The sequence below is a fragment of the Dermacentor albipictus genome, chromosome 8 (assembly GCF_038994185.2).
Source record: "Dermacentor albipictus isolate Rhodes 1998 colony chromosome 8, USDA_Dalb.pri_finalv2, whole genome shotgun sequence".
Classification (NCBI taxonomy): Eukaryota; Metazoa; Arthropoda; class Arachnida; order Ixodida; family Ixodidae; genus Dermacentor; species Dermacentor albipictus.
Window position 1 is genome coordinate 28,848,762 of NC_091828.1, and position 113,739 is coordinate 28,962,500.

A 113,739-nucleotide genomic window follows, 5' to 3' on the forward strand; every position below is an offset into this window, starting at 1 on the left:
CTGCTGAAAAAGCTGCAAAACAATTTAGCAGCAGGTTTAAGCGTAGCGCTCTCACATAAAGGCTGTGTGAACCTAAATGATTTCGCGACACAAAGCCAAACCACGGCGAATTGTTTTTTTGTGTATACGCCGCCTAAAACAATATCTGTTAAGAATAAGCACCACTGGTGGTTCGCTCATATTATAGCTCTGCACACTCAAGCGTACCTCGTTTGTTACAGCATGGAGAACAATAGGAATTGTCCGCCGCCGATGACTCAGCAATCTTGTGCGGGCACGCATCCATGTTTTCACGATGTGAAATCTCGTATCCAGACAATGACAATATCTCAAAACTAGGTCAATTGTTTGCTTATGAAACATGGTTTGACACAGCCTACGTTGCAGCTAGGGATTGGTTGTTTTTCGCGCTAGTGTTTCTCAGCGTGCAACGCAGCTTTCAGAGGTGCAAGACGGTTGGTGTCTGGAAAAGTTATAGGTGAGAAAAGCGTGCCTTTATTTCTATTGCTACTCTATTATTTTTTTATTATTATGGCTCGCTGTATACTGCTTTGGAAGATATTCGTAGATACTGCGACTTCGTGTTCTTGCTTTTTCATGAGAGCACGTTGTTGGGCGAGTCGGTCCTACATACTTAAAGAAGGGAATTGCGCTAAAAAAAGACACGGTTGAGTACGGACATGGACGGGCGCAAACTCGCGACTGATCTTATTCAGAAAGAACACAAATATATATACCTAGATTCTTATTGCCTAATCATTGCATAAGCTCCTAAGCGCAGAGGAAACGTTCTTCGCATGTGCGCTTAGGCAATGATTAGGCAATAAGAATCTAGGTCTATATATTTGTGTTCTTTCTGAATAAAATCAGTCGCGAGTTTGTGCCCGTCCATGTCCGTACTCGTCCGTGTCTTTTTTTAGCGCAATTCCCTTTTTAAGTTTGCTTTTTCATCTAACAGTGAAAAATAGAAAACCTAAACGAAGCGGTAGTTATTGCGTATACGAAAACGAATTGTTTTAGGCATCCTCTTCAAGTAGTATCAAATTTGCAATGGTTATTATGTGTAGTTTTAGACTGAGCCACAACAAATTTATTGCATACGTATACAAGCAGTTTGTATCACGGTATGATGTCACCTCATAAAATTGCTGAAAGCTCCGCTCGCCGGTTACTACAAATATGAAACATGGTCGCAGATATAGGCAACAAGGTAAGGGCGGTTAATGTACAGGTTGCTGGCAGACACGTACTGGCTTTACTGCGGCAATGAATGCTTTGCAAGAAAGACACACACTCGTCAAAATTGTTGAATACATCATCATGTGTATGCATCACCTATCCTCTCGTTCGAGTAACATTTTCGTGTGTAAGAACCATCGGGCTGGCGCCGTGCCTTTGGCGTTGCGTTGCTAAGCCCTATGGCGTCGGATTCAATCCCAACCGCGGCGGCCGCACTTTGATGGCGGCGCAATGCGAAAGCACTCGTGTACCGCGCATCTAGTGCGCGCGCTGTAGACCGGTGTTATTGCTTTCTGCCTAAGCGGTGGAAATTAATCCGGTGTCTCCCATCCCGCCGTACTTCATAATCATCTCGTCGTTCTGCACGTATAAAGCAAGAATTTTTTTTTCTCAAGTGCTGGTATTCTTCGAAAATTCCCCTGCGGCCATCTGACGATCTTCAACAAAACGCACTAGTGAAACACAACGAGCAATATTTCTGAATGAAGAGATATATTGAAAAACTTTGGCAAAATTTTCGCTACACTCAGTTAGCAACGTCGCGATGTTACACCCTTCGAATATCGTGCCCATAGCCTGCACTTAGTCCTAAGTTTTACGCAGCGTACATATGTACATTCCTGCATCTACATATATTCATATTCCTATGGATATACTTTGTCTTATTTTGACTTAAGTTAACAGGCGTAGGCATTTATTTATTCATTTATCGACATACTTCTCCTCTAGTTCTAATGACCTTGAGCGCCTGATAGATTAGGAACGTCATAGTGTAAAACAATTCACGTCTCCTACACCATAGCCAAGTGGGTAGTCGCGTGGAAAATATTTCATCCGGGAGAAGTTTGAAGACTGAATATCTTACGCATTTGTCAAATGCAGCCTCTGCTCGTTTAGTTATGTTGGAGTGAACGTACACACCCATGGTCGGAAAAAATTAAATTAAATTATGGGGTTTTACGTGGCAAAACCACTTTCTGATTATGAGGCACGCCGTAGTTGGGGGCTCCGGAAATTTCGACCACATGGGGTTCTTTAACGTGCACCTAAATCTAAGTGCACGGGTGTTCTCGCATTTCGCCCCCATATAAATGCGGGCGCCATGGCCGGGATTCGATCCCTGGACGTCGTGCTCCGCAGCCTAACACCATAGCTACTGAGCAACCACTGCGGGTAGGTCGGAAAAGTTGCAAGGTGCCAAATAAACATTTGATAGCAAGCGCTCTCTACCCGCTCCCTAAAGACACACGTAAAAAATCTTAATTACCCCTTGCATTGATGGGTATTCGTTTAGAAAATTTATGAAAAGGCTAATTTCGTTTTGAAGCTTGCTAATGATATATATACAATGACCAGTCGTAGCACAAGATAGTGTCTTAACTAGTTCACAAAGAAGTATCTATTCATTATTGTGAAACCTAAAGTTCACACAAGCTGTTGCGATTTGTGGTTTCTTCAATACACTATAATTGTTTTTTACTGTAGGTTCACGCACGGTATCTGAAAAGAAAAACGATGAAAATCAACTACAATTTTTTTTACTTTTTGTGCATGTGGGCGTCGTTTTGCCTCGGAAAAAGTAAGTACGTTTCTTAATTTGTGGGGAACATGTTGGATATATTGAATTATGCAGACTGTATGGCATTGAAGCCAGCCTAATGAATCTGCATTGTCTGTACTAAAAAGGGTGGCTGCATTAATCCGCTCGATTTTGTATTTTTTTTTGCGCTGGAAGCGATGAAAATAAATTGCCCTGAATGTTAACCAGATTTATACTTCATCCATCATCACTCTTACGCAATGCAATTCTGAGGATTATGAAGCTGCAGATAAGGCAATTTTTCTTTCATTATATGCTAATATATCACTATTGTAAGTGACGTTTATAACAATGACTGAAATTTGCAATGTCGCCGTAATTAGCTCATGCTACCTAGTGCATAAGTCTTCTCCGGTAGCGGTCTTACAGATACATTGTTTTAGAGATTGGTCCGTGTTAAGCATGAACCTTAGAGCCAAAGTGAGTATTCTTCACAGCGAAGCTGCGAGCCCCTTTTGGTCTGGATTTTAGACGACTCGTGCTCATCCAAAAACATCACCATCACGTAGCAGCCGCGACCACTCAGACAGATCTCAAACGGTAGCTAGGAAAGCCTTTTGCCTTCCAGTTTTCGCGTAACATAACTATGTTTTCTTGTAGATTCAATTTACAATCCGAATATCATATCTGCAGCTTGTGTGTAAATCGGACTTTAAGGAGTTTCTGACCGCATTTACTTCAAGAAATTAATTATTTCCACAAGGCACTTCCGCTTGGTGGAGGGCCTACAAGAACGAGGAAGTGTGCTGCACTTCTGCAGCACACTTCCTTGTGTGCGTGGGCGCTCTGTCCCTTGCATTCGCACGGCGTTTGCTGCTACCGTAATCGACATCAAGACAAACGCTGTCCAGAAACAGTACCACTCCATGGCAGTCGCAGCCACTCAGACCGACCTCTTCTATTGAATGCCATCATAAATGGACACGAAAAGAAGGCAAGCATGTTTAATCCTCCACAATTTGCTTTTTTAAACTGCGTAGGTATAGTGTAATATTTATGCAGGGACATTTTTCCCAAGCGGCATAAATTTATACCAAGCTTTGGGGCCCTATAACGTAAAACTATTCCAATATGTTTTTATTCCAATGTCCTTACGTCGAAATTGCGTAACCGCCGACGAAAGTATCGGGCGGTGACCCGCAGGCTTGTCTATACACGCCAATCAACCGCTCTCCTCGCTCATACGAGAACACTTTTGTTTGCTTGAAAAACGAATAACGTTGCTTACATGGAGAGGTTTGTCTTATCTAATTGGCTCACAAGAGGCGGGGAGCATGCTCAAATAGAGAGGTATTCAATGGGACCGAGCCACTGCACTCAAAATCGATAAATAAAGAGGGTGGTGCCGCCGCCTGCGATTGGTCCGCTTTCCCTTATTTAGCTGGCGGTGGCTGGTCGAAAATCGCCGCGGCGTGTAACAGAAGCTAAATAATGACGCTAAAACAGATCCTCAGCAAAGAAGAATAGGCAGAACGAGGTCGTAAACGCGCAGAAAGTGCTCGAAAATGTTGTACGGCCACCCAGAAAGTTTTATTATACCCAAATAAACCCATGCTCTCCGGCAGATGCGAGTAGCTAGTGCCTGAGCGATCGGCGGCAGCCAACTTTTATTCCTTTCGCAATGGCGCAGCCTGCGGCACTTCAGAAGAAAATTCTGGTTTGTTCGGCATATTAATGCATCTTTAGCGGGTACACATCACTTTGACACGGTGAACTTTTGCGGTTTTGTGACGTCGCGTGACAGGGAGGTGAAGTGCGTGCAGCCCGAAAGCTTTCGACCATTAGCCGAGTGCTAATGGCGACAAGGCGTCGAATCAGACATAGCTATTTTCTTTTTTTCGGTCAAATCATGAATAATCAGTGTGTAACATCCTATCAGATCGGGAGCTATTGCGGTTTTCATGACGTCGCGTGACAGACAGGTGAAGTGGGGCTGGTCCAAAAAAGTTTGTGACCAATCGCGAAGAGCTGATTGCAGAATTGGAATAGAAAAGTTTGCAATAGCCTTACGTTATAGCGCCCTTGGACTGCAATTGTGCTCCCGAAACGAACTGATACCATTTCGAAGGACAATGTGAACATAATGTGGAAGAATAGATCATTTGTGGCGGAAAGTCTATAGTCTCCTTAGAACGTGAAATTATGAAATATTGCACACTGTCTGCTAACATCCAAGCATATCATCATATCGTGATGAGTGCAATACACGCTCCTGCTTTTAGCAGATACAATAAAACAATGTACCATGCAAGTTACTGCTCGAACTTGAACGATTGTTTGGTGTTTTTATGGAATGTGAAGAAAGGAGTTAACACAGTGCATTTGAACTAGAACTGCATTAACTCATATATATGCAGCAATATCTTGCACGCAAAAATATTGTACATATCCGATGAAAAGTTATTATCTGCTTGTTTCTTTTACAGCATCGCTGTGCATTTATTTGTTTTCTTTCAGCACATGAAAATTTCAGGAAACCAAATTCAAATAGGATGGAGAAAGCTGTGAAAATGGTGAGCATTTCGTGCAAAAACGTCGCCTGTTTCAAAGGAATCGATTTAATTTTGGCGCCGCTCTACTACTAGCCACCAATGTACCACCGTCTTTGAAATCTTCAAAATTTAGTCGTGAACAATTTCATTCATTATGAGGAAAACTTTACACGTCGATACCTTACTCGATGCAAATATTCCAGCTACGTTAACAATGTGGTACAGCACAGTTAGTGTGACTTCTCTCAAGCCTTAAGAAAGCTGCGCATCACGGTGAAGTAAGTCCTTAGGGTACATGTCAAGGGGTTTTGTTGTATTATTGGTTAGACTGTCCTACAGAAAATATGCATTATATTTTATAACGCATATGTGCTACCTAAATATTGTAGAGTGATGAGATACACGATGCCGTTCTCAGTAAAAAGCAAGCGTTATTACACTTTAATTTTAGGCTCAGGACGCAAGAAGCACAGGGTGTCCTAGCTTGACTTATCGAAGTTATAGAAATATGCCGACGACCTCTAGGATGACGCAACTAAGCGCGTGTTGGCTATTATGTGGAGCAAGTCACACTGTTTTGATATTTCGGTAAGAGTCATCTTTATTTAGGGACATTTTTTCAGGATAGCAAGCATGATGCTTACGGCCAAACCACCTACGAGGCAATCGTTGAGTGTTGCAAGAAGGCACTACCTCAGGCGTTTACGACTTTCAAATTGCCACGTAAATTGTTCGCTGCGCTGTAAATAGGGGCTGGGAAATAAAATAAGAACATGTGACTTGCGTCCTTGTCACTGCGGTTTCTGTGCTCTCAAATGTGCTGCGTGTGGACCAGTAGGGCATTTCAACTGATGTACTGCTGCTTAAAGAGTGACTGGGCATATAGGTTCGGGTTCCACCAGGAAAAATAGTTTTTTCGTATCCGTTCACAAACCGTTGCCTTACCATTTCAACGCTTAAAGTTATTGCCCATTGGCATACGTTCGTTTCCTGTATGTTATCTTATGGTTGCGAGTGAAAAAGAAATCGGTCCCTTGCTTTCCCTTATTCATTTTTTCTGTGCAGTTGGTACTAGCGCCTTCCGCAGAGGCTCTCGTGTTTGCGAAATAGTTACTAAAGGGAAAACGTTGCTTGTGCGACAGTTTCCACAGTAAGCAAACTTACAATTAACGCTAAGACTACGAAAGTTGTCATTACACACGAACTTGAGAAAAGTTGCTCCTGACGAACTACTGCTCCTTTAACCACCAAAGTGATGAAGTATATTGATGGTTGAAAACATGTAAAGGGGGGCCTGAAATAATGTTTAACCAAGCCGTCATAGCGTATTTGTTATAAAAGGACACACTCCTATGGTATTTTGCTGCGAATATGTATTTGAATGCGTTCCAATGAAGTGGCGTTGTTGTAAAACATTGCTAATAATTTCCTTTGCGATCCCTCCCCCCCCCCCCCCCCCGCGCGCCTTATCATAGACCCTTGTTCAAGGACTCATACTGCGCAAAGTACGGCCGAGTAAGGCGGTTCCCGCAATGCTCCGCCCACTGAACATAAGAGTGACGCAGTTTATGATTAATTCATTGGACCTGCGCGAGCCTACCATTTCCGCATTTTCCGTATTTCCCTCTCCAAACTCATTTCCTGTATATCACTTTGTGGTCGTTCTACTAAAGAGCTTACATGCTCATACAGAAAGCACAGCTTGTCTTTAGATTTCGTGGGTGTTCTATGAAACTGCGCGGGCTTTTTTTTTTAGTTGCCTATTTGCCTGCGCTGACGCGCTATGAGCGGTGCGGGCTCAGTCATATATGTCAGATAACTAATCCCACTTTGCGACTACGGCTAAAACGTTTGACGGCTGGGGTGGGATTCAAACCATTTTCTGACGTGTCAGCCAGAAAATAACGCGCAGTACTGACACTGCTCAGCCACATATGCCAACCCCTGTGGTGACAGAGAGGCTTCGGCGCTGCCCTGCAAAGCCCGAGGACGCGGGATCACATCCCGGTCCCCACGGCCACATTTTGATGGAGGTGAAATGCAAAATTTAGAGGACGCTTAAGCTTCGCTCTTAAGAGCTGCACGCTTCCACCGCATTCAAAGATCGCTCCATGCTCCTCACGCTTCCCGGCAACTGCAGCTCGTGTAAACATACAGTTTACAGGGAAACGCTGGCGGCGAATGCTACACATGAACGCGAGCTTTCCGGTAGGAACGCGGCCTCTTGAGTGAGGGAATCGCAAAAAGAAATTGCATCATTGTAATGTTGCTCTTCTTGCTTCGCACTTTTATATTTGAGTCTGAAAAGATTTAACATAAAAGGCATGCGCGGTCGGTGTTTGTTTCATTTGGTTTGTTTGCGGGCTGTCATTCTCAACATTCCGAGGAATAACTTTGTCAAGAATGAGACGAAAAGGGGTTGAGCGAGAGGCACAATTTTTTTTAATAATCATATCTAGAGAAGCCAGCAAACAAAGCCACCAAAGAAAACAGAGGGTGAAAACTTGTAATTGCTAATGGAATTAGTGAAATTAAAAATGAAAGTGGATGAAAAAACAACTTGCCGCAGGTGGGGAACGATCCCTCATCTTCCGGCTACGCGTGCGATGCTTAAACAAATTGAGCTACCGCGGCGCGGTTTCCCTTTCCACTTTCTTGGGTATTTATGTGTTACTACAAGAACTAACCTTGGGGGTGTTGGCCAGTGCCACAATTCACAAACCTTGGTGGCGGATGAGGAACATCTTTTCTGCAGCAGGTGTCACCAGTGCCTGATGCTTTTAACTGAAGGCAACTGGTCAATAAACCCGCACAATATACCTGAAGAAATCAATGTTGTCGGATTCGAGACCCTCGTTATGTAAGAACGAGAAGAAAGGGGGTCAACCGAGGGGCCCGACTTTTTTGATTAATCATATCATCAGAAGCAATAATGCGAAGACATCGATCGGACCAGTCCCCACCTGCGGCAAGTTTTTTTTTCATTCATTTTCATTGGCAATAATTTATCATTTATTTAATTCAATCAGGAAAACAAGTAATTTTCTCCATGTTTTTCTTGGTGCTTTGGTTTGTTGGCTTCTTATGATTTTTCAAGAATGTAAGACAAGGTATGATCAACTTTAGTGATGGAGTGGCATGGCAATATAACCCGCATATACCAGATGCCATATAGTAAGGCTTCGCATATACACACGCCTGAACATACAGTAAACTTTTCGCTCGCACCCAGCTCCGCGACAACGACAACACCGGATTTTCTGCGACACAAGACCCTTAAAACTATCGCATTAATAGGCACTGCTGCAACAAGCGCAGAGATAACGACGCTCCTAGGACACCGGCAGAGTGCTCAGCGAAGAGGTTAGCTTTCTATTAACCAAGGTCATGGACATGCCGGAAGGCTAGAGCGTTTCGCATTGGCATGGACATGCTGCAATCCTAGCGCTGTTCGCATTTGATCAACCTTATTGCCAACATCTGGCCAGCGGCGCCCGAGTTGTTTGTTCATTTTGACGATCGCTGCTCCTGAAGCGTATTTCATACAAATGAAGTCGTCGTTCGATACAAACGCAGAAGTTTTGATCGAGTGACGATGCTCTGACGCACCCAGGCGTACTACCGCACGCAGACGGGCACTACAACATGACTCAGCTATATTTTAGCAACAGCACAATTTTGCGATCTGGAGTACCCACCACAACTTGTGCAAACGGTGCCTCCCCACTTTCCTACTGCCTGGAAGAATAAAACAAAAGCTTTAAGTCGAGACCGTATACGTTGCAAACATATCTTCTTTTATTTGTAAATATAGGAAAAATTATCAACTATGTTTCGTTATCGACCATGCTTTAGTAATACATAGCAGTTGTATGAGGGAACTATTGAGTTAACCTGTTCAGTATAGTTGGAGGTGTCTCAATAAAGAAGTTTTCCATCTAAGCGCTGCTTGGGATGTCCACAAAGCTTAAAGCATAGAACTTATTATTCCACTATTCCAAACTTTAATATGGTGGTGCATCTCTTCTTCGCATGATTGGTGACGTTAATGTGGTTATCAATTATTTTTGCGATGAATGTATAATTCGTGATAATTTCAGTGTTCTGTACGATATGGTAATTACTATGATCACCATGATGAGGGATGCAACAAAGCACAGTTGTGTTATGAACAAGCGGCGAGCTTCATGTGCTCTACTGCATTCTTATATATGTTGTTACGCGAACGAAGGACTAACTGGAGACTATTTACTAAGTATATTTACAAATGATAATGCAGCGCTGGCCACTGCTGCTGCGTTCGTCGTCTTCGTCGTGGCGTCCGCGTGCATCATCCACAAGAAACACGCAATATGCATGTATCATTACCCCTGCGACAGAAGCATCGTCCCGGTGTGTCTAAATATCGGTGATAACAGAAGAGTAATATGGCTTGAGGCGTGCGACATGCACAAGGTTAGCGGAATTTGAGGCAGATGAGGGACTGGTACTGACTGGGGCCATTTCATAGGTAACTAGAGTCAGGGCGCGCAGCACCTTATATGGGCCTGTGTAGGAGACAGGAGTTTTTCTGACAGGCCAACGTGACAAGTAGGGGACCACAGGAGTACCAGAGATCCAGGCAAAGAGTGGTGGACGTCTCTGTGTTGGCGATCGTACAAACGCCTCTGCATCTGTTCGGAGGTCAGGAGGTGAGTGTGGGCAATTTCGCGTGCTTGCGCTGCCCTGGTGATGGCGCCAAGTGCATACTCAATGGTCTCTGCTGCGGCGGATGGAAGGGATGCGTCCAGTGGCAATGTGGGTTCTCGCCCGAACAACAAAAAGAACAGGGAATAACCGGCAGTGTCGTGACGCGAATAATTATATGCAAAAGTGACATAGGGTAGAGCAAGGTCCCAATCAGTATGGTCGGACAAGGCATACTTTGCAAACATGTCTGTTAGGGTGGGATTCAGACGCTCCGTGAGACCATTAGTCTGTGGATGGTAAGACGTAGTCAGCTTCTGCTTGGATGAGCAGGAGTGCAGGATGTAGGCGATGGCTATGGAAAGAAATGTCTGACCAGGGTCAATGAGCAATTGGTGTGGAGCGCCATGCTGCAGAATCACGTCGCGTAAAAGAAAATCGGTCACATCTGTGGCGCAGCTCGTTTGAAGCGCTCTGGTGATGGCGTAGCGGGTGGCGTAATCTGTCGCTACAGCAACCACCTTGTTGCCAGACGTTGACAGAGTAAACGCGCAAAGTAAGTCCAAGCCAATGTGAAAGAACGGGTCGGAAGGAATGTCGAGCGGTTGAAGGCACCCGGCATGCAGTGTCGATGTGTTTTTCGGCGGTGGCATTTCTCACACGCCACAACGTATTTCCGGATGGAGTGGGTAAGGCATTGTTAAAAGAAGCGTCAGCGAATCCGGTCGTAGGTGCGGGAGACGCCAATGTGACCAGCCGCTGGTAAATAGTGAAGTTCTTGGAGAACCGCTGACCGGAGGTGCTTAGGAATGTCGAGGAGTAGGGCATTACTGTCAGGGCATACAATGTGCCGGTCTTATACATCATCCTTGAGAACAAACAGGTGAAGGGAGTAATCAGAAGACGAAGATTCCAAGCCATCATTGATGGCAGGACACTTCCGGGCGTTTATCAAAGACTACGCACTGAGAACAAGGTGCCTCACACGTTTAACTCAGAAAGACGTGCCTTTTCATTGGGACGAGAAGTGCGAAGCTGTCTATCGTGAGCTTGTAAAACTAATATCGTCGGACCCCATCTTGCGAATACCGGATTTTTCTTTGCCTTTCGTGCTGAACACGGACGCATCACATTATGCTACCGGTGCAGTTCTATACCAGAAGCCATCCAAACAAGCTGATCAAACCAAACACTACGTCGTGGGGTACTACAGCTATATCCTGAAACCCGCCGAAATCAATTACTGTACCACAGAAAAGGAAGCTCTGGCCGTCTTAAAAGCTGTGCAGTACTTTCGTACTTACCTGGAAGCTGCCAAATTCATACTTTTCACGGACCATCAAGCATTGACTCAACTTCTGAGCATGGCCCAGCCAAGAGGCCGCATTGCTAGATGGGTCTGGAACAATTTGATTTCGTAATTTCGCACCATCCTGGCCCACTCCTCACTGACGCTGACGCACTATCAAGATTACTTGTACAGGAATCAAGCAATAATCCAGAGACAATCAATCATATTAAGCTATGAAAAGGTACAGAAAAGCTTCAGTTTATCAATGGAAGGTATCACGTACCACCAACTATGATTCCAAGGATTCTTCATCTATACCACGACACCCCTGAATCGGGTGGACATGAAGGCTTCTGGCGCACTTATAAGAAATTGCTCATGAGATTCACATGGCCGGGCATGAAAAACGACATCAGCCATTACATCCGCACATGCCACCTCTGCCAGGTGAACAAAGTTAAATTCAAGCAATCGACAGACGTTATGACAAACCCTGAATATTCAAGCGTCCCGTTCGAAGTAATTCATTTGGACTTCGCGGAGCTCAAAAAGAAAGGGGAAGGAGTCAAGCGAACGCAAGCTTTCTTGCTCTCCATAGATGAGTGCACACGGACGATTGCGGCTAAAGCTGGCAAAGAAGACGCAAACAGCCTAATAGACCTCCTCAAAGCTGAGTGTTTTAAACATACAAAGACACTCGTCTGCGACAACGGGCCGGCTTTCCGGAGTGCCAAATTATCAAAGTGGGCCCAGGAGCACGGCGTCATGATAAAGTATTCTTCTCCATGCCACCCGGCAGCAAACGGCCTAGCGGAACGTGCCATACGAGACATCAAACAGTATCTGAAGATGTATCCAGACTTTGCCGGTGGCTGGAAGTGCTGTCTCGAGGCCGCTGTGAAGCATCACAACAGATCATACACCACGGGTTTAGGCTGCAGCCCTCATTTTGTAACTTCAGGTACAGCACCCATAGTTCCAGCAGAAAGTGAGCTAGGTCTCCTAGAGAACCTCGAACTTGCGGAAGTAAGGAAAACTGTCAAAGAACAGGAGATGTACAAGCGCCGCATGAAGCGAAACTTTGATAAAAGGCACAGTAGCGAGATACCGGACATACAGCCTGGAGACTATGTCCTTGTAAGGAAAGGAGCTGTGCCCTCAAATTCAAAATATTGCGGACTATTTCAAGTTATTAAGACTGCATGCCAGCATGGAATATTGAAGAATGTCTGGTACGCCGGAGCCTCGGGCCAAACGGAGTGCGCCGTATTGGAAACGTATTCAAGTATTACCCCAGGAGGTGTAATTAAAAGAAATCCGGAAGAGTGAAGCGGTCTGCGCTGGACGCATGAAAGAAGACGAAGGAATGGGCTAGGGGAGAAGTGAGAAGGAAGAAGTTGGAATAAAATGGCGGACGACACCCGTCTCACTTAGATTATGTCATTTCTGTTGCCGTTCTAGTTAGGAACGCTACAATTAATTTGTTATTTTATAAGCGAACAGCGAAGTTGAAACCTTTATAGAAGCTCGTCCCAACACGCACTTCTGATGAGTGAACAGTTGCTTGCAGCGAGACAAATTGGGGAAAGCAAAACCAACGCTTTATTCACCACCTATACAAAAAAAAAAGAATAGAAGCATGCTTACGTTACTCCGAAAGCACTTTAGAGCAAACTTTTTTCAAATTATAGTTCAACTCGTGCTAGCAGTGCGACGTTGTGCAATAGTATTTCTTTAGTACTAGAAATGTCCCCAGAAGATATCTCTTTCCGTCAAAAATAAAAAAAATCACTCACAAATAACTTCAATATGGATGGGTACGGCGTTCTATGTGCCTGAATAATGTGTAGTTACAACTCATTTACTTTTATCAGTGCGCAAGATGGCGACCAGTAAACGCATTTGTGTCATGCGTACACAGAGGACCCCCCCTACTTGATTGTTTTTGACACGATTGTCGCCGTCTGTCAAATGGTCGCCATCCCCATTATGTTCAGGTGACGTGCCAATGCGATAAGAAAGAGGCGCCCGCGCGCGCAGTAACGAGGGCAACTGCGCACGCGAGGGCATGCGGCAGTTGCGAGGGCATTCCAGGGCAAGTGTGCGTGGTTGAGCCTAGACGAGACTTAGACTCACTGCATGCGTGCCACCTTTTCCTACGCCCAATATTGATGAATGCAGGTAACTAACTGTCCGCGCAGATGATCGTATACGCCTTTGGAGCGTTCGAGGCAGCGCTCCATAACCGCGCAATTGCACTGTTCGCCTTCGAGCTCTTTAGATGGCTCTCGCGGTGCGGTTTACAGTTTGGTGGTTGAACTGGCGCACTGCGAACACATTCACCTGGTTCATTCATCGCATCGCGCGGTAGCCCAGTGAGCACAGAGCAGTTCCCACCATCTACCTGTGAGCAGCACCGAGATCCCTCAGCAACTAGACCCCCCGGCTTTTCCGAGTCCTCTGGGAACCAACAGCACGTTCGTTTCGGGATACGTTCTTGGGGCTCTAATCTCCAGAGGGCTCCGCATGGCTGGCAACCAAGTTGGAGCGCGGCATCAACCAGTCGGTCGTAACATAGCTTTCGGACAAGCGAATAAACAAGCGGTATCATGGTGTGGTCATGTACCATTGCCTACGCTTTTTATCGAACCCGCATTGAGAAAGCGGGTGCTCGCGGTCATCGAGTTAGATCTCTTTCTCTTCTTGTGTTTGTGACACCATACTAGCTAAGTTATTAGGCGAGTGCTTACTGCAATTACCATGGCCAATAGAACTACTAAACTTACTAGCGTAACTGCAGCCCTTTGTTGCTTACTGTAATGTGCGGTGCAGTTATGGTGTGCTGCCATTTTATGGCCTCTTGACGGAACTCAAACACTTTCAAACGACCTTCTGTGGCTTTCATTTTCTGAGATCTCATTTTGTGAACTGTCATGCAAATGAGTACATGTCTAACTTGAAATTTTGTGCTTGCATGAAGGCAATACATCAAAGGAGGGTGCTGTCACCAGTACCTTATCACTCTTGCTTAGTGACACGTTCTTTATTGCGCAGATACTCGGCTCCAAGACCCTGATCATAAGCCGGGCAGTTTTTGCTCGCGAGGACTACGCGACGTGTGTGGTCTCTCGTCTAAAATCTGTTTCGACGTCTGGATACCAGCACAACTTAAGCTATTACGAAAAGGAAATAAAGGTAAGCACTACGATTTTATGCGGCACAATACACACGCCGCGGTAACTTATTTGAATAGCGTCGCCCCACTGAGGTCGCTGGTTCGTTCCATGTCGCTGCTATTACATTTGATTGCGCGAAAAATGCGTAAAAACTGGCGTGTTTATTCCGCAGTCTTTCACAATAGCATGCCTCATCATCATGTTGTCGCTAAATCATGCAAAACGCAAGAACTGTTTGTTTTCGTTTGATGCGACACAATAATTTTATGGTTCTGGCATTGTTAAGAATGGGTAGAGAAATTCAGGTTACCATGCAGGTGAACGCCCTTCCGTCCATGTACCAAGCTCTTACACAAATAGGTTTAAGGCAGTCATAAAAGAAAATCTTCACACTATTGTGGGTTTCGCGCTCAGGCTTGGGTAATTTGAGTCTTTTTCCGTATTTACACAGGAATAACTGGCAGGCAGCCATTAAGCTGCAGAGAACACAAGTACAGGCTTTAGGGAGCTCGAACGTATAGTATTTGTAGTGTTGTCGTCTTTGCTCCTCGAGAAGCAGGAGCGCGTTGGTGGTTTGTAGTGGCACTGGCACTATGCCCGACTGGTCAAGCACAGACCGGGTGCTTGAAACGGTTGAGGCAGCTCGTCGCTGTCGCAAGATTTTAGGAGGCGCACGAGCAAAATTTTTGTTCTGGGACACTCAGTGACTTGGGTGTCAGTAGAGATATACGAGACAGATGTCTCTTGGCTTAAGACTGAATACAGTCTGAAACAGCACAGCAAAAGATACTCACCGTAGATACCTCTAAGCTATATTTTATACGTGTCTTCAATTAAATATGAAATGAGGGTCAGCGCCGAGTCGTTTTTTAACTTTCATTTAGTCTCTGTCTGCTCTTGCGCTCTCAAGAACCTTGAAAAAAATAAGAAAATGTTGGTCGCTGGGCAAACACCGCCCCCCTTTATTCTTGGCGAAAAAAACTACCGTTAAGTAATATTTGGTGAGAACCATCTTGTGTTTATGCGATGAGTGATGCACATAAGCAAATATCAAAATTTCGCTTTTATCTTAGCTTATTTCGATACCCTTGTGCTCTGGTTTTACTCTCCTCACTAGCCTTTCGCTTGCAATCCGTAGCATCGAAGCAGGGTATCTAGACTTTTCGAGGCGAACCCCCTGTTCAAGGAACGCTTCACTCAACTTGTGCTTTCAAGTTTTTGTTAAAGCCGAATGTAAGCAACGCATGACGATTCCTCTTCGTACTATATTTGAATGGGCGGAAGGGCATTGTAACAGGGGTTTCTCAGTTCTCGGGGAATATTTTCAGCACAAGTGATCATCTTCGAAAGCGAGCTTCACATCAAGGAACTGTAAAGAGCTATCTTTTGGCACCTCAAATTTGAATAGTAGCCCTTCGCTTCTCATCCCGAATACGTCCAACATACGGTATGTGAACACGTCTAAATCTTTGTGCAGGCCCAAGATCCACTAATCGACTACCTGCCCGAATATTTTTAGCACTTTCCAATTCAAATCGCATTTCACAACTCTGTCAACACCAAGAAAGAAAAATGGTGCTCAGCACTGTGTCTACTTTCGAGCCCATGCATACCCCATTTCTTTAAGGAACACTTTATCTTTAAAGTGCACGTACGTGCTCTCCAGGTACACGCGAAGTGCTTCTAGAAAAGCTCCTACTGACATTCCGCTCTTATTACGGAAGGCAACTTCATCGTTCTCCTGTTCCAGGCATTCCTTCGCACACTGTAGTAGATCATCCTGCAGCGGAGGGTAGTTCAAGTCTTTAATGTAAACGCTGAAGCCCTTGTAACACCCTTCTTTAAGAGCAGAAATATGATGCATCACCTCCTCAAAATTCTTAACGAAGAGTGGGCCGTTCACTACCAATGACGCCAGCCTTTTTTGGGAAAAGACAGACATAAGGAACTACCACGAGTTGTGCTAGGTTGTTACTTTGGTGCTCTGAACGGAACATCTTGCTTATGTGTTCTTACCGTGAAGAAAACTGCGTGTGTGGCCCTTTTCTTTTTTTAGCTAGTGAAACCGGCTTCTCCAGTTCATATTTTCTAGTAATGCCACTGCTCGTTTCTTCGGTTCCTGCAGCTTAACTCTCACTTCCTCAAAACACTTGTGCATCAAGTCCCAAGCTCTATTACAGTACATCTTATCTGGCAGCACCACAAGATAACCTTCTTTGTCCATTTTGAATGATAGGGAAGTTAACTTGCTCCATATGAGTCAATAGTGTGTCGATTATGCTGCAAATATGAATGTTATTATGTTGAACGGATGCTCTGTTGCTCATGGGCGGTGATCATGAAGTGGTTCTTGAGGATGCATATATGCTTTGTTTTTATGAATAAGAGTTCGGTTGTAAGTCTTTGTTGGTCTTTGTGCCCTTTTCTGTTGACTTCGTTTAGGGTGCACAAAACTTTACAGAACGGAGCCACTGCATTTTTGCTTGCCTGTAGGCGTATGAGCCATTCAGGATGATAGTTCTTGTGTGTGGACACGAAAATTCTATGGTGCCCTAGCGATATAAGTCTGGTGCAAAATGACAGTAGATGTGCAAATGAGGTTAGAAGCACTTGCATGTCATCACCTAAGCGTTCGCACTGTAATAAAAGAACAGAACTTCTTGAGCTTTCCCTACTAGAACAAGACCCACACATAGCCGTCATATCTGAGACGTGGCTGCGGACTGAAATAGGCAATGAGGGTGTTTTTGCACACTGTTATCAAGTTTTCTGTGAGGATCGGCATTGCAGAGTAGGTGGAGTGGCAGTCATTATTATAGACCACATAGGTACCGTTCTCTTGGAAATCATTCCAGGCCTCGAATGTTTATGCACAAAAATCTCAGGCTGGGGCCATAACTCTTTTATTGCGTGCCATTTACAGACTTCCTCATGCCGATTCTCAGTATTTACATAAGCTGAAAAAGGACATGTCTAAATTCCAGTGAAGCAAACTTCGATTAATAGGGGACGTTAACTTGCCAAGTGGTAGTTTCGAGATCCTATAATGACTTCCCCAAAACAGCAATCATCTAAATTATACCTAACCTAATATTAACCCATTACCCAATTCAAATTGTTCAGGAACCAACACGCTTGCAAGAAAATTCCAAACCTATAGTGCATTTGATATTTTTGCCTAGACTATCACTTGGATACACTACTCAAGTTGTTGAATGGATTTCTGATCACTTGCTTGTCAGTGTTAGCTTACCGTCGCTACTTTTATCCAAACGAAAAACCGTGTAAAACATTCATTGAACGACTAGTCACGTGCAGAGGATGCATCCTTTTGGAAGCAGGCCTTACTGATTTTACCGACAATGATGTGAACACACTTTGGCGTCGTTTCAATTATATGTTCCAGAACTACATGGATAAGGTTGTGCCGAGCATACATAAACTAGTTTCTTGACAGACGCCGCGGATGACGCGTGAAATAATCCACCTGAATCGAAAGATAAAAAAGGTAAATGTAACGACGTATGGATATCGGTCATCTAAATGAACTAAAAGGATACCTTGCACATGCGGTACACTCTTAGAAAGAACACTCCTTTAATACAGTGCTGCCGAATTTCATTATAGACGAGCCAAAATGTTTTGGGCTTATGTAAGCGAAAGAAAGAATCCAGTGTCACAAATTTCTATTTATGGTTCTATAGTTACCGATCATGGTGATTTTCCGTGTCATTTCAATGACTGCTTTCACGGCGTGTTCTATAACTGGCATTTGTCTATCCAGTGAGACGGTACTTCATCCTTCTCATGTGAATTTTGTTTCATACCCTGGCATATTTTCTATGCTACTATATCTAAAGTCTAAATTATCATGTGGTCCTGACAACCTTCCCAAGCGGTTTGTGAAGCGATATGCGGAGTCCATTGAGAAGTTTCTTCTTATTATTTATCATATTTCCTTACTATATAGAAAATTATCGGATGACTGGAAGACAGCCAGAGTGTTGCCTCTACACATGAAAGGTGATCGGGCCCAATTACAATATTACCATCCTATATCACTTATATCATCATGCTGTAAACTAATCGCACATATTATTGCTAATCAGATAAATGAATTTTTAGACGAACACTCAGTCCTCTCAAAATACCAACATGGGTTTTGGAAAGGCTGTTCAAAAATTGGACAATTAATTATAGTAATACGTTCACTCGCTTCATACCGTAGTAAGGACACTCACAATGCCGCAGTATTTGTATATTTCAGCCATGCTCTTGCTAGAGTTCCATATGTCAAACTGTGAAATGTTCCTGTGATGCCTAAAATAGTCCTCTAATTCTTGAATTACCCTTTTTTATATCTTATTTCTATTTTAATAGTTTTGCTTGGTTATTTTTAGCCTAAAACTTACATTGCTAAGGAATTTTGAATTGCGCAAGTACTTGATTAGAATAGAAGGGGAGAGAGAGCACTAACTTCAAAAGTTAAGGAAGTCACTTAGGTTAATTTGGTTGGTAGTTAGCATTGTCTTTGCTAGTATTCTTCTCGCGTACTTGAGCGGTTGAGATTATCATTTTATATAAACAGACGCGAATTGATCCCGTTGTAAACTTCATTACTTAGTAACATGTCTGCCTTTGCTTCTTTTACATCGCTTAGTTTTTATTGCATGTATAGGGCTCTTATAGGCCTCTTGTTCACCTTTGCTTTTTACTGTAGACTTGCTTGTTGAATTCTAGTTTGATAAATGCAAAGCATTGTATAATGTTCTCTCGAATACCACTTGTCATGGTTAAATTATGTTCCACGCTGTAACTAATAGTCTTACACTGCGTTTGCTATCGCAACTTATTCTTTCTACTAAGGTCATTATTATTGGAGGTCCACGTAGAGTATCCTATAGTGGGACGTCCTCCAGTATATGGCTTTGTAGTGTGTGCTCTCTGGCTAGTTGATACATGACTAGAAATGGTTTTATGTCCGGAAGAATAGAATTGTATGCCTGTCTGTGTCTACTCTTTGACGGTGTCTCATGTCTAACTCCAAGTATATATTTCTAACTGCATATGACATCCATCGACATACGTAGACCTTTATCGCAACAATAAAATATGAAATGTCAATTTTATGACGAATACTTGGCACCGTGTACACAGCCATGTACGTCATCATTTCGTTAAAAAGGATAGACGTCCTTAATATTGAACCGATTGAGGTGGCTATGATCCATGCAACATCACCAGCAATCGTCCTTCTTAACAAGCGCAACAGGTGATATCTGAAGGCCTGAGGAAAGCTTTTTGACGTCTTTCGCAAGCATTTCGTCTACCTTCTTTTCTATTGCCTCGCGTTCGGGATGAGATTCAAGCTAAATACATCGGTGACGAGGGCTCGCGCGCATGGTGTCAATAAGATGTGTTACGGTATTTTTCAGCCTAGAGATTGGTAGTCTACGTCGAAGATATACCCTAAGACGCTTGGGCACCGCGGATAACTTCAACTTAGGAATATTTCATGTCCCCAGGTAGCATGCCGTTTAGGAAAATCGCAATCAAGACAGTAGTGGAGGATAGGACTACTGCTTAGCGTCAGATCTAAAAGCGTAAATTCTGCATCCTTCCAAGGAAGAAAAGTCTGCTTGTGTGATACCTTCAGGAAGAACTTGAATAGAAGAGAAGTCGAGGACACGAATTAATGTTCTCTTCTTGTGAGCAGCTACAGTGATGTGGGACAGTGCGACCTTGTGCGGGAGAGTCACAGCAATGAGGCAACCCACCATTTAGTCGCCATCAGGGGGAACAGGAACGGCGACATCGGTGCGCACACGGCAGCTTGAGGCGGAAGCCTAAGTAACTCCTTGGAACATAGTGGTAGGTGGGGCCTTGCACAGACTCCGTCAATACACAAAGCCAGTTCGAGGCGTGTAGAACGTCGGTAAAACAATCGATGATGTCGGCGTGGGATTTGAAGAAATCTATGCTGAGAATTACATTGTGTTGGTAAACATCGAGAACAGCGAAGAGAACTGATGTGTGGTTGGCGGCTATTGTAACATGTTGACTGAGCATACAAAGGACGGTTTCCGTCAGGTACGGGGACACGGTTTCCTTAAGCTACGTGGATTGCAAGGGGCACGATCGGTGTGAGCACGTTTTGAGACGGCAGCGGAGTGCGGAACTGATGATCGATATGTGAGCTCCAGTATCCATTAAGACCATTAGGTGAGGTCATCGAGGAGAACATAAAGGAAATTGCATCGATGAATAACAGTCTACAGAAGTTTCAGCGGTTCGGGTAATAAATGGCCTAGTATTTCTCTACAGACAATCGTTGTCAGGTTGGCAGAAGTCGAGCGCGGCTGTAGTGTCAAGGGATCGTAGATCAAGTAAGTCGCAGTGCTGTAAAGGAGGTGGTCGAAGCATTGAGGTTTCTGCATGCTCGAATCGCCGACCTTTATTGACGAGGAATTCAACCATAGAGCAGTTCTTACACAGGAGTACATTGGAGGCACCTTCACTGTGCCTTTTAAGATGTGACCGAAAATGTCCACCTCTGGCATGTCTTTGTCAACAACACTACCACGTCTTCGATACATGCGACGTACAACTCCGGGAACTCTGAGCTCTTGACGCAAACTCATGCGTTGCAGCTTACTGTTATCGACGTGGTCCACCAAACATGTGACGTAGTTTTGGTTTGCATACGTCCCAACCTGTAAATTCATCTTGGTGCATATGGAACGAAACACGTGCTGTACGGGTAAGATAAAAATTAGTATTGGAAAAGAGTAATTGTGTATTCGCACCTGTTGTACTCGTTCACGCTGTCACCTAATTCGAGCCAATCTTCCTGGTCAGTGCAGCGTGCCCCGCAGAAAGTGCCCCGGTCGCAGGGGCGCTTTCTGGGTGACCGTTGAGGGCAATAGAGCTGGCGTCGACTGCGCATCGTCTTCGGGCATCGTGGCAGATTGAACGTGGCACTCGCCGCGAAGACCCAGGACCTTGTTGTAGTCACGCGTACCCCGTACCCCTAAAAAGTACGGTAAAACCCATTTCACAATGACAGTCAATGGCAAAGCAATTAGAATTCGGACAATGTAGTCACAGACAGTAATGCTGAAGTCAGGGTGATTGAAAATATATAGCGGTCATTCTTAGATTTCCATTGCTCCTGCTATATGGTACACAAGCTACAGCAGGTATCGGCTCACTTCGGCATATCACTCGGTGGTATGGCAAGGCGACAATGTGGGAATGAACCAGCGACAACGACTCAATCACACCGAAGGAATGGCGTTGAGAAACGAGAAAGGCGGTGCGACGATGGCATCATTCCGTCATTGTGGTCTTCTAAATCTGTGGTCGTGATTTTGGCACTAAACTATTTTACGATTTGAAATCGCGATTACCAAATGATGGCGCTGGTATAACGTCATCATCGTGACAACAACAAACAAACGAGAACAATGGGATAGCAACAAATCTATGACTTCAACCATATTGTCACGTGATAGTGACGGTGAAGAGAGAACACAGTAGCAGTACTGTGAAAGGCAAAACTAGCTTTTATTGGGCGAACCTTTGCCCACAAAACAGGCTACACTTAAAGCACAACGATAGCGGCGAACACAGTCGGCGATCGTCGAAAATCTGATCAGCGGTTCAAGCGCGTCGGCTTTTATAGAGCAGTCGTCGAATGTTCCAGAATAATCGTTCGGACCCGTGTGCCTTCCACAAAGTTCTACATCATTCGCGTTACGCGATGAAATCAGATAACACAAGGTTCGGCGACTACAGACAGCCGGGTAGAAGCATTGATAACTTTCCAGAAACATCGGATACATTCAGGCGCGTCCCTCGCTGTGCGATTACAGTTAAGCGGCGAAACGTGGTCGCCCGATAAAGATAAGTACACGTGTCAATATGATGAAGCTGGAATGACAACGATGGTAGGTCGACGACGTCGCGATAATGTAAGCATGGCACTGTCTCCCTGCAAATGACGCAATCACGGTGATCGTTGACAGCGGCGGCACAATCATATTGAAGGACGACAGCATGTCTACGCTAGAACAGCAGAGTGGGAATGAAGCTGATAGAACGACGAAGGTAGTATGACAATGACGGCACGACAGTATTGGGACGATATTTCTGCAGAGATGACCGAGGTGATATGTTAGCATGACAACGATGACCTGATGGCAAGGTGTGATAAAGACTGCGTGACGATGATGCTATGATGACTAAACCATGACGAGAGTTAGATGGCGAATTTATAATGATGACGATGGAACAAGAATGGCAGAATCACGACGACATTACCACAATAAACTCATGACAACGGCGGTGTGACGACGATGGTAAGGCAACACTATGGACACAATGAGCTGACTACTTGGATGACGACGATGGAATAACAACAGCTATACCACAAAGACTGTAATGACTGTAGTGTGACAACGACGGCATGCGGAATCGAATGCCGATGGTGAAGTGAGAGCAACAGAACGATCATGTCGACAACACGACAATGCTTTGACGATGAATGCCTGATGATTGTATAAAATCAAGGATGGTCACGACGGCGGTAGTAGAACGGTTGGGCAATCACTGCATGACAGCGACTTTCTGAGGTTGATGCCATAACGACGATGGCATTACAATGGCGGCATAACTGAAACGTAATGATAACATGATTGCGCTAGAATGACGGAAACAGCTGACATTGACGGAACGGTGAAATCAGTATGAGCATGGCGCAACGACATTCATGTCAATTGGCTATCATGGTAAAACGACAGGTTCACAAGGAAGGAATGATGGCAGTGACATAACGAGGACTGTTACACGATGATGTGACGACGTCGTTATGACGAAATAGACATGACTCTGTTAAAATGACGGTGATGTATTGAATACGATAGCATGGTGACGACGTGGTGGTAGCGAGTGAGTGTATGATGACAATGGCGCGATGACTATGGTATCAAGAAGGCTGTATGATGACAATGTCAAGAGGACAAAGGCATGGACATGATCATGATCGGATCAGGAAGCCCTACTGACGGCGATAAAAGAACTACGACCACATCTAGAAGAAGGTGTGCCAATGGATAGACTGATGACGGTATGATGACAATCCCTTCACGAAGAAATAGTCGGACTCATCGGACTCTCATCAGCACCGTGGTATGATTAGAGTCTGCTGACAAAGCTGAAATTTGGACGATGCATCGGCCATGATGGCACCTCGACTACGAAAACTTACCTAGGCTCTGATGGTTTCAGAAAACTTCGGCAACTGGTTCGACGAACAGCGTGACGAGAGTAAGAAGGTGATGCGGGGACGACAACCATAATGCGACTACGACAGCATGAATTTTATGAGCATATACATAGTGGCTCAGGCGGGTATAACGGCAGCCACTTGGTCAGACATATCGTTTCTAGGTAGTCCACCCGCTTAAGGAAATAAACATTGGCTCATATTAGGCATTTTGATACCAACTCGAATACTGAAGACACCATTAACAACGGTTAGAAAGGGCTGAAAATCGTGCGTATGACGTCGGCAGCATGTTTTCAATAACATTGGCAGATGTGGTTGTTTTTCTTTTACGGTTTACGGCTTGTCGCCACCTAACAAATGTTATCGGGCAGCGCAGGACGCGCCCGAATGCATCGGAAGTTTCTGGAATGTTATCGATGGTTCCATCCGCTCTCTGTCACCGAACCTTGTGTAATCTGAATGCACGTATGCGCGACGCGAATGGTGTAGAACTTTGTGGAAGACACGCGATTCCCAGCGATTTCTCTGGAACATTGGACGACTGATGTATACAAGTCGACGCGCTTGACCCGCTGATCAGAATTTGGATGATCGCCGAATATGTTCGTTGAGCTTTGAATGTAGCCTGTTTTTGTGGGCACAGACTCGCCCGATAAAGTTAGTTTCACCATTCACAGTTCTGTTGCTGTGTCCTCGACCGTCACCACGACCTCACATCTGGTGGAGGTGCTGGGTACCTCCTAATTGTATTCGGGTTAGAGGCCCGAGCGCAATTAGCCAACAAGACCACAGCGATCTTCACTGAAGAGATGACATGCCTGTTCCGCTACGCTGACCCGGATATGTCTGAGGAGAAGAAAATTCGCTTCCTCGTGTGCGGGGTAAAGCAGGAGGTATTCACCGGATTGATACGCAATACTCCGAGGACTGTTGCTGAATTTGTTTCCGAAGCAAGAACCATTGAGAAGACGCTCGGTATGCGGACAAGACAGTAGAATCGCCGAAACTACACCGATGTTTAGTCTCTCGGCAGTAAATACATGCGATAGACCATCAGAACTACCAGTCGCGAGGAAGTGCAGAAGCTCTTCCGTAGGTCGCAACCTCAAGTGGTCTCAATCACCGACATCGTCAAAGAGGAGGTTCAGCGATCGCTTGGGGTTACTGAAGTAAAACCATCATCACCAAAGCCCAAGCCGTGAATATTGACCTGTGCCACCGTCGCCCGCCGTGAAAGACCTCCTGCGCGATCGCTCCAGGGCCCTGTAACGTCGCAATTCGGTTGTCCACCGCCGCCGCTGCCAGCACGCCCACCCGTCACCCAGCGCAGCTACGCGACCAAGACGGAAGTTTGGCGAGCCCCCGACCGCTGCCCACTCTGCTATCACTGCGCAAAAGCCCACCATGTGTACCGCGGATGCCAATAACGCGAATCGGAACTCCGAGTGCTCGCCGTTGACCCGCCGGGTCCACAGGTTGGAGAGCGCGCACGTGATATGAACGATTACCTCGCATTCACTGAGTGGAGCTCTTGACGACCGTCCTGCTCGCCGTCACCAGGCCGCTACCTGCCGGCGCAACGACGACCATACACTGGAACAGCCCAGGGCCAGTTTTCGAGCCCACATTCTGCAAACTAAACGCAGCAACCAATGGAGGTGCGGTTGGTGTTAGTCGAAGTGACGAAGATCCTCCACCGCTGACGAAGACGCCGAGGCGACTATCTCGACGACATAAAAACGACACTGTCCCGGCCAAGTCTGGAAGCAAAGAATACACAGACGAACGACAACCTGACGACACCACGTACCAGCCACAGCTCAACGAGACGCAGCAGTGATCCGGCACCAAGACCTAACTGTATCGCAACACAAAGAACCACCGACCTCGACGTGCTTCTGGACTGCCACGCAGTCATGGCCTTAGTGGACACAGGTGCCGATTACTTCGTCATGAGTGGACACATTGCTGCCCTGTTCAAGGAGGTTAACACCGCATGGGAAGGCCTGCAAATTCGGACCGCCGGAGGACACCTACTAACGCCGACTGGAATCTGCACCACAATAAATACAGTTAAAGAGCTGACCTACCATGCCACCTTCGTTATCCTCCAACAGTGTTCACGAGACGTCATTTTCGGCATGGACTTCTTTAAGCAACACGGCGCAATCATCGACCTGAAGTTGACGTCTATAACGCTGTCGGTAGATCAAGGGATACTGACGGAGAGCTATCATAGTCACCCCGCCTTGCGTGTGCTCGAAGATCAAGTCAGCACGCCGCCCAGAAAAATAGCTGCAGACGTAGAAGGCGCAATCAAAGGTGACCAGTGTCTGCTACTCGACCGTGAAATTTGTGTCACAAGAGGGATCGCTCGACTGCACGGAGAAAAATGAAAGTGTTGCAGACAGGATTCAGTGAGGGGTTCAAGCACATCAGCAAGGGCACGGTGATCGCAGATATCGATGGAATTCTGGAAATCAGCGATGCGTTTGTCGTCTCGGATTCTTCCGCATCTACCCCGGTGACCGTAGTTCCCAAACTAGAATTCGACATAAATCCTATTTTCTCATGATTAAGGAGGTACAGCTCAAAAGTCTCCTTCGACGATACAAAGACTCATTTTTTGACGTCATCTACGATTCGACACACACCAGTCGCAAAGCATCGCGTAATAACAGAAGAGCGCGCGCGACCACACCGCCAAAGCCCTTACCGTGTTTGGCCGTATGAACGTGAAGCTTTAGGGCAAGTCGAGGAAATGCAGCGCGACGACATCATCCAGCCGTCTAAAAGCCTGTGGGCATCTGCTGTTGTCCTAATACAGAAAAAGGAGAGAAGCCTACGTTTTTTCGTCGATTATTGTCGACTGAATAAGATCACTAAGACGGAGGTATATCCCCTCGGACGAATAGATGATGCTTTGGATCGGCTCTGGAACGCTAAATATTTGTCGTCAATGGACCTCAAGTCTGGCTACTGGGAAATAGAACTCGAGGAGAGAGATCGTGAAAAGACCGCCTTCATCACGCCAGATGGCCTCTACGAGTTCAAAATTATGCCATTCGGACAGTTATCTGCAACTGCAAAGTTCCAGTGCGTCACGGACACGGTGTCATAGGGGTTGGAGTGGCAGACCTGTCTTGTTTACTTGGATGACGTCGTCGTCTTCGCCGGAAATTTCGACGATCACTTTAGGCGGCTTGCGACAGTACTAGAGGCCTTGAAATCGCCAGGGCTCACTCTGAAGCCGGAATAGCGCCGCTTCACTTCCTATGAACTTCTGTTCCTGGGGCACGCCATCAGTAAATCTGGAGTCCACCCCGATCTACAGAAGACAGCCACCATCGCAAAGCTTCAGCAGCCCACCGACCAGAAGGCAATGCGTAGATTCCTTGGCATGTGCGCCTTCTAGAGGCGCTTTGTCAAGGAATTTTCACGTATCGCTGAGTCACTGACACGTCTAACTAAATGTGATGTCGAGTTCTAGCGGGAAACGCTGCAGGCCGATGCATTCGACGACATCAAATGACGCATGCAGTGGCCACCGGTACTTGCCCACTTCGATGAGTACGCCGATACAGAAATTCATGTTGACGCCAGCAGCCGGCCTCGGTGTCGTTCTAGTCCAGAGGAAAAACGGACTTGAACGTGGGGTGATAGCTAACGCAAGCAGGTCGCTGCCAAAAGCGGAAGGCAATTGCTGTACGACAGAAAAAGGAATGCCCCGCCATCGTTTCGGCTAAAGCAAAATTTCGCCCTCACATATGTGGCAGACCATTCAGTCATCAACGAGAATCACGCGGTGTGTTGGCTCGCGAATTTAAAAGATCCTTCCGGACTCCTGGTGCGGTGGAGCCTCAGACTACAAGAATACGACATTACTGTAACCTACAAGTCCGGACGAAAACGCTCAGAGGCTGATTGCCTATCACACGCCCCCACTGACGCGCCGCCGCAAGATGACGAAGAAGACGACGCCTTCCTTGGAATATTAAGTGCGGCAGACTAAGCTGAACAGCAACGACCAGACCCGGAGCTAAAAAAGCCTCGTCGAGTATTTGGAAGGGCACACCGATGGTCTGCTTATGCCATTTAAGCGAGGATTGTCATCGTTCTCGCTTCAAAGCAACCTATTAGTAAAGAAGAACTTGTCACCAGTGCGAGCAAACTACATTCTTATGTTTGCCTCAACACTGCGTCCGGAAATACTGCACGCCTTGCATGACGATTCGACCGTCGGGCACGTCGAATTCTCCCGGACGCTATCAAGGATACACGAAAGGTATTACGGGCCGCTCCTGATCACCGACGTTGCCCGTTACATCAAGACATGCTGAGAGTGTCAGCGACGCTAGACACCACTGAGAAGGCTAGCAGGATTACTACAGCCGATTTAGCTTCCTTGCCGACCATTTCAGCACATCGGGATGGGCTTGTTTGGATCCTTCCCGACGTCAACAACGGGAAATAAGCGGATCGTCATGGTCAAGGACTACCTTACCAGCTTCGCCGAGACTAATACACTGCCGAAAGGTAGTACAGCCGAAGTGGAAAAATTCTTCGTCGACAACATCCTGCTGCGACATGGCGCCCCAGAAGTTTTCATTTCCGACAGAGCAACGGCCTTTACAGCGGAGCTCACCCTGGTCATTCTGCAGTGCAGACAGACAAGACACAGGAGGAGAACTGCCTGCCACCCACAGACGAATGTTCTTACGTAGCGCCTGAATAAGAACCTCGCCGACATGCTAGCGATCCACGTCTACGTCGAACGCAAGATCTGCGATGCCGTCCAGCCGTACGTAACCTTCGCTGGCAACACGGCGGTTCAAGAAACAACACAGATCACGCTGTTCAAGCTGATTTCCTTCATGAACCCGACGACGACTCTCGACGCCACGCTACCGCATGTCGCCCAAGAAGAGAATCATGTCGTCACCACCTATCTCCAGCACGCCGAAGAAGTCCGACAGCTGGCCCGCCTACGGATGAGGAACCAGCAGCGTACCGACAGCCGACCCTACAACCTGCCACGACGCCACGTCGAGTACCAGCCCGGCGAGCGTGTTTGGGTTTGGACCCCGATACGCTGACGAGGACTCAGTGCGAAATTATGGCGACGCCATCTCGGAACCTACAAGATTATCCGAAGTATTGGCGAACTGGACTATGAGGTCTTCCCAGAGGGCACTTCGCATTCACAGCGGCGCCGCGCACAATCTGAAGTGGTCCACGTGGTGCGTCGTAAGCCCTTTTACGCACGCGGACGAACTTCCTTATTTTGTTGCTTCTTTGCTACGGGTGTTTTTGTTTATAACTTTCGTTTGTTCGCAGCATCGGGTCGATGTATTTGAAGGGAGGTTATTGACATGTGTGCTTGTTTATCTTTTACGGTTGACCGCGTGTCGCCACCTAACGAATGTTATCGTACAGCGCAGGACGCGCCCGAATGTATCGCAAGTTTCTGGAATGTTATCGATGGTTCCATCCGCTGTCTGTCACCGAAGCTTGTGCAATCTGATTGCATGTATGCGCGACGCGAAAAGTGTAGAGCATTATGGAAGACACGCGGTTCCCAGCGAATACTCTGGAACATTGGACGACTGATGCATAAAAGCCGACGCGCTTGACCTACTGATCAGATTTGCGATGAACCCCGACTGTGTTCGCCGCTTTATTTGAGCTTTGAGTGTAGCCTGTTTTTGTGGGCACAGATTCGCCCGAAAAAGTTAGTTTCGCCATTCACAGTGTTGTTGCTGTGCCCTCGACCATCACTACCACGCGACCATATCTAGCTTCATTAAACATATACACAAGCTCAGCTGCAGCGAAAATTGCTTTGACGGCACGGAGCTTTCACTTAGTGGCTGACCTCAAAAAACTGGCGAAGGAAGCTTGAAATGCCGATTTTTTTGGTTTTGGCGTCAAGAAAGCCTCTGAGATTCTGAAAACTGGCTGTCATCTATCACGTCAGCAGCGTCATCAGCCTAGTGTGACAGAGTGCCTCTGAGTGACAGATTGTGCGAACTAGGCTTGCATATCGTCGGCGCTGCAATGCTATCTTTTCGATGTGTTCCCGACACTGGCATTGTGTTGGCGTAATGTGGCAAGGCCTTTACGGATGCGGGAAGTTCGAGAAACTCGACCCTGGTGCCTAACACAGTAGACCCACTCACTAAATTGTAGTAGGTTACCCACTCGCGTATCTTTTCATTTGAAAAAAAAAGTATAGCTACCGTTCTGTGATAAAGTGCAAGTGGTGGCTTTCGGTGCCGCTGGATAGCACCAATAAACGTTAAATTCTGAACGACTGCCTCTTTGTGCATACCTGTATATGAGACGTCACCGTATTTTACAATGTCAAATGAGAATGGGTGAAATTCAGTAAGTCGGTTGCACTAGATAGGTCACCCCACACTTTTTCAAAGCCGTAAAGATTGCATGAAACGCCTATTCAGGGACATATAGTGCTTTGAAAATGCAGAAATATGGCCACCAACCTTCTCAATTTTACAGACCTCCCTACTAAGACGACTGGATGGCTTTCTCACGCATTGATTCAACAAGCTTCTCTTTAATTTTATCACAGTGCGCATTGGCTCAAGGCCTGCTAATCCACGCGTTTTGATAAAGCATATAGTGTCTACGAAATATATGAGAATAGTATTCTCTCTTGACTTTTGCTTTCTTCCCAATAATGTTCATTGACTTGCTAGCCAAGAGTATGTGAGATGCGAAATCAACCTTCCCGTATGAATTGTGGTATGAAAAAAACCCTGCATTTGTACTACACTTTCAACCTAAGTATTTGTTACGGTTGTGCATATGGCAGGACGTCTGTCTCGTTCAAATATTTTTTTTTCGCTTCAGACGCTATATTTACCTGTATTGTCCATGATAATTCAAGTAAAGGCAGCATTTATATGGGTATATCACTAATATTATTTCAAGCATTTAAAAAATTCTTTTTTAAGAAATGTTGCAGCTCGCAAGAAATAAAACCACACGGTTTCACTCACCATTCGTTTATAGGTTAAATTTTTGTTTTGCTGCAAGCATTTTGTAATATGTATTGCTAAGATGGTTCAAATGAAATAGTTGCTTATTATCATTATCGCCGGGTGTGCAGTAGTATGGTGCAGACATGTAGACCCAACGAATATTGAAGTCTTATAAACAATACAGTTAATTCGTAGTTTCAGGATATGGATGTACCTTCAGCTATCTGTATAGATGGCAATGTGGCCTACTTGATAAATTTCAAAAATTAAATAAATGTAGGACTTCTTTTAATCTTTCTTTCTCGTCCTTGCTAATAGATGCCAACACAACTTGGAAAGCGTGTATATCTGTAAGTATTAGCCACATATTTGCTCTCTGTAATTCTTAACGATAGATATTTCTTCACTGCAGAAGGGTTCATGGAACCTGATATGTGAACCATGAGCTTGTGGGTCCTTTATATTTGATACTCCTTCTGGCGTTTGTTTGTTTCTATGGAACAGTAATGCCACTACGATGTGCTTACCTGCTTCCTTGAATTGTTTGTGAGGGTGGAAGTGAAAGTAGGCAAATCGTCGCCGGAAAGTGTCCACCAAGGAGAGCTTTGAAACCATTTTGAATGGTTTTCTGAGCCTATAACGCAATGAGCAATGGAATTTTCTTGCCGCTGCAGATATATGTGCTGTGTTTAAATAAAACGTTGTCCTTAATTAGGGAAACGGAAGAATGAATTAAGTTTTCAGGAATATTTTGGATAGTAGAATAGACCAAATAAATTTAGAAAATCATCCCAACTGATCTCACAAGGCAGCCGATGGCAATGAGTTCAGAAATATATAAATATGGTGATGCCTCGTGTTCAGGCGCGTAGCTAGGGGGGAGGGGGGGGGGCATATAGGGTTTCAGCCCTTTCCGAAATTCTTCCTTGCTGTCATTCACCGCTGACAAAAATAACCCTGGCACTGGAAATCATTCTGGGCTTTGTCTAGAATGTCTTTTTCACGCTCAAAAAGACGTTTCGGCGGGAAAATTGCGAACTCGGGCGGGTTTTTGTGTGCAACGCCTATGCGCCTGGGGTCACATAACGCAAGAAGCCCCATCTGAGTACAGTTTCAGGGGCGGTTTGAAATCGAGCGGGTTCATCGCGGCATATCGCAAAGGCCGCGGAATCTACGGAGCGCATGGATTTCAATTTCGAAATTTATGGCCGTAAAGTACTGAGAAACGTTTGACGCAAAAAGTCAATTGACATTACCGAAGTCGTGCTTTAGATTTTCAATACCGAAACTTTGTGGGTTTAATGTTCTCATAAACATTTGATGCGAAAAATGCATTGACTTTTCTAAAGTTGCACATCGGCCCAAACAGCGAGACAAGCCAAATCAACGCTCTATCAGACAACTTGACAAAGCACGCAGTGAGGTCCTACGAGACGAAGTGTTGGGGTGGTTCAGTTGTGCCGTCATGTCACAGAAATGAATATCATCATTTTTTTCACTTGCGCCCAAGCATCCATGGCAGTACACTAAAGCCAGCACAGGTAACTACATATTTTATTTATTTTTTCTACTTTGACTTTTACACGCGAGGACACATTCAGCCTCTTCAATTTTCTTGTTCTCCCTACCTGCGGGCTGCCAGAGACAGCCAGAATGCATGCGTTTTTCTCGTGTTTTCCCAACCACCACGCGGCGCACTCCGGTGCGTGTTCATTTTTCTCTGGCGAAGTCGATTCTCGCCTGGCAGAGTGTTAGACGATTACAATGGTCGCTCACCGCCGTGACTCTGGGTACAATACTGATTGCAATGCGTTCACTTTGGGGCATTATCTTCATTTCGATGTTATTGGAAGCTCTCCGGAAAGCCTTTTGTGTCGCTGGTGTAGGATACTCAGCAGTATGCGTATGGGTCTCTGTGGACCAAGCGTGCCACGTTTTCTTCGTTATTCCTTAGGCAGCCATATCAAGTGCCCAAACTAGGCGTTCGATTGTGGCAACATGTATTCCTTGGCATTTTTTTTTATTTCGGTGCCCCCGTTCCACAAAAGAAAAAAAAAGGACATTGTTGTGGGGCAGCAAATTGTGACAAGGTGAACATTCAATTCTTTTACTTCTTCTTCGGCGGAAAGTAATGTGCCACGGGGCTCAGCATCTGCTGGATAATCTTTTATTATTGCGATGACATATATACGGACAGACCAGGTGCGTTCTTGCCCTCGCTCTCATGTTGCGTATAAACTCCAAGGCGATAACATCGTGTATGCGCGAGTGAAAGCGTGGGGGGGTAGGGGGGGGGTATGGATGAGGCGACGATGGTGGCTTATTCTTGTGTCCGCAAGGGCGAAAATTTGGAGGATGTTTAAGATTCGCCTTTAAGAGTGGAACGCGATAGCATTCAAAGATCTCCGACCGCTTAGGACGCTTCCCGGCAACTGGAGCGTATGTAACCGTAATGTTGACCGGGAAACGTTGGCCGTGAACGCTTTGCGCGAAGGCGGGCTTTGTGGTAGATACGCGGGCTCTTGCGTGGGCCACAACGCGGTGGAGGTGAGTGCCAGCTGGAGGTATTCCTAGGAACCAGGCGCACCGCTCCTTGATCCCCGAGAAACCAGCACGCCGGCGTGCGGAAATGTCGGACGCCACGCCCGGTTTGTAAATTGTAGAAACACTGGAAAAGGTGTTGGCTTGAGTTTTCGCGTGACAGAATTATATTTTCTCTTGTAGTACAATTACAATCGGAGAGCTATCATGTCTCTAGGTTGTGTGTATGTCGTAGTTTACGATGTTTTCAGGTATTCCAGATTGAGAAATCCAATTTTCTTCAGTAAATTGTTTGCATCACATAGATGCCCTAGGTATGGGTGGTTTTAATTTCTTTTTTTTTGCGGTTGCGACGCCGGACGTCGATGCCGGATTTTCTGCGACACGGCTTTTGCTTAGATGCATAGGTTTAGTGGAGACTAATACGTATATTTAAATATCTTGTAGGGAAGTGTTGTGTATACACGCACTGAACTTTGTTTCCCGTGAGACTTTTGTGCCCTTTATCAAGTTGTATCTTCACATTTGTTTATTCCATTGTATCTTCGCATTTCTAATGTATATCTTGCAGAACTCCTTCTTTCTATATGTGATCTCAGTTGCAGTTATAACTTTTGTGCGATTGCTCGCAATACACTACCGGTGACAGCTGCTCTTGTGCAATACATTGAAACAAAGGACAGCGTCATTGAGATTTTACCATGGCCGCTGCATATGTACAAAAATACGAGCAGAAGTCAAAAAGTAAAGGGACTTTCGCATTTTCTCGCACTAGGATTTCGTAACACGGCTAGTATTCAGCGCTCTGCAACACTTTTTGGGAGCTGTCGCTCTTATTGTTGCGTTGGTCGTTAGAGTGTAGCAGATCCTTAAACATGGCAGTTCCATTGTCGATCTGCACCACGGAGAAAATGAGGGCAGTGATTCGTTTTTTTTTTTGTTTGCGGAAGGTGTTCAACCTGTGGAAATTATTCGTCGAATGCAAGCGCAGCATGGTGACAGTTATTTATCGCTAAGAAAGATGTACAAATGGATAGGACGTATGAGACAGGGAAGAACTTCTTTATGTGACGAGAAAAAATCGAGCAGGCCATCGATGGCAAAGGCTGAGGACAATTTGAAACTCGTTGAGGGTGTGGTGATGGCAAACAGACGTATCACAGTGGACGAAATCGCCGATGCTCATCATATCAGTCATGATTCAGCGTATTTTATCTTACTCAACAGGCTAACTCTTTCGACAGTGCGTTCAAGGTTTGGTCCCGAAAGAATTGTCAGCACAGGATAAGGCAGAAAGGTTGGACAACTCTCGCAAACATTTGGCCCCTTATCATCGCGAGGGAGATGGAATTTGACCACAAATTGTTAATGTAGATGAAACTTGTGTACATCATCATGAACCTACAAGTGAGGCTGTGAACATGGTTTGGAAACACTAATCATCACCAGAAGTTGAGAAATGTAAACGTCGAACATCAGCTGGTAAGATTATGCTAACGCTATTCTGGGACGTGGAAGGTGTGGTAGCCGTTCATTTCTCTCCTACTGTGATCAGTAAGCACTATTGTGATGTGTTGCGAACTAAACTGAAATCTGCAGTCAGATCCAAACGTACGCGGAAAGCAGCGAAACCGTGTAATCCTGCAGCAAGATAACGTTCGACAACATTCTGCCAAACGAACAGCCGAAACAATGAAGGATTAAGTTGAGGTTCAAATTGCTGGAGCCACTGCCATACTGCCTGACTGGAAGTGATTTTTATGTGTTTGGATTATTGAAGGAAGCACTTACGGGAAGAGGATTTGAAGCCGATGCAGAAGTCATTCATGCGGTGCAAAATTGGTTACAGGTGCAACCAAAAGAGTTTTTTGCGACGGAATAAAAAAAAAAGACTTGCGAAATGTTACGCGAAGTGCCTTGAAGTGTAGGGTGGTGATGTAGAAAAAAAAATTGTTTCAGTTTTCTATCATTAAAATAAGTGTACCGTTTCTCAAAAGTCGCAAGACATTTTCACTTCCCCTCGTATAAACAAGTTTCTTGAATTACAACGTTTCATTAAATGTGTGACTTCAGTTTGTTCATTTCATGGCCTTCACGTTTTATATATCAGCCTCATGCCCTGCTGTGCTGGTTTCAAAATTACATAGTTTTAAACTTCGTGTGATAGCTTTTTTACTTATTAAATAGACCAAACAGTTGGAAGCATTGAAATTAGTTACTTCTGGCACAATTTTTTGAGACGTACGAATATATTCTTCTATGAAAAAATATATATTTTACCTGCATTTACAGTGCGTAGCATTCAAGGATTCGTTTGCGGCACCTTTGCCAATGGCAATGCAGCTATTATCCATGTATTTGATTCCTTGGCTAATTGCACGAGGAGCAGGCGGAGCTGGAACGTGAGTAGGTTCCCTTCAAGAACGTGTGTCACCGCAAAATAGAAAGTGCTGCGTCCGAGGTACCAAGAAAGACTAGTGAGCACAATGTCATTGGTTCAATCACCGCTGCGGCGGCCGTGTTCCCATGGAGTGCACGTTAAAGGACTAGGTGTGGTTCCAATTAACTCGAGGCATCAAGCTGGGAAGGTTAAACCTCACAGTTGGGAAGGTTAAACCTCACAGGAAAAAGACGCACCAAGACAAACCAGCCAGAAAATCTTATACGAAAAGTTCATTGCATCACGGTGCGCATATATTTGTGACCTGTGCGGCTTAATGCGAATGATTACTTACCTATTGATGTATTACGTCTTCCTGCATCATTAGACCCATGATCCCGGCCCAGGTAGTTTGCAAATCCACTTCCATTCAAAGATTGGCTGTGAGCCTGTAATACGACGCTGAAGTCTATAAACTATGACAATGCGCTACTCCTATCATGCTGAAACACTCTACTACAATTCTGAGATCGCTGTGTGCAAGCAGTGCAAGCACACTGGCTATCATATAGATTATTCTGTTATCGACTATTCCGTACAGACCACAGCTGTTATAGCGCACATAAAGATCATCATTCCGCTCTCTTATTAACGTGTATGTTTGCTGCCAGAAGCCCCTAGTTCAGCACAGCAATTTCTTTCATTTTCAGAGATGCCCACTATGCTGTACACCAAAAAAATAACGTGGTAGTCTTTGTAGTCCACGCCTATGCAGGTAAATATTTGTTCTATACCATTTTCTTTTCTTTAAAAGACTGATTTTGACTACGGCTTTTGTCGCTTTTTGTTGCTTTTCAAGATACCTTAAAACATGGCTGGAGTTCATAGCTTTGTAATAACAAGTGTATTAAGCGCTGTACAAGCTCTATCATAATGTCTACATTATCAAAAAATTGTCGTGTTATCTATCTCCGTATTCCGCATGCAACCAATTCGGGGAACTTACGGGAACGCATGTGCGAATGGTCATTGAAATATATTATGGAGCTATTCTTGTTACGAGAGATATTAATGAACGGTCCGTACAACGCCTTAAGATACTCCTAAATAAAGACGCGTAAACCTTTATGCACCAAAACTGAAGCAGTTACTCAATGTAATATAATCAGTGTTGCCGTATCAGCAGTTTTGTCGGTCGATTTAGTTACTGTTTTGGTAAGCTTTGCGACAACTACCTACCTGACGACAAGTGACGGTGTTTGTTAACATAGCATAACTGACATCTTAATAATTTTGAAAGGAAAAAAATTGCTTCGAAAATTAATTCATAGGACAGGCTTTATTCTTCAAAAGCGACAAAGAGGCACCCGGAATTAGATGAAAGGTGCGTGGGCTCTGTAACAACTATGGACGGCATTCACAGAATTCATACGCTGCGGTTATTTGGGCCGAGGGGAAAAGGTTTCATAATGCTCGTGCAAAATAGTTTTTTTTCAGTACTCATTATAAACCTCTCTAGAATGAATCTTAACCTTGAAAATGCTGCAGTTACATGGAATAGTTCTACTTGTGGATGTTCGCAAGCGTAGCAGTTTATTAAACTGGTAGAACCTATTGGAATAAATTTTGTGGTCAGATTTAGTAGGTAAAAATGGAATAGCATGACAGACTAACTGCCGAGAGGTATATACGTATTGGAGCGGCTGGGCTCATTCAGGCGTATCGGAGCGCTCACAGTCTGGACAAAGCATCTCCATTTTTCACGGACTTTGGACAAACAATACTCTAGAGAACTTCCAGGTTAACCGAGGACTGGCAACCGTCGTTTCTCAAACTGGGACAACCACATATATGCATACCATGATATACACGATGACGCAGCATGGATTATGTGTTATGACGTAGGTGTTATACATCTGATTGCATGTACAGGCGGAGCCACTATTAGAGGTAACACGGCGCGTGTGGCCGCGCTCCACGAACCACCAAGCGGCTGCCGCGAGAAGTATTGCGGCGCAAGCGCAATCAGCGCCAGAGGCGGAGTTAGCTGCGCGTCGTCTGCTACGGTCCCTCCCACTTCGCCACACACGCTCTGGTACAAAAGATTGTAGCCATGGTGCTCTAAAGGAAGGAGACCTTCATCTAAGCTTCATCTGCAGCAGTGGTCTGGGCTTCTTCGTGTTTACCGCATAACCAATCTGAAGCATAGATTTATAAGTGTGCCTTGTGTGCTGAGTGATTTTTTTTACTTCCTTAGCATGCGAACTCTGAAATCGGCCCTGTGTGACAAAAGGAACCTTTTAGAAGTAAAATGTACAGTTAACATTTTAGGTGTACAGCATGGCTGCGTGGTTTGACAACTGATTCAGAATACTACTTGTTGACGCACCATTGCTACAGGGTTTGTGTACTCCAAGGAGCGCGCGCAATCTAGGTCTCGCCGCTCACGGCGAAATAAGAAACCGCAGCTGACGACGCGCAGCTAACTCCGCCTCTGATAGTGCTTGCGCTTGCGCCGCAATACTTCGCGCGGCTCCCGTCATGGCGCTCCGCGAAGCCCGGCCACCCGCTCCGTGTTGCCTCTAATAGTGGCCGCGCCTGTACGTTATGACATGACAAGTTACGGTCCAGCTCATTTCACTGTGCGTTGATGCCGTCGTGGCCGTTTCTGCAACTGTGTATATAAGAGGTTTCTTTAACTGCACCGAGTTTTTAAACATTGCCTGTGGCAGATAGCACAACTCCAACCCTTTATCTTACTCGATCAGGCAGCCAATACTACTATGAGAAATCAAAATGCTTCATTGACTTATTAACATAATTTCGCTCATTACCTGTTTATTCATTTACTTCAAGGCACAAAATTGCAATCACGGATTATTGCAGATGAGTTCGCAAGGTGCAATAACCTGGCATGAATTCTCACGATTGCGCAAGTCTCGAGATACTAGAGTGATATTTTCTTAACCCCCCTCGCTTCTCCTGCTGACCGGGGCTGCGCCTGCTGCTGTTGCTCCTGTGTTCTCGCCGAATAGCACACACTCGCTTGCTGCACAGCGGCACCATCCACTACTTCGACCGAAGCAGCGGAAGGCATAGGGGGGAAGCAGCCGGCGCATGCGGCTCGTTCACCACTGGTGGAGAAGGCGAGGGGGCCGCGTTGAGACGGGAGAGCGTGCACCGGATGAGATCGCCTGACGCGGCGCAAGCGTTGCGCCGCCTGGCAACCACAAGGACTGTCGCATATTCACTTCCAAGGGAGGTCGGGTGCCCCATCAAAAGGCGCAGAAAGCCAGCTTTCCTCTGTAAACTCCTATAAGGCTGGTAGCGTTCAATTAATTAATTAATTATTGGGTTTTATGTGCCAAAACTACTTTCTGGTTATGAGGCATGCCGTAGTGGAGGACTCCGGAAATTTCGACCTCCAGGGGTTCTTTAACACGCATCTAAGTCTAAGTACACAGGTGTTTTCGCATTTCGCCCCCATCGAAATGCGGCCGCCGTGGCCGGGATTCTATCCGGTGGCCTCGTGCTGAGCAGCCCTACCCCATAACCGCTGAGCAACCACGGCGGGGTGGCGTTTAATGGTTGAAATCCATTTCTGCGCCAGCATGAATGACGTGTTCGTTATCACTTTGCACTCAGAGTGAATAAACCAACACAAGTGTTTCAGCAATCATATTGCATTTACGGAAAGCTTCGCTGTATATATATTTCAACATGGCACTTTGGACTTGCTGCTACTTAATTTTCAAAGGGTTTTACGAAACACATTGACGTTCCAGTTACCTTTTTCTTGCAAAAGGACTACATGCCCTATAGGCGATAATTTGGCGTTGTAGTTGGCGGCGTGACCAAGCTATGGTACGAAAAATGGCTGATGGCGCAACGAGCAAAGGCACGTCATGAGTGCTCGGATTGACGTCAAGTTTATCAGGGAGGTTTCTGTAAACAAAGGAAATTAATGGCGTTGAAAATTAAATTTCGTACATTTAGGTCGGGATGTGAATCGAACCCGGAACTCCGTGTGCAAGACAAGCACGCTTTCCCGATGCAACGGCGGCTCCATGGTCCTGGTTGACTTCAAGTTTGCCTAGTGCATGCGGCATTGCACATGTCACGCCATTGCCATCTGGGGGACCAAAGGGCTGGCGTAGTGCGTGCGTGATGAAGCACGTGATGTTGGAGCCAAAGCAGAGGAGGTGACACCACGCCAAGAGCGCATAAAATGAGTGGGTATATGATGTTTCGTGACCTACGAATGATATAATGTTTTCGCTTTCCTATACACAAGGAGCCTTGGGTGTCTCTGCCAAATTTTTGTTTTAAAAAAACGATGTTTCATGCATTGAAGTACACGTGGCTTAAACGCCTGTTCATTTCAACGAACACTGAAAATTAATATCCCGAAACTAAAGTGGTCCTTAGAACTCGCCAAGTATGTTTAGCATTCAACTAGGCGTTTTGATTTATTTACTATGTAATGGTTACCTCTGAGTAATTCACAAGAAGTGTTGAAATTATGGTTGCTGCCACAGGCGATTCTTTAAAATTTTGGTGCAGCTAAAACACCTTGTATATAAGAATATGCATCGGGTATGACATGCATCAACGACATGTTATACCCTCCTATAAATAATCTGGATTTCGTAGTATGCATGTGATGGCATGAATAAGGTGGATGACGTAACATTCTGCTTATTATTATTATTTTTATTATTATTATTATTATTGTTATATTGTTTGCTTATCTTGGTGTATAACAGCATACATATCACATGCATGCATAGATGGCATGACGTGACCAATATGAGATGCATGGCACAGCTCACATGCAAGTCATGACGTGACATATTGCAGTTATTTTATTCACACTCAAACACTCGGTTGGAATGATTCAGGAAGGTAGCGGGTGTCAGCCTGTTGCCGAAGGGTGGCGGAACCCCTTAGTGTGAATCGCATTCCATGACATGTATGGCACACATGATGCGAATGATATGACATGTATTTCATGACATGAATCACAATATACCGTCGGGGTCCCTTCTGCACATGGATGTACATGAGAATATGCATGACTTAAATGTATGATGTGGTCGGCAAGGAATGACATGAATAGCCTGACATGAATTTCTTTACCTGGATATATCAAGGTATGCATGTCAATGACATGTATGCAACACATGAACAGCATGACATCTCATCATCATCAGCCTGGTTACGCCCACTGCAGGGCAAAGGCCTCTCCCATACTTCTCCAACTACCCCAGTCATGTACTAATTGTGGCCATGCCGTGCCTGCAAACTTCTTAATCTCATACGCCCACCTAACTTTCTGCCGCCCTCTGCTACGCTTCCCTTCCCTTGGAATGCATTCCGTAAGCCTTAATGACCATCGGTTATCTTCCCTCCTCATTACATGTCCTGCCCATGCCCATTTCTTTTTCTTGATTTCAACTAAGATGTCATTAACTCGCGTTTGTTCCCTCACCCAATGTGCTCTTTTCTTATCCCTTAACGTTACACCTATCATTCTTCTTTCCATAGCTCGTTGCGTCATCCTCAATTTAAGTAGAACCATTTTCGTAAGCCTCCAGGTTTCTGCCCCGTAGGTGAGTACTGGTAAGACACAGCTATTATAAACTTTTCTCTTGAGGGATAATGGCAAGCTGCTGTTCATGATCTGAGAATGTCTGCCAAACGCAGCCCAGCCCATTCTTAATCCTCTGATTATTTCCGTCTCATCGTCCGGATCCGCCATCGATACCTGCCCTAAGTAGATGTATTCCCTCACGACTTCCAGTGCCTCGCTGCCTATTGTAAATTGCTGTTCTCTTCCGAGACTGTTAAGCATTACTTTAGTTTTCTGCAGTTTAATTTTTAGACCCATTCTTCTGCTTTGCCTCTCCAGGTCAGTGAGCATGCATTGCCGTTGGTCCCCTGAGTTACTAAGCAAGGCAATATCATCAGCGAATCGCAAGTTACTAAGGTATTCTCCATTAACTTTTATCCCCAATTCTTCCCAATTCAGGTCTCTGAATACCTCCTGTAAGCACGCTGTGAATAGCATTGGAGCCTGACATCTATTTCAGCACAACAACAGTATCACTGAAATAAATGACATGACATGGATATTGTGACATGTAATGTGTGTCAATTATGACGTGAAGACATGCCTGACAGTAGAAAATGTTAAGCCATACATGACATTCCTACCGTGTTCTCCTACGAACCCTGTGAACAAAAATCCTTACTGCCTTCGCCCACTAGGTATCCGCTTATCTTCGTGATGCCATCGTTGTCGTTTTACCATGGTCATTCCAGTTTCGTTCTTTGATGACTCTTATGCCGTACGATGCTCGAGCCAGGTAGCTCGCGTGTTTAGATCAGGACATCTGAGCTGCAGTGCACTGACTTGTGGTAGCCTCCGTTCGAACAACGATTTAATGAAGTTTTAAGGAGTGCTTCTTTTTCAACGCTGAGCAGCAAGGCGGCACCTCCTCATAACAAGATACATGCAATACGCATCTCATAACACGGATTGCCACAGTACGTGTGATGTGCACATTTTCTATCTGGGTTACTAAAGTCATTTCATCATCATCTTCATCATCATCATCAGCATCATCATACTCGGTACGCCCACAGCAGGGAAAAGGGAAACCAATTTTCCACAATGAAAAACCTAAGTCGGAGAACCAACGGCTTGAAATGAAAATTGAGGAACTTGAGAAATCCCAAAGGAGTAACAATCTTGAAATAAAAAGTGCACTCGAGGAGCTTAACTTAACTGTTATGATTAAAAAGATAGGTGAGCTCGTAGGTGAGCCAATCTCTGATACTGATATCGACATCTGCCGCAGGGTATCCACGAGAAAAAAGAATGAATGAAACATTGTTGTCCGGTTCATTTCACGCACAAAACGTAATGCGCTACTCGCGAAATCCAAAGAAACAGAAGATGGTTTCGAGTGACTTAGGCCACAAGGACACAGAAAGTGCCATCTATGTTAACGAGCGCCTGACACGACAGAACAAGCAGCTCCTTGGTGCAGCCATAGCAAAAAGAAAATCCGCAACATGGAAATACGTATGGACGATTGGAGGAAAAATTCTTGCTCGCAAAGATGAAACTTCAGATGTAATCCGCATAAGAAGCACTGCTGACTTAGATCTCATCAAGTGAAGAAAAGGAGGACAAAATGGACGAAAAAATCTGTTTCTTTGTCGATGAAAAAAACAGCACCGATGAGCAGGGATGCTTGTTCTAGATCTAGTGTTACCTTATTGCATCAATATATAAGAAGTCTTAATAAACGAAGGAAGAATTTGATAAAATTTTGAATTATCTTCATGCTGACCCTGATGCAATACTGTTCACAGAGGTATGGCTGGGTAATATTGGCATGCCTCCTGAATTCACCAATTATTCTGCAGTGCGATTGGATCGCGCCGGAAGAGGTGGAGGGTTAGGTATATAAATGAAGGAGCAATATTCCTTTCAAGTACTTCATGGTCTTTCTATGAGTAATGGTGACATAGGATGCCGAGCAATAGAAACAAACTCGTTTCGGCTCACTGCAGTATACAGACCCCGAACTGGATACAAACGCTGTTTTCTAAGCAATGTTGAACAACTTTTGCATTGCTTTAATGACATAAAAACATATATCATCATTGGTGATGTGAACATTATTATGATGAATCTAGATTTGTATGCCCTTGTTCTGATAAACCTTGTAACATCCTATGGACGCAAAAATAGACCCTACCTATATAACTCACAACAGCTCCAAATCTATCGACGTCTGTATAACAAGCCTAAGGAAACACGATTACAACGCAGGCATATTTTGCTCAGGAATTAGTGATTACCTTTCTATTTATATTTGTACACAAAACTCATCCATTAACGAAAACCGTATAAGTCTCCCGCGATAAAGAAGTATTAGTGAGAAAACTTTCCTTAAGTATAGCGAATTGACTAACCGAGCTGACTAGTCATGGGTGTATGTGGAAAAAATCCAGATAAAGCCCACGACACTTTTTAGATTTCTTCGTTGAATGCTACAACACTGCTTTTCCGCTACAACAGTTCAGAATCAGAAAGGACAAAAATAGAAAGCCACGTATAAATAGTGACCTTTTGAAAAGAAGCAAAAAAACGCACTTTTTCAGAGACTTCTAGCTACCAGAGACCTTACAATATTTCGCAACAGGTTAAATAGCTACACTAGAAAAGAAAAAATAGCCCATTATGAAGTAATGTTCTCGCACATGGAGTCACAGCCTTCAAAAATATGGAAGCAAGGTAATTCTTTAACTGGAACAACAGTGCCATGCAATACAACTAAAGAAAGAAATGTTAATTATATTATTTTAGAAGGCAGGGAGCTTGCGAATGCAATTAATCAGTACTTCGTGAATGCGGCAGTTTGCGATGAGGATTCAATGGTATATAATATTAAACTAGGTAACCAGGTGCATTCTCTCGTGTTGAACGAGGTAACACCAGGTGTCCGCAGATACATAGCAGAACTAAGGACCAACATTTCAAGTGGTTGCGATGAAGTAAGAGTGGTTCCTGTTAAGGATGTTGCATCTATACTTAGCCTTTTATAAGCCTATCTTATAAATTTTTCGTTTCTGGTGGGAACTTCCCCGACGAAACTTAATGTGGCAAAAGTTACTTCTAATAATAAAGGCGGCAATACTTCTCAATCAACAAATTATCGACCTACATCCGTCCGACCTGTCTTCTCGAAAATATGCGAAAACTGCATATATGAGCGTCTCACAAAATATCGCGACAAACACAGTCTATTATCGCCATATCAATATGGTTTTTGAAAAAAAAAACTACAGGAGAGGCTCTAATAAGTGTTAAAAACCGCATAATAGGAACTATTGAAAATAATATGTCCACTGTAGGTGTCTTCCTTGATTTGCGTAAAGCTTTCAATTCAGTTGACCACCATATATTTAGATTTCTCCAAGGCTTTTGATCTGGTCATACCTAACGAATTAATTAAAGAAACTGATGGAAATGAATATAAATTATGATGTTGGTATGTGTATCCGCTCATATCTTACAGATCTGACACAATACGTTGAAATAAATGGTAACGAATCTAACCAATTAAAAATAACGTCATGTGTTCAACAGGGATCCGTTTTAGGACCACTACTTTTTCTAGTTTACATAAATGATATTGCTCATAAGATAAGAAACGACATAACCATCCTGTTATTTGGAGACGATTGTTTATTATGTCGTGAAACCAATAACCAAAACAAGCCGGCATCACTTAGTCAAGCCCTTAAAGCGGTAGAGGTCTGGGCCGCGAAAAGTAAAATGAAAATTAACGAATCTCAATCAGTCATGCTCAGAGTTGCAAATAAAACAAAGCATGTTATTGAGTGTAATTATGGGATGAACGCAACAATTCTAACCGAAGCTGAAGCGATAAAATACCTAGGTTAAACAATTTCAAAAGACTTAAGTTGGAAATCACACATAGACAGAATTTGTGGAGCAGCAGAAAAAAGTTTTGGTTCCTTCGGCGAAAATTAAAGCTAGCAACGACACCCGCCAAACTACTTGCATATTTAACTTGCATTAGACCGACATTAGAATACGCCAGTGTCATTAGGGATCCGTCTCAATCAGGACTAATAAACCGCATTGAGAAGCTACAGAGAAATTCTGCAAGGTTCATTCTTTCCCGGTGTTATCGTACTGACTCTGTTTCCGAAATGTTTCGGTTGCTTGATTTGCCTCCATTGGTTCAACGGCGGAAGTTAGCTAGACTTAAATTTCTTTTTTTTGTTATCAAAAGGCCACTTCAATATTGAAACCACACCCTATCTTGCTCCCAGGCAGGCTAGAAACTTCAGGTCAAGCAATCATTACATGTTCTCAATTCCAAAAGCATATCTGGACATGTACAATTATTCATTTTTTCCGCGAACGATTAAGGAATGGAACAGCTTGCCGGCGTCTGTATTGCCGTCGAGTAGCATTAAAATCTTTGAGGAACGTGTTAAAAACTTTTTATGAAATTGACTTTTAGTAGTGCCGTGCAAACATTGTCACACGATTCTAGAAATACTTACAATAGTCTCTCTTTTGTGCTGCTTCCGATATCACTGTCACAATGTTACAAACATGTATTTCTTAGCCAAAATATTGTATTTGTATTTCGTTATTTGTTTTGCATTGTATTTCCAACGTTGATTGCTTCATGTCCTATTTACGTTTGCAAGATGTTTACATCTTTTACGCTAGTGCAAACTTGCAGTACCCACCCTGTTACAGCCATGATGGCCAACAGTATTTGAAAATAATAATAATAATATGCTATTGCTGAAATTAAGCTGCTGTGGAATTCGTGGTGTTGCCCTGGGCTTACTTAAAAGCTACTTATCATCAAGATATCAATTTGTAGGCATAGACAATGTAGTGTCCCAGTACTTAAGCGCAATAAAAGGAGTTCCACAGGGATCCATATTAGGTCCCGTGCTTTTCCTTCTATATATAAATGATATTAGGGATGTTACCCGCCGTGGTTGCTCAGTGGCTATGGTGTTGGGCTACTGAGCACGAGGTCGCGGGATCGAATCCCGGCAACGGCGGCCGCATTTTGATGGGGGCGAAATGCGAATACACCCGTGTGCTTAGATTTAGGTGCACGTTAAAGAACCCCAGGTGGTGAAAATTTCCGGAGTCCTCCACTACGGCGTGCCTCATAAACAGAAAGTGGTTTTGGCACGTAAAACCCCAAATAATATTATTATTGTATTAGGGATGTTCAATATACAACTGAAATTACAATGTTTGCTTACAACACCAGCCTGTGCGTCACAGTATTCTACTATTCATGAGGTAGTAGCTTCAGCAAATCTATATATCTCTAAACTTTCGGGTTGGCTAACAATAAGCAAACTAAAACTAAACACACAAAACAATAAATTCGTTACCTTCAGACCCATTAACAAGCACCTCCGCGATAATATAATAATTTACTATAACGACCAACACATCGAACAAGTAAAGACAGAAATTCCGAGGTGTCTGGTTCCATGAACACCTACCATGGACACCACAAGTGAAACGTCTCCTAACTGATCTAGCTCGCTCTGTAGGATGTCACAGTAGAATCGCTTCCCTTCTCACTTCTTGGTTAACTAAATAACTCTGCTATCCAATATTTTACTCAAAACTACTATACGGAAAGCTGGTGTGGGGAGAAAACAGCTAAAATCAATTAGGGTATGTTAAATATCCTGCAAAATCGAGGGCTTCGTATCCTAGAAAATTATAAAGATCATCCCAAGGACCTGGCCACTGAACCACTTTGCAAGTTCGGTCATTCGCAGTTTTCATGCCTTCTTCACCATCACTACTACGTGACAATATACATCTTGGGTTCAGAGCTCCTAAGGTTAAAAAGAGAAACCGGCTTGCAGTAATATATAAAAAAAGAGAACTTAAAATCGCAGAGCAAGGGCAGCGTCCTGAAATAGAACCTAATATTCTTCTTAGGTACGTGTTCTTCTTACTTGAAATTACGATTGATGCTTTTGTTTGTCACGCTGCAATCACGGTTATTTAAGCACATTTTTGCGCGCTAGGTCTCTATTTATGGTAGGTCACGTTAGCTAACTCGAGTGGTTGAGCTGGCAAGTTTTATATTGTATTTAATTAATTTAATTATCGGGTTTTACGTGCCAAAACCATTTTCTCATTATGAGGCACGCCTTAGTGGAGGACTCCGGAAATTTCGACCACCTAGGGTTCTTTAACGTGCACCTAAGTCTAAGTACATGGGTGTTTTCGCATTTCGCCCCCATCGAAATGCGGCCGCCGTGGCCGGGATTCAATCCCGCGATCTCGTGCTCAGCAGCGTAACACCATAGCTACTGAGCAACCACGGCGGCTTATATAGTATTTTCATATAGTATTTTCAAATCACTGATAGCTTCACGGACTTTGCCAATAATAAGTGTTCGAATAATATATTCGCTTCAACGATGTAAATCATTCCGCAACGGTGAACCAAAATAAAGGTAAATGTTGGTTAGCGCAACAAATTAACAACACCTTCAGCTTATTTTGGATTGATGTAACACTTGGTTAACGAATCTTAATTAATATAAATGCAAAGTAATGTCATTACCTCGTAAGTACTCTCTAATTTTCGATGTCACGTAAATAATAGGCCAATTCCTTCAGCTACTTCGTACAAATAATTAGGCATTAATCTCACACCAAGGCTTTCTTTGACATATCGCATTACTATATGTGCTAATGCTTGAACATCACTGGGGTACTTACGCCGAAACCTACGTAATTCGCCCTCCAACATCAGCAAGCGAGCTTACCAGACGCTTGTTCGCCCCCAGCTCGAATTTGCCTCTCCAATCTGGTCATCCCATCATAACAACGTAATCAGCTTATTATAATCAGTTAAAAATAGGGCCGCTAGGTTTATCTCACGTAACTACACCTACAATTGGAGGATCTCACAAATAAAACTTGATATTTCACTTCCGCCCATATGTACTCGACGTGATTTTGCACTCATAACAATATTTGACAAATACGTTCAAGCGGTTAGAACATTTTTACGGCTTCAAGTCGCACCTTGCAGATCTCGCAGGTTATGCAGTTACGTGGGCTTTACGCGCGCGTACGGGAACAGTCATGAATTCATTTAGTCGGTGCTTCCTCGTGCCATTAGGTTCTGCAACGCTCTTCCTGATTTCATTGTCTACGAAACAAAGCCCGATAAATTCCGGCAGTTCATAATTTCGTATCTCACTGCCTAACTTCAATAAACTGCGTGGCGTATTTTCTTTTATTTTCAGTTACTTGGGTTATTTGTGCTCTCTTGTTTATGAGCTCATAATTTCACACAATATTCTTGCATTTTTTGTCCTATGACATTAAAATGGCTATATTTTTTACCTGATTTATCGAAAGTACTGTATATTTTGTCTTTTATGTAATATTTACACTACCGTTCTTATTATTTTTGTTCAATGCATTACAGCTTGTTTAAGATGTTGCGTATAAATTTTGATACTGTCTATTATTAATGTATTAGAATACGTTTTGTTATATGCCCATTATATATGCTCTTTTAGTCCTTCTGTGACGCCCCCCTTACCCAATGCCACATACGAGGCCTCTAAGAACATTTTAAATAAATAACTAACTAACTAAATAAATAAATAGATAAATAAATAACTAAATAAATAAATAAACAAATAAATAAATAAATAAATTAATTAATTAATTATGGCGCTAATGTCTTCGTCTGACTGTCTTTCTGTTACGGGCGTCATCATACGCTCGAAACGTACTCGCGGTGACCCCGCCAATTTCTGCATATACGCAATCGTTGGCCGGCTTGCAACTGTGAGGTATAATCAGTCGTCTCTGAGAGAGGACGACGATTTCCACGAGGGAAGACAAATGAAAGCGATAGTTTAGCGCTCGAGAATTACGGCTACGTATATTTTCTTGAATTAGCGCCAATAAAGATGAGTGAATAAAACAAGTCACGTCAGAAAACAATCTTTGGGCACTTTGCTGAGCTAAACTGCGATAAGCGAAAGCCCATCTATGGTTGGCTCTGTTGCTGTGGTCTGAACTGTTCTGCGAACGGACGCCGCCATGGCCGCGAGCACGGGATGCAATCACTTCCGTATGGCTGCACCGTTTGTCGCCGATGTGCGCGCACCCCCACGCGCATGTCCGCGCTCTCCCACGCGCCCACTCGCACAGCGATACGGGCATGTCGCCTCCTCTCCTCCCTCCCCTCGCCGGTGATCACCGCTTTCCTGCGTCCGCCACGGAGTGCGCCTGGACACTCATGAGCTACTAAAGGCTAACGCCTTAAAATGCATAACAGGCAGTAGACAACGTCGCACCCAAACCACCCCACTTCTCAACTTCACTTCCCGTCACACACCTTTGGCGAGACGGAAAACAAAACCATGTGGTGTTCTCATTTGTTTTCTCTTTCTACTGCCTTCTACGATACCCTTACTTTTTTGCATACGAACTGTGGCGATATTGTACTGCAAGCGCACTTTCTCTATTTCAGTATATATATTGGCTTGTTTTTGGTTTGCACCGCTTATTTCGCTCTTCTTTTTTTATTCCGCTTCAGTTATAATAAATGTTCCTCTTCCTATTCTCAGCACCACACGCAGTGGGGCTTCGAAAAATCTTTTATCTGAGTGTGTTGTCCTCAAATATAAACTTGTTTTCAGCCTCTACGTCGCAGCCCACCGTTCGTACGAAGGTGATAATTGTTAAGTTTAACGAGGTTTTTCAAGATAGCCTGTTGCCAATAATATAATTCTAGCCCTTGGACCGGATTATTCAAAGAGGCATGCATTACTTTCTCAAGAATTTAAAACCTCTGTCCATGTAGTTAACGAGTATTCAGTAATTATTTCCTGAATGAATTACTTTACGGCATGTATTGCAATTTACGATTTGTAGCCGGCGAGCCTGCAAGGCATAGAATGTCCAGAATGACGACAGTGCGGATATATTTGCCATCAAACCCTCCGCAAAAATGCAGTTCTGCTGTTTTTTTTTTAATAAAACGATCTTTCATGCAATGCAGGACAAAACTAACTGCAACATTCATGCATTTCGTCTCATACCTTGGGAAATAATGTCGAAACTGGAGTAATCCTAGAAATTCATTTCAGGTGGATACGTGCTGCAAGCTCAATGGTTACCATTAGTAACTTGCATTATGGGCTGGTGACTAATTAGGAAATACATTAGTGAGTTTTTGTTAATTATTTGAGTATGCCTTTGGATTTATCGTGCTAGTGAGTGCTTCTCCCCTCTTGGAATAATCCAGCTCAACGGCGAGTATTGTGCTACCTGCCGTAGGATATTCTCAACATTTCGGAAAAGTTAAAAATAGGTACGCTTGATCATGTATTTAAGCTCGATGCCATTGCATCAAATTCATCTATTGGGGCACCTGAGACCATTCGTAGTGGCAATATTCGCGCGACAATTGATAGATTTTTCAATTCAAATTTATGTTTTTGTCTATGAACTCTGCTCTTTCTAAAGCGTGTTGCTGGCATGGAATGTCTTGTAATAAACATACATCAGCGCAAAATTTCGGATACGAACTCCTCAAGTCGACGAATCTTTCGCGATATTGTTTTCAACATCACCATCACTCCAATTATTATATGTTAGGCCAGCAACCATAGCAACATGGTTCCGGTGTCAGGTTAATTTTGATAGTGTTATAGTACATTCCTGACGATTGCGCCCCATTGAGCGCCAAAAAAGAAACCTTGTCAACTACGGCATCAGTATATTTTGATGTAATATTCCATTGTTAATCTGTTCGAAGCTGTACACCCAAGCCACTGTCATATCGTGCAATTTTACCGTTAGTAATTTCAAGAGAAGTTGAACCAAAAAATTAAATTTGTTGAAAGGTGGCCAGTATTTCGAAAGCCTCGGTAGGTACAATAGGTGACAAGGATGAGGTTGTGTTTCATTACAAAGCCGTTTGGGTTAGGAACACACCGGTAAGGATGGCGATACTCAATGCAAGAGTATGCTTGTTTCACAAGACAGCAGTTGAAAACTTGAAGAGCTTTAGAAAATAGCTGTTCCATTTCTCTCCCCATTTTCTCATAAACAGTGCTCGGAGGTCGTTATTTTTCTCTCTCATACTGGAAATTTTAAAAGATGATGGCCAATGCGTGCGCGCTATCTTTGTAGGTGACACAGGCCCGCTGCCGTTACAACTTTTTTCACTGTTTGCCATAACAAAGCACAGCCACTTTACAGAGCAAATGCAGCCATATATTAGCCGTAGTTCTATTGTGAAATAGCCGCAGTAGCAGACGAGCAAGTGCTTTGTGACAGGCTTCTCACTATAGAGGCAATTTCGTCGCGTTGAAGTGAAGACAAATTAAACAGCGCTTCATCCACGGCAGATGGCACACTTACAGATGAAGCCATCGCATCCCTACTAATAGTTATCTTATTTCAAAACTTCTTGACATTGAGCGCTTTTTAAGTAATTTTTTACAGGTCCGAATGTGTATGGTGCCTGTTGATGGGCTCATGAGCGTTTATGATATCTGTTTCATTTTGTGCATGTGCAACTCCAGCAAGCTGCCATGTTAAGGCGGTCATGTGACACTTGTAGGGCACTTGACATACAACAGAGCCATAACATGGTGTTGAAGCATAAAATCTTCAAGCATAGAGGGTAGAAGCTGGATAAACACCGATAATGGCAAGCTGCAGTAAGCACTCTGTATATAACAACTTGTTGTTTTGAGAGCAAGATCTTTTGTTACTAATTGTTCAGTGCTTGGAACTTTTGGCAGCTCTTTATTGAGCTTCTAGGGTATCGGAATGGGTTTTAAAATTGCGGATGGAATAATGCTGATTTACTGCACTTGGTGAATTTTACCTTGCAAGCCAAGTGCCATGAAAATTATAAGAAAATTGTAACTCGTGCAATAAGTTTCGTGCCTAGCGATTTCGATTTTGCAACTTCTGGAACGTAAGATAGCAACCTAGCAAACGTAGAACTTGACATCAGATGATTTTGTGGTTTTGTATTACATTGATTTATGATTGCAAATGATAGGAGATTGTAAAGGTTTTCAGAACCATGAAAATGGGTTTCCGTGGATCCATGTATCCAGATATGATAATCATCTGTTTAATTTTCCAGGTAATCGTCTAGAAGACTCCAAGTTATCTGGAAGCTACAAGGCCTTGTATGCCAATAAGGGGTGCTTCATCGTTGGAACAGACTCACCGGGTAATAGTTTTATTATCGATAAGTAGCCAGACATAAATTTTACAATGGTAGATTTACTCTAATGTTTTGTGAAATAGCGAACTATGATTGTAAAACGAATTTTTCTGGTATTGAAAAACACATCGTAAATCTTCCTCTTCAAGCAATCTTTACTTGCGGTAAAAAATCATGAGCCATTCCACTCCATGAAGGTGGATCGACAGTGAAGCTGATCCTATCGGCGCTGAGCTTCGGAAGATGCACTGGCACATGCAGATACACGTAACTGTTCATCGTTGAGAAACATGGAGGAGCACCCTTTAGCAGAGCCTCTGCAGACGCGTTGAACTTAACCAGGCACGTTGCCCTTTATCAGCGGATCCTTACATGTGCCGCAGAATGGAAACTCCCCAACAATCCCGCCAAGAAAGCACCACGTGAGCACATCTACCGTTTGAGCCGTCGCTCTTCCAACCGTATGCCGCTCATCTCCGAGAGGTCGTTATGGAACCATAGGCGATCACATACTCTGCGGCTTGATCCGAATTTGCGATCTAGAAAATCGCTTTGGAACCTCGCGTAGGCACGGTCGAATTCCGGCACCGGGACCTCATGGCGCCGTCACTTTGCCACGTTCTCGGGGTCGTGTTATGCATCGTCAGCTCTAGCTCGTCGCTTGCGTACAATAAAGCTTCGACAGGGGCCAGTTGGTACAGCATCTTCCTGCTTGCTGCGATATACTGTTATACGAAGGACAAAAGAGAGACCGACACACACGTGTGCGAACTTCCAACTGTTCATTGTTCGCTATCACACGTCAAATATGTACACGAAGGGTACATAACATAAATGGATAACACGAAGTGAAAGAGGAAAAAGAAGCAAAGCTGCTCACGTCTGATTTAACAATGACAAGTGTGGCTAGATAAATCATCCGTCTATGAATTTAAAGCTGATTCTGCCAGCGCCACAGAAGGTCTACTGACGTGGTTTCGCAAGTCATTTTTGAGCATGAAGAACGCTTCCGAAATTTTCTTACCAGGCGCAGACTACGCCATTCACTGCGTCATGCATTCACACAGACACAGCTGCGACGGAGAGCCGTTTCAGAAACAAGTGGCCGCTAAATCGTGCAACGACGCGAGCGGCGATATGCGTTTGCTTTTGTTGTTGCCTCTTTCACGCTCGCTTTTTAGAAAAGAGTTTTTCTACGCGGAGTCCGAAAAATTCCGCATACTAGCCTTACACAGTTTCTCTGTAATAAGAGCGGTCCACAGTGAACAATGCAGAAGTAAGCATTCCGAAGTTTACAAGTCACACATGGGACACTCTATGTTAATACGTTAAAATTATTATTGCGAGCGCATAAAAAGAAAGTTGTAGATGTTATAGATAACGAAACAAGCATCAAAAATTTTATTAGATAACATAAAAACGTGGAAAATGACGACTGTAACTATTGGATGAAAACACCAATAGGTAAAACACAAACACCGTAAGTATATAGTTCAGAGTTAGGCAGCATCTTTAGTTCCATGAAAATATGATAAGGTGGCGACAGTGGGGCGGCAGCAGTAATATGGTGCTTAGCTGGTTTGCCTAGTTTCTTGAGAGGCCAAATGTGAACTGAATATAATTTTCTCCAAGATGTGATGAAGTAATACTATGTGTCTATGCATCATTCCATAATCCAGCGCAATAAATCTTTATGCTAAAACACATTTGATATTTCAACAATGACCTAATTCCATATGAAATATTTATTACAAACAGATGTGAAATGCCGGTGAAACATGAAATGGATGCCTACTATACCAACAAGAGTGGAATGATGTTATTTGAAAGAAATTGCGTCGGACTTGACGTAAAAACCATGAATACTTTGTAGTTTGTTGTTGGGTGAAAGAAAATGCACGACGTTAGTTTTCAATGAAATTTGTAATGTATTAGAATTTCACCACTATTTATGAGTGGTAAAGTCAGTTTGCTTGTTAGAGATGGGAGTCGCAAAATCGAAATGATAAGAAACGATAGTCCTGTCGATGGCGTAAAGTAATTTTAGAAAAATGGTAAGGATATTTTAGAAAAATGGTAAGTTATAATTGTATGCCAAAGATAATAACTAAGAATCCCTGAATCCGGACAGGCCGCCATTGGAATCTGAACCTGGCAACCTTTAACGCTAGAGCATTATCTAGTGAGGCGAGTCTAGCAGTGCTATTGAAGGAAATAGAGGGCAGTAAGTGGGATATAATAGGCCTAATGAAATTTCGAGGACAAATGAAGCATATACGGTGCTAAAAAGCGGGCACGTCCAGTGCTACCGGCACTTAGCGAAGAGACGAGAACTGCGAGTCGGATTACTGAATAATAAGAATATAGCTAATACTACAGGAATTCTATAGCATTAACGAGAGGGTGACAGGTCTTGTCGTGAAACTTAATAAGAGGTACAAATTGAAGGCCGTACAGGCCTACGCCCCTACATCAGGTCGTGATAACCAGGAAGTCGAAACCTTCTTTGAAGACGTTGAATCGGTGATGGGTAAAGTCAAAACAAGATACACTATACTGATGGGCGACTTCAATGCCAAGGTAGGCAAGAACCAAGCTGGAGACAAGTCAGTGGGGGAATTTGGCATACCAGTGGACAGTTACTAGCAGACGTTGCAGAACAGCATAATATGCGGATAATTAATACCTTCTTCCGCAAGCGCGATAGCCGAAAGTGGACGTGGAGGAGCCCGAATGACGAGACTAGAAATGAAATAGACTTTACACTCTGCGCTAACTCTGGCATCATACAAGATGTGAACGTGCTCGTCAAGGTGCGCTGCAGTGACCATAGGATGGTAACAACTTGAATTAGCCTAGGCTTGAGGAGGGAACGGAAGAAACTGGTACATAAGAAGCCGATCAATGAGTTAGTGGTACGAGGGAAAATAGAGGACTTCCGGATCAAGCTACAGAACAGGGATTCGGCTTTAACTCAGGAAGAGGACCTTAGTGTTGATACAATCAACAACAATCTGATGGGCATCATTAAGGAGTGTGCAATGGAAGTCGGTGGTAACTGCGTTAGGCAGGATACCAGTAAACTATCGCAGGAGACGAAAGATCTGATCAAGAAACGCCAATGTATGAAAGCGTCTAACCCTGCAGGTTGAACAGAACTGGCAGAACTTTACAAGTTAATCAACAAGCGTAAGACAGATGACATAAAGGAAGTATAATATGGATAGAATTGAACATGCTCTCAGGAACGGAGGAAGCCTAAAAGCAGTGAAGAAGAAACAAAGAATTGGCAAGAATCAGATGTATGCGTTGAGAGACAAAGCCGGCAATATCATTGCTAATGTGGATGAGATAGTTCAAGTGGCTGAGGAGTTCTATAGAGATTTATACAGTACCAGTGCCACACATGACGATAATGGAAGAGAGAATAGTCTAGAGGAATTTGAAATCCCATGAGTAATACCGGAAGAAGTAAAGAAATCTTTGGGAGCTATAGAAAGTGGAAGGCAAGTGGGGAGTATCAGGTAACAGCTGATTTGTTGGAGCATAGTGGGCAGATTGTTCTAGCAAATCTGGCCACCCTGTGTACGCAATGCCTCATGACCTCGAGGGTACCGGAATCTTGTAGGAACGGTAACATAATCCTAATCCATAAGAAAGGGCACGCCAAAGACTTGAAAAATTATAGACCGATCAGCTTATTGTCCATTGCCTTCGAATTATTTACTAAGGTAATCACAAATTGAATCAGGAGCACCTTAGATTTCTGTCAACCAAAGGACCAGGGAGGATTCCTAAAGGCTACTCAATAATAGACCATATTGACACTATAAATCAGGTGATAGAGAAATGTGCTGAATATAATCAACCCTTATATATAGCTTTCATTGATTACGAGAAAGCGTTTGATTCAGTCGAAACCTCAGCAGTCATGGAGGCGTTATGGAATCAGGGTGTAGACGAGCCGTATGTAAAAATACTGAAAGCTATCTATAGCGGCTCCACACCCACCGTAGTCCGCCATAAACAAAGCAACAAAATCCCAATAAAGAAAGGCGTCAGGCAAGGAGATATGATTTCTCCAATGCTATTCACAGCGTGTTTACAGGAGGTATTCCGAGACCTGGATTGGGAAGAATTGAGGATAATTGTTAATGGAGGATACCTTGGTACCTTGCGATTCGCTGGTGATATTGCCTTGCTTAGTAACTCAGGGGACCAACTGCAATGATTGCATTGACCTGGACAGGCAAAACAGTAGGATGGGTTTAAAAGTTATTCTGCAGAAAACTAAAGTAATGTTTAACAGTCTGGGAAGAGAACAGCAGGTTACAATAGACATCGAGGCACTGGAAGTCGTAAGGGAATACATCTACTTAGGGCAGGTAGTGACTGCGGATCCGGATCATGAGACAGAAATAATCAGAAGAATAAGAATGGGCTGGGGTGCGTTTGGCAGGCATTCTCAGATCATGAACAGCAGGTTGCCATTATCCCTCACGAGAAAAGTGTATAATAGCTGTGTCTTACCAGTACTCACCTACGGGGCAGAAACCTGGAGGCTTACGAAAAGGGTTCTACTCAAATTGAGGACGATGCAACGAGCTATGGAAAGAAGAATGATAGGTGTAACGTTAAGGGATAAGAAAAGAGCAGATTGGGTGAGGGAACAAACGCGAGTTAATGACATCTTAGTTGAAATGAAGAAAAAGAAATGGGCATGGGCAGGACATGTAATGAGGAGGGAAGATAACCGATGGTCATTAAGGGTTACGGAATGGATTCCAAGGGAAGGGAAGCGTAGCAGGGGATGGCAGAAAGTTAGGTGGGCGGATGAAGTTAAGAAATTTGGAGGGACGGCATGGCCACAATTAGTACATGACCGGGGTTGTTGGAGAAATATGGGAGAGGCCTTTGCCCTGCAGTGGGCGTAACCAGGCTGATGATGATGATGATGATGATACATTCGACCAGTCTCTTTCGGCAATGCGCTAACGATAACTGTTAGATTAAAAAAGACGCCTCTCACGTGATGCGCTCCTATGAATGGGGAGCCTTACAAAATAGAGTAACACGACAAAGTGAAGTGTTACATAAGTTTTGCTAATGCCTATTTGAATGGCGTCAACGAAATTCGAGAGGATGTGGTCAGTTAATTACTGTGATCCATGATCAGTGCAGCGTCTTGGAACAGAAAATAAATATTAAAACCCGTGGCTATAAATACAAGTAATGTATTCAACGTAACTACGGCTTGACGAATCAAGTGAATTTAATATTCACGTCACCACGAATAATACATTTCGACACTCGGGGCTAAGCTTGCTAAGGAAGTGAATAAAAGTTTCACAGAAATTGAAAGGGTACAAGAGGGCGAACGATATACACAGGCCAGAGAAATGTTTTCGTCGATTTCACAACGTGCCGGTGAATTAATTTGGAACTAGACAGAGTAGCACTTATCGACATTCAAATGATAATCATCGTGCCTTGTTTTGAGAATATCATTCAAAATCAAAATGGCTCAACCACTACGATGAACACTGGTACGTTGACAATATTCACTGCAATAACCAGGGAAGCGTCATATACTAATAATAAATGTACTTAAGTATTGTGATTTTGCTACGTTCTTCGAATATCCTGAACAGCGGCACTAATATGTGTAGTTTCCGTCTTGAGATGCACTGCACAATGTCGAACGATCAATTGACCTATACGATTTAACGATAAGTAGCATACATAGAGCATTTATTTTGTCTTAAGCGAAATGTTTTTGTTTCACTTAGTGCCGCATCTTAATTTTCCGTACAGTGTTTTCTACTAGTAATATAAAATTTACGCCTCAGAAATGAGCACGTCCTCTGGTACTCAAAATGAACGGCAGAGGATTTGCAAGCAAGACTATAGCGTAGGCGCTGTCCACAGAACACGCCAAACATTTGCAAACACGAGAATGCAGCAAACATTGTCGTCTCACCAAAGCCACTTCGAAGATTTGTCAAGAGCGCGTAGTTTCGAGGAAAGACTCAAAGATACAGCGCAATTCGGTAGGTTGCCATAATGTACCGTCCTAGATTACATGGGCTCCTCGCCCTTAACTCAGCAGTTTCTTTCCCATGAGTGGCTGCAAACGGAAATGTTTCTCAGCAGCCCCAGCGAACATTCTTGAAAATTCCTGAACCTCTCGAAAATTGCTAAGCTACGACTGAACTTTCGAGTGCCGTTTAGTTGTCAAGGGCGCGAGAACTGCTCCGGGGCTGTTGTTCATGAAGCAGACTTTCAAGCTGGGCAGATGTGCTACGTGGTTAAAAGTGTAGATGAAATAATGTTTTTGAGATGTGCAATAAGACTAAATAAAACAAAAACTGAATGTACAGTATTGCCTCAGTGATGGAATACATAGTCGAATCCTGGTCTCTCTACCCGCCTTTCAATGGGGCGAACAGCGAACACAGCACTGTACTTGGATATATATGCACATTAAAGAACGCGATGTGGTCCAAATAATTCCGAAGTTCTTCACAACGGCTTGATTCGTAATCATATCTTGGTTTTGCAGGTAAAACACCATAACGTTTCTTGCAATACTTATGTGGGACCTCGTAGGTTCATCAAATAAGATGATAATAAATGCTATACTCAACATCCTAAATTAGAAAATTAAAAGCTACTTAAAGTACCGCAATGGGACTTGCTTCATCCATAATGAAATGATGAAGTAGTCTGCATAGAGAAAGTTCCTGTCTTGTTCTAGTATTTCTTTTTCCTAATAACCACCAGTGTCGATCTGCTATAAAGTCTGTGGCTTCGTCTTTTAGGAAAGTGACAGCAGGGATTACTCCTGGTTTTGGAAATGATTTTTTTGCAACAAATGGAATCAATGACCAGTTGGCTTTCGGCAAAAATCTTGTGGAAAACTCGGACACGAAGGCGATGCGAACCTGCTATGCGCATACGAAGAATTTAATTAAAAGGATGATGAGAAGCGCCGCCCCTTAGGGCTACACCGCGGGCCTGCCATTGAAAACTGCTATTGGACGGAGACTACGCCTAAAACGATGGTAGGACAGTCTTAAGAAGCAAAAATTATGTGAGTCCAACGCACTTTGTTAATCAATGTAAGCCAAGCGTTCTGTGCTGTTTTGGTTGAGTGATGATAGTTAGCAGGGATATCGACGGCTAATGTTCAATTTCCTCAGCGTTTAGTGCAAAATGAGAATGATGAATTGATCTTTAACGTTACCTTCCGTACACCACTGCGGTGTGCCTGCGTAGCATACAGAACACACAAGAAGACGTGTTTGTTGAAGTCGTTATTGTGCGCAATTGTTCACTACCTCCGAGAATGTTGATTAAGAAATTCCGGTCACTGGCCAAGTCAAGGTGAAAATACCACAGAGACGTTTCCCGAAACGTCTCTGTTATTTTCAGCTTGACTTGGTCAGTGACCGCAATTTCTTTATCATAATAATACCTTACCAGACAAACTTTCGCCGAACTCTTGACTACACCTCCAAGAACGTTGTCACACGGGAAATCCAATTTGGCCAAGTATTAAAAGTGTAAATAAATTATGGTGCTTCACATGTCTGAACCGCAGTAGTGTTATCCGGTGCGCTGTAGAGGTGGATTCTAGAATAATTTTAGCTCCTTGGTGTTCTTTAACGTGCACCTAAATGTAAGTGCAGTACATGTTTTCTGTATTTCGCTTCCGTGAAAATGCGACTACCGCGGTCGGTATTGAACCCGTGGCTTAAACCAACGCCTTAGCCGCTAAGCTATCGTGGTGGGCACAGAGGTGTTGCCCAGGTGATCAGATGGTTTAACTGCGGTTTTTGTTTGCACGCCATGCGTCAGTTGTCCGCTTGACAAGTTTTCGTGGTGTTTATTTTTCAGAAATAGCAGAAACGTACTGCATGGCTACTTGAACTTATGGTTACCCACTTTGTCCGGAACCGTTTAATGGTTTTCCGATAGCGTTTACTTGCCTTCTTGGACCACCGTCTCCCTCTCCTGCCCTCCCCATGTCTTAGGACCGCGCGCCAAGAGCAGCAAGGCTGTTATTACTGCATTTCGTGACTGCATCGGTTCTACCCATGCATTGCACCTACCTCCTTTCTACCTATCCATCTACCTCCCCTCTCCACTGTCACACGTTATTACAAAGATGCGCGGCAGCTTTTGCAATGCTTCTGATGGGAGCACATACAGCAGCCAAGAGGGAGCTCCATAGGGCTCTGTGGCTATGCGGTGGAAAGGTCCAAACAAGTTTCTCGCGTAGCCTTCCTCTCTACCGTGCTCCTGCCTTGTATAAACACGCTTTGAACCATCTCCAGACGCTGCTTTCAAGACAGCCACAGGCGCATCAATGGAAGGGTCGAAGTAAGAGGCAAGAAAAGCTTCGCGTTAAAATGGCTACTACATGAATACCAGAGAGACCTTTCGGGCACCTACACACGATTTGGCACATTGATTACTGCAATGTCTGCACCACTCTGGCTTACTGGGTGAGGATTGCGTTCTAATTGCGGATGACTGAAAAGTCTCCTGATACATGTCGCATCGATCCTGCCTTCGTGGCTATTGAGGGGTGAATAAGCTGAAGAAGGAGCTGTCCACTTTTCTAATGAGAAGTACTCAGTCGAATGAGATGTCCATTATCGAGTGAGAAATGTTCAGTACATTTACAGAATAGATTTCCTCCGCAAGAATAGCAAATGGGCAGATTGAAGTGAGGAGCACAAATCGGATAGCAGAGGTTATTCGACTACCATTCGAAATTCCCATTACTGAGGCCCCCTAAGATAAAATGGCTTAGAACAACATTGATAAAGGTACCCAAATTACACTTCCTGCACATTTCCTTCAAGTCCACTTGCATCGTACGTTGTTATTCGAACGTCTTGTTAAATGTACCAGCTCTTTGACTTCTGTCACTAAAACAACCAGGAATTTTAAATGCCAGTTATGCATTTGTCAGATATTTACACTCGTCAGACGTTGTGGTACGTACTTTCTTATAAATTTTGTATATCATTGTTTTTACAGGACTATCACACTTATGTATTTATCACATTGTTCATGACGCGCCTACGTTAGAACCAATTTATGAGATGTTGCCAATATTCTATCAAAACAGTTCTATATATTTACATTCCGTAAATAGGGCCCTATATTGTAGCCTAAAGTAACCTACATTGTTCAATGTACACAGTCAGCATCGAGTGCATTGGAAGACACGTACGCTGATAGATATTTACAGTCACATGCCTCTACAGTGAACGCCTCTATAATAAAATGATTTGTATACCAAAGGATGAAAATGGTCCTGGCCGAATTTATATCTTCCATACACGTTGTAAACCCCTTTAGAATGGTGATAACCACAACAAACTTACATATAAAAGGAACTAGTTTCCTCGTCCCCAATTGTGTAATTGTTGTTTGACAAAGAACGCCATGTAGCGTTGCCACCAGTCAGCTACACTCGGCACTCTATCCTAAACGAGAAACATAACGAAGGCTTTCTAGAACGTGTCGATAACAGCGTCTCTTAAGTCCAGCTGCACTGCTTCAGGAAAGGTTGAAATTGTGCTAGGACTTCTTGTAGCACAGCAGCGGCCGTCACGAATGCCGAATACGTTGCAGTAGATGAAAGTACCTTGACGTAATTGTAACTCACGACTGATGCTCTCATCGAAGCCATCTAGGGCAAAAGGAATGGAAATGTTAACGAAGGTTAAAGTTATAAAGAGCCTGTGAACAAACCAAGAATTTCGACGGCAAGGAAGGTGATAGCGGCTGTCTACTACCTGTAGCTTTGTCTTGCGTAGCTCTTACGTTTCCCCATGGAGCACTGCCTGAACCCCAGGCGAAATAAGGCCGTCTGTAGTCACACTTTCCATAATACGAACAGTGCAGAAAACTATTACCCACTTAAACGGCTGATTCTTTCTTGAATTCCCTTTCAAGAAAGAAAGAAATAAACTGGAGAGAGGCTCCCTTATTGAACATAATTGGATTACTTTATTGTGATGAGAGCGGTGCGCCATCCCTAAGCGAAGTGATCTTGTTAAGTTCAATTTCGGATATCACAGGCACTTCCTTTTAAATGCGTTCGGCTCTATACAGAATCCACATTTACTTAGACCACGTTCGGCTACTGAAAACTGCTCTCAGTGATAACATTATCATTTTGGAATCCCATGCATTTCTGGGTCTAAGGGCCGCTAAATGTTTGGCTATTTATCAGGCTATTTACCAAGGTTTGCTTTTTCACTCTTCTTACTGCGAGATGCTAAAAACATATTGGTAACGCCTATTCTTTAACGCTTAGCGGCATTGAAGGTAACGAAATAAATAAATAAATATCTGAATGAAATTTATTCAGAGATGCTTCCTTTTTCTTTCAGGTTATACTTCGAATGTTGCCAGCAACACGGTCAACACTCCCAAAGGTGATAACACAATTTCTACAAAGTGGACGAATGCGCACCCCACATATAAGAGTCAGTTAGGTGCTGCCAATGCGATGTGAGGCCACAATAATTCAATGTGTATTACCAGTGACAGTGATCCTGAAGTAGGTTATGCAGAATTTTTCACTTTCCCGGGGTATCTACCTAAGTATGTATTTATGTAAATATTATTGTTTCTGTGTTTGTATCTAAACTTTTTCCCTCCTACCAGGGGTAGCCAATGGCCGAACGGGTAGCGCCCCGGTCCTGCTTTGTCTCAAGAAGGAATTGTGTTTTTGGCACGTAAAGCCCCAGAATTAAATTCATGTCGGGCTCTTTTGCTGAGGCACCAGGCTTCGAAAGCAACATGCGGATCAACTTGAGTCACTTATTACGTGGAAATGTGCACATACGTACAGCTCTCAACAAACCTCTTTCACGCCGCCATGATCAATGCATGAGCGCGACCAGGTAGCTACCGCTGTCCCAAGGAACTGTTTGACACCGACTTAAAGTACCGGGTACCTGCCAATCGGTCTGTGCTGGTCTCAAATGAACCTTTTTGGTGCCAACTTTGATCAATAGGTGTCGGCATGTAGGTGCGGTGCCGCCCTTCAATGAACGTCTTTGACACCAGCTTGGGTAACAAGATATGTGCCACTGCGAATGTGCCGCCCTACAATTAAAAAATTACCGACGATTACGTTACTTCCTAATGCGAAATTTGAGCGCAGCAAATAAGCTGTTTCACCTTTTCGATAGATTGAGGCAAAGAAATCGAGCAACACATGTATGCGCTATCACAGAATTTTTTTTTTATTTTTCACACGTATTTCTTTAACAAAGACTCCACTAACAGTTCTTGACAGTCATGAAGGAAGCTTTTTGGTCGGAGAAATAGACTGATATATGTTCGACTTGGTACACCAATGCTTGATTCTCAAAGACGTTCACAAAGACGTTCACAACTGGGCCCTTAATGCCATATTGGCCTCCGCCGTGCATCAGTCGTCGCACTTGCATGAATGGGATTCGCGGAGATACGAGTCTTACACTCACCGCATTAAGTTGTGGAAGGTGCGCTGGCCTCGAGGGATATTTGTAACCGTTTGTTGTCGAAATAACAACCAAAACAAGCGCCAACGAGACCGACCCAACAGAACCAAACAGGCGCGGGCGAGAGCTGTGGCGCGAGCAGACGATAGTACGAAAAGAGCGGATCGGCTGAGACCAGACACGAGTGCGCATCGAGCCGTAAGGAGGGTCCGCATGACACCAGCATCGCGCGCGCACGTCACTGAAGGGGCCGCTCTCATTGGTCTCCGCCATTCGCGGCTCGCGTCCTTCGTCTCCCACTCCAGCGAAGGGGGGCGGAGCTGGTTACGAGGCCGACAACGCCGACGACGACGCGAAACCCAGGAACGGACGCCAAAGACCTGCGCTCTAAAACAAAAAGTTGCGGCGGCTCCTATCCCATGGGACTGCCGATGGTAATGCGTTAGCACGGAATCAATATAGTGAGACCCTCGAAGCGAGTTATGTATGAGGCCTGTATAGGAGCTGGACTCTACTTTCACGCTTCCCTAAAAAACACTCGACACCTTCTGGCGCCACTGCCGCAAAGCCCGCGCGGGACCTCTCAAATGCACTGTTCTCCGGCATGACTAACAAAAAAATACAGCAGGCAAATCTGATAACAAAAATTGTGACAAAAGCGACAGCATACAACATAATTATAATCAATAAACGCTCGAAAGCACAACCAAGCACTAATTATAGGAACACTCCAAGCAAGTTATGTACTATAAACCACAACAGAAATGTTCACAAAAACGCACTATATATCCTAATAATACGAAAAATTCGCATTGGATGGCGAACAATGGTAACAACTATGTTTTCTAGGATAAATATTTCTTCCATTTTTGTTTGGTAATCTTTTTTTACATGAAAGTGTTGTACTTGTAGGATATTCAACTATTCAGGTATATGAGGGCACAGAATGTGAAGGCCTCGGTCAGTGCGGGAAAAGGCTGTAAGCTAATTATCTATGTTTCAGATTGAGTAGTTGGTTTTCAATGCTCTTCTCAAATCGCATAACTTAACAAAATTGGTGTTGTAATACGTAGACTATTTTTATATTTCATAACAATGTTAACTTTGTCAGAATGCTGTACGGGGATCACATTAAACTAGGTAAAAAATTCGCTTGTCTGAGCGTCATGTGGGGCACGGGCTATTTGACAAATGGCTTTTCTCGGCAATACGAGCAATTCATTAATCTTAGTCTAAGATTATTACAGATACAAGGCTGCTGTAGGTAATATGAGGAGAAAATATTGCAATATATCGCATCATTTTATTTGGGAGCATTTGTCTGAATCTATATAGCATGCGACAAGCCCTTGCCAAGTTTCCCGCCACGTGTTGGACGTGTGCATCACAGTTTAAGCGCTGAATACGTCTTTGCCTATTTGCAACTTTCGTTTGTTTACGGTGATATCTCGATTAATAACGTTCTGTTGAGGCGCAAATTATAGGGATGTTGTTTTGGCAACGTTAACTTCTAAGCCGTTTTACATCTCTCCACTGAAACACCTTTGCTAGGGTAACATTTGTGCAGTGTGTGAGCTCATTGATACTAGTCGACTAGAAAAAAAAAGGCTCTGGCCTCTGCGTAAGTGACGCAATGAGAAAGTTTGCTAATGCTTAATATATCATTTATTTAAATATCATATGGAACCGATACTAGTACACTGCGCTGTTAAACCTGAAGTAGTATTTAATACATATGAATGAGATTAGTTAATCAAAACACACTGTTTACGATGTCCTAAATATCACTAAGGAAGCTCACAAGAAACTCCACGAAACCTATAGAGTTCTAATTGTGTAGATACAATGATGTGGTCAAGTATGTTGAACGCTTTCGAGAAATGAATTTGGATACCCATTAGGATACGTTTCCCCAACCAAATGAATCAAGGAGTATTTGACGTTCAGGCAAGGCTGCTGTGCTGTCCATAAGATTAATATTGCTATCGCCACCTCTAATTACATGGAACTTATTCAAAGCTGTAAAATTCAACAGCTTCTCTAAAAAGATAACAAACCGCTTACGTTACCGATTCGTGGGTGGTAAATGATAGAAAACAATTTATTTTCGCTGAGAGTCGTTATAACCTCATAATCAGTGTTAATTTAAGAAAAGTTATGCCGCATAGCACATGCAGATTGTTAGCATAGTAACTGTAGTACATTGCTGTGGTGGCTTAGTGGCTATGGTGTTAGGCTGCTATGCACGAGGTCGCGGGATCGAATCCCGGCCACGGTGGCCGCATTGCGATGGGGACGAAAAGTGAAAAGACCCGTGTACTTATATTTATGTGCACGTTAAAGAACCCCAGGTCGTCGAAATTTACGGAGTCCCCCACCATGGCGTGCCTCGCACTCAGCGGTTTTCGCACGTAAAACTCCATAATTTAGCAAATGTAGTACACCGTCACCGTGGTGTTCGGTCCCCTCCAAGAAAAGAACTCTGGTATCCTGGAAGATTCAGAACATCAGCAACAGACGAGTACCATGTTTCAGTAATCAGAATGACTTAAAATTTCGAGCGGAAATTGCTCACCTTAGTCCTTGCAGTGTAGAGCGCTGAGGTAATTGTTGCCAAGAGGGCAGATTATATCACTACATCTAGACATAAAAAAATTACCGCCCAAGCACTCCGCACAGATGGTTAACCAGCGAAGCTGAAACGTGCGGCCCCGGTGTTTATCACTGGGTTAATCTCGACGATTCGTTACACGACGGCTTGATAGACTGCTAGATCCAGGGTACGCCTTTGCTGCTTGCACTCGGCTGCATGAGTTTCTTCGTGTGCCTGGGCTGCAGCATCGGCACGGCGTAGACCAGCTCGCTCCACGCTCTGCTCGTGGCATTGCTGATCGAAGGCTGCCTGCTCCTAAGGAGTACAAATGACGCGTGGTCTACCCGCTACGAAGACGGAGAGAACTGCTGCGCGCGCGCTCGGCTGCGACAGTGAGCAATGACCTCACTACTGGCGCAGCTGTTTCAACACCACCTTGAAAGCACAAGGCCTCTTCACTCCGGTTCATGACGCCATGCTGCCAGGACCGACTGCCTTAGAATCTACTCTGGATGCCCTCGAGTATGTAACAGTGATTTGGCGTCAGCGCTTTCTTCACGCCAGCCCTGCTTATGGAAATTTCAGGCCAAGTAGCGTGACGTCATAGATTTGAGAAAACAGGCCCTGTGCTTAGTGGAGTGGCTACCTAGGTCGTGTTCACTAATCATGGGCCTCTCTTTCACTCTATTTCCGCACATGTGCATGGGCTCGCTCTGCAGGAGTTTTCGGCGTACAGGCGACCGACAGATGCACGGACGAATTTGGCAGCCATATTATAGCTGCCCTCTAAATGTTACCAAACGAGTTCAAACGAGCAGGCCGTAGGCCCCAGGGGGAGGCGGCTGAATAGTAGATCTTTTCCAGGCCGGATTCACCATCGATTAGGATCACGTCTCACATTTCAATTTCGCGCGCGTACGCTTTGCCGTTCTGGAGCAATGCGAGGCGCCAGTTCATCTCGCGTTTCATAGCTATGTAATGCTAAGCAACTTTTGCATTTTCAGGCGCAGACGTTTACTGATAAAAACTGTTCAAAAAACAATGTCTTGTAAGAACCACACAAGTATGACGCTGGGCCTTGGGATTCCTGTATTTATTTTGCCTTAAGGTAAAGCGTGCACGATGGCATAATCAAACAATATGCAAATTCATATTTGTTTGTGGATGCGTGCGTGCATGTGGTGCGCAGACGCTTTTTTTTCTTCTTGCTTTTCTTTGGGATATGCGCATTTTATGGTAGTTGGGGATAGTCTACAGAACTTCCCTTCTAGCACTCTTCAGGCTTCATTCGCACACAGAAGTTTTCCCTGCTATAGTTGTGCGCAAAGAAGTTTGTCTACAGGTAATGCCACTTATATTAGCCGAGATTTACTGTAGAACTAAAGGAAGCCAAGCTCGCCATAATGCTTTTTTAGATGTCAGACATAACGCTAGGCGCAGATATTTTTTTAAATCCCGTTTGATCCAAAAATAAGACGTACTTTCGTCAACGACAATATATCTGTACCTTAAGTGCAGATGCGCAGTCCAGGTAGTGGTACTGCTGACAGCCATATTTACAGTTAATCGCGATTAACGCGAGCTTGAAAAACGGAGGATGGAAGACACCTAAGGGTAGGGGGCGTCACGGGATCATCTTGAAGCTTAGTCATAAAAACATTTAAAAACAAGTTCAGGCGAAATACACCCTCATATGGTGGTGCGAATTCAACCAATAATTTGAACCCGCTGAGCATATGGAATGGACAGCGCGTGACGAGGGCGCCACTAAAACCTACCGCGTACCACGCAGTGTTTGAAAAAGCCCAGTAGGGGTGCCGGGCCTACTCCTGAAGACTCCTTCCACAGTTTGGCTCTGGAGTGAATATCCTGGGACGACATCACGAAAGGCTGGCTAGCCGAATATAGGTGCTCGGCAGCGTGCTCCCTGCTGTTTGGATTATACATACGTCAAGGCACCAAGTGTGCGCCGAAAGCTACATCGGCGACGTTTCATCGAACTACAATTCACGAGAGCAATTCCGAAAGTCCACCGCACCTCGTTCTTGGGGCAGGTTGTTCTCGAAACTGAAGATTTGCGATGGCCGCTCGCTTCACAGAGGCAACAACAGTGCCCTTCATCATAGGCACTTTGACAAGCGTAGATAAGCTGAACGAACACTGAAGGAGTAGTGCCGTCATATCAAGTCACACTGAACGGCAGCCACCACTGCTACCGGACGGATTCTCGAGCACCCAAGCAAAACGGGAGGGTTCGAACGAACGCTGAAAGGAAATGTTAACTGCGCCGACGATACTTATACTAAACGTAAATACTAAACGATACTAAACGACGATACTAAACGTAAATAGTAAGTTGTTCGAATAGCTCACGCTGCTGCCACCGTCTTTATTTCTTACTAGCATAAAGCTCACTTTTCAACTCGATCACCAGGACCGGCGCACCTGGTGGCAGTTTTTGCACTCAGACTTCACGAAACCTTGGATAATAGACCTATACCGCTTTGCTGTAAAATCGGAGGTGGCGGGGGGGGGGGGAGGTTGGTGGATGAAAGCACGTATCAAGTTACGGCCGAAAGTTCCGCTCGGCCTAGTGAACGGCAGGGAAGCGAAGACTCGGGTGAAAAGTGAAGCTTTGCGTGAGGACTTTACGTCGCCCGGCCACTGCGAGCTATGCACACAGTCTGCCTTTTCCATGCTTGCGTTTCGAACAAGAATCTTTTTTCTGTCCTTTTATTTGCGGCCGTGGGCGCTTATTGTAAAACGCTGCAATTTTCATTGTTCCCTGCCTTTATGTAATGAAAAGGGTCAGACGTGATATGCAGAGTGGTCATTATTAAGTTTTGCGGAATACTGAAAAATTGGCTGTGACAGATCACATAATTCGTGTCCTCGAGCTGAATTAATCGAAGAGGTGGACATAACTAGTCCGAGAAATCGGAACACATATTCCGATAATTATCACCAGGTCACTAATTTCCAATTAATTACCTTGCAGCAAATATTGCAATTTATAAATTGTAACAGGAGAGCTTACAAGGCGTATCTGCTTCAAATGAATTTCCAGGATGACACCAGTCCCGAAATATTTCCCAAAGGGTGGGACGAAATACATGGACGTTCCAGTTACGTTTGTTCTTCACTGCATAACGGAGCGTTTTCTTAAAAACTCAGTACAACTACACTGCATATTTACGACAGGTTTGGTGGCGTATATCTTAAAGCTAGCGTCATTCTGGACATTTATTCAAAGTGGGTAGGTACGTCTTACAAGCTCACAAGCTACAGTGCGCAAATAGCAACATTTGCTGCAATATAACTAATTAAATACTGATTAGTGTATTTTCTTGATTAATTGAGTATTTCTTTTTATTTGTCGAGCAAACAATGTCCGCCTGTCTGAACAATTCAACTCAGGGACTACAATTATGCAGTTCTTGAAAATGATCACTCTGTATAGAGTCAGAGAAGAGCCTGATAAGACATGCGTATTGCTGAGTAGTTCATCTAGCGTAAACAGCGAGTAAGGGCTTGCTTTGCTAAATTATTTCGCGCCACTTGAACAGCTTGCTGTCATTTTCTTCATTACCCGCCGTGGTTGCTCAGTGGCTATGGTGTTGAGCTGCTGAGCACGAGGTCGCGGGATGGAATCCCTGCCATGGCGGCTGCATTTCGATGGGGGTGAAATGTGAAAACACCCGTGTACTTAGATTTAGGTGGACGTTAAAAAACCACAGTTGTTCGAAATTTTCGGAGTCCTCCACTACGGCGTGCCTCATAATCAGAATGTGGTTTTGGCACATAAAACACCATAATTTAACTTCATTCTCTTCATTGCTACCTGATTCTTTACCTAGAATTCCCTGCACTGCTAACGTGAAACCTGTTGTTCAGTAATGAAGTTAAGAAAATGTACTCGAGACACCCGCAAATTACTACGTATATAGAGTTGCCAACACCAATGCATATGGCATGTCGTCCTCGTCTGAATACAAGATTCGCTTATAGCCTGTCGCTTCTTACATCATGTGGACCGCAGCATCGCAACTCCAGATTCCGAAGACATACGACAGGCAAGAAGGTAGCTGGTGTATTAGTGTTACAAAAGAAACCCAAAGTGTTACAAAGGAAACCCACACGGGCTCCTCAAAAACAAAAGCTTTGCAGCTGAAGAAATGTTCGTCCTGGTCCGGGACTAGAACTTACCTTGCCGGGTGTCGCACAACTATTACGTCAAACACTTGCCTTTGCATCTGAGTTGCTCATAAATTGGAGATCGCCTGCCATCTGCTATCGGCTCGTTAGCTCAGATGTTAGAGTCGCGGCGCCGGCAAGGCGGTTGTCTTGGATTCGATTCCCTGACCAGGACGAATTTTTCAACTGCGAGGCTGTTCTTTCGAGGAACCCGTGTGGGTTTCCTTTGTAGCACTTAACTACGTTTGTGTGGATGTCTAATTTACCATTTATTAATTACTTCTATCCACCTTGCCGGTTTCCGCAGAATTATTACGTCAAACAGGGTTGTGAGTGCATAAGACAGCGACACTAATATAGTGGCTATTAGATTACCAAGATATTTTAACGCAAATATAAACATTCAGGGTACTCTGATAGCCCTAGCTGAGTTGCGAAAGAAGATTCTGGAGATAAGGATAGACCGCAAAACTAGTGATGTAATGAATACGCTACAGCAATATTACGATGAAACGAAAAAAAATGTATGGAAGACATGGGTATTGAATATACCTAATATTGTGTTTTATAATATTATGAACTGCTGCAGAGGGACAGTTGTTTTATAGTTGTAGAGCAAATGAGCACCCGTGTTTTAGAGGAGAGCATTAAGTGTCAAGGAGAAGAAAACTAAGTCGAGCTTGGTGACGATGTTGTTTGTAATCTTCGAGTGGTAGAGTTACTTATTTTATGACTGCCAGAGGTGTATGGAGATCTCTAGGACCCCTTCTTCGAGTGGTAACAATACCTTAGGCTGATGATCATTTCAACCAGCGCATCCTGCGTATAAATACAGGGAAGCGTACAAAAAAATAAAGTATTACAAGAAGCAAGGAATGAGCTCACTCTATCCCCTCAAAGCAGCAGCTTGATGAACCATCGCTGCCAGAGGCGAACACGACGACGTGGCCACTACGAACCTAGGGGCGTGCGCTGCCCCCGTGCCGAAAGTTCTGCTTGAAAGCATTGCTATAACGGAACTTCAAGGTGAGGTCTAATCGCAAGTGCTAAATATAAAAACATGACAGCAATCAAAGTAATAAAGTTCATCACGGTATATACTTTTTGCGTGGATGAGCTGCGTGCGAAATCGGATACATTGCTTACCCCAATTCTCTACTACCTAAACAGCAATGCTGCTTTGCATCGCGTCAACCTGCATGAACTCCCTTCATCTAAATGTCGCAGTTCGGATGACATTGCTGGTGTCCCATGATTGTTATAAATTTGTTCATCTTTAGATTGCGTCTAACTAATAATGAAGAAGCATAATAGACATACAAGACAGTTTTCAGGAAAGCGTGTTTACCCCTATTCATGCCTTCATGTATTACTCTTCTTTCAGCAAACGCAGCGTGTTTAGTATGGAGATTACTTAAAGCGAATGAAGAAGATAGAGCTCGGTGCAGGGCCGCCTTCGCAAAGGTTTGTGGCAAGTACGGAAGATATAAATTCGTATTCACAAGAGACGTATGTCTGATGAAACAATCTCTAAATCAAACGTTACTAGGCACAAAGCAAATGAATTGAATAAAACTTTTTTTCACCTGTGCATTTCGTAGTCATCCTCTTTATTGTTTGCTAGGTGAGGCGTACAAGTAGCAATACTAGTTTTACGGAAGCAGCAGAGCTCATACTAATTCCTGGCGCTACGCGTCCCTATACCTTCACGTCCACAGCAGTAGGCCAAGCAACGTCTTTTTGGAAAGGTTTGTCTTGTAACAGCACTGCTTCTTTGGAGCCTCTGTCTCCGTCTACTGTGGTTTTGCGATGACGGACGTCAAAAAGTATCGTGCATGTATGCAGTCAGGTTTTTATCAATGTAAATATTTTGGAATCAATAACATTTCCAATTTGCTTTCATGTCAACATCTCTAATCATGTAAATTTGTACTGCAAGTTGAGAAAATCAACCATCATTTTTGTGCTGGAATGACCAAGCAGTTACGTGATGAAGTTCGTAAGAGACGCCCCAGTGTGGGAAGCTCAAGCAAGGAGTTTGGGTACCACGGCCGCGCTTCCGACATCACAGCACTGAGTGCCCTGTGCTTTCCTGATAAAATTTGTATGACAACGCTCAGTACTTGATCCTTTCTACTTACCGTAAATTACGCCTTTCTGCGTTGTACCTGTAAAGATGCAACGGCATAATAAAAAAATTCCTTCGTTAATGGGAAGCGTATTAAAAATGACGCGAGAGAAGCAACCAGAGGAATCAGAATGCAGGAGTGGCTAATTATTTTGAGTAAGCGACGGAGTGGAGAAATAAATATATTGCGTTCAGTAGAGCATACTTTAGAAATTGTTGCTCGTTTAGATTGTGCGAATAAGTATGCCAATTATAAAACAAAATCCAGAGGCACCCAAGCTCTTCGTAAGAGTTGTGAATGCGAAAACATTAATATTGCCGCGAGATAGAAGTCTGTCGCATTAGACCAGCATCGATGAAGAAGACGTAGAGGTGACTCATCACAATATTGGCTGCTGTGACTCCTGTGGTGCTCGCCTTACTCGTAAATGTTTGTAAATATACGTTTATTGCGCAACAGGTCTTGTGAGTTGCCTGTTCGTCAGCATCATCCCACCATGGAATTCCGAAGCGGCCGCCACGTTGTTCCCTCGGTGATGGTCACCGAAATTCCCACCACGCCGGAACATACCACGCCGCAGCCGTTTCCATCGTCTGTCATCTTATCGCTTCCAAAAGATTCATGCACCATCTGTGGCACAGATGACATGGACGTTGCAGATTGAATTTCATGGTACGAGCGTGTCAGCAAACAGAAGATGTGGGATGGTACCCTCTTGCTGGCACATGTGGTATTTTATTTTAAGGGAATAGCGTGTGTCTGATGCGAGACGCATGAGCACGATCTCACCAGCTTGGACCTATGCAAAGAAAAACTGAACGATCTTGACGGAGATTTCGTCTCTCAAGCTGGGCCAGTGGTTTCATGATTACACCAGATCTTTCGTCGCGGATCGCAAGGCACACCTCCGACTAGGAATGGTCGCGGGAGGACCCTGGGAACTAGGCACCTGCGGCACCCCGCAGGGCTTGGTGCTCTCCCCACTCTTATTTATTATAGCCATGCACAAACTCTCCCGTCGCCTGGCTGCAATCCCGAAAGTGGGTCACGCCATTTATGCGGACGACATCAGGATCTGGGCGCCGGGCCGATCGCTAGCCATGCTCGAGCACTCGCTACAAAGCGCGTTGGAGGCTACTGAAGATTTTTCTTTCAAACACGGGCCTTGAACTCTTCCCCGCTAAATCAGAGCTACTGTTATACCACAATTCCAGACAGGGGGTCAGAAATCTTGCGCCTCTGGAAACTCTGCCGACAGAAATTCGAGCTAAAATTGGGCATCCCATACCGAGGATAGACTCGGTCAAAATTATAGGTCTCCTCATTGATGCCAAGGGCTGTAACTCGACGGCCTTCAACAGGCTCACTGGGCAGGCTAGTTTTGTCCTAAGTCTTGTAGCCCGCGTCTCAAATCGAGGAGGCGGTCTCAAAGAGGACAATTTGCTCAGAGCTTATCAGGCATTCTTCCTGAGTCATGTCATCTGCATCGCGCCTTACCTTAATTGGGGTAAAGCGGAAAAGGCCAATCTCGACTCCCTTATCAGAACCGGCCTCAAGCGCGTGCTCGGCCTTCCGCAGTCCACAAGCACTGAGAAGCTGCTCGAGCTTGGACTCCAGAACACCATCGATGAGCTAATAGAAGCTCACACAGCGGCTTAGATAATGAGAATTTCATCCACTAAGCCAGGGATTAGGATTTTAGAAGAAGCGGGAATCCAACCAAGACATGAACCGGCGACCAAAGTTAGCTTGACCCGGGAAACTAGAAGTCGCATCATGGTTGACCCCGTCCCACCAAACATCCACCCCGTGCACAACGAGGGTAGAAGGTTCTAGAGAGCCAAGTCCATCCTTAAAAAGATCAATCAGCAGAAACTAGATGCCCTCTTTGTCGATGCTGCCAGATATGACACTGGGGATAAGTTCGCTGTCTCTGTGGTAGACGCGGGGGGCAACCTGGTCAATGCAGCCTCTGTTTGTACGAAGTTTGCCCATGTGGCGGAGGAAGCGGCGATCGCTCTTGCTTTTCACAGCTCAAAACTTCCCGCTATCGTCTTCTCAGACTCGCGCACGGCGGTTAGATCCTTTTCGTCCGCCGTTATATCTGAACAGGCGAACAGTATTCTGATCAAAGCACTTCAAAGGACTAGGGAGAGCAGCGAAGGAGGATACCAAATCTCGTGGTTCCCAGCCCATCTAGATGTAATCCGAACGAGCAAGCCCACTGCAGAGCGCGCGATTTCCCGTCCCGCGCTTTCGTCCCTTTATCGACTATGAAGGAGGACATTTCCACCCCCTCACCCGAAATTGAACAAACCTCAGGCTACTAGACTCAGACTCCTGCAAACCTGGTCGTATCCCACTCCTCGATCCCTTAACAAGATAGATCCTGAACACTCACAGTCGTGCCGCAAATGTGGTCATGTCTCATGCTCTTTTGACCACATGCTCTGGCTGTGCCCAGCCCTTAACACCTCTCCACCCATCACGAAAGAACAATGGCAGGAATCTCTCACGAACAGCAATCTCCACATTCAACTCCAGGCTGTCCAGTGGGCCCACGATATTGCGGCGGGATCTTGGGCGGAGCCACCGACGTGATCTTAGAGAGCCTTTGGTTTTGGCTCCTTGAGATCTCAGTCCCTTAGGACTCAAATAAAGTTCTTGTCATGGCATGTCATGTGGCCTTACACATACCTGCCTGTTTTGCTCCAGCGCTTGTTGGCGGAAGCGGGCCTCCTCTTGAGCTCTGGCTTCTGCCAACTGGCCCTGCCGAACGTATTCAGCAGTAGCCATCACCCCGGCACCCTCCAGCTCCTGCTGCCTGGGCTGTCTATGGGGTGCCTGTGGCTCTTGAGGGGTAGGCTGCGGCAGCTGGGGGTAGCCGGCGGCTCTTCATGCAAGGAAAAGCAAAGTCTGCTCATGCACTGTTATCTGATTCACACAGCTTGTCTGTCCTAACCAGTCCCTTTGAAATGTAATTGTAGTTGCATAGCTATAATAATGATACAGAAAGCAGATAGTTAGAGCAAAAGACGCCACAGAAAGTTGCTGGTAACAGTAAGCTATAAGAAGCACAAGGAATCTCTATTACAACATCATGTCAATTTTAGGCTTGCATTTCTGCTCAACGAATAAGAGCTATTATGCATTCTGGACACAAAAGTGATAATAGGCCTAGTGGAGTATTTCATAACAAGATCATACATCAACTGCAAATGATGCTACTTCATAAAGCTCGGTCACTGCTTTACGTGTAAGGTCACTCGGCCCAGCAACAACAGCCGGGCCCGACACCACGAACACGCTTGGGGCTAGTGCGTCTCTGCGTGAACCGCTGGGCCCTGCCGCTTCCTCTGAACTGGTGTCCTGCAGTCAGAGTAGTGTTCAGGCATTGGGAGCAGTGCGTGCAATGCGCATCATTACCACAAGGTGCTGCTCAGAGTACATAACCTATACTGTCGTATGCATAAAAAACGAAAAAAATGGATGAAAACTTTTTGCAATATTGTGTTACAATGTATTGCTGAAAATTTGTGAGCAGGTAACACAAACAACGGTTTTCAAATCCAGTGTACACACCTCGCTATCGGCGAAGAAATGGGGGGGGGGCGAAATAAGGACCTCTCCTGTCCTCGTAAGGACCTCGAGGATGCGGAAAGCCACCAGCGGCGGAGCAGAGCGGACGCACCTTACATCGGCTCCGAGAATTTTTCACCGAGATGGCGGATATTTCACCGTAAATGGCCTGAAACCGGTCCCCAAAGGTCAGTGCAGGTGCCCGGCACCCGTCTTCACCTTTCTCCGGAACTTTCCCTCCGGACTTTGTGCGCGAGAAGCGCTTTTCTATCTGACGCGGCGGCCGCCGCGCTATAGGCCTACTTTACGCCTAACGCAACGAGCGTCTCGCCACGACAGCCGGTTAGGTCTTGGCCTACCGGCGTCTGTTCCGACGCCGCTCAGCGCCATGGAGCCGTCCTTGGAGATGGCTTACTGTGTCGAGGGAGAAAGTATCACCCCAGAGGAGTTCGCAAGTGACCCAAGGAGGCAGAGGGCCTTTGAAGCCCGGAAGGCTGCCTACACCAAGCTCCAACACCTGGCGTCGAGTCCGCTCCCGGCGCCATCGGCCGGTTCTACCGGCAGTTCTTCTAGTCAACCCACACCACCGACGGCTCCGCTGACTTCCGGCAAGCCAAAAAGACACGCTCCTCTACCCAAGCTACCCAAAACAGACCTCAAGGTCATATTCCGACCCGGCGGCGGACTGTGCGTGCGACAGTGCAACGGCGGAGTGCTTCTCCCACTCGTATGCGCGAACGCCCGCATTGACTATAACACCGCCCGGCAGGAGGACAAACTGCGCCTGAACCCATTCAACAACTCGTTCACGATCAGTACCCCTGCGGAGGACCGAGCGAAGAGGTATGTGGCTGTGGACTCTTTGATACTAGACACCGTGCAATACCCACTCCGCACTTACGTGGCCGCCCCTGACGATGCGGTACGTGGCATCATTTACAATGCGCTATACAATCAAAATCCAGAAGAAATCATCGAAGATTTGGTAATATGAATAAGAGCTCCCAGTACACGATCACTGACGCAAGACCTCTGGGCAAAACCAAGTCTATCTTAATCACCTTCATCAATGTGCAAGCGTTCCCGAAGCAGCTGAACTTCTATGGGACTCTATATGCCTGCCACCATTTCAAGGCCAAAGTGGAGGCATGCCACAACTGCTGGAGGGCAGGGCACAGAGTGGACGTGTGTCCGCACCGCAAGAGCAACCGCTGCCCGCGATGCGGAGTAGAGCATCAACTCGTCGAACCACCCACCTGTAACGCCAAGTGCATCCTCTGTGGAGGGGCGCACTTCACGGGGTGCAAAAAGTGTAAGGTGCGGTTTGACCGCACCGGCAAGACCAAGTCTCCACCCGCAACCGTCAAGGTGGCTTTGATCGAGAAAAAGGCTACCCCCGACTCCACCCAACAACGCAGCTCCCGCAGTCCCACGAGGCTGCTCTCGGACCCCCAGAAGAAGTCGGACAGGGCCTCTCGCTCCAGGACGCAGTCCAGGTCCAGATCCCGTTCCACCACCGGTCGCGGCCGGACGAGGCGCCGCTCCACCTCCTACCCTCCTCTACCTGGGACGGAGATTCAGTCCACAAAACAGGTGAGCTGGGGCCGGCGGTCTCCGTCTCTCGAGCGGGAAAATAAGGAGCTCAGGGCCCAGCTTCAGAAACAAAGTGCCGAAATCGCCGAACTACGTGAACAAATTCAATCGCTGCTTAAGCGCGGCATGCATACGCGCAGAACCGACTCTCCTAATCCCCCACCCGCCGCTAGGGCTCCCTCTGTCAGACCACCCTCTGCGCCGCAGGCATCTAACCTTCCGTCACAAGCAACGTCCCCCACCAGGAATCCCCCCCAGAAGCGCCGTGCGCAGCCTGACTGTAGCGGAGAACATTCCCAAAACGGGACCACTTCCATGACAGACTTTGCAAACGCTATTCAAAGCATGCAGCAAAGCCTCATGGCCATGCAGAAAGACAATGCCGCCTGGATGGCAAATATAGCTAACAGACTCACGGCACTCGAGAAACGGCAGGGCACCCAGGAAGCAACCGTGTCTCAGATACAAACTCGGCTAAATGGGCTGCTAGCTTCAAATTCTACAACCTCGGCCTCCGTAGCCGAGTCCGTTCACAGTCATCATCATGGCAGCACGGCCTAACGGGGCCGTGGTATGGCAGTGGAACTGCCGGAGTTACAGGGCTAAGCGCAGCAACCTCCAACTCCACCTACAGTCCCTGCCCACAGATCAAATGCCCACAATCATAGCACTACAAGAAACACAAGGTCCCGCAAAGCTCCTTTATTACACACCTTTCGAGATAGCCAATGCGACCTCCAGCAGGGTAGCCACATTGGTACACCGAAATTATGCAGCTACGCTCCATCCACTTGATATTCCGGACATTGATGGAGGACATTGAGGACATTGACACGACACCAGTCTGTTTGTGCTCAACATCTACAGCCCCCCCAAGGGCCCTGCATCCCCGCTAGTAACGGCGGTACGTAAAACCTTAGACATTTGCGGAAGGAACTCATTAGTAATAGTGGGCGACTTCAACGCAAACCACACTGCCTGGGGTTACAGAAATAACTGCCGGAAGGGTACCACGCTATGGACGCTCATCCAAAATGAGGGGCTGTCGCTCCTCAACGATCTTAATTTTCCCACAAGGATCGGCAACAGTGTCCAACATAACACAAACCCGGCCCTTACTCTCACTAAACACATACCCAATGGTACATGGCTCAATACGCTCAACTCATTGGGCAGTGACCACTTCATCCTTAGCACCTACATCCCTACCCGTACGCTCTCCAAGACACAACGCCGCCAAGTCGCCATCACTGACTGGGACAGGTTTCGAGGGATTAGAGCAGCCGCACCTGAAACCATCGATAACCTGGACACGTGGGTGCAGCAACTAATGGCAGATACCACAATGGCCACATCCCAGGTACCAACCACGTCAGACTCAGAACTCGCAGACAGTAGGCTATTACACATGTGGGAGGCACACAACAGTTTACAGAAACGCTGGCTAGCAAATAAGCACAATCGAAAACTCAAAACCCGAATCGCGGCCCTTGTCAGGGAAATAGAAGAGCACGCAACACACCTAACACGCCTACAGTGGGGGCAGCTCTGCGACCGCATGAGTGCGAATTTAGGCCTAAAGGACACGTGGTCATTCCTGCGATGCCTGCTAAACCCCGAAAATAACAGGATCCAACAGCACAAGAGTCTTTCGCGGCTGCTGCACAGCAACCCAGCGGAAGACAAAGCACTACTGGACTCTCTGCAAACCCTATATCTGGCGGACCGCACAAGGGTCCCCTTACCTCCTTACACGGGCCAGGACAATCCAGAACTAGATGCAGACATCACTGTCTGGGAAGTCCGCGCAGCCTTACATAAGCTCAGAACTTCATCCGCTCCAGGGGAGGATAACATCACGAACAAAGCCCTTCGAAACCTTGATGACAGGTCGATACAGGCGATAACCCAACTCTTTAACTCGCACTGGGCCGCAGGAACCCTCCCACCACAGTGGACCCATGCAAAGATAACCTTTATTCCCAAGTCAGGCAAGCCGCTAGATGGAAAAAACCTACGTCCGATTTCACTCACTTCATGTCTAGGTGAGCTCTTCGAACATGTCATACTAGAAAGACTCCAACAGCATATGCAAACACATAAACTCTTCCCTCACGCAATGGTTGGCTTCCGCGGGCATCTATCCACGCAAGACGTCATGCTTCAGCTCTCTGAAGAAGTCCTGCACCCCCGGCATGCCAAACGCACAAGAGCCATACTAGCACTCGACCTGACCAAGGCCTTTGACAATGTGGAACATACCGCAGTGCTGAACGCCTTATCCGGTCTACGCGTAGGCGGGAGAACTCACGCTTATGTCACAGCTTTCCTACAGGCCAGGACTGCGGTCCTTACTGTGGGAGAACTAACAACAGACAAGGTCCAACTGGGTAGCAGAGGCACACCACAAGGGTCAGTGCTCTCGCCACTCCTCTTTAACCTCACTCTCATTCCCATGGCCAGAGACCTGGCAAATATTCCCAACCTCTCGCACTCCCTGTATGCAGATGATATTACCTTGTGGACCACTACAGGCAGCATAGGCGATATGGAGGCGACCTTACAGGCAGGGGCCGATGTGGTGGTGGAGCGGGCTATGGCAATAGGTCTCGCGTGCTCCCCCACCAAGTCGGAACTTCTTGTTCTTCACCCCCCGAAGAGTCGCACAGACCCAACTCCAAACCCCAGCATCCGTATCCACATGAACACGTATTCCATTCCGGAGGTCACACAGCTACTAGTGCTTTGCATGGTCATGCAGAACAACGGCAGACATACGGCGACCTTGAACAAACTCACCACCACAGTACACCACACTATGCGCCTGATTAAGCGCATAGCCAATAGACACAATGGGATGAGAGAGCATGACCTGAGAAAGTTAGTACAGGCTTTTGTCATAAGCAGATTACTATACTCGCTCCCATACCTACATCTCAACCGGACGGAAACGGAAAAAGTGGATGCCCTTATACGTCAAGCTTATAAGACTGCACTTAACCTCCCCAGGCACACGCCAAACGAGCGCCTCCTTCGCATGGGGGTACATAACACATTTGCTGAGCTCACGGAAGCCCATCGCACAGCCCAAATTGAGAGGCTGTCCTCTACCACCACAGGTCGGCACATCCTGGACAAACTAGGACTAATCCCGACTTCCAAGGCCCATCAGACATGTCCTTTACCATCTGACATACAAAACTGCATCACTATTCTCCCCCTGCCTAAAAGCATGCACCCCGTGCATCACGAGGCACGCAGGCAGACTAGGGCAAAAGCCCTCTACAAACAACACCAACACGACCACCTCACTGTGTGTGTCGACGCCGCTAGTTACCCACAGAAACCAGCCTATGCCGTAAGTGCACTGTCCCATCAACTTGGTTACATCACAGCTGCCACAATACACGCGCGCACGTCCATAGAGGTGGAGGAGGCTGCCATAGCGCTGGCCATCTCAACCACCGCTGCCGAGGTTATCCTTAGTGATTCCAAAACTGCAATCCGCAACTACTCGAAAGGCCGAGTTCATGAACCGACACTGAAAATTCTCAATCATCAGACCCCCCTCAGACCAATTAAGCTCATCTGGGTGCCCGCGCACGCAGGCCATCCAGGCAATGAGATGGCCCATTCTATCGCTCGAGTAGCCGTCCATCGAGCCACTCCATCCGATGACCTGGATAACGCCAGAGACAGATTGGTCGAATATCACGAGAGCACCCTCCACTACCGCGAAATGCGGTTGACATACCCTCCCCCAGATAAATCCTTAACAAAATTGCAACAAAGTACCTGGCGCCAACTTTAGGCACAAACTTTTCTTTCTCCAGCTTTTCTAGCCCTGGTTCATCCAGGCCTATATCAACAGGAATGTACGCTCTGCGGCGCACCTAGAGCTAACTTCCATCACATTATGTTCTTATGCCCTGAGCTCCAGCCACCCTCTGAGTGGCAACCTCACCGACGTCGAGGGATGGGAGACCGCGGTGTCTAGCTCCAACCCAGCCGACCAAATACGGCTGGTGGACTGGGCTCTGAGGGTCGCCGAGGGCCACAATCTCCCGGACACCCTACGCGCTCCTGAGCCCCCTCACAAGTAATGTTGTAAAAAGGCTCAAGCAATAAATGTTTACCACCACCACCACCTCGAGGACGCGGACGTCGACGCCACCCACTTTGTCGCTTCCAGTAGCCCTGCAGTAGCCGTGCAAACACGGCAACACCACCACCAACAACAACAACCTGAAACGACGTTACTTACAGCATCATTAGAAAGCTCACCTCTTGTCGCTCGTGGCCCTGACTGCTTCTTTTTTCCCCTTATGGGCCATCTTGGCCAAATGGTTGCGCGAACGGCAAGCGGTCTTTACTGCTAGCCGCTGTGTGTTAAGGACCGCCTCCTCCTCCTCCTCCCACAGTTCGCTTTTTCGAGCAGCAGTCATACGTGGCGAGAACTCTGTAGAAGCTCTCGCCAGGTATGGCTGCTGCGCGATGAACTGCACGGGAATTGTCACCTGCTGTTTTGACACCCGTGGTCCTTTTGCTGCCATTTTCTCTTTGTCGACTTGGGAATTCCTGGCGGCCCGCAGCACAGTAAGAAATTTAGAGGCAAACATTCTGTCTAACCTAAGCGCCTGCACAAGGTGCTCAACTGCGACTGCATTATTTCTGCCATTTTATAGCACTAATATTAAGAAAGGTGAAGTCGCTACTCACATCTAACGTTGTAGCAGCTTCTTTCTCGGAGCATAACCATCAGTGTAGGGGCTGTCCACAAGAAGTATTATGGTTGCTGCGATCACTTTGACGAAGCTATTGTTTTGTCGTGGCGATGCCCTATTCAAAGGTGCTGAGTGCCTTGACAGTCTTAGATACGGGACCGTTTCCTGAGCCTACTTCCAGTTCACCAGACCCCATCGAATCGCGCCACAGCTAATTAAGAAGCGTAGAAGCACGGATACCGCATTCCCGAGGCGCGGCACGTGCAAACAAGTTGGCGGCCCCCACCTCGTTTGCCGCAGGTGGAGCTATTCACTGCTTGACTCTTCCCGAAAGTGAAGCGAGAGCCTGGCACTGTTCCAGGTAACTTGGGTCCAAGAGGCACGACGGGTGTAATGCACCGTGAAAACCTGGAAGCGTCGCCCATCTCCGCCTTGGTGACGGTAGTTGCAGACCGGGACGGCAAGACCGCAGAGAGAAGTAAGCACTCGGACAATTGGGGACCAAGGAGAGACCCTCTCCGCCGGGTGCGACCCAATCGCACGGGCACCTACCATTTGCCGGAAATGACAACACCTTGCGAGCTCGCCGATTGGCCGAAAATGGCGTCACCTGAGCGGGCTCACCGATTGGCCGAACGTGACGTGCCTTCAAGACACCGAAGGGCTTAAAAAGCGCAGACCTGGAGCAGCAAGAGAGCATTTCTAGAGCATTCCTTCATTCATCTCTTTCGAGCTTCTTGCCACGGGCCGCAGCATCCGAGTTGCTGCCAGCCCGCAATGACTCTATGACTGTTGATTTCTTGGTCGTCTCACTGTAAATAATCCCCGTAGGGACGTCTGCGTCAGCAAGCGTTTGGTGTGTTGCGACACCACGTACCCGAGCACACGAGGGTTGGACCCTCCCGCGTGTAACCGTGCGCGGCTTAGTCGTGTCTGGGGAAAGGGGGATCCTGGGGGGATCCTATTTTCGTATTACTTCCGGCTTCGTAGGCAGCGAGGGTTAACCTTGGGCACTATATCCAGTCTTGGGCATATGTATTTGGTTATAGCAGGGTTGTACCACTGGCGTGCGCAGAACTGAATATCTCCGTCCTGTGTCGTCCCCTGGTTGGGCTCCATGGTGGGCGGCAGCCATCCCTGTGGAAAACACCATACTTTTAATGGCCACTTCTTTTCCCCGACTACCTGATCACCCTAAGAAACGAGGGTGCACCGAAGATATTTTCCAATTTTCGCCCATTCCATGTAATTCATTCAAACAAAGCTGAAAAGGCCTCGAGAATGATTTCTCCTTTCCTCGTGTCTAAGTATCTCACTGAAACTCTAGGTACAGGCTATAAAGCATCGAAACTGGCTAGCGGTGATCTCCTTTTGGAACTCCGCGCTCCGAAACAGTTTGAAAACCTGCCTAAAGTTGAGTCGTTTGGGGAAATCCCAGTAACAGTAACCCCACACCAAACTGTGAACACCAGCCGTGGTGTTGTTTCTGACGATGATTTGATGGAGCTCACAGAAGCCGAACTGTTGGAAGGCTGGAGTGAGCAAAACGTGATCCATGGTAAATGGATCATGCTAAGGTGCGACGACAAGGAGATAAAAACCGAGCATAGTGCAAAACTATGCAACAGCCGGAGTACTCAAATGCGCAGCTCAGTCGGAGCTGCTGCTAGATTAAAAAAACGTAATAAGGCCGATATACCAACAACAATCATATTGATTCTCAATGGCAACCTTATCCCAAGGGTAGACAGACTGCGTGTACTAGGCCTTCACATGAAATGCAACGCGAAGGCCACACTCCGCCAACAAATCACCTAATTAACACACATGATAAAGCACATTTCTAACCACCGACAAGGACTCCAAGAAATAGGTGTACAATGAATCATGCAAGCCCTCATAATTAGCGTAATAACGTAACCACCTCTACTATCACAGCCTGACTCAGACCGAGCAGCGCCACATGGACACCCTCATCCGCACGGCACGAAAAGAAGCGCTGTGACAACCCGAACAAGCATCCAAGCAGCTTCTACTAGTCGGGGTGCACAACACCATCTGAGAACTAGTGGAAGGTCACCTTAACAGCCAATTCCAGTGTCTCCAACGAACGATGCAGGGGTGCCTCATGCTATCCCGGCTAGGGTACCAAACACCAAGAAAACCACATTTGGCGCTTAGCATACCACACACTTTTGGCGCGTAGCATTTGCAACAAAATTCACGTGGCCAAAATTCCCCAGAATATGCACCTTGACCGTCATAAACGCCGAAGACAAGCAAGAGTACAAGCCTGGGCTCGACTCTTTGGCGTTGGCACATCGAACACACCTGAGCACTAAACAAACGTGGCCCGCTACGTACAGAGACGTTCCCTATGCTTAGTCGTACAAGATAGTAGATACACTTTGAAGGCTTTGGCTGTACTCAACACTGTGGACAGTGGCATGGCAGAAGAGGCTGCGATCGCCCTAGGCTTCGTACACGCTTCAAGCACACCGGCACCGGATGGACCCATCATAGTGGTTACAGATTCACACACCGCCTGCACGACTTTGGTAGAAGGGATGGTGACACCCTCCAAACACAGCATCCTTTCATCATTACATGCCACAGTGTTACACAGAGTGCGTGTCGTCTGGACACCTGGACATACCTCACCCCCATGGTAATGAACACGCGAATGCGGTAGCCCGAGAGTTCTCTAACCGGGTGCCATTGGAAGGGCTGTCCAAAACCACTGAACTACACAAAACCAAAACAGACAAAACCACTGAACTACACTGAAACTCTACAGCATTAAAGGAATAGCAAGAGACACTTCTCCCCGCCAAATTATTCCCTTATATCAAAAGACGCCGTAGCGTGGCGACAGCTTCAAAGCAATTCCTTTCCCTGTCTCTTTTATCTTCACCTCTTCAAGCCCACATATATCCCTAACACTGCCGCAACTGTGGAGCGAAGCCGACAGTTTATCATTCCACCTGAGAGGCCCACGCCCTCCGGATTACTTCCCCATTCCTTCACCTTCCTCCTGGAAGACTGCGCTGATCAGCTTAGAGCTGCAAGAGCAGTGACAGCTGATTCGGCGCGCACGCGGAGTGGCGCGAGCCAATGGGGCCCTGACCTAAGGGCTCCACCCTATGAGGAAGTTTCCCCACCTCACTAGAAATAAATATTTTCACTTTCTCTCCTTTTTTTCTTCCTCGAAATACAGTTTACAACCAAAGGACATCATGCATGTTCACAGATGAATTTCCAAGTATCAGAATACAAATGCAAGGCTTTGCAGACAGCAGGTGAATACCCCCAACACAGTCAAAGTGCATAATTAACTGAGATGCCCATATCTTGCAGCTGTTAAATAAGGGAGTTACTGGACCACACATTCAAGATCAGGATGTTGGCGGGTGCCCAGTCATTGTCATTTTAACTTTGCACGCAACCAGTGACATAATTTTGCTCAATTATTTCAACCTCTTTAACAGTAGCAGAAAAAAACGTCACATTTATTCCTTCTAATGCAATCCCATATTTAGTAAATTGCTTGCATGTCTGTGCAGATTTGCTTTTTGTTCTCTGGATAGTTGCAACACTTCCTGTGTGTGTTGCTATGCTTGTGTAAACTTTAGCGCTATTACGCCAATAATTTTATACTATTCTACATAACTTTTATTTGTCAGTTTCTTCACATTTTAATGTGTCCACCACTTTTCGCATGGTCTTGATTCCATAAATTGTGCGCTATTTTCCTGTTCTTGGCTTTCCAGCAAGCTGATTCATATTGAAGGAACATGGCCCATTTACTTACGATACTTCCTTTGGCGAGATATTAGAAGTAAAATATCGCAAACGATCAAGTTTTACTTCCTCATTATGAGTTGGCATGATTGTTGAGCTAAGTTGCAGCACGAAACACGACGGATATGAATTGCAGTAAAGCTAACGTAAATTGAAACACCTTGGTGCCGTCGGTTTCGCAACATAAACAGCGGCAGAAGCGCATGCATCAAGTCACTCGATTTATGCAACGTTGGTCACAAAAAGAAGCGATATAAGAAACGAAAACGAAATCATGATCAAAAACATCGGACGGCGTGCGGCGACCATGTGGGAGGCTAGTGCATTTCACCTATTACGCTAGGTGCGCTGAGAGGCAAAGTCGGTCGCAGGCACCTATGGGAGAGTGTCCACTCTTTACCTTTACCATATTACTCTAAGCTTCTTTCGCATTACAAGCACAGAAGGCTGCATGACGAAACGCACCGCTATGGCGTATTTTCATCAAGGTGATTTGCAGCTTAGAAATAACCTGACCAGGAAGTTTACCTACACAGTAGTCGTGAGCCCATTTGCACACCTTTTGCGGGCGCGTCAAGGGCGTATCTTTATCGCGCATTATCGTTCTATCCTCAGTCGAATGCGACCAGAGCACATGCAGCGCATTCTTGCAACTACACTTTCCCTGAATAGAATACGATAAATTTAAGGAACGAAATAACAAACTGTCTTTTTTTTTAAAGTCTCAGTTTTTTTTTAACGCTGTAAATTTCTGGTGACATCGGATATCGAGCGAACTATTACATTTTGCACTTTTTCCCGCGAGTGACGCCAGGGAGGCGAAAGCTCATAAGAGGATGCCTTCTAAAGGGTCGCAACCATGAGGGAGTTCGTACGGTGAGCTGTCGTAAGGGGCGCTGCAGTGCTTTCTTCGGTAAATACAGTTGTGACAACGATTCATCTGACCATTCCATATCCTTTACAGGAATGGGAATGCAGCGCCGGGGCTTGGTTGTTCACTGCAAGCATTTAACTTTGGCTATTAAAGCAGCCACTTACCAAATAAAAACGACACTCCAGCTATATAGACGGAAGCAAGGATTGCCGCTGAAAAATGGCGGTATGTTATTCTGCTCTCCGCGAAAATGTATTTATTCTAGCACAGTGAAAATGTACAAGTTTATCTATTTGCGCAAAGCCTTCGCGATGCATTGCGAAGAACATGCTGCCCCGTGACGGTATTCATCACTTGTTATCGCTTGCCCAGTGAAGATGCCTCTGTGCGCGTGTACGGAGTATTTTAGGGCGCTGGGCACTCCAAGATGCTTGCAGATTGCCTCTGCTGGAGGTAATAGGGATGACATATGGAACAGTAACGACACCGCAGCAACCGCATTTCGTGTAGCTATGAAATGAGACTTCGAGTGGTGGAAGGTGGGGCAACTGTTAAGTTCCAAGCGCATGTGATGAAGAAATGCCGCCGAACTGTGTCTAGAGAAGCGAGCTATTCTTGACGCTGACTGTATTTGCGACACTGTGGCTCCGACACATCACCGAAAACAGAGCAGCCTTCTCAAACGATAGAGGTGATACATTGTCGTTAGATAACACTACGTGTTGTAGCCAGGAATGAAGAGCGAGATGGCCAGACGAGGAGTCACATACGCACATGTTTAATGGTCTCTTAGTCGTCTTCTATCTCCAGTAGAAGAGCACGCGCTGCCAGATCGCCGACCGCGTGTAGTCACGGGGTACTGCATCCTCAATATGGGACCCTCATCAATTAACATTAATTAACAGCTTAGAAGCTGTGCAGAATCGGTCCGTTCGTTTTATTCTTAACAATTACCAGCGCACAGCGAGCGTAACTAGCATCAAACTTGCCCTCAACATATCTCTCCTTTCCAAACGAAGAAAAATCGCTCGCCTTTGTCTGTTCCATAAAGTATACCACTTAATTCCTACACTCAAATCACGCCTTATCGAACCAGCCTCTTTTACTTCTGCACGCTTGGACCATCGTCATAAGGTGAACATCCCATTCCACAAAACGTCTACCTATGGTAATTCATTTCTTCCAAAATCATGCCAGGAATGGAATCACCTACCGGATCCACTAGTCTGTATAACTAACACAGATAACTTCCGTAAGGCACTTACTAATATTATCTAGTATGCCTTGATATGAATGTATAACGAAGCAACTCCGTTTTCTCCTGAACAATATTGTTGATAACTTTTCTTTTTTATTATCTACCTAATCTGCAAACATTGTATATTGTATTAAACTTTATTTTCTATCATTCTGTGCTTATTGTCTCACACTAACCTGTCCTATACACCATGTATTTATATTTAATCTGTATTACTGAAGTTTTCCGTTTTTCTTTGTATAATTATATTTTTACCGCAGTATGCTTTTTTTGTGTCGCTCTCGAGTTATTTATACGTTGTACCATGCATTGTAATCTGATTAGTATTCGTGTTTCCTTTCTCCTTTCTTGCATACTTATCTGTATTTATTAGCCCCTCCCCTCTGTAATGCTTCATTGTAAGCCCTGAGGGTTCTATAAATAAATTAAAAAAATACTGTCTTCCCACTTTCACTAGATGGCAGCATATATAACATCGCCCCAATAGAGCAAGCTAAGTTCACTGCAGCGGGCGGCTTCACGCACCTCCAACTTCTAGTATGCAAGTGGGAAGTGTCTTGGCAGCACGAACGGGCGTCTGCTACACCGTCAATGACACAAACATTTCCTGCGTTGGTTTCAGCAGGGGAATAACGAAGTAGCTGGGTCCTGTTCCTGCGTACAGCACCAGTATCGGTGTTAATCCAGTACGACCGAGGCTCATCGGCTGGGGCTTGTACTGTCGCTTTGCACTTGAAGTCTGTCAACCAGACGTCGTCTCTGTAGAATAGCTACGGCAGGTCGCGGACTCCATAAAGTTTCTCGAAGTCTTTCCTTTGACGCTTCCGGTACTGTTTCTCTCGACCTTCCGAAGGCTCTCGTGATCCTGCAGTTGGGGTGTCAGCTTGGTGGAACTAAGAGGAAGCTTGGTTCTTAGCCGACGACCCGTCAGTAGTTCTGAGGGCTATACCAATTCTTCAAAGGAGTTGACCAGTAAGCTAGAAGCATGAAATAAGCGTCCTTCGCCTTTCTCATGGAAGTCTTGAGGATTTTTACCGCAGCCTCAGCAACTCCATGGCTCTGAGAGTAGTTAAGGCTAGAAGTTATGTGCTTGAAGGCGTAGTCCTGAGCGAAGAGTGAAAACTCAGTTGATGAAAAGTGCAGGCCGTTTTTGGAAACCACTTCCTCAGGAATCCCGTGGCGGGAAAAAAATGACTTCCAGTGGTAGACTACAGCAGCGGACGTAAGCTTCTCGAGCCCAGCCAGTTCAGGTATCTTGAAAAATACTATGTTGTTATCAACGAGCGCTGGCTCTTATAGTGAAACAAGTCTATTGCAATGTGTTGCCAAGGTCTTTCTGGAAATTCGGAACTCCCAAGTGTAATTTTCTTGTTACTCGTTATTTCGACGCATTGCTCACATTGCTTCACCAGGGATGTGACATCAGCTCCAATAGTGGGCAACCAGACACAATCTCTGGCTCGAGCAAGTCTTTTGCCGAAGTGTCGTTCGTGTAAGAGTCGTAGGACTTCGTTTTGCAAGAAGCCGGAACGATAACTGGAGCACCGTAGAGGAGTAAATCGTTCTCCAAAGTGAGTCAGGTCGTCAAGGCTCTTCGAAGTGAAAACAGGAACTAACGGCTTATGGTCCATCTCCAGCTTGAACGGCTTGCTGACAAGATAATCTCTGAACTTGTCACGTGCGCCGACTAAAGCAAGATACTCTTTCTCGATTTGAGCGTATCGCTTCTCGGTCTCTGAGATTAATCGTGAAGCATAAGCGATAACAGAAAACTTGCCATTCGTTTGCTTCTGCCGGATTAATGCGCCAAGCCCGAAGGACGATGCACCTGCAGTGACGATTTTTCCTTTCGATGGATCGCAAACTCCAAGGTGAGGGCGAGACGAGAGCACCGACTTCATCTGTTGAACGCCTGCTGTTGTGGAGCATACCAAGCAAATTCTTGCTTCTTTGACAGCAAAAGAGTAAGTGGTTGCAGGACTTCAGAGAGATTGGGAACGAATCTGGCGAGGTATGTTGCCGTTCCGAGAATTCTCTGCAGCTCGGTAGTGTTCCTTGGGCTCTCCATTTTCATGATGGCTTCAACTTTCCTTTCGTCGGGTCGTATGCCGTCTTGGTCTTGCCAATGTCCAAGGAATACGAGGCACTGGACATTAAACCACCATTTTGTTTCATTCAATGTCAGTCCAGCCTTGACGAGTAGCTGCAGCACATTTATGAGTGTCTCGTTTCGCTCATGCTCATTCGAACCCCAGATAAGGATGTCGTGCTGGTGACACACAACCCTACTGACGCTTTGTAAAATGCATGATATCTGTTTCTAGAAGTGTTCAGGAGCAGAGGCTATTCCAAACGGTAACCGGTTGAAATGGAAGCCTCAAAAAGGTGAGACGAACGTGGTGAGCTTTTTAGGACCTTCATAACGTGGAATTTGCCAAAATACGGAGTTAGCGCTCAGTTTGGAGAACACTTTAGCTCCCTGAAGAAGTCCAAGAGTGTGCTCTACGGACGGGATAGTATGCCATTCTCTCAGTACGCGCGGTTCAGTTTTGTGAAGTCCACGCCGATTCACACGTCTCCAGAGGGCTGTGGGTCGACTAACATTGGTGCACACCACTCAGTCGGCTTGTCAAGAGGTGAAATGACGCCGAGTTTCTGCATTCTTTGTAGTTCCAACTTTGTCCTTGCGTATAAATGAATCGGGATGCGCCTCGGATAGGTGAATGCGAAAGGTTTCGCTCCTGCTTGTAGCTGAATTCTGTGTTCCTTGTAAAGCTTGCCGAGTCCCTGGAACAACGCTGGAATTTCTTCTTTGGGCTTCACTTTCTCAACAATGGCGTTCACAAACGTCAACATCCGGAGTTCTTTGATCGCTGGCTTGCCTAGCAATGGAGGGCTGACCTCATCTAAGATGTAGACATCCGGAGTAGTCATATGGTCGCGGTACATGAGTTCGAGTTGTACCACTGCTGCGGCTGGAAGAAGCTTTCCCTCTGGACCATGTATCTGGCGAGGAGGAGCTGAGAGAAGAGGTCTGTCCTTGAGCGTCTGGAATATTGCTTCGGGAGGTCTGTTTAGTCGGCATCAGTGTGTATTTTTAATTCTATTGGCTGACATTAAACCAAGACTGTTGCCTCCCACGTTCCATAATCCGACGTCTTGATTACTCTGAGGAATCCTGCTTCTAAATTGACTTGTTGAGTTTTGATAGAATTTAGGTCCTTCGACATCCACAGGGAGGCGTAATGACCCTTTCTCTGGCAATTCCTGCAGGCTTCCAAACGTGCTGGGCACAGAGTACAAGGGTGACGCTCTTGACCGCACCAATGGCATGGTTTCTGCATGCTGTTTTTACCGTTGGATGAAGATGGCTTGTTTGCCCCACGTGAAGAGCTGCCGCTTTTGCCATGTTTCGAAGTACTAGTAGAATGGGGAGCGGATGCAACTTTGTTCACACATGGCACTTCCTGGTAGAGCTCGACTTGTTGACGGACACTCTCGATCTGGCCGACGGACTCAAGAGCCTTCTGGAGAGTGTGGTCTGCGTTGAGCTGTAGCCTGGCGGATAGCTACTTATCATTTATTCCAACTACGAGGCGGTCGAGCACGAACTCTCTTCGAATAGCGCCGAACTCGCAGCCTTTCGAAAGTGGAAATATTTGGCCGACTCACCGTCTTGTTGTACTCTGGTGTTGAATCTGGCTCGTTCAAAGATTGCTTTGGGTCGCGGGATAAGGTATTTGTCGAACTGCTCCACAAGTGCGCCAAATTTCTTGGAGTTCTCTTCAGAGAGAGCATAAGTGGCCTACATTTGCTCGGCTCGCTCGCCTCTGATTAAGAGTAGCGCGTCTACATGATGCTTCTCAGGCTGAACGCAATTCCCTGTAGAGGTTCGGAAACGTTGAAATCTTTCTTTCCAGTTCGGCGACTCGTTCGCGGCGAAATGTTGAAGCCGTCCGGCGGTTGTATTAGAAATGATGCCATGGACTCGAACGTTAAGGGGTAGAGTTTCTTGAGTACCGAGAAGTGCATATAGGGAGCAGCTCACCGGCATTTCTTTGCTGGGATCGTCCTTCGCACGTTGTAGGACTAGGATCCGATGTCCGCTGGTGGAACCTGTTCTTCTGACACTATGTTTTAGCCAGGAAGGAAGAGAGAGACAGCCAGACGAGGAGTCACGTACGCACACGTTGAATGGTCTCTCAGACTTGTTCTATCTCCAGAAGAAGAAGAGCACGCGCTGCTAGATCGCTGACCATGCGCAGTCAAGTCATGCCAAATGTTATCGCAGTGATGACCGTTTCCTACTGCTGCTGCCTTGCCCACTTAGTATAAGAAATTTACTTTCGAATGTGTGTTCATTTAGGAAGAGCCTTTTGAGCTGTGGCGACATTGAGTCAAATCCAGGTCCTACTAATAAGGAAATGTTGGAGATGATTCTTTCGGGCCAGAGTGATATGACAGCTTCCATCAACAACATTTTGACAAATCAAGGAAAGATTGAAGCAGATATCGCACGGCTGAACGAAAAGATGAAGTTGCTAGAGGTTCAGATGGCGTCCTTGAATGAACTAAAAGAGCGAATTTGCGAGTTAAAATCAACAACGACTGAGTTGGAAGATAAAGTGACATACCTGCAAGACAAGGTTGATGAACTAGAAAACAGGAGCCGGAGGAATAACTTGATTATTTTCGGAACAAAAGAAGGGAGCGACGAAACTGCTGAATCACTCATCACGAAGGTGAACGAGACGGTGCTCCAAGAAAAACTGTATGTTACTGTTAAAGGCATAGAGAGATGCCACAGGCTTGGAAAAAAGAGCAAAAATGGTCGCCCAGTAATCATTAAATTTTTAGACTACCGCGAAAAGGGTTCCGTCCTAAAAGCTTGCTATAAGCTCAAGGGAACAGAATTTTTGATCACGGAAGACTTTTCTTTCGCCATTCGAAATATTAGAAAGAAGTTATGGCAAAGCTCAGCGGAAGAGAGATCGAACGGAGCTATGGTGAAGCTTTTTTTTAACAAGCTGTGTGTAGATGGTATGATGTTTGCTTGGGACTCGGCGAACAATGCGCGCTACAAAATTTCTGAAAGAAAGAAATGACCATAAAAGAAAAACAAGAAGACATTACCAATAATTAGTATTAATTGTCGTAGCGTTGTGAACAAGGTCTCCCATCTGGAAGGTATGCTGTTAACGCATGATCCGGACATAGCTGTGCTAACAGAAACATGGTTAGATGAATAAATATTTGATTCTGAGTTTGTGCCAAGAAACTATAAAGTCTTTCGGAAAGACCGCGACAGAAGAGGTGGCGGAGTGGCTATACTGTTCAAAAGCACATTTCAGATTTTAAAACTGCCTGACGTTGCCACAGTTGAAGCTCTCTTTTGTAAAGTATATGCTAACAATTTCCGATATGTCCTTGGTGCTATTTATAGGCCTCCCGGTTCCTCTGTCGCCGTCTTAGATGAAGTTAAGAAATATCTTTATTGGTACACGAAAACAGACGATAAGTTAATTTTAGCTGGAGATTTTAACTTACCAAACATAAACTGGGCTACTTTTTCTGTTCAATCTCCGCACGCTATAGGAGAAGCTCTGCTTGATATCATGTTTCATTTCGATCTCTTACAAATTGTGAAGAACCCTACTAGAATCCAACAAGATTCTTCTTCAATATTGGAATAATTCTTGGTACGAGGCAATATCAAAGAAAACCTTTTATGTAATGTAGGGGCCGGTATTTCTGATCATCAAGCCGTAATCTTGGTAATAGAAGACATATTATTGGACCGAAGGGGTGATATTCGACACTTTCCGAATTTTGCCCGTGCTGACAATGAATCGATTATTGATATGTTAGATCTTCATTATTATAGTTTTCTGCACAGCACTTGTAGCGTGGATGACATGTGGCTTGTTTTCAAAAACATTGTTCGTGACTGCATTCAGCGTTTTGTACCAGTGATATGCAAGAAGTCAGACAATCACAATCCTTGGATTACGCGAGAAACTTTGCAATTGCAGCGCAAGCTAAAGCGATTAAAGAAAAGAATAAAAAAATCAAGCTCAGCCTTTTTAGAGGCAAAAATTCATGAAGTTTCAGAGAAATTAAAACAATGCATTCTGAAAGATAAAGAAAAATACTACAATAAAAAACTTCCGGATTTTATAAAAACTGCACCTGAAAAGTTTTGGCGGTCAATTGCACCAGTTTCTCGTTCTACCGGTGCATTTATTATAAATGGACAACATGTAAGTGACAATGTCCAGGTATCATCAGCATTTAATAACACCTTTAAGAAAGTTTTCACGAAAGATGACGGGCGTCTCCCACCCTTAAGCATGTCCCTTCCTTCCATGCCTGATATTATAGATTCTGAAGAGGGTGTTTTTAATCTATTATTAAAACTGGATGTTAAGAAATCACCTGGACCAGATGATATTCCGAATGCCTTCCTTAAACAGTATGCAGAGTGGTGTTCAAAGTATTTGTGCGTCCTATTCACTCGATCATTGAAAGAAGGTGTTCTACCATGTGATTGGAAAACTGCTAGAATTAAGCCTTTGCATAAAAGTGGAGAGAAGACGTGTATTGAAAATTATCGCCCTATTTCATTAACTTCGACAACGTGCAAATTATTTGAACACATCATTCATAAGCATCTAACTAATTTCCTCGATGAGCATAATGTACTGGCAGATGTTCAACACGGGTTTAGACGAGGGTATTCCACATGCACTCAACTGGTCGAAACAATCCATGATTTTGCGACAGCAATCAACGAAGGAATACAAACTGATGTTATCTTTATGAACTTTCGAAAAGCTTTCGATAAGGTTTCGCACAAGAAACTGCTTCATAAACTCAGTTTTATTATAAATAATAAACAGATATTAACATGGATACAATCGTACCTATCTGATCGCCGTCAGTTTGTCGAACTGCATAAAACTTGCTCCAATTACGTTCCTGTCGATTCTGGTGTTCTCCAGGGATCCGTCCTCGGCCCCCTACTGTTTTTAATATTTATTAATGATATTGTTAAAAACCTGTCAGTACGTGTTAAGTTATATGCCGGCGACTGCGTGCTGTATGAGAAAATAAGTTCGACTGATGATCAAATTAGGCTGAATAATGATTTTGCAAAAATAGTTTCTTGGTGTGAGAAGTGGCAAATGTCAATTAACTTTGAAAAAACCGTATTTATGAGAATAACACTTAAAAAGCTCCCTCTTCTATATTACTACACTGCTAATAATAATTTTCTTCACGAAGTCACAGAATATAAGTATCTAGGTCTATGGATCTCTGATAACCTTTCTTGGACCAGGCATGTCGACTATCTTTCAGCAAACGCTCTCCGAAAGCTTTTTTTCTTACGACGCTCGCTCAAGCTAGCAACCCCCGGTACACGCCTCCTTGCCTACAACACTATTATTAGACCAATCTTAGAATATGCAGTAATTATCTGGGACCCTTTTACAAAGGTAAACATAAATAAACACTTACGGGCGAGCATCAGTCAGTGACCTCCTCAAGAAAAGCGGTTTACCCTCTATTCCTAACAGAAATCGCATATGTCGCTTAAAGTTTTTCTATCAATTAATTAATAATAATCTCAAAGTTGACACCTCCAATATCCTTACCTATTCGCCATTCTCTTTCTATAACACCATTAAATCCGAGAGTTAGTTGTTTTAAATATTCCTTTTTTCCAAGGACCATCACTGATTGGAATAACCTCACGGATGATGTTGTCAGACAGACATCATTGCATTCATTTCAAGAGCATTTGAATTGATTGCTGTTAATTGACCTTGTCGCTGTATTCTCTTGTTGAATCTCTATGTGCAATTTTGTTTTCTTTGTGTCTGTAATTCTGTATCTCACACAATGTTCCCGACCTGCTATGATCTTGTGTACAAGATCGCAGTATTCATAAATAAAAATAAATAAAAAAAATAAAGGGGAGCTAAGTCTCACCGCTTTCACTAGATGGCAGCATATACAACATTGCAGCATTGTCGTCGACTAAGTCAATGCCTTGAAAACAGCCACAGTGACGTGCCAAAAATTATCTGCTTTGTGCTACGTCGCCACAATGCACGCAATAAAACCGTGTTGTGGGGCCACCACAGCCCGTAAAGATATGTCACAGCGACCGTCGACGCTTCGTCTTTGTTAGTGGTGCTCAGTACATAACTGATGACAGTGCGCTGTGCGTGATTTATTTCGGCGATCAAGGGATCTATAACGAAAAGGCATTCCAACGTTTTTTTATTGCAATTCGGCAATTAGCTCTCCGCGATTGGTGAAATCCTTTTTTTTATAACTTCGCCTGTCTGTCACGCCATGTCGCGAAAACTGCCATAGCCGCCCACCTCATATGATGTGTACACACTGACTATACATGATTGGACCGAACAAAAGAAAAATAGTTATTGCTGATTCGAGCCTTTTCGCCATTAGCTCTCTGTTATTCGTCAAAAGTTTGAGGCTGCACCGACTTCAACTGCCTGTCACATGACGTCACGAAACCGCAAGAACTTATCGCGTCAAAGTGGCGCGTACGTAATAAGGATGCATTATTATGCCGAACAAAACTGAATTTTCCTACCTATAGCCGCGGGCTGCCTCGTTCCTAAAGGAACAAAAGATGGCTGCTGCCGATCACTCAGGTACCGACCGCTCGCACCTGACGGAGAGCATGGGTTTCTTTGCATATAATGAAACCTTCTGCGTCACCGTGTAACGTTTTCGAGCCCTTTCGGCAAGTTTATGACCTTGCTGCGCCAACTATTCCTTGCTGGAGGCGTTTTAGCAGCATTCTTAACCTTCCGTTGCATGCCGCTGGGATTTTCGACCAGGCGCCGCAAGCTAAGTAAGGGAAAGCGGTCCAATTGCAGATGTGAGCACCGGTTATCCAGTTATCTATTTTCAGTACGCTGGCTTGGCCCCATTGAAACCCCTCCACGTAATCGTGCTCCTCGCCTCCTTGCAGCCAATTAAAGACGAAAAGCCGCTAAATGTGACAGTGTTATTCATATTGAAAGCAAAGTGATTTCCCAGAAACTAGGTTTGATTGGGCTGTTCAAGCAACGCTGCGGGTCACCGCCTGATACTTGCATCGGCGGTTACGCAAATTTTACGTCAGGAGATTGGAATGAAAGCATATTGAAGGAGTTTTACGTTATAGGGCCCCTGCCCCACTTCTAAAGGAATAGATTATGGCTGCCGCCGATCAGTCAAGTACAGGCTGCTCGTACCTGAGGGAGAGCATGGGTTTATGTGCAAAAAAGAAAGCCTTTTGCGTCGCCGTGCAACGTTTTCGAGTCCTTTCGGACTCACCAGAACTTAACAGTACTTTATTCCAGATTGCAGCAAGCCATCCTAACGCTCATATACATCTGTTCCATGATTTCAACTTCTCCATTATTGATTGGAGTAACCTGACTTCCACAGTAAACAACACAGACGCGAAGGACTTCGTCGACATCTGTTTGAATCTTAAGTTAGCATAGCTTATCTCAGAGCCGACACGCATAATGCGCGACTGCGCAAACATTTTGGACCTTATACTTACTGACCATCCAGAGATATTATCATCGATTACCTACCTTCGTCCTATCAGTGACCACAGTGTATTTCACGCCACGTTTAACTTTGCCCCAGCAACACGTGTTCTTTCCAGCAAAACTATCAACCTGTATGAAAAAGCAAATTTAAAGCTATAAATGAAGAATTCTGCACTTTTCTGGCAGTTTTTGAAACATCATTTATTCTGTTCAAGACAACTGCGAATTGTTTTAAAACAAAATGAATGAACAAGCAAACACGTGTGTTCCGAAACTAACATTCCGTGCGAATCACCAGAACCCCTGGTTCAATAACAGTTTAAAGAGGTTGGAAAATAAAAAAAAAAGGTTTTTCGTAGTGCCAAGCAGATACCAAGCCCAACTTCATGGAATAAATATTACACCACTGTGAGAGAATACTTACGCGCTGTCCGCAATGCCAAATGGTCTTTTTTCAATAATGACTTACCTAAAATGTTATCAGACAACCCCAAGAAATTTTGGAAAGTTATCAACCCAACACACGCACTGTAACTCTTGTTGATGATATAAGTGAAATGATGCCTGAAACTGCGTGCGCACTCATATTTAGCAGCGCATTTTCGTCAGCATATTGTAATGATAATAACTTTCCATTGTCTAATGTCCCCTGTAACATAGCTTCTAGCATGCCGAGCGTGGTGTTTCATCCTGATGGTGTTTTGCGCATAATTGAAAACCTTAAACATTGATCCTGAGCAGGTATAGATGGTATAAACTCTAAAAAAATACAAAATATATTTCTTCATCATTCTTGTGTCGTATATTCTCGCAGTCACTTTCTACAGGTTCCATGCCTCACGACTGGAAGGTGGGTAAAGTCATTCCCTTCTACAAGCATGGTAATAAGAACACACTGCTAAATTATCGACCCATCTCTGTAACTAGCCTTTCTTGCAAGATCATGGAACACGTCATCCACTCCCTGATCATGAATCATTTCGACGCAAATAAATTTTTTCATTCGGCACAGAATGGGTTCCGTAAGGGTTTCTCTAGTGAAGCGCAACTAGCTCTGTTTCTGCACGAGTTACATGTACACCTTGACTCTAACCAACAAACTGACGTTACTTTTCTGGACTATGAAAAGGCCTTTGAATGAGTTTCTCACCGCCACTTAATACTAAAGCTTTCTTCTTTGAGCTGACACAGTGACGTACTCAAATGGCTCGAAGCATTCCTTACTGATCGCTACGAATTCGTTTCTGTAAATGACAAATCATCCACTCTTCTCCCGTAACTTCTGCTGTCCCTCAGGGATCAGTTCTCGTTGCTCTTCGTTTTTTAATTTATAATAATGGTTTACCCCAACACGTATCTTGTAAGGTACGAGTTTTCGGCGATGACTGCGTGATTTACCATCAAGTTTCTAATGCTACTAACGAAAACACCTTACAACAAAGTCTTAACAACGTCCAGTCTTGGAGTGAAGATTGGCTGATGACTCTTAATCCCAACAAATGTAAACATCTTTTACCCGCCGCCGTAACCCTTTCCTGTCCCTTAGGTACTTGGGCGTCACACTTTCTCGTGATCTCAGTAGAGGTATGTATATTTCCAACATACTTTCATCAGCTAATCGAACTTTTCGCTTCATGAGAGGACACTTGCGTGATGCCCCGCAGAACGTAAAACTCCTAGCTTTGAAATCCCTTATCAGACCGAAAGTTGAATACGTATCACCATCTGGAATCCATATCAAGTCTATTTGTTAACGCGCTCGAGTCCTTTCAAAACCGCGTCCTCAGATGCATCCATTCATCCTACTCATATGACATAAGCGTATCATCCTTAACAACAAAATCTGGTCTACAGCCCGTGCACGTCGCCGCGCTACTGCCAGCCTTTGCCTCTTTCATAAGCTCTTTTACAGTTCCTTAATTCACGAGCGATATATCACACCACCTGCACACATATCGCTGCGAACTGGGTACCCATTACAAGTCTAACGCCCACAGTCCCACACAACTACTTTTTCCTCGCCTTTATTTTCCCGCACATCATCAGATTGGAACGCTCTTCCCCACCACGTAACTTCAATCACTTGCCGGACATCGTTTTTCGAAAATGTGTCTTTGTTGGTCGATCAATCACCTGCTTTTTCAAGCGTTATTTTTTCTGTGTTTATGCACTTGCGAAAATGTAGCTTGCTTGTAGAAATTTTTCTGTATACCTGTGTTTATGTTTGCATTATCAACTGTACCCACCCCTTATGTAATACTCCTAGCAAAGGGGTCCTTCAGGAATTGAACTGAACTGAAGTGTATTTCCAGCGTGCCGAAGAAGCTCGATAGCTCGTCCGCATGCGCATCAAGAACAAGCAGAAGACCGACTGCCGGCACTGCAAGCTTTGACGACTTTACGTGGCAGACCAGCCCAGCGACCTTGTTTGGGTCTGGACACGCATGCGCTGACGAGGACTTAGCGAGAAATGGTTACGACGCTCTTTCGGACCTTACAAGATCATCTGACGCATTCGCACACTGGACAATGAAGCGGTGCTAGTCCACATTTCGCAATCACAGCCGAACCGCACACGTCCTGAAGTCGTCCACGCGGTGCTCCTTAAGCGTTTCTACGCGCACCGATAAACTTAAACGCTTTGTTTGTTTGTTGTGTTTTCTTTTTTTTACGCGTGGTTTTCTTTGTGCTTTCGCGTCTGTTTGCAGCGTCGGGACGATGCTTTTTAAGAGGGGGGCGTTGAAACGTGCGCAGGTTTACGTTTCTGCGGTGGCCTCTGTTCATCAGCTAACAAATAAACGTTATAAAAGCTTATAAAAATGGTATCGTTCATTCTATATGTTGTGTATGGCCTTGCCAAACCTTCTATTATCAGATTTTGCGTGCGACACGAATTGTGTAGTAAATTCTGGAAACCACGTGTGTAACAGCGATTACGCTAGAACCTTCGACGAGTGATGTATAGAAGCCCACGTGCTTGACCGGATGATCACATTTGCATGATCGCTGACTGTGTTGGCCGCTATTGCAGTGCTTTGAGTGTAGCCTGTCTTCGTGGCCACAGATTCTCTCAATAAAAACATCGTTTGATCCTAAATTGTTTTGCTGCTGTGTTCTTCACTGTCACTGCTACGTGACAGTATAAAAGGCCGCTAGTGTTTCAACAGTAATATATCTTTCATCTTACATCAAAGTGTCGGTTATGGCATCTTCTCCTGCCGCTTTTCTACATGACATGTCCTTCAAGGCCCTTCCATTTTCATCGCTAGCTACAGAAGTAGCTCTGTATCCTGTTTCATACTACTTCCAATGAAGGTTGCGCGGCTGCTTGAATATACTGTACAGGTCAGCATACAATTGTTCTGCTGGTTTCACTAAATCATCGGAACTTCTTATGATATTAATCTGCTTATCTTTCATGCATACATATTGCCCTTGTCCTTTGCAAAGTTTCCTTCGCACTCATTTCATACTGCGACTATGTTTTGCTGCTTCCTCAACATTTGAGGCGTTGGAATTTTGCCTAATAATTACGTTCTTCGAGTTTGTCAGCTTTCTAACTTCAGCGACTTCAATCTGACCTTCTGAGTTAGACACTTGCATGCTTTGTCGTTTCTTTTTTAGGTCCTTCGTTATTTGAGAGCTTTCCAATTGGTCGGCTTGAGGTCTTACCTACCCTTCCAATTACTGCTTCTGAAATAAGTCTACTTGTGTTTTTATTTATTGCCTCTATCTTTTCTTGATCTTCCTGTTTTAAAGCTGCATATTCCTTTCTGAGAAGCAGCCGGAATTCGCCCTATTTGAACCCGTACGGCGTCTAGGTTGATGTGTTTCTCTTGACCAATATTGTTCTTATCAATTTGAGAGCAATCTGAGACATAATTACCCTTTAGCCATTGCCCTTTAGCCTTGCGTAACACTTCTACATTCATCTCTATGCAAGAATCGGAAGAGACTGCGACATATATTTCATTCATTCTTTATATACACGGCTCTTACAGGTCGAGTTCCTGTTAGCACACCTCCTGAACGAGGTATTCATTATCCATAGTATATTCGTTTCCACGAGTTCTACAATCTCTCCTCTACTATTCCTAGAATCAATGTCATACTTGCCAATTGCTTGTTATGTAAACTTTCTATATACCTGTTGTTCTATAGAAGTCGTCCCTGAGCACGGTAGCTCAGTTCTTTTCTTATTGCTAATTCACCATCTGCATATGAGTGTTCTATTTATTCATCATCATGACTAGCGGTAAAATCATAGAATTGTACTGCATTTAAGCGGTGTCTCCGATTCAGCTTTGATAGAACGACTTCTATCCTCCCAATAAAGCTGTAGAATTCATCAATGTTGCCCGCTAGGTCCTTATGAAAGTGAAATATTAGCCCGTCTCTGCTCTTAGATTGAAGACCACGGTAGCACAGGACGTGATTGTTAGCAATAATAAACCTCACTTACTCTTCTAACCTGACTAAAGCTAATAATATCCAGGCAACACTTGATAATCACTCAAAGAGCCGTGCTAAGCTACTATCACTTGAGAGGGTTCACGTGTTAAATGTTCCCAGGTTCTGTTTCCGGTAGCGACCTGCATGGATGCGGGAACTCTTAGCACCCTCTGCTGCATCGTGGATCTGTGCGCCGCTTTGGTCACGTTTTGCGCAACAGCTGGTGACTGGCGGATATCGATTGATTCTAATAGTCATGAACGAAGTAGCAGCTCAATACTGCACCCCGGAGGTAGATTCCTCTACTGGTGAGGGAGTGTCTCCTTCAGCCTTAGTGAGCCACCCTAATTTCGCTGCACATGGACTAATATAGTCCCACTGGCGCTTGACATTTTTATGCTGCTGTAAACCGCCACTCCAAGCCTAAAATGTAGAGAACTCGACAAGAATTCAGACTTCAATATCATCCTTAACCTTTTAATGCCCAGTGCAGGACGAAGGCCTCTCTTTTAAATCTCCAATTACTCCGGTCCTGTGCCAACTGATTCCCAATTTTCACCTACGAATTTTCTAATTTCGTCACCCAACCTAGCTTTCTGCCGTCATCGACTGCTCTTCCCTTCTCTTGGCACTCATTCTGCAACTCTAATGGCCCACCGGTTATCTGTCCTACGCTGTAGATTGCCTGCCTAGCTGCATTTTATTCTCTTAACATCCATGAGAATATCCGCTTGCCCATTTTTTCTCTAATCCGCACCGCTCTCTTTCTGTCTCTTAAGTTACACTTAACCTTTGTTCCATCATTGTTTGCGCGGTCATTAACTTGTTCTCAAGCTTCTTTGTCAACTTCCAAGTTTCTGCCCCGTATGTTAGCACTGGTAGAATGCATTGATTGTACACCTTTCTTTCCAATGATAGTGGTAAGCTTCTAATCGGGATCTGGCTGGAAGTTCTGGCTGAATTCAAACTTATGACCTTCAAATTGGAAGTCAGTTCTTCCACCTTTGCTTCACGTTCCCACTTCGAAATAAAAGTAGATTACCTATCAAGAAAGGGGTGAGGCAGAGAGACCCAATCTCACTAATGCTATTCACGTCATGCTTAGAAGATGTACCCAAGTTGTTAGACTGGGTAGGTTAGGAGGGAGGGTTGATGACGAATATCTCAACAACTTTTGGTTTTCAGATAGCATTACGGTGTTCAGCAGCACTGCCGATAAATTGCCTCAGATGATTGAGGGCCTTAACAAAGACACTGTAAGAGAAGGGTTGACGGTTAATATACAGAAGACACAAGTAATGTTCAATGACCTGCTAAGAGAACAAGAATTCATGATTACAAATCAACCTAAGAGCCCGGGCAAGAACACGTTTGACTTGGTCAATTAATAATGGGGGTTGATCATGATGAGAAGTAAATTCACAGAAGACACAAAATAGTTTGGAGTGCATACGGCAGGCATTACCACATCTTGACTGGAAGCTTACTACTGCCATTAAATATGTGTGCATTCATTGCATTTTCTGCTGTTAACTAATGAAGCAGAAACTTTAAGGTTAACAAAAAAGCTCCAGAACAAGGTAAAGATCGTGCAATAGCGAATGGAACCAATATTGCGGACGTATCAATAGCAGAATAAAGAAAGCAGTTTGTATCAGAGAATTTCCTACCATAAATAATTGCGGGAACTCCGGCGAAGCAATAGTGTAGCCACCATGGGAGAGATAGCTAATAGATCTTCGTGCTTGTGGATTCAGGTTTTATTGTGGCTTCGTGTGTTACGATGGCTGCAATGTCAGCTTGTTGGTAACAATGTTAGTGAACCTACTAATGTTTTGTGTCAGGTTTTATTTGCCTTTATTTTCAGAAATATCAGAGCAACCTTAACTTTTCCAAGTGCAGAAGATTCTGTCAACACGCTAAGTAGCAACTAATTGCAGCGGTCGAGGCTGTAGAGGCGGCAAAATTTAAACGCACAAAGCGCTCAAAGCGCTGCATTGCCCGTGAGAAATTCATAAAAGCGTTCTGTGTCTCGTGTCAATGCATGCGTCCGTGATGCAGTGATTTGAATATCGGGAGTCTGTACCAGAGGTCCTGAGTTAAATCCTACCGTCAGATTATTTAACAATGTTCATTTATTGTTTGCTACACGATGTTTTGCGGAAAATGACCAATTTACAGTCATAAAGCCGTTTGATACAATAAGGACAAAGTTTAGGCAAATCCATGTGCTACTCTTTATTCCCTTGCTAACTGAACTGCTCGTATTGCAGCTGTTTTAGAAACTAGTCACAGAGTTTCCTCTGCGTGGCAGAAATTCGTTGGGGCGATGAAATGAGGAAATCTCCAGGGGGAAGATGGCACCAGTTAGGGCAAGGAAGGTGTAATAGGAGATGCCTGGCACAGGCCTTCCTCTTGCAGCAGAGATCAAAATAGGCTCATGATAGTATCATTGCGATAGAACAGGCCCTTATGACGTGACACAAAGCTACACGAAGACGGACATCTGGGCTTGGGACGAGCTGAATGCCAGCTTGGTCTCTGGCTGTGCTACTCTTGTAAATACATAGTAGTTAGTGCCTTTGTGAGTTTCTTCGTACGTAACTTTTTGGCGTAGGTTTGCGATCCCCTTACACGCCAAGGAGCTCTGCAGCGGTCGCTACATCGAGCTCGCTACAATGCCTGTCGGAGATGAGACGCCATAAGCGTCGGTTACGACTCATCAGACTGCTCTAGTCATGACGTTTCCCACGCCGCGACTCTTGTCTGTTTTTAAGCTTGGGTAGCACTGACGTCGAAGAATGGATCAACCTTTATGGACGCGCCAGCACTAATAACAGGTGGGACCCAGCGGTCACGCTCGCTAGCTTCGTTTTTTACTTGTGGAGCACCTCATGCGTGTGGCACCGAACCCTTGAAAACGACTTAGCCAGCTAGAAGATTTCAAAAGAGAAATTTCGGAAACTGTTCGGTGACCCCTTAGGGCGCATGGTCGTAGACAGTAAGGCCCTTGCGATGCGCGTGCTCACAGACCCAAAAAGCCCTATGCCTAATACATGGAACATGTCTTGGCACTGTGTCACAAACCTGACGACAAGATGTTTGACACACACAAAGTGGCCCACACATTCAAGGGTATCGCAGCTGACGCCTTAAACCTGCTGGATTTTGCTAATCCCTCTACAATTGACGCCATTATGAAAGAATGCCTCTGCTCTGAACAAGCGAAGGGCCGTCGCATGACATCCCACATCGTGCGGCCAGCCAATACTGCTGCTACGTCCGCTTGTGAGGACCATCCCTGTCGACCAATCCCATGTGACAACGTAACTGGCGTCGTTTGCCGCCCGCTCGAGGCCGCGTATTGACCATCCTCCTCTGCGACGTCCACCGATTCATCATCAGCCACGAATGCTATGATCCTGGCCGTTGTCCGACAAGAACGATGAAGGTCTCGACTCCGTGTGCTCGTCGATCTGTGACCCAGCGTGCAGCCGTTCTCTGTCTGCCCTCCTCGTTCCCGGCAAGCCTTTCCGGCCACATCTGAAGGCGCACTTCTCCCAAGCCCATTTTATTCCACTGCTGCTGCATTGGCCGTATCGCTCGTCAGTGCCGCAACCAATAGCAATGTCCGTCTTGGACATGCAATAGCGCCCATTTACCTAATCCTGCACCTACTACTCCCTATGTTTCTCGCCTCAATTTTCTCGCGGTGCCCTCAACCATTGTATTTAAAGCTCTGCCGGCACCCTCCGCATTGAGCTGCTTATTACTTCTGTTACTTGTGATGCAACGTCCAGCCGCCTAAGCCCCCACCAACTTCGTCAGACTGCTGCCCAAATCATTATCATTTATCGAGCAGCCGTGTTCCCCACTTGCTCCTGCTGGAGAGTATCTCATCACTCCACTGGCCTACGTAGTACTGCACTATGACGTCAACATACCTCCCACAGTTCTGAATATTACTAATCAGACTTACATTCCTGTAGTAGACTTCGGTCGACCGAAACAAATGTTGCCTGATACGTTTTTTTGGATATTATTTGCATTTGCCTCGGCTCATTTATTGCATGGCACTTGATTTATAAGTGTTCAACGATGGAATTTGATGCCACGTGGTTTTTGGCAACATCGCTCCCGTACTATTTCACGCATCTACACCATTCATAATTTGCACTAGGAATATTGTAAACCACTTGCATGTATTTTGAGTAGCGTAAGGGTCGTTAATCTTGACAATCTCACTCCTCATCTTGGCGTCGGCCACGCGTCACCTGGCGGCTCGGTTCCTTGAATGTTCTCAGAGGTACTTGAAATATAAATGTGTTGCACAACATGCACAAGAAAAGAAAAAAAGGGACATGACAGAGCACAGACTGCTAACACTATTTAATGAAACGGCAGCTAGCCTTTACGTATAATAAACTTAGTCTAAAGTTGGTTTATAATAAATTCTTTTCTTTTGCTATTCTCGCGCATCTTGCGTAGCATTTTATTAATTCAAGTGTAATCCTAGTGCTCCACACTTCTCCGCAAGAAGGTATTTTCCCAAAAGTAGTTCACTAAATAATGAATATAAAAAGTCACTGCGCGTTTTATTTCAAGTATCTCGAAGGGACTTCTGTCTGCTTCCCTGAATGCAGGATCATGAATTGCTGCATCATCTTGCCAGTGAAATACTTAGAGTGGAAGAGAAGGTAGAGTAAGAGAAGAGGATTCAAAGGTTAGAAATGAAGCTGCGCAAATCCTCTATAGGTGGGGACGATTAACGGTGAAATCATATTAACAGAAATTGTTTCAATAAAAGGGAAGCACTTCAGAATGCTAGATATGTTTGTGGCATTATATCAAGTTATGCAATTTACAGTCATGTGATGATGTCAGCTGGTGCAAAACGGTTGATTAGGACATGAAAGATGGACCCCTTGCTCCTGCAGCCCACATATAAAAGACTGCTGCTGCTGCTGCTACTTCTGCTGATGATCATTGTATTCGTTGCGTGAGCCGAGCCGACAAAAGAAAAGAGCTCGCAATCCTGGCCCTGCGAAAGTCGATGTCCATCGAAGTTCAAAACCAGCGCTACAACTGCTGAGGGAGAACGCAATGCCCAATGGCTTTAGATTAATACGTAGTCGGGGAATTTTAAAGTAATGGTAGCAATGGGAGTAATGGTAATTTTCATCGCCCACCGCCGCCCGTAGCGGTACTGCAAGAACATTCAAATCAGCTGCTAGGAAGGTTATCTTATATATTGAAGGCCAGCGATGTCACACTTCACGTTGCCAACTGGCATCGCCGCGGGAGCTTACGCAACCATAAATAACCTTAACCGGAAAACGTATGCCGGGAGTGCTACGCGCTTTTCATTGCTATCACGATCGCATTATCATCAATTATGTGGTTCGGATGCTTGCTTTGAGCTTGGTATTTACGGCCACATATGCCGTTCTGTATGTTGTACGTGTGACGGCGAAGAATTTATGCACTGTTCGCTTCGCTTTGCTGAGTGCTTGTAGCCTCTACCTTACGGGGGTGTCATCTATGGATAATGATAGTTTTCGGTTGACGGACGCGAAATAATCACGAGATCCTAGTCATAGACAGCTTCGCTGTGAAAACGTTCTATTAACTGTTTAGAAGAATTGTTTTCTTTAATATTTTTTGTACTCTTTTAATCAATGTAGCTGCATATACGCACGCCTGAATCTAGTAGGACACCCCGCAATGTCACTTCTCTTGCAAGCTTGCGCAAAGAACAAATATTATTATAATATATTTTGTATGAAATCCAAAAGTTATGTCAGTCTGAAGATGTTTAACATATTTTTGTTATATAGTGTAAATTATGACTCAAGGTTTAAAGGTCAATGCAGAATTTCTTCGAACGTCATACGTAAAGCTTGAAGTAAGAGTTATGAAGTAGTACGGGTTTATGCCAAGTGGCTTTCCACGATAAGCTAAATAGTCATGTGTACCAGCTATAGGCGATGGGTGTGGATTCATTTTGTTGGAAAATGGTATACGTATGTTATTTTTCCTGTCATGGCAGTTTGCATCTTTTGAGAGCAACTACACCAGCTGTTTCTGTGAAGGAGTCATATGTTAGCCTTTTCTATTATAGTGCATTAATGGGAGACGTAATTTAGATATTACTGTTTAGAAACTAATGAATTAATTTCAGGATCCGTTTTTTTTTCTGTTAGAATGCAAACCTGGAATTGAAATTACCAGTATACTATCCGTTCAGCAGAAAGACTGTATTCGGTAATGACGCATTACACTTGTGCACCTGCGACGTCTTCGCAAACAATAAGCGCCTATGAAAAAAATAAAATGAAAGCTGCAGCAAAGCAGAAGCACTTGCAAAATCTAAATGAAACTTTCTGTGAGAGGTTTTCCTTCTCTATGCGAATACACAGTGACTGCTAATGTAAGTGTTGCTGAAAAAGCACTCCTAATACGTAACGTCAAAACAACTGAATTTCATCAGAAACACCATAGGTGAGAGAAAGGCTGCCTCTCTGATATTAGTAGAACCTCCTGTTTGCTAGTGTAAGACGGATACTGCCATCTGCATGCATCCGTTCTCCATAGGAAGGACCTATATCTACAATTGAAATTTAAATGCAACAGATGGTACTGAGCGCGTAAAATTCCCAGAAGGCGGCTGGACTCTATAAATATTGTAGTTGATGGAAAGGTTACCTGCTGCATCGTATCAACGTTTCGTTTTGTACGCAGATGCTTTCATGCATGAGTGATGTGACAAAGCATGTGTTTTATTTCTTCACGGAAATGCTAAGTTTATTCCATGGGTTCTGCAGTAGTGACAGTGAAATCTACGTATGACGACAAAAGGCAGCGTTAAATGATTTGTCGCACCATTTTATTGACTATCTCTCTTTGTTTCATCTGGTGTAGTGGTCTAGGGATCCTGACCAATAAAATGCTGTACAAGAGCCTTCTCTCTAGCGATGTATGTAAGCCCACTTGTGTGGCGTGAATGTATGGTGCTAAAACAATAACACGGTACTAAAGCCCAACAAATGTGTTTACGTAGGTTTCACTGAAAGGGTAAACTAACCACTCACTAGGCTCTAAATAATGAGCTCATTAGAAGAACGTACTCACAAGTACTTGGGAGTACGCTATAGGGTAGAAAAAGCTCTTGGCTTCTTACAGCACAGCCTCAAGCAGGTAATTAGATAATGCCACGTATCCACCGTACACCGTATGTTATGGCCACGCTCGAATATGCTTGCCTTATGTGAGGCCCTGTCACATCTTACATGTTGATGCCATCTGAGTACATCCACTCTTTCAGCGCAAAATTTGTTCTGGGAAAATATTGATTCGCAAGTACCTGTCAGATGACTGAAGATCTTAGAAGGCACTCGGTGAGAGAAAGTATGGAAAATACCATACTTAAAATCTTTCATTCCGTTTGCTACGAAGAAACCGGAAATATTGCCACCAATTATCTCTACCCTGCGCACTACCTGAATTCATGTATGGCCTACAAATTTTAGCTGCAGCCTCACGCCTCTAGGACAGTACTTTCCGAGTGATATTTTTTTTTCCGAGAACCACGGGCTAGTCGAACTAGAGCCCAGCAGATATGCTTCGCCGCAAAACTGCTCCTTTATTTTATCGTAATTTGTGCCCGTACAAAAATGCCCAACATTTCGCTACAGTTAATATAAAAAATAAAATAAATAAACCACTATATTTACCGTCGTTATCAAAAACTGCTAGATTATTCGCTAACTTCACAATATTCACCTAATTACTAAAAAGTAATAAGATCTTTTGCGCCGCCAGTGTTAGTGTATCCATACTTACTTTACACATGGCCAATTATATGCAAAACAGCTTTAAAAATGAGTCAATCGAGCAAAAACAATAACACATTGGTTCAAGCTGGGCGTCAGCATGTTCTGATTTTGCTGCCAATCCATTTCCAGTTCAGAACAAATAAAAAATGGCTGTGGCTTAGGTAAGGTTAAGCCCAGGATGCGAAGCATACTAGCCTTTATTTTAGTTGTTGAACCACTGTTTAGCCTGGTAACTGCTGTTGCTTGGCTATATTTGGTTCGGCTAGACGAAGAAACAACTCATGCGTTACTCTGCTTCGCCTTCAAGAGTGGAACGCGACAGCGTTCCCATCGACCCGCCAAGGGGTGTAAGAGACTGGGCTACGGCGCAGCGACTACGCGCCCCGCATTGGACGCGGTGAGCGTCGAGCAGCGCAGCGTTCGGCGCGGCAACGAAATGTGCGCCTGAGCAAGCGACGCACGCCTGAGCCTTAGAAACGGCTCGTTTCTAAGGCAACACCGCATTCACTAGAGGCGCTTTTGTACTGCTTTGAAGCATCGTACTCGTGGCTCAGTGGTAGCGTCTCCGTCTCACACTCCGGAGACCCTGGTTCGATTCCCACCCAGCCCATCTTGCAAGAGTTGAGCCAAAGGCACTTCTCCTCTGTCGTGAGTGTCACGTGGTATTCAAGGCGACACCGCCGCGCCTGAGGAGCTGGGTTGAGCTCTCGTAATATGCTTCGCATAAAATTTATAACATGTCCCGAAATTATTCTCATTCTCAAAACTGAGCCGGTTTCCTTACCGGTTCGGCATAGGAAACTTTCTGAAATTGGACCCCTGGCACATGAGACGAACATATCAACGTATTTTACGAGAACATCAATGCAGTTTATTATTGTACAGCTAGAGCAGCCATGCAAAAAAAACAATAACTGGCAGTGTCATCGCAACCGTTTTCCCCATGTTCACGCGTTCATTGCCGCGCTCCCTACTCCCGCGTTTCTTTGTACTTTCATTCATACTGAGTGCGGGTGAAACAGTACAAATTAGTAGGACTGCTAGAATAGAACAATTTTTGAATGGACTAAACTACGAGTATTCTGCGACGCCCCCAAGGCTTTACATCACACGGTGTTGTAATATCGACAACGGATCTCCGACATACACAATGCCGAGGAGCAGTGGGAGTCCCAGCTATCCAGCTCGAACTTTGAGGGCTAGCTAGCGCTGGCGCACAGTGCTTGGAGGGCGGCCAGGCCCCTTTCCATTGAAAGGTGGAGCGTACCCATCAGGAACGAAGGCTTCGCTTGTTCGAAACAATAAAGTTTAGTCAGCATCATCTTTGAAGGAAACGAATGTCCAGTATTGAGTAAAACATATGTTCTTGTGTTTAAGAAAAGCTAAATGAAATGCTTCGCGTAGTTTATCCGACAGCAAAAAAAAAAAAAACTTGAATACAATATTTCACTATGATACAGCATGATTCCATCTGGCGTATGGCGACAATGAAATTAAAAATTAAAGAAAAGAACAGGCCTAAGTACGCCTTGTAGAGTGAAGTGCATGATGGAAGAGCGAAGAAAAATACATAAGCGTCTAGCGTCTTGCTGAATGAACTTGGAAAGGATGATATTAGTTAAATAACAAATGGATTTATCCAAAGCGAGAGAGCCTAATCATAAACTGCCTTAATCGAGACATGCTTAGCAAAAGGACCCTAACTATTGTGCCTAAGTGACCTCCATGTGTATAAGTGCCTCCTCCAGGTGTTTGTTCAGGCACTCGAACTTCTTTTCAAGAACTGCGATTCTGCTAAGGTACAATCATTCACATAAGTCGCCGCTTGCTTCAGTTTTTTCTCCTTGTAGACAGCAATAACGATTGTTTTCTGTAGTGTTGGGAAAAAATATTTGCATACCTCAAATAGTGATTTCGCAAATACATATAAATATATAAGCGGACTACCCCATTAATGGTCAAAATTTCGAGTTTTCACTCGCCCTTGGCAAAAAATTGTCAAAGTTACTCTTGCGAAGCCTATAGGCGCACGCACATTTAATGTGATAACTCAGGTCACAACAAAATTATCGTAACAATTTATTGTTCCTAACCGGCACAATAATAATTAGCGACAAAACACAGATGAATACAAAAGAAAAAGATTTCTCGTAAGTATTTAAAGATTTCAAGCAACATTAGGTCTACTATACTAATATATCCAATGTATAGTGATTAGAATTAATCGACAATCTTGAAGTAAATTAACGTCAAGTAGTATCGAACACACAACAAAGCACGTTATTTCCAAGCGTCACATAATTCTGGACTCAAATATGAAAATTAGCATATCATGAGCTTGCAATGCGATCACCACTTGCTGAAAGTGCCTCGCAGAAGAATAAAAGTGGTTTGATAGGATTCACAATGTAATAAAGGAAACGCATTAGATACAGTTTCCTTCACTCGATATAAGGAATATGTTGTTGACGCCATGGAGCGCGCTCGTGAAGTTTTCAATACAGGATGGGGTCTGCATTCTGCGTAAGAGGTCTTGAGTAACATGGTGTGTAATCACCAGACTTTCAATACGAAAGCGCAAGCAGCGAAACTGCACTTAAATTACCTTTGGCTGCGGTGTCACGTCCCGTGCGCGCCTCGACGGACCAGCGCCGGTGAAAAGACACAACAACGGCTGCCGCGATGGCCACCCACATGTTGCATAAGGTGAGATGGCATTGTCACCATCGCTGCTAAAGGCCTTTGTTTCCCGCGCGTTCCTTGTCGGCGCAAGCTCTCGCCTGCGTTCGAATTTCGCCTCTGTAATCGCTATAAAGAAACAGATATGTAAAAAACAACAAATTTGAACGGAAGAACGTTGGCGGTAGTGAGCTTCGAACCTACCACCCCACGCTATGAGGCCGACTGGCTTACCAACTGGGCTAAACCAACGCCTGCTAGATTACAGGCCTCTCCACTCCGCTTTACGAGATCATGCTACTTGGACCGAAATTTACACTTCCAAGCCCGGCGTCACGATAGCGCTGACGTCCAAATCACGGCGTGTTGTGGCGAACTTTTGCGCAGCGACCTTT

General features: G+C 44.9%; 1 protein-coding gene across 2 annotated transcripts; it reads left to right on the forward strand.

Moving 5' to 3' along the window:
- Window positions 1-374: 374 nt before the first annotated feature.
- Window positions 375-72,427, forward strand: LOC135905252 (uncharacterized). Of its 2 annotated transcripts, XM_065436263.1 has the most exons (9): window positions 375-478; window positions 2,725-2,818; window positions 5,297-5,352; window positions 14,363-14,503; window positions 31,096-31,127; window positions 36,409-36,473; window positions 52,450-52,539; window positions 62,949-62,993; window positions 72,221-72,427. In XM_065436263.1, exons 2-9 carry the CDS (start codon window positions 2,755-2,757, stop codon window positions 72,403-72,405), a joined length of 678 nt encoding a protein of 225 aa, XP_065292335.1. In that variant the 5' UTR covers window positions 375-478; window positions 2,725-2,754; the 3' UTR covers window positions 72,406-72,427. The 2 variants fall into 2 exon arrangements, with proteins under 2 accessions (XP_065292335.1, XP_065292336.1); XM_065436264.1 differs by lacking the exons at window positions 375-478; window positions 2,725-2,818; window positions 5,297-5,352 and adding an exon at window positions 5,788-5,919.
- The last annotated feature ends 41,312 nt before the right edge of the window (window positions 72,428-113,739 follow it).

Excerpts from the sequence above, each read along its gene's own strand:
- LOC135905252 (XM_065436263.1), top strand. The coding sequence starts at position 2,755 with ATGAAAATCAACTACAATTTTTTTTACTTTTTGTGCATGTGGGCGTCG. Across the intron at positions 14,504-31,095 it reads ATTACGAAAAGGAAATAAAG|ATGCCAACACAACTTGGAAA; the intron begins GTAAGCACTACG and ends CCTTGCTAATAG. Across the intron at positions 36,474-52,449 it reads TGTAGTCCACGCCTATGCAG|GTAATCGTCTAGAAGACTCC; the intron begins GTAAATATTTGT and ends TTAATTTTCCAG.